General features: G+C 46.2%; 3 protein-coding genes across 6 annotated transcripts in view; 2 read left to right on the top strand and 1 right to left on the bottom strand.

Annotated features, from left to right (window-relative positions):
• The window catches only part of LOC119375083 (transforming growth factor-beta-induced protein ig-h3), a 16,514-nt gene extending 4,365 nt beyond the window's left edge, over nucleotides 1-12,149 (bottom strand). Inside the window, exons 1-4 of the mRNA XM_037645279.1 lie at nucleotides 12,060-12,149; nucleotides 8,350-8,542; nucleotides 8,194-8,292; nucleotides 2,075-2,200 (exon numbers count right to left, since the gene is read on the bottom strand). Of these exons, the coding sequence (XP_037501207.1) occupies nucleotides 2,075-2,200; nucleotides 8,194-8,292; nucleotides 8,350-8,542; nucleotides 12,060-12,149 (508 nt within the window). The remainder of the gene's footprint in view (nucleotides 1-2,074; nucleotides 2,201-8,193; nucleotides 8,293-8,349; nucleotides 8,543-12,059) is intronic.
• Nucleotides 12,150-36,479: 24,330 nt separating this feature from the next.
• On the top strand, nucleotides 36,480-59,600 carry LOC119373905 (uncharacterized). 2 transcript variants are annotated; one of them, XR_007414334.1, is made up of 5 exons: nucleotides 36,480-36,596; nucleotides 43,195-43,453; nucleotides 45,132-45,215; nucleotides 52,441-52,566; nucleotides 59,431-59,600. XR_007414334.1 is itself a non-coding variant. In XM_037643965.2 (5 exons), the coding sequence occupies exons 1-5, from the start codon at nucleotides 36,591-36,593 to the stop codon at nucleotides 59,475-59,477; spliced, it is 525 nt and encodes a 174-aa protein (XP_037499893.1). In that variant the 5' UTR covers nucleotides 36,480-36,590; the 3' UTR covers nucleotides 59,478-59,600. The 2 variants fall into 2 exon arrangements, 1 of the variants encoding a protein (XP_037499893.1); XM_037643965.2 differs by having other exon boundaries at nucleotides 45,132-45,218.
• A 15,052-nt stretch (nucleotides 59,601-74,652) lies between these two features.
• On the top strand, nucleotides 74,653-113,014 carry LOC119373548 (uncharacterized). 3 transcript variants are annotated; one of them, XR_005179893.2, is made up of 4 exons: nucleotides 74,653-74,744; nucleotides 82,445-82,546; nucleotides 86,011-86,045; nucleotides 112,721-113,014. XR_005179893.2 is itself a non-coding variant. In XM_037643605.2 (3 exons), the coding sequence occupies exons 1-3, from the start codon at nucleotides 74,721-74,723 to the stop codon at nucleotides 98,637-98,639; spliced, it is 309 nt and encodes a 102-aa protein (XP_037499533.2). In that variant the 5' UTR covers nucleotides 74,653-74,720; the 3' UTR covers nucleotides 98,640-98,908. The 3 variants fall into 3 exon arrangements, 1 of the variants encoding a protein (XP_037499533.2); XR_005179892.2 differs by lacking the exon at nucleotides 112,721-113,014 and adding an exon at nucleotides 95,533-95,735; XM_037643605.2 differs by lacking the exons at nucleotides 86,011-86,045; nucleotides 112,721-113,014 and adding an exon at nucleotides 98,457-98,908.
• Nucleotides 113,015-144,179: the final 31,165 nt, after the last annotated feature.

Below are 144,179 nucleotides of genomic sequence, written 5' to 3'. Positions count from 1 at the left end.
CTCTGGACACAAAGCACCGGCGCTCGCAAGGACCAAACTTGGTTGTCAGCGCTGCTGGCTTTCGCAGTCCCTCTTGCATGTGCCATGTGTAAAACCCACGGCTCCCGCGTGACTCACTCTGGGATGTTGCGCGAATGAACCGCCACGAGGCTTTCTTTGTCACAAAACGTCCAAGCTGTATTCGTGCCATCGCAGCAGAATCGTCAGAGATGTTCGCAGTTTTTGTAGAGCATTCGCATTTAAGAAAAAAACGCCATCCGGATTAAAACAAACTACGTAGGGGTTCAGCTTGATCGCCACTGTAATTCTTTTTACACTGTTCAATTTTACCGTCACGTAAGCCAGGTGATGACGCGACTTCCCTCGCGGTGCAGCTGAAATGCACTAAATCACCGATATTCTAAACCGCATTCCGTACGCATATCGCACGCGCTAAAAAGCAGATAAACTATCTTAAAATTAGTTATCCTGCAGAAAAAAATTCTCCGTTGCACAAAGCACTTTGTTTGCCCAGATAATGCACTCGGTGGAACGACAAACAAATGAAAGATTAGACTAGTCGAACCTATTTTGTCGACCGCCCATCAGTCATCACCCGCTTTTGTTAATTTCCTTAATTATTTTTTACAAGCTAACTTTAGCAGTGAGAAAATATGACCGCCTCGGCGCAAAGTTTTTCTGTGAAGGTGTATTACTCTCATAGCACCTTTATAGAAACTGTAGTGTTTTCATACATTTACGTGCCATTTGAAATACCCGCCACGGTGGTCTAGTGGTTATGGCGCTCGACGGCTGACCCTAAGGTCGCGGGATCGAATCCCGGCCGCGGCGGCCGCATTTTCGATGCAGGCGAAAATGCTTGAGGCCCGTGTACTTAGATTTAGGTGCACGTTAAGAAACCCGAGGAGGTAGAAATTTCCCAAGTCCTCCGCTACGGCGTCCCTCATAATCCTATGGCGGTTTCGGACGTTAAATTCTAACAATTATTATTAGTAGTGCTATTCGAATCAACTCAATTTTTTACGTACACATACGCATGCAGACTATATGAACCTCAGTGCTGTGCGAGAGTGCCTGCAGATAATAAGTACCCCAGCAAGAGATCACGTAAAATGTATTCAGCTATATATACCCGAATTTTTTTAGGAGTCTAGCAACACATTTTTCATCGAGGCAGACGCCTAAGAGCGCGAAAATACTGGACACTGCGAAGAGGCTGGTCCAGCCTTGAGGAAAGCTCTTTCTTGGCGATCTTTTTTAAAACAATTTTCTGTGTAAACGTGTGGTGATTTTAATAATAAACCTTAATTATATCCCAATGATCACCGTATGCGCCATCATTGGAGGCAAACTAGGCCAAACTTGTTCCGCAGAGAAGTGTCGCTGTATATCTACTTGTTGTGCACAATCCTTGTTTAAGACGCTCAAGAGATCTCAACGCCGAGAATAATGTTTTACAGAGCTACAGTGTAAGGATAAGCATCTTTACATTTACCCAGAATTAAAAGTGGCACTGCGAAGCTTCTGTGGCACCTGGGATGTGCCGTATTCGGATTGGCATCGTTCATGACGACACCACGAACACGCCTGTCGCTTGCAGTGCCTTACAGTGGCTAATTTTCTAGATAAACAGCCTGTAATGGGCTATTTCTTCATAGAATCCTACGGAAAAAAAAAGTTTTATATAACTTAAAAAGTAGCGACAGGCGACGAGCTCAGCGTTCACCCTGCGACAGTTCGTCGTCTGTTTCTTCCTTTCGCCATTTGCGCTGCAGGCGCTTGAACTTTTCTTCTAAGAAGTTACACGGGTGAATGAGATCCGTTAATAAAGGTTTTCTTTTACAGTTTTATATGTTGCAGCCTTATCCACGTTCTAAACCGAGCTTCGCCAACTCCAGCCAACAGAAGCCTCGCAGACACATATACTGTCATTTCCGTGACGGCACAGCTACCCTTATGAAGCTCAAGTTCGCATATAGGGTGGCGCCAGCTTTCCTTCTCGGTATTAGTGTGAGAAACCCGAAGGATGAAAGAATAGGCAACGGCAGAGCGCCGCTGACGGATGACTACGTACTTCTGCAGCCGTCCACGCTGACGCCAACTCGAATTGGGAGGTCGTTGTGTAATGACTTGAGGTATTGGCCGTCTCGCAGGTCGTGGCTGTAGTAGACGCCGTCCACGATGTGATAGGCGAGGAACTCTGCAAATAAAGCATTTCTTACATGCCCAGCTCCCTCGTTCTTTGCTCATGGCACTACCGTCATTATGGCAATACGCTGCTTGTGCTGTCGCCTTGTTCTGGCAGCAGGGTTACCGCAGTCAAGCCTCTACTGGGCTGACTTTGCACTTTGCGAATGCACTTTGCGAATGCTCAGAGAGCAAAGACGCAATTACTCGGCACAACAAAAGGGAACCAGCATTTCGACAATACTTGTTTGTTGTTCAATACCGGTGCTTGTTAATACTGAACTGCTTAATGGAACCAACAACGCACTTTAACGGTTTAACGGACCAATCAAAATCTCATCCTCGGAAGTGTTTCCAACCGCAGCACTTACTTCTAAAAGCGCCTAGAAATTTTGTAAATAGATTTTTTTCGATTTAGTCACTCTCTTAATTCAATGTAAGAAAAATTAGCCGAAATGCTAGTTCTATCCGTTTATCAGCCCCGAAAATTCTTACTTACTCCGTCATAGCGGAGTGAAGACGGCATATGTCGTCATTGTGCTCCCGTTGATAAGAGTCGGAGCATGTAAACGGCGTGGCCGTATACTCACCTCGGAGTTTCCCGTCACGTGGGCACTCTCCATAGCACTTTTGGTAGCCACAAGCGTGCGTGTGTGTGTGCGTAAGCGCGTTTGTTTAGCGTGTGACACTCCAGTGCACCGAGCTGTTACAACAGCCGATTAGTGTTTTGTGTGAACTTGTAGAGTTATTTGAACGGCTTGACCGCGCTGTACAGAGGCAAGTTCAACTCGCGCCAGCGTCCGTCCGCGAACACATCGAACTGGCTCTACCGTGTCAACGTGCCGATTACGAATCACTACGAAGAATACTTTCAGTGGTAGCAAAAGTAAGCTGCTTCTCGGAGTGTCGACAACTTGGAAGGACAATGCTTGGCTACATCGTCGGCCTCAAGCAAAAGATACGCTGGCGAAACAAAGAATATGTGTCACAGAAAATAACAGCTGAGTTTAAATTCTCTTTCGCGCCATTCGACCACCGCTGTCAAACGCCTGGCGCGAAGGCGAGCACCGATACGAGGGCGACCGAGCCACGGTGAAGCCGTCGATGCACTGCGAGCAGCAGGGGCAGTGACTGCGAGCCGTCTCGCTCGTTGTAAGCGCATCACTCCGTGTAGCCTATACACCGCGGATAGCGGACACCTATTTTTTATTTGTGTGTAAAGTAACCACAACGAAAGCTGCATAGCTGCTTGCATTTTGCGATCGCCAGCGGTCGCCTATCGTATAGCCATGCTCCTGAGAGAAGCCCAGCGACGCCGTCGGCAAGAACCCAGTAGCGGCGCGTCGCCGCTGTTCGTTGCCGGTGTTGCTGAATGTTTGCCGCTGAAATGTGTGTGCGCGCCACTCGTGGTTTGTGTATGATTAGGCGCCTTTTACGGACTGGTGCACAGTATGTAACCCAGGTTTGATCCATACGACAGAGTGCCAGCTGATAATTCGAATTCGCTAATTAAAAAGGGCGTTGAATATTAGGTGGGTGTGTATTAACAGATCGGTGTGCTTCAGGGCTATCTATAAGGGCACAGTAAATTTACTCTGTGAATGGTTCAATAAGGTTAAGAGCTGGGCTAGTTGGTGACTGATCATTATACATATATTGTGAACTAGCGCACTTTGGAGGGGACAAAGGGGACAAGAAGGCAGTAGCGAGTGTCGTGTCCTTCTTGTCCCCTTTGTCTACGTCCAAACTGCGCTACTTCACAATATAGATACACTGTGAATGGTTACTGCTCCATTACGAAGAACGCAAGTGTCCCATTGGCGCTACATGGCGGCTCAAGATGTGGTGCCTATATATACGCTATCACAAACGAGCGCTTAAACCGCCTTCGAAAGCCCCGTCAAATCACGGCGCCAAGAGAGCCCGCGCCGCAAGATGGCAACAACGTTCGCCTCTCCAAAGCGCGCCCCCTCCGGAGAAGGTGGCCGCCGAGACAGCATAGCTCCCGCGCAAGATCTGGAGAGATCTAGGCATCAGCGCGGCTGCCGCCGACACATCCGGGAACATTCTCATGCGTTCCCAAGCCTGCGTGGTACTTTCAGCTAATGAGACACGTTGAAGATTCTCGGACCCGGGCGCACCGAGACGGGACGAGAGGGTAGTTCGGTCGGCCAGAGAAGATGTGTTGTGCTATGATGCAGTGCAGTCAGTGAGTCAGAATAGGGAGAAGTGCTGAGAGGTGACGCCGTGCGGTCAGCGTGTTTTGAAGAGATGCCTCCAAGAAGTAATGCCGAGAAGGAACCGACTGCCGAACCACTGGTCGGCGCTCCAGTCACCGTGAGCACATCCGCGAGCGTGGTTCCTGGAGTTGGCAGCAGGACTGGACATGCCGGTGAACATTCTTCGGAGCCGGAGGTTGTATTTGAGCGCAAATAATTATTTATTCCTCATTCCTGTTAAACTCGAGTTGTATTCCAATTTAATGGGGTCATGAGCCACCCCTCGGGCTTGGCGTAAAAAAAAACCCTGGAATGAGTCGGACTCTTCACAGGAATATATAGCCGAAAGAATTTTTCGAAAAGGTAAAGTAGCACCGGCGATATAGCGATCGCTACATTTACCAGACGCATTCCCTCTCAACTCGTTTCATTCCGGAGGAGAGGGCAGCACCGTTCGAGGTACCCCGCCCAGTGCATTACGTCACCTCGCATCATTGTTGTGTGGTTTCCTTTCCGCGTAACTTGGCGGTGTTGACGGCTGCTGCTGGCAAATAATAGTTTCGGTCGGCTACTTCTCGCTGTGCGGCACATTCTGGCGCGGTGTATCGCCTATAGGGTCTAAGCGCTGACGCGATCTATTTGCATTTATGCTGTCCTTACTTTGCTTATGTCGCATTGATACTGTGGTTACTTCGTTTCGTGACACCAAATCGAAATTAAACTAAAATGAAAAGCCGGCAAGGCCTCAATGTGACCGATTGGTACGACATGTGCACTCAATATACACTTTTAGATAACGACCTGGCCAAGGCGGTCTGCCTCAACGCACGGAAAAAATCCCGTGCGGAGAAAACACGACGCAAAAGAAAAAAAAGGAAGAAAACGCAATTCTTTTTAAGCGTTTAAGCGGCCGCTGTGAACGGGAGGAAACGAGATAAAATGCCATTCGACCTTCGGACGGCTGCAGCCCGCCTGCTCGTCGGCAAGAGCGAGGAAATCAGACAGTCAGACGCGTTGGAATACAAGAAAGATCGGAGAACGCGTCGCGTCGTATGCGCGCGCGAAAGAAAAAAAAAGCAAAAAAATTACACCATCTCCCGCTAAAGGGGACCATGAGGCGATGCGAAGCCGGAGCACTTGCACGGTGGCTTTCCGTTGGCGTTCGTTGGGCATGCTACCGACCTCACGTCGCGGAACGCGAAGAGGAACACTAGGCGCGTCGTGTCTTCCCTCTAGCCTGGCCGTTAATTTTCACAGGGCGAGCGGGGAACGCGGTCGACAGGCGCGCGAGAGTGGGGCAGCGTAGGAGAGGAGAGAGCTCATCGCGGCATTGCGCAGGAGAGAATTTCGGCATGTCGAGCCTGCATTTCAGAGGAGTCAACCGAAGCTAGCGCTGGACTGAACGCGCGCAGCGCTCTACCCGCTTTATATTCACACATGAAGGAGAGGAGACTAGATCAGGAAGAGAGTAGCGCAGAAGCACAAGTTGTTGGGCTGGTCGATTCATGTTCATTCAGAAGCCACGTTTGTGGTTATTTAGCGCAAAGAAACAACAAGGGAAGGGTTAAGGGGAGCGCAAAGTTTCGACTGTTTATTCCAAATTTACTGCAGTGCTATATATATGCAATGACATGCCCGGAAAGCAAGGCATACATCGAACAGATAACGTTTTGTGTAATCCAATACATAGGTATAGACATGCGCAAAAGGGCAGGCTCATAACGATCGGATAACATCTTTATCACAACCTGCGATGCAAGAACGTGCTCTCTACCTGCGAAAGGAACAAGGAAGCCTCACTAATGCATAATAAACCTCGTGCTTTTATATGAAAAGCTTCCAACAGTTCTCGAGCAGTGGTGTCCCATGCTTCTCCCCAGAATCTGAATATATAGCACTGCAGAAAATTTGGAACAAACAGTCGAAAGTTTGCACTTCCCTTAACCCTTCCCTTGTTGCTTCTTTGCGCGAAATAGCCACAACCAGAGTAGCCACAACCAGAGTAGCGCATGTTCTTGCAGAAGCGAGAACGCAGGAGAAGCGCAAGCAGGTGCTGGTAGAGAAGTGGAGAGAGTAACGCGCAGCTATTGGAGAGAGGGAAGGAGGAGAGTTGCGCATGCGTACTGTAAGTGCGGACGCCAACGCCAACGCCGCAGGACATACCCCCGAGCTAGAGATGCTTCGCATCTAAAAGAAAGAAACGCGAGAAGAGAGTCGTTTTAGGCTGGCCCAGCAGCGTGCGGGATGCCCAAGCAAAGCCGTAATCCCATAACGTTTGGTAATATACACAGCGGCAGGCTCACTTGAGTCGCTGTTTCATTGTCACACAATATCGCACCCTCAGTAAGACATATTACACTGTCGTCAAACCATGCATTTCCCTTCCAGCAGCGAGAGCAGGCACAAAATGCGCACACGTGGCCGACACAGTTCGGCAGTTCAGATCGGCAGTTCAGATCACACTTCGGCTTCTGAAGTACCATCGCCAAGGAATTTGATCTGAATGTTTTATTTTTAGTTCGAAACAAAGTTGGAGGGGCATGTGCTGCAGTGGACAGGAAGATAACAGGAAGGTCGGTAGGGAAGGTGTGCTCAGTGAATCACTGTGAACGCTTTGTCTCTTATGCTTGCTGTGTTGTTTACAGCATTCCCGTCTCTTGTGGAAAGAAATATATCGGCGCATGCCTCAACGAAAGGTTGCGTCAGCATAATAGCAACTGAAAGGGTACCCCATCTTCACATCTGCCTTCACATTGCTATACATGTGGTTGTAATCGAGGTTTTGAAAAAACTGGGCAGCTACGCACCAGTGGCCTGAAGACTGAGCACAGCTGGTGGCTTTCCCCTCCTCGTTTCCCTCCTCAACGTCACTTCCCTTTCCCGCCCCTTGCTATACACGACTATCGTATGCTTCCGCTTTGCACAGCTGCGCTGAGAGGTGGCCGGCCCTGGCTGGAACTGAGGCAGCTTCGCTGTTCAAAAACGGAATGTCATCTTCAGACACGTGGATAAAAACGCCCGCTAAATCTACGAGGCATTTCACATTAGCAAGGGTCATGATTCTTGCATCCATCAGCCTAATAGATTGTGAAATCACCCTTCTCGAACAATTTCGCACATAATGGCGGCGTTCATTGTGTTAATTCAGAAGTGTTAATTTATTCAGAAGTGTTAATTAACACTTCTTTCCTTCATTCATAGCGAGGGTCTCGTTCTGGCAGACTTGATGCTTTCAGGTGGTATGCGAGGGATTATTGGTCAGCTGCCAGCTCGTAATAAGTTCACGTGCTACGTGACGCCAACAAGGCAGAAAAAGAGTGTGCCACACTCGCCGTCATGGCTACTGGCGGCGCTGACTGACGCTCCCACGTTTAAATGCACACATATACCTTATAAAGTGGACGGGGGGATGGCCGCCGCGGTAGCTCAGTTGGTAGAGCATCGGACGCGTTATTCGAAGGTCGCAGGTTCGGTCCCTGCCCGCGGCAAGCTATCTTTTCGTCCACTTTTCTTTCTTCACAATTACCTTACATTTATTACTAAAAACATCCCCTATACCTTCCTTGGCGTTATTGTCTGTTAGTTCCCATTAATATGGGTCTATTGTAAGTTACACAAGGGAAATCACGCTACACTATGGAAAATCACAGCATCCCACACGGTTCTCGTTTTCGCCGAATGGGGCACAACAGGCAACCTTACAGGAAGAGTAAAGAATGCTGGTGTACTAGAGGAAGCACTACGAGGCACCATTCTCAATGGTGCCACGCGTAAAACATGCAAGCACCTTTGAGGGCAGTGATGTTTTTCTGGTATAGCTTGAGTTCCTCCGGCGGTACTTTCGAAAGGGCGTCGTTGCTGGGCAGGAACAGCGTGCGCTGGCCGCCTGCACAGTGAGCGACAGTCAGCGACGGTGAGCGTTCAAAAGGGAGAGGCGGCTTACGTCGAAGCAGTTCGGAAACACCCGTGCCCGTGACGAGCGTGAGAAAGCCGTCGTACTTTGCGCAGTCAGACAGCGTAGTCAGCACATCCCGATCAGCGGCAGGTGCCAACGGCCCACTAAGCACGTGCACGACGCCGCCGCGCGGGCCGCTGGCGTCCGCCACTACCACCCGCTGCCCGTTCGCCGTCACCACCTGGCAAACAATAAGTCGAAAGCAAGAACATCACACTCAGAATCATTATAAACGCAACATCGACCATTCATATCATTCGGTTTGCACAATCTGGGCGACTTTTTTCTAGCGTTACTACCTTGCCTGTTAAATACTTCGTACATTTCAAATATAATAGTGAAGACATGGCGTACAATCCTTCTAAATCACTCGTAGTTCACATAGCAACACATTCGGCTTGCTAAGTGTGATGAAATGAAGGATGGTAATTTTAACTTCCGTGTCAGTTGTCGCTCGCCTCCTCATGTGAGATATTTCTTCGCTGAGGTATTCGTATTCAGCAAAGCGTTCTTCGATCAGCAGGAAGGAGCTCCGAGCTACTCGTTCGCTTTATTTATGCAACATCAGTAATGAGAAAGCCAATGTCTCATGGCAGGAGGATGCAAACTTGGCACCGTAGGCGCCGAAGCCGTGGCGGAATTGGAGGTCACACTTTCAGTGCCGAAGAAATAGCGCAGCCTGATAGACCGGGTACGAAAGACGGCCATAGCCAGCGGCTGCCTTGAATAAGGCTCCTAGGGCGCACACTTAGGATGCTCAGGATAAAAGTTCTCTCTTTCTCTCAGTTAGCACAACATAGATACTTCACACATAGCAATGGCAACTATCAAGACATTGACAAGCTCAACTCTCTACTGCAGTAACCAGTGAATAAATGATCCTAATTCCAAACATTAGATGCACTTCGAAAACGCCCATAGTGCGCACACAGCACATTCCACCTAAAACCTGGGGCAACCTTTGGCATATGCACGTGCGCGTTACGAGAACCCAATCAGCCCTTTCTTTGTTCTCTTAACAAACTAGCTCAGATGATATTTTAAGAATCAAATCGTTTAAATAATTAACCAACTTTTAAAGTATTCCTCTTCATTGAATGTTCTTAAGCGAGTTGTAGAGCCTGGCAATTATTATCTGAAAAACTTGTTACGGTTTTAATTTTCCTGGCTGCAGAGAATTTGCGCGAGGTACGAAGGATCATCTTTATGAGCATCCCGTTTGAAAGCAGTAGTAGTCACCTCGTTACAACCACTCTATCTCACCCTATTTTAACACGAAAGTGATTTATGCAGGGGTACACCAAGACTTCAGTGACGTATTTCCGTCACGGAAATGACGTCGAAAAAATGTGCACGATCAGATGGCAAAGAAAAAAAGTTACGTCAACGGGCATCGAACCCACGACCGCTCGGTCCGCCACAACAGATGCCGGGCGCACTATCCACTGCGCTACGGTCACAGACTCCAGGGGCTTTACAAACGCGCCTTTTATATCTACCACTTTCCCGGTCGGCGGGGTGGTGCTGCCCTCTGGGAGCGGAAAAGTAAAGTAATTCATCATTATGTGGCTTCCGCGATTAGTACCTGCAACGCGTTACACGTTCGTCCCATTCGGCGCGTTTTCAATAGAAATGCAATTTTGTCAATGTCTTAACACACCGGGAGGTGGCGACCTTAACGCAAGCGTCGTGAAAGCGTCGGCCTCGCTCATAGCGTCGCGCTAATCAAACCAAAAATAGCTATGCGACGCGCGCCTGCCTCACCTGGCTTTCCCCGCCTATACGCGCTCGCCCCAAAAAAAATTGTGGCCGGGCTATCGGGGCGGCACGACGCGCTTTGCGTTTCCCTCTAGTGCGGCCGTGGTGTTCAATCACATTTTAACATGCCGCAGGATAGTGACGACGTTCTGCATCCAATATGCGACGCTCTTCTGGCTATCACAACTCGTTCTCTGATTACGTTTTCACCGCTAACTACTACAGCTACCACGAGGGTTTGTTTCATCATTGGACATGGACGTTAGTCGTCGGCATGGAGATGTACCACCAAACATCAAAGTGGTGCATCCACGTTAAACGGTGCTATAGCTGCCAGCCATCAATATAAATTGTACAAACTCTCCTATATCAATGTACAGTAAGGATTCAGTTACTTCTATAAGGGCATGTTTTACTTTCGTGTTATTCCGATTCCTATGACGGAGGGATCAACCATGTTTTTTATTCATACAAGCGTCTGTTTTTGTAATATCTTGTAAGATACCACTTTAACGCTTCCTCTACAGCATCCCTCATCCCTGCATTTCTGCCACCAGTACATTAAACGTCCCTTGGATGAAGCGCTGACCAGGGAGTTAATGGTTCCATCGAATTCTGAAACCTCTGAAAAATGTACGCCTTTCGCTGGTCTTGTTGAGCGACATATGATTACGATAGTTTCCAGATTTTTATAGCAGAATCATCCTGCTGTGAATATGTATACTTCCGTTCACCACCAGCAGCGAGCTCAATGAAGCTTGAAATTTTTTGCGGCATTCGTAAATCAGCTTGGTCTTTCTTATTTTTATCCTCTCTATACAATTAGCCACTCGTGTTTCTCCTCTCACGAGTACTCCTCTATCTACGGATTAATTTGCTCCACTGCGTGTCCACGCTTTTTAGGCATCAACAACTGTTTCGGTCCCTTCACCGCGCTTTTCCGTGAGCCCCGAATGCCAATCGGGCCACTCACGACAAAACCACCGATTTCGAGCACGCAACTGCATTCATGGACGTTAGCGCTGTAAGCCCTACTACTTTACAACCTAATATTTTCTGTAACGCCAATGAGTTTTTGTTTCATTATTGCTGCATTGCTTTTTTATTTTATCCTCACATTAACTTGCTGAACACTTGCGTAGATTTTCAGACGAAAATGCTTTATGCCAGGTTCTACCAAGCATTGGCTCACGTCCTCTCGGATACTGGACGGACGTCAGTAAAGAAGGGACGCAGCTGGGTCAAAAGGAGCCAACGATTACTGTACTCCCCAATGACAAAATGAGCAGTGGCAGACGAAGACCAGTTGCGTCGTTTATTCTTACACGGGGGAAGCGCGTTGGGCGCGTGCAGTTACCGTGCTCCAAAATGACGCATTCGAGTGCATCTGGCTCGACACCTTCAGGACATGACTTAATGGCGATGTTAAGCGACAGTTTTCGAGTACACGACCATGTCGCCATCTGACGAGAGTTACATCGCTTCCGGTGTCATGTTTAACGCGCCTTAAGAGCACGACCCCATTCACAGACCAGCCACTACATTTCTATATCGGCCATGACGAGCTCAAGAATATTCACCTGCGGCAGGAATATTTATTAACCTTTTTGATGGTATCGTACCACAGGAACTGTTTAAACCTTCCTCTTAAACCTACCCTAAACGGACACTTAGACTGTGTGAACCGTTTGCACCATAAGTTGAGACCCCACACCCGTACGTATACGTACGAATTTAGCGAGCGGATGTGGCCGAATCGCGGCAATTCTGCAACGCATCAGTTCAGCCGACGCATCCTTTTATATCCATGGCTCGGCAACGTCCAAACTGCTCCAACGAGCAACGTTCCGCGCAGGGCGCCTTAAAAGAATGAAAGGGGTGAAAGGGCGAGGAAGGCACAAGTACACGACTGAAGAAGGTCATCTGAACAGAAGCCATACCAGGCGCGAGCTCCCACGCCCCACCTGCTGGATCACCCTCCGGAAGCCACTTTTGGCTGTTAATACTTTCCTGTATGCGCCTACGCCCATCGATAGCCCGCTATCGATTGTTTTCAACTTAAAACGTTCCCGCGTTAGAAGCGCTTATGGACAGCTAACGTTATCCGTCGTATAAAACAGGCCCTATTTTTCTAGTTTCACTGTGTCATTTACTTTTTCCGCCGCAGGGAGAGCTTTGAACTGCCTTTTAAGTCGAGAGGGCCGAGCGCTCGTCGTTTCAAACTTAGCGTCGACATCGCGCGCACCGGCCTCTCGGAAACGGCAAATTTCGGCGGATTCCGGTAAGTCTGATTCATAATTTTTACGATGGCAGCAGCGAAGACTCGGAAGATGATTTTGAATCATCAGAAATATAGGCGAATCTACCGGGTGGCAGAGGGGACGCTAGCCCCACCCCCCCTATTTTCGACAGTTGTCACTGTCGGCTGCACGCCGGGAAGCCATCAACCGAGGCGAAGTTTTACTTCTGCACAGCAATCGCTTAATTATATAATGAAATTTGTCCTGCGCTTCTGCTGTGGAGATTCCGTGTCTCACGAGCACGCACTGTAGGTGCAAGCCGCCTGTGCGCCGCTTTCGCGTTTTGCGCTACAGCATTGCAGAGAAGGCTACCGCTGAGAAGGGGCTCTACAACGTAAGAGCACTCTGTCATTATTTTATTCTGTTCTGACTGGCCTGACATTTACATAAACGACAACGCAAATACGGGCAGGAACCAGTAAACGTTTTATGGGTCGATCAAACGCTCGTTCGTCCTGTTTCAAGAAATTCATTTTCTTTCATCGGAAAGGAATGGCATCCCCGCCGCTCTATATCCAATTTGCTACGACTCCATGAGTATGCAGAGCTGTTGAGTGTATCAGTTGGGCCACACTGGAGGAGATAAAGAAGATTTCAGCTGCGGATTAACCTTCTTCGCCTTGCTCATCATACGGTAGCTTGTAGCGATTGCGGCGGCTTGGCGAGTAATAAGGCAGTGGACAGGGGTACATTGGGAGGCCCAGCTGTCAAGCTGTCCAGCAATTTGATCTACCGGGAAATGGTCACGGTCCACGGTTTTCCGGACTAAGGAGGCTGAATTGACAGCCGGGCTACTTGGTCTTGAGTCATCGCGGATTTTCAGGGCAAAATACAACTCGGAAGGCAAAGAAGCACACGCGCGCAGCGCTGTTTATTTCTCTCCCTCTCTCTCAGCAAGGATGAGTTCACAGAGTTGCATACGCGCACAAACAGCTCAACATCGCTATACTACAACTGCAAATATTTATTATACTTGTATTACTAAACGAAGCCGGCATGTCCTCACACCCCTACCTTGAACGCGCAGTAACCCTCCCGAGAGATGTTCGAGAAACCTACATGGTAGCCCCATTCCCGCGAAACGTCCACCCACACCACAATAAAGACAGACGCCTGGCCCGCGCTCGCGCTATCCTCGACCGTACCACCGTGAATCGCGGCTCTACCGTATTCGTCGATGCGGCGCAATACGGCAACTCCTCCACCTTTGCACTCGCAGTAGTAGATGGCGATGGAGCCCTACGCTCAGCCGCCTCGGTTAGGCTAGCAACGAGCGCCATAGCCGAGCTGGTCGCCATTGCTTTAGTGATGACCGACCCCTCGCACACTAGCGTCTTCACAGACTCTCGCGCCGCCATTCGGGCTTACGAAACCGGCAACATCGCGCGTGAAGCAGCCCAAATCTTACAAACACGAAAGCACACGGGTTCGCACTGCCTCTCTTGGTTCCCTGCCCACATGGGCAAAGACGTCCACTCCCAACAACCCAACCTCAACGAAACGGCTCATGACCGGGCGCGAGAGATCACCCGCCGCGACGATCAATTAGCCACCGAAGAGCTGGGCCCAGACATACAGTTTAACGACCCCTTACTAACCTTCCACGAAATCACCTCTCACTACCGCAACAACAGAAGCCAATACCCATTACCACACACAAAGCTCGAACGTGTGCAAGCGGTAGCCTTTCGCATGCTACAAACAAGATCGTACCTATCACGGGGCCGACTGAGCCATTACAACACAGACATCACTCCCCAATGCCCAGATTGCAGAGAACTCTATTGTTCACTCTCGCACATGCTATGGCAATGTCCCGCGTTACCTCAGGGACCTCTCACCAGTGAGTCCGACTGAGAAGAGGCACTCAGGAGCTCCAAGCTCCACCAACAACTCAAGGCAGTCCAGAGGGCCCAAGAACTGGCGGAACGCCATCACCTTCTCGCCCCGACTCCGGTGTCGCCTACGGTAGCGGCTGCTCGGGTGTCCCCCCTGGATCCCCCGGCGGCCTAAACTCCTCAGGAACGATGAATAAAGTTCTTGACTGACTGACTTGTATGAGTGGATCCGAGCAGCTGCGATAAGTAGCCGCTGCCAATGCGATCGGCGGGCATCCTTCTTGAATTACATTCAGAGTGAGACACTGGCCGGTAATTCCAAAAGACGTTTTGGTATTGTTCAGCATAGTAATGCGCTGTTTAGTGTGCACACGTCATTTGGACACCGTGAGATTTCACAGATTTGTGACGTCACGTAACAAGCGCGCGATTTTATGGCATACCGAAAATTTTTGACGAATGGCCAAGAACCAACGGCCAAAAATATGTCGTATTGAAAATAGTATATTCTCTTATTTTTACGTAGTCGTGCGCGAGCGGTCATTACGCGATTGATCATTTTTGGGTCATTTGTAGCATCGCGTTATGAGCAGCCGCTGTGTGCATGACTCAGAAAATTTGGACCAGTGATAAACAGCTAACGACCAATGCGGAAGGAAACAATGCCGGGTAGTTTAACGTTATAATTTCCCACATTTTTTTAAAGACATTTCTGTGCTTACACCGTTTGCATATGCATATTTACTTGCAGGGGCCGGAGTGCCCTCCAAGAAAAGTTGCAAATAGAAATACGATCAGTATAAAGACTGTACAACGCTCCTAATACCAGAAATTCTTACATAAAAAAAACTTGCGATTGACAAGTTAATAATAATAGTGACATAATGGTAGTAACAATAATAGCAATGCGGTAGAAATAAGATTTCGACTAGGAGCAAGCAAGACAAATATAACATACGCAAACCTGAATATGTGCAAGAAAGTGTAGTACTAATTATGGAAAAGGTGCAGTCACTGCTACCTACCTTAAATAAGACGCAATTATTAGTGAGCAGCGTCTGGACGTTCAGGAAATTACATTGAATGATACAAATCTATACTCCTGGAGAGACTGTCATCGACATAATTGCATTGATGCATAAAGTTGTGTGGGTATTGTATAAGAAGTGTTGCTTGCAATACATGCATAACATGTATATGTGTGGTTGTCCCAGTGTATGCTACGTGGAACTGACTGTACTTTCTCTGAAATGTGATTAAACACTGCTAAGGAAATTCCACCTCGGTATATGAAAAATCACATCAGATCGAATGAAAACGAAGCTCTCTTTTCCTCTGTCTATACACACGGCCGACAGAGGCCTGCCCCGCCGCTCGCGAACAGGTTGGTACGCCACTGATCGGAGAGAGCGAAAGTGCGTCGAACAGCCGGGAGACGCCAACCGCCGGTGACTTTCATTTTGATCTTCGAACCAAGTGGTCGCGGCCGCGCTCCGTTCTAAATATATGTGGCGTGTTCTGAAGGTGACAGCAGTTACCTGCAAGGTTTTGGCGGGACCCCTTGCCGGCGGCTGCTCAACGAGTGAACAAGGCGACCCGCAGTGGACTTCGCCATTTCGCTCCGTCGTGCCGCGCGGCATTTCGCCTGACCCGTCACTTTGTTTGTGCCGTTCTTCGCCTAAGAAGTAAACGCTGATATGTGAGTCACAACTAATGAATATGCATTGCCAAAAATAGAACAGAAAATCAGTGAATAGAAAAGAGAGAATCGAAATAGAGCAAAAAAGCATGGCTTATCTCTCTGCCAGAGGAATCGGTATAACACGAAAGTGAAACGTGTCTTCACAGACGTAGTTGATCGCTTGTTAGGCAATCTTTTGCCCCAAGGGCGAAGGAATGAATGCTATAACAACAAATTGTAATGTGACACGAAGAATGGCAAGCAGCTCGAAACTTGCAATGCGCTGCTCAAGCAGAAAGAACGCACGGAATGAACATACACAGGATGAGCGCGAAGTGCCACAGTTGTAGCTTATATTCGTGTGCGCAGCGCGCTCCTTTCGCAAAAGCGGCCGCTGCAGTGAGCGAAGTGACCTTCGTGCTCTCAACGCAAACTTGCGGTGAGAGCACAAGACGTACAAATCACCGTCATCAACAGATAAGCGCGCGCACGAGCGGCCACGCCCTGTAGAGGCGCGCACTCATCGCGACGCGTGGGGCGGCGCTCTTCTAGCACTTCGCGCCATCTCGCTAGCGATAACGAAAACACGCTGATAGACACCGATCTCTGAGTACCGCCATCGGCAAATGGTGTATATAAAAAGCTCGCCGTTAGCATGGCGAAGGACGTGCCGTCTGTGGCCTAATCGTTTCGCGCTGCGCGCTGCGGAGCAAGGGGTCGTAATTTCGACTCCCGGTGACAGAACTTTTTCTTCTAGTATTTTCGTTGCCATCTGTCAGTCTTTACATTTTACAACTTCATATCCGTGACAGAAATAAGTCAGTGGAGCCGTGGTGACCCGGAATAAAACACTTTCGTGTTAAAATTTAACAGAAAATGAGTGTTTTCTGCAAGACATGCTGCGCAAGCCTGTGTTTTCACCGCATCACCTAACTGCATTGCGCGGTGGCACTACAGCCACTTGGGCTAACGTTTTCTTTTGTATCTAAATAATGGCTGCAGACTGAATTGTCAAATGTTCAGGGATATTGGATATAGCAGCATTGATTTATTTACACAGTGTACTTGTTTTTTTTTAAGTTTTCCTATTATTATTTTTTTTCGCAGATTTGCTTAGTAATGTATGCTTTTAATGTAATTAGAAAGCGCATTCTTTGTTCTACAGATTAGTGCCATATATTATAGTATCAATTATTTTGTGTGGCAGTAGAAAAATGGTTTACTAGAGTACCCAAAAATGACCTACTTTCCCGCGGAGCACACATACAAGTCGCTTGGCTGTGCTTGATAACTACGAACTCTAGAAAGAGCGTGCTGTCCTTCTTCTCATCCCCTGCCTCTTCAATATATTTCGTCCGATGATATTGTTGTTGGCTCCGACGGGTTTCTTAAAGCAAGAACGCGCCCTTTAGCGCTGCTGTTTTTGTAACGTGAAAAAAACTAACTTCCAGGAAATAATGCAAGCTTGAGAGGCGGTGATGACGATCGCTAGTTTCCGAATGTGCGGAGTCTTGACGTCCCTAATTTTTTGTTGGCCTCAATTTATAAAATCATTATTTGCGCTATTATGTGAAGACGCTGTCATAGCGTAGTTTAGCGCAAAAACAGGCAACAGACGAGTGAGAGGACAAGGACACAGCAAGGAAGACGCCTGGCCGTGTTATATTCGCTGCCACAGACATTGTTCTTTAAAGCTCAATAAGCAGCAGAAGTAAAGGAAGAATACCTTTGCAAGCAGAATATTGTTCGATGCTCTTAAAAAGAATGGTTTTAATAAAGTCGCTTTAGTTTTAACAGCGCGCTTTTTGTTTTTAAATAACATAACTGAACGCCGGAAAGTGCATTGACTTACGCATGACATGCTACACAGGCCGCGTTGGTGAAAGTGTTGGTGAAAGAGTAATGAAACAGATTAGATTCATATAAAGTATCGAGAAACCCGCCTTCTTGTTGACTGCCTATGCTAGTCTGCAGAAATGTAGGAGGTCGCGGCTTGAAACCCGGCTCTTGCGGCCAGCTTTATTCGGGACAGAATAGCGCGTTTCTATTTTTACATGGTAAAGTTCGCTAAAAGGCCCCTCGTCAGGACCCGTTTAACATATTGATTACAGCTGAAATATTACATTTATGTGAGCAAGGGACCTGGAAAGGTCTCGAAAACCCGTTTTATTTTTATTCTCTGTGTCTCGTGTTTGTTTACCGTAAGACAACGTAGCACCTCACCAGGCGATGTTTGGGGCAAGCTGAGCAACCTTTCACAAATGTCCTTTTTTTTTGGTCAATAAGTTCGCTGTTCACTATTGCAAGAGTAGGAAGGCACTGAACTGCCCTGTTACCGTGCCGCCAGAAGGTAAACATTGCTGTCAACGCGGGCCTTGTCCGCCGTGGTGGAGCAGTGATTATGGTGCTCGGCTGCTGACCCGAAGGTCGCGGATTCGATCCCGGCCGCGGCCGTCGCATTTCGATGGAGGCGAAATGCTACTGTGCGATATCAGTGCACGTTAAAGAACACCAGATGGTCGAAATTTCCGGAAGCCCTCCACTACGGCGTCCGCTTATAATCGTATCGGGGTTTTGGGACGTAAAACCCCAGATATTCTTATTAACGCTGGCCTTACGTTTGCCAAGGCGATGCAGGGAAATAACTCTGCAAGCGGAGTTCTTTTCCTGCCTTCCCTACGTATCGTAGGCGATGTGCCCGTTTTGCTTACATGACGAGCCCACCTTTCTGTTTTTCTGCGCGGCGCCTTTAGAGTGACGCAATCAGCGTCTCGCAATGGGAGGTTTAACTGAAGTCACGTGCTGTAACAATGACGCTCAAAAGCAGTGTGTGTAGTGCGCGACTCACATCTCTCAGGAAGTGTGGCCCCCTCTGAGATGCACGGACTACCTTTATTATTTTCATACTTGGTAGACACGACGTTCACCTGCTAATCTACCGACCTAATTGGCCAGTAATATTAGATGATCAAATTCTCGGTTTCATCGCAATCCCTCATTATCATCGTCTCAATGATACAATAATGTCAATAAACACTTCGCACCGTCAGAGGATGATAAGTAACTATCATTCATTAAGGCGAGAGCGTGGTATGGCTCCGTGATTTTAAAAATCCGGCTTTCGGCGGCGTGAAAACCGTTTGTACCAAAACTCGTGTGGGCCGATACCCGGAGGCTGTGCAACAACGGGTGAGATGGAAAATGCCTCAGGGTGAGGGTGGGACGACCAATCCAATTGACTAAGGACGCTAAAGTAGTTTAATTAATGAATGTATCTCCAGAGCATAGCCTACTGTGGTATTCTAAGCGTCAGCTATAGGGGTTAAATTTTATTACAGCGCCACCGACATAATGTGTATCCGCCGTGGGAGCGATTGGCAGATAAAGTGGGCGCTGCTAAGCGCGAGGTCGCGGGTTCGATTGCCTCCATGGTGGCCGTATTCCAGTGGGGACGAAATGCAAGAACACCCGCTTACTTTGATGTAGGTGCACGTTCAAGAACCCCAGGTGTTTAACCTATTACAGAATTCATCACTGCGGCTTGCCTCATAATGACAATGTGGTTATGGAACGTAAAATCCTTTAGAATATTATTATTTACATAGGCCGCTCGGCGACAACAGAAATAATACCTGAAAAACAACCCCGTACACACGCTTCATCATTAACGCGATAGTGTCACATACCGAGTTTGCCTAAATTAATGCTGTGCATGTTCTATCATCTGCTTATTTTAATAATTCGCAAGTAGCCACGTGAATGCGCACGTGGATACTTCGGAATTACAGATGCTCTTGTCACAGGATAAAAAAAAAACCATATATAAAGGGAGAAGGTTATAATATTCCTCTAGTTTTGCTTGCTTTGCTCGCTAGGCCGTCTTCTGGCGCTGCTGTCGCATGCGAAAAGCTACACCGGAGTGTGTATTTTCGCGGGGTACAAGTCCAGAAATGTCTTGTCCTGGTCTTTGTATTTTTTTTTCAGTCATATTGCAAGATGAGAAATCCAAAACACGACTAGACGCTTAAGACGAGTGCGGTTGAAACCACAATGCACTGCGGAGAAAACATTCAACCAGGTTTAATATAAAGGCTTCGAGCTTTCATTTTTGGTAATTCAATTTACATAAACCAACACTCTACCAGTATCAAGTGTTGTTAATAATAATAATGATAATTCTTGAGCTTTAACGTCCCGAAACCACGATATGATTATGAGGGACACCGTCGTGGAGGGCTCCGGAATTATTCACCAGCTGAGGCTCTTTAACGTGCGCCTAAGCCTAAGATTTATTTCAGTATTTTCAAATGTGGTTATATTATATAATATCTGGGGTGTAACGTCCCAATTTTCAAATATGGTTCGTCAACGCCCCGACTCCGTAGCGGCTGCGTAACTGCTGATACTCGACCGAATCAAATGCCTCCTCGTAATCTATGAAGGCTATATATAGGGGTTGGTTATATTCCGCGCATTTCTCTATCGCCTGATTGACAGTGTCAATGTTGTCTATTGTCGAGTAGCCTGTACGGAATCCTGCTTGGTCCTTTGGTTGACTGAATTCTAATGTTGCCCTAATCTTTGTAAACAGCTTGTAGACAACGGACAGTAAGCTGATCGGTCTGCAATTTTTCAAGTCCTTGACGTCCCCTTTTTTATGGATTAAGATGATCTTAGTATTCTTCCAAGATTCGGGTACCCTCACCGTTAAGAGACATTTTGTATACAGGGTGGCCAGTTTTTATAACACAGTCTGTCCACTCTTTCAACAGATGTGATGTTACATGATCCTCACCAGGGGCTTCCCCTCCAAGTCTTTTCTTTATTTCCCCTGTGGATGTCCAATTCCTCTGGGCTACTTCTTACATTATCTTCCCGGTTGCCCCGGCTAGTGCACAGAGCTCCGTAAAGCTCCTCAGCTATACTACCCTTGTGTTAGTGCCTTTGCCTTTCTTGTCTCTTAGTACATACATCTGGTTTTTGCCTGTGCCCAGTTCACCGTTTTGAGGCTTCGTCCGTTCTAGAGATGACTAATAGAAACATAGGACGAAGTTAGTCACGTGCGAGCCGGGCAATGTCCCCTGCCCCTACACCATAAGTTAAGTAAAACAATACAATTCGGCTTCCTAGATGAAGTTACGGAGCGGTCTATGCTATTCGCGGATCCATTTGGAAACAAAGTCCATCGACACTGTAGACCAGCTCAAGGTGAGGTTGCGATATTCAAAGAGTACTCGAGAGAGTATAGTCGGTGTTTACTAAAATAAAGTATACATTGAAGTATAAAGTATACTGAAATAAAGTATACATAGACCGCGTGCGCGTCGCTCGCACCATATATGCATCAAACGACAAGATTTTGCCACCCTTCGTTGATACTAACTGCAGTTGTTGCATTTGAGAAACGCTGGTTGTGCTTTCGCGCGTTGGCTAGCAGGTGAATGTATGCCGCAGACACGTATAGTCGTGAGCAAGATGACCTGCAACTTGAAATTACCTTTGAAATAGGCTAGCGGCTAAACGCAGCGAGCAAGCGCAAAAGTGTTCACGACACCAAATGCTCAAACGGAAGTGTGTGTATAGCGATTAAGTGCGTTACATTTACATTAGTGCATTACAAGTATTCGTACACTAAACAATAATTCGGTGTTCAGCTCATATTGATGACAGCAGTACGTCTTGACGGCAGGCACGCTGTAACACACATGCCGTTTAAGTGCTACGTCCGATATACATACGTACGCTCGGCAATACCTACACTGACTGCGTTATTCCTTTCACATTTCATGCGTAGAGATACATGCAGATGCGTTCGGATATGGGAATTGTTTTACGATGTAAGAATATTCAACGTGTTCTTTTCGTGTCGCGCTCCCACGGCGCCAACGAGCAGCGGGCGACCGAACGGCTGGCTCGCTCGATGTACACAGTTTTCCCATAGTGCTTCACGCTCCCGCGGGGCGTTCTGGGATTGCTTGAAAAAGGTTTATTAGCAAGAATCTCCCAATGCATTCACCCTCTTTCTTTAGGCTATCATCTTATGCTTTGCAATCATATCCCTCAGTTATTTTTACTATTATCTGCACTTAATTATTATTTGCCTGTAGCTATCAATTTAATTATTTACTCCTTTAAATTGCAGAAGGGTCTCTTGAAGGGCCAGTTGGTATACCTGTTAGGGACTATACACGCGCTATCCGCACACCCGCTCCGCAAGTGGCGGGTCACCTGCCGCCCGCAAACGGAGGAGGAAAAACCGGTACCCCGTGTGCGACGATTGGCGTCTTTCCGGTTTTTCCTCCTCCCTTTGCGGGCGGCAGGTGTCCCGCCACGTGCGGAGCGGGTTTGCGGATAGCGCGTGTATAGTCCCTTACTGCGTTGAAAACAGCGCGAAAACGGGACGATGGGTAACAAACAACACAAGCGTTGTTCTATGTTTTCTTAGCATTCGGGCCTTTTTCGCTCTGTTTTCAACGCAGTAACACGTAGCAACTGGCCCTTCAACACAGCCTTCTGCAATTTGTTTCTCTTGCATCAGGCTCTTTCGCACCTAGTGCTTTGCATAACTCATCAATGTACCAGCACTTGTATTGTTTTAAATTCGAAGCATTTCTTAGCGAACACTTGACACTTTGGGCATATCTATCTATCTATCTATCTATCTATATCTATCTATCTATCTATCTATCTATCTATCTATCTATCTATCTATCTATCTATCCGCCTAAGTCTTCTGGGTGCTCTCTTGATCGCCTCCTTAAAGGGGTACTGAGCACAAAATTTCGCGGCGAGATAGCGTGCTGGATCGATTCCCTGTACGTGCGTGTACCATCTGCAAAATATCGACAGCGAAATAAAGCTTGGAAGGTATTTTATATGAATTTTGAAGTTCGCGAGGCGCGATCCAGCATTATAGGCCGCACCGGTACAATTGACACCCTCGGAGGTGACCCGAGGTGACCCCCTACTTCCCTACGTAACCGTTGCAGCGGTACACAAGTTATGATAAATGTCGTAGCCGCCATTTTGTTTGACGCGCTTCCCGACGAATCGCTCCTCGCCAGGGGTCAACCTGAAGTGATTCGCCACGTCGAAAATTCCTTCCATCCCCGCCGCAAGAAATCGTCGCCATCAGACGTCGATGAGCCCGACGGCGACAGACCGCGCGGAAATGCGTCACTGTTCTGTGTGCTCACGTGACGAGCGTTTCACTCGCTAGGTGGTGATAGGTGGGTGACCCTGGCGGCTTGTCGTTTTTGGAGCTCTGTCAAACCGAAACTGAGGCTGTGTCAGTAATGAGGAGCTTGTAATTAACTTATCTGTCGCGCGCTGCAGGAAAACGTGCCGTGTTATGACTAACAGGCCCCCAGAAACACATTGCAGCAAAAAAACGCGGGGCGAAATTTTTAGATGTGAAGCATCTTATAGCGGAGTTCAATCCGGTGGTGGTGGTGGTGTGCGGCGTGACCACCCTTACTGCGCATGCGTATACCCTCTCCACACACCTCATCTACACTACGCCTCTACACTTCCCCCTCCCCTTTCCCCTCCCCACTCACCCTCTCCCCTCATCTCCGCTTTCCCTCTCCACTCCTCCTCTCCCCACCTCCTCTCCACTTTCCCTCTCCCGTTTCCCTTTCCCCTTCCCCTCTCCAATCTTACTCTGAAACGCAGGCTAGACATGCCGAAATTCTCTCCTGCGCAACGCCGCGATGAGCACCAGGGCATGCGCGTCCCCTCCCCCTCTCTCTCCTCTGCTACGCTGCCGCCCTCTAGCGCGCCTGTCGACCGCGTTCCTCGCTCGCCCTGTGAGAATTAATTGCCAGGCTAGAGAGAAGACAAGACGCGCGTAGCGTTCCTCTTCGCGTTGCAGGACGCGAGGTCGGTAGCATGCCCAACGAACGCCAACGGAACGCGATCGTGCAAGTGCTCCGGCTTCGCATCGCCTCATGGTCCCCGTTAGCGGGAAATGGTGCAATTTTTGTGTCAGGACTCCTTTAACTTGGTGTAGACCAAAATTGGCAGGGAAGGGTAAGAGGATTTGACGAATATGACTGTCGGGTCTTGACGTGAATAACGTGAAAATCCTGTCGTGTACGTCGGCAAACACTTTCCTCCAGATACGTGTGGCACATACCCGTTTACCACGGGCCGCAGTGTACGGGTATGTGCCACAGGTGATTGACAGTTTATATCTACCCAGGAACGGCGAAACAGACATGGGTAATATAAATGCGAGAGCGTTAAGAGAAACCGATATCGGCAGCGTTGACCTGACAAATGGAAAAAATAAAGATTAGGATCCCAGCAGGAATCGAACCCAAGCACAATTCTGCGTGGCAATCAGGTATCCTACCACAGAGCCACGCCAGGTATATAAACTGGTTTGGAAAAACGGACTATGCAGGCGTAATGTCGGTGCAACATCCACTGTGGTTGTGGTGCTGGGTATCTAATTTTACAAGAAAGCAATCAACACTACATATGCATCCCTACGATACAGGCGTCATATCAGAATAATTTATGTGGTTCCAATGTTGGCTCCGCTTTTATAGAAGTCTAATAAACCTTACATTTTTATTCCTATGATTCAGTAAGCTATACTGACGCATTTCTCGACCCCGGCGGAACACATTAACGAAAGTTACGTATGATTCACATGATTGCAGCATAAAGTGCACTTAGTTTCGATAATACTGACGTATGTGCTCTAACGTGAGGGCTGACTCTACGTCGCACCATAAGTTACCCTTTAAACGCCAGTATTGTCTACGTACCTGGTAAGCCCACGATGTGCACACAGCTACTACACTTACGAAAGCACATCGATCCACTTCGTAACGCTTGGCTCAAAGCCATAAAATACAGCATGATAGTACTCGATGACTGCTTCGCATGAAACCGATTCCCTCAACGCTTGAGACCTGCCGAATTTTTTTCCTTAGCCTTTGTTCAGTTTTCGCGCTGTTTTCAAAGCAGTGTTCCTTTAAATCGTGATCTCTCGTAAATGTTTCTTGTGGCGCATGTCAGTGATTAATGGCACCTATATTAAACGAATAATTATAATTGATTACGAATTAATGATATTTATCGCTGCTAATAATTAACGATATTCTATTATTTCCCGCCATCGTACTATAACTGCATAGATTCATATTGCCACGAGCGTTTCTTATCACTTTTGCTGTATTCGGTTTTCGCCCACAAAGACTGTCAGCAACGCTCAGGGCAAACCGCACCTCATTGTTCGAGAAGCTTCGCGATTATTGTAGATCGTTTTGTTAAGATTGCGCGCAAGTCGCGAACACTCGAGCTTATTCTAGAGCTTGCGCGACAACCAGCAATAACGCTGGAATATACGACGGCACATGTATAAATGCCGACGCGCTTCACCACTTGTCAGTTGATCGACGGTCGATGCTCTGTTCGCCGCTCTCAGTGCATACTGTGTATTGCTGTAAATTAACTTTCCGTTTCTCGGCCACAAGTTCGGCCAAATAAAGAGTTTCATCTCGGACACGTCGCCTGCGGTCTTCGTCGACGTCACGACTACGTGACAATATACTATCTATCTTAATTATGTCCTACACTGACAGCTCTCACCCGTACATTTAAAATATGTTGAATTCATCGTCGCCATTCATTAGTAATGCACTTCATGCCAAAGTACGAATGTAGATCAGCATTATAGTAAGTCATTCCTAATGTGAATTCTGGGCTAACCTAATTTTAAAAATTCGCGCAGCTTGCACTGAGTCGCACAAGGTTGGGCTAGAGGGGAGCTGGTCGACACTTGGCTGGTCCTGGCTTGACCAGCCAAGTGTCGACACGTGCATTCACACGCGGATGCACGAAGTGTTCACAGGATCAGATTGTAAATAACGAGTAGAGACTAGGTGTTGATAGGGTTCGATTGGGTATCGCTTGGCAATCGCAACACCAAGTAGGTCACAACACCAGTAAATCACAACACCAAATTAATCACAAGTACCAATCACAAGTAAATAACAACACCAAATGAATCTGCTTAAGCAGATTAATTATAATAATGAGCTTAATAGCATTGTAACGAAAAACAGCGCGACAAGACAAGGACGAAAGGGTCACACACACACACACAACGCTAGTGTGTGTACCCCTTCCGTCCCTGTATTCATGTGCTGTTTTTTCGTTACAATGCTACCAAACCAATGAGCCCACCGACATGCAATAGCTTAATAGGTCTTAGTGGCACATTGGAGACTTGGTCTCGATTAGCTTGCATCCCAAGTCAGACTAGCCTTAAATATAACTTAATTAGTTTAATTAGCCTAACTCGCACATTCGAGGCTCGGCCTCGACGAGCTTGCATTCGAAGTCAATATAAGCCAAATGAACTAATTAGCATAATTAACGCTAATTACCTCAGGATTATTTAGTCTTAATTAGCATTTGCTCGGCACATCTTGCCGAGCGTGGCATAACTATGCAACAAGCATCTCAACTCGGCCTAATTATGGCTAATTAGCTTTTCAGTTAATTATGCCTGGCTAATTAGGCTTTGCCCTGCTCAACTAGGCTTAACCAGACTTGTCTATGATTCACTTGGCTTAACTAGGCACAGTTATGCTGAACACGCCGACATGATGATGATTGTTTGTGTACATCGCGAGTCAGACAAAGGATGGGATAAGAGCTCTGCTGTAAAAATAAATATTGTAATTGTGCTGCAGAGTCCTTAGTTGACAATTAGCAAAACATTCTAAATGTATTCAGCCTCTCCCTCTATGCTTTCATTTGATTCGTTACAATGATATCATCCTATTAATTTATTGACCATCTACCCACACTTGATAATTACCTACAACGATCACTAATAAATGATAAAATATGTTTCTCTTGCATAAAATTTCATTTGTCACCTTTAATCACTCGGTCCATAGATTCCCCCAAAATCATCCCTGACTACTAACCATCAATCACTACCACTAAAGATAATTGCATGCGTGTTATTATCTATCCCCGTTCGTAATTTCATACATTGAATACCGTATACATTTTATGTTCGAATGCTTCTATACTGAAAGCCTTCTATTATGAGCTTAAAATTGGTGATTTCATCGTTACAAGTGATGGCATATCGTCAGGGTGCAAATGTGCATAATGTTGATGAGTAAACCTCAGTCAGTGTGAATACTTGCGGGTACGTCATTGTTAATTGTGTTAATTATCCATAACAATTAGGCTAAAAGACCCCTAATCAAGAATTAGCAGCTTGATATTCTTACATCTAATTAAGCTAAAATACCCCTAATCACTAACTAGCAACTTAAGATTCTTATATCTTTCATCCTCTTCGTCTCCACTCCATGTGATACACCATCACGCGATCCTCCGATTAGTTTGATTTAATTACCCTTTCCCTATTTAACACTAAGTATAAGTATTATAATTCCAGAGTATGATTACTATCTCTTTTATACCTTTTATTAGTAATTTGCTATAATAGCAGCTACTGCTAGTTACATGCGATAGCCATCTAGTATCAACGGTGTACGTGGCAATACTACCTATAAATATATATATATATATATATGATACATGTCCTTCTGTACTGACCGCTTTCACTAATAAGCTTTAAATAAATTGTTAAATTCATTAGTACCTTTGATTACATATACTAAATAGAGGAAGATTCGCATGCGTATCAATGTCTCTTGTTAGTTATTACTTGCTTTGAATTACGAGGAACTATTCTCGTTTTTGATCATCTGCTCTAATTAACCTACGATTTCTCATTGCTAATTATCAACGGAAGAACTCCACATTATTCATACCCTCCATATCTTGAGCAGCTTCAAGAAAAACAAACTTGTATAAAAACACTGACAATTTCCCGTGTTTTCGGGCCACGGAAAACACTATGAAGCGCATGCACCCCTATAAGGGGGTTTCGCTGCAATGCACCTTTTTACAAAAGTTCCCGTCGAACCTCGGAAACTTCGCCAACATCAGCCAAACTTCACAGGTGCGAAGACTGAATCATCTAGATTGGATCACTTTAGTGATTTAAGCAGGTGAGGGCACATTATTTTTATATAATTTTTTTAAATTCTCTCCTATGGAGTTTCACATAGCACATAAAAGTGGTTCTCGAACCCAGGAAGTTTATGAGAATAAAACCAAACTTCTCGCACTGTGAGAGGATGACTCCCAGATTATATGGACGAAGTGATTTAAGCATATATTGAGGCGTTGCACTACAATAAATGTTTAAAGGTCGTTTCCCATTCAGTGACGCTGCCACTCAGCAGCCAACGCAACAGATGGCGCTAGTTGTCGATGTCCCGAATTCCTGGACATGTGTCTCGTGCGCGCGCTTACCTCGTGATAGGAGCGGTTTGCACGTCTTGTGCTTTCACCGCAAGTTTCCGTTGACGTTACAGAGATCACGAAGGTCACTTTGTACGCTGCAGCGGTTGCATTTCCGAAAGCAGCGCGCTTGTGACACTTATAAATAAATAAATAAATAATAAATAAATAAATGAATGAATAAATAAATAAATAAATAAATAAATAAATAAAATCTTTATTTTTCCCATGCAAAAAAAACGGGGGGGGGGGAGGAGCACAGACTCAAAGCTACAAAACTGTAGCTTGAGTGCGCCTGAGGCACAACATAATACATTGATACGACTTACATAGCAGCGATACCAAAACGCAGTCAACAAGCAAAATAATCACACTACACACAGTTGTATGGTTACATACAAGCTAAAACTACAAGCTAGATCTACGGAAGTTTCAACAAAAATGAAATGAAATACGCCGCTGGTGTAGCATACATATGCAAACAAAAACAAGAAACCTATACACTGTAGCTTACAAAATATTTTTTATGTTCTTTAGGTGTCAGGGTGAGTACGTGACTATGAGCTGTTTCATATGTATTTAAGATCGTTGGCAAGAGAACTTGCAGAGATTGGTTTCCGTAGTTAGTTCTCACACGAGGAACGGTCCACTTATCAGTACTTCTGGTGCAAACAACTTTGTATTTTAAGGTTAAATTAGCTAAAGATACGAAAAACTCGTTTGAGGCGGGCGGTGAAAATCTAAAGTGATACAGTAGCCGATGTTCAAAAGTTGTGGTAAAGCGAATAATATTATATTTAACAAAGAACTCTCGAGTGTGTGCTCTATAACTAACGCCAGCAATATGCCTCACGGCATTCTTTGTAATACCAATGTTCTGTTTAGCTTAGTTTCTGATGTCGTGCCCCAAACCAAATGACATCAATTATTGTGCGATTGAAAGACAGCATGATAGATTCTGAGTTTTAAGCGAGTAGAGAAGTCAAATCGACCTCTGGAAAGGAAACCACCTGACTGATGCAACTTCTTTTCAATGTAGGCTACGTGATTTGTGCATCTCAATAACGAATCGAAAACTACTCCAAGTGACCTAAAAGAAACTATTATATCTATTTGATTTTCGTAAGGCAATACCCGGTTTGTAGGGTTTACCACTATATTTCTGGGCAGAAAGAAGACAGCTTTGGTTCTTTTAGTGTTTAAGATCAATCCACTTGCCCTTGACCATTCACTCAATCATTCTAGAACAGCATTTCCTCTTTGTATAAGCTCGTTGGGTTTGTGGCCAGTAAGAAATATGCTTGTATCATCAGCATAAAGAATGAACTATGGGTCACTACAAATGTTATTTATATCATTATTATAAACATTCAAAATTAGTGGGCCGAGCAAGCTACCTTGGGGAACACCGCTTTTGATTGACCGCAGAGCAGATGCCTGACCATCAACAGCGACTGCTTGGTCACGTTGATTTAAGCACGACTAAAAACATCTAGGCGAGGACCTCGTATACCATATTTATTCAGCTTATAGATCGAAATCTCGTGATTTCAGGGAACACTTGTTAGAAAAGTTGTGACAGTTGTTAGTTCGCGCTCATTCTGTGTATCTTGTTTTTGTGCGTCGTTTCTGCTGTAGAGCGCGCTGCAAGTTTCGAGCTGCTTGCCGTTCTTCGTGTGACATTAGAATTTGTTGCTATCATGGAATGACCACAAAAGCAACACTTAATTGCACCTCACCCTTCAGAAAATATGCCTCTTCAGGCACAAACCTCTAAACGGCTCTTCCTATGTGAAATCCTTATGCTATAATGAGTTCATCAGGACTAAGCTGGGCTAGGCATGTATTGTTTGGTATCCGTATACTAAAACTAACATCAACAACCTCAAAAGAGTGCAGAGAAAGGCAGTTAGATTTATATTTAAGAAATTTACAACATTGGATTGACCCACAGAACTTTTGAAAGCTAACCATATTGAACCACTTGAGATGAGAAGACAGAAACAGAGTGGAATTTCTTAAACTGCTTTACACGAACAATTCACCACCACACTCTTTGCTATATATATCGCCCCTATTAACCAGACCCCTCGCGTCACTATAGACAAGACGCAATAACACCTTACTTAGCCAGAACGAACATATTTAAAGCAGCACTGGCATCAAATTTACGCATGTGAAGATTTTTGCATCCACGACTAGTGATCTACCCCCTAGTAGCGATTCGCGACCTAAAATGCAACTGAGGGACGAATAGCCATCTGTTGTATTGATTTATATCACCGGTATCTAGCACAATTCAAAGCGGCCCGCAAGCCCGCCATTTTTTAACGCTGGCAGCGCTCCCTCGCGGTCAACTCCAGACCGCATCCAGTTTACCACTTGTCCACAGAAAGGAGTGACGTGAGGATCAGCTGCTTAGCTAACGTTTCGTCTGCTAGGCGCGCACGTTCAGTCATGCCTTGTCACCAGTGTCGCCGTCGTCAAAAGTATCGACTTGTGTTGAAGACGACATTCTGGAACTTAGAATCACCGCGATACGCGACGTCGCGAATCATTTTCGCTTCGACCCTTTGCAAAACAGCGATTCAGAAACGGACGCCGTTCCAAGCAGCAACGAGGAGGTGCCCGGGGACGCACGCTTGGGCCATACTCGCTGGTGTGTCTCAATTAGCTATATCAGATAATTTTAGCGTGCACGGCATTCCGGCATACGCAAGGGGGTCTATGGAATATCGGCATAGCGAATGCACACCAGCGAAGAAATAGAATGCGATACGTTTTTACAATAAAAATTCTGTGCTTGCCAGGTCCTTCTTTGCACCGCCAGATGGCTCCACCTACAGGTACTGTATATGCTACCTTTAGGTAGCAGAGTTGCGCATCTGTCTTCCAAACGCCGCTAGCAACCATGCATTGCGGAGAAGCTGACGCTCGGGCCAATCCTTGTATTTCTCGACGACGCCGCTGCAGCGAACTGAATTAACACTATTCATCGACAGCCAAATTTTATCGCCGGTCTTCGACACTCCAGACAGGTTAATCGGCAACACGGTAGGCATGTCGCCTGCAAAAACGAAGTGCGACTTCACCGAATAGCTGTGGTTGCTAGCCGGACCTATGCGCAACTCTGCTACCTAAAGGTAGCATATACAGTGACTCTAGCTCCACCTATCCGGACTCTCACGGTTACGGCTGCAGTAACCCGGAATTACGCTAGCGCAAGGAGGTCCACGGACGAACTAACAATCACTATTAACGCTACATGCTGCGTTACTTGTTAGCGATATTATTTATCTATAGGCTACTCCACTTTTATAGCTTGCGGTCGTGTTGGCGTGTACTGTACGTGTAATGAAACGCCACTCACTTTCCGCTTTTTCCGCGCCTCGACGAGCAGGTCCGCACTACGCAGCGGTTCCCCGACATGCTGGCACGTAGTCACTCCTATTGATCGCACTCGCGCTGTGGAGCACACGACAAATTAGTTGATGCGACACGATGAATCGCAAGCACGCATCGGGACAGCAAGGAGAGCCACTGGATGGATGGATGGATGGATGCTATGAGCATGCCCTTTATAACGGGGTAGTGACATGTCTGCCACCAGGCTCGAAGGAGAAAAAAAAAAGAAAGAAAAAAAACTTCATTGTTTCATGTTGTTCTAACGCCTTATCTACATTGATTAAATTTATGTTATTATACCAAAAAAATATAAATTCACGGTCCATCTCTCTGCCTCTTAAGGCAGAATGACCTTTTTGTGAGAGCGTCGCCTGGCATCGGCTCCACAATAAATACACTCAGATCGGCGACGTCGCTGTTACTAGCGTTTCGTCAGTCAGGATTGTATTTGCGGAATGTATCACACCCTACACGTAGCACTAGTGTCGATGTGGCAGCGTGATCAATCTTCCGTCGAGCTTTTGTGCCCTGTTTGCCCTCGAAATAAAACTACTTCCACGCGACGGACGCCATTCAAATTTGGCCAAGAAGACCTATGCATACCGAGCAATCGAATTTGATGGCAGTGCTCCTTTAGGAATTCCTTTTGTAGTGTTAGCTACACTTGCCTAGCCGGAGCCGTTTTCGCGTGAATCCTCATGAGCCGTGCTGCGTATGCGCGAGGATCAGTGATGTCCCACAGCTGGGTCACCGGCGCTGGTATCTCACGCGCTCTCCGACACCGCCACGCACGGCTCGCCGCTGCTTGTCTGCGGGTTGAGGAGTGTCGTCGTAGGCGCGGCAGACAAACTGGCGCTCGCGCGCGTGCAGACTCCGCAACCGCCGCGCGCGACTCGCCGCCGCCGGTCTGCGCTTTCCATAGTGACGTCGTAGCCTTGGCAGACGTATTGGCGCCAGCGCTCGCGCAGCTATTCGCCTTCTTTGTGCAGTCGCCGTCTGACACTGTGCTGGAGCCGCTTGATAGCGCCTCTGACTGGCGTTTGCAGGTGGGTAAATAAATGGAGAAGGTGAGCGCAAATGCTGCTCAACGGCACAGAAGAGCCGCGAAGCTTATCTCATCAGATCCCGAAGTAGATGCCTGGCAATTAGCGGTTCAGCGTACGATGAATGAACAGAAGAAGGCTAATAATCCTAGACAATCTGGAAAGCTATGAATAATCAGCTGAATCTTTGCTAACGCTACGTATATCCTGGCATAGCCGAGCTTAGCCACTGCAAATTTTTTTCCCTCGTATTATAACCGAATGGAATTGTATAATCGAATCGACATAATAATCCTCATTAATATTGATTTGTTTTATAGGGCTTTGCCATACATATTTGCTCTACTTCTGAAATATTGTCTTTGTTTCCTTTGTTTCTTTCAACTTTTTTCGAAACGTGCTCACTGTTGCACCATTTATATTGCCCTCCATGCTGGAACTTCGTGTACGCTGTATTTGATAAATAAATAAACAAACAAGTATATAAATCAATAACTGAACAAATAAATAAATAATTTTCTTCAAGCAACACGCCTCTCCAAATCGTCGAAGACTCCAGAGTAATAGGGCGTCCGGAATGTACTACACTAATTTCACCACGCATGCACTCAGATTAGAAATTCGGCAGCGAAACCGCGTAGTCTCGTGCGACACAATAATTTCCTTTTATTTCGTTTCATCGCTGTTGCCCTCGGTTACAGTGAGGGACAAATTGAAGAACGAGGCTTGCCGACTATATATATATATATATAAGGAGATATGAGACGTTCTTGCTCGCATAGATCCCAGACCGATGACGGCAGAGACCATTCTGGAATGTCTTCCTTGAGGCCATCGCGAGTGAAAGTGACGAAGGCGGTGCTCAACTTCTTGAAGCCAACACACCTGCACGGGCAGTTATAGACTAACGGCGTTATCATGACTGTGAAGTGTGTGAATTCGTGCGTGCGTGCTCGTCTTCCTTCTCTCGTTGTCTATTTTTAAAGCACCCCCGTCCCATCCCCCCGTGTAGCGTAGCGTACCGGTCCTGCTAGACTGGTTAACTACCCCAGCCTTCCATTTATCTCCAGTTCCTTCCTTCCTTGACCACAGTTGGGGTCCAACAAACAGCTCACGTTGACACACTCGTAGACACACATGCACACACATGCACACACATGCACACTCATACACACAGACGCATAGAGTAGACGAAGAAGGGCTGCGTTGCGCACAACAGTTCCGCCGTTCTAAGTGTTAAACAATTGCGGCAATGTTGCCGCAACAATTGAATCATGTGACGTGGCGTTTTAACGCCTCGACAGCGTAAATTCAAGCCCCATTTCCTTCCAACTAACCGCTTCCAAGAGGAGTGGGTTGCTTGGCACTTTTGGGCAAAAACCCAGCCTATAACTAAAAATAAAGGTTGACACTAAAGGTGACAGATTGTCAGAAGTTCTTTTGAGTGCAAAAATGTGCTCCGCGTTAAAAAAGCCGCAACGTTTTATACAAATTGTAACGTTTAAGGTGTGAGGTCAAGTGTCGGAGAAAAAATTTTAAGAAGTGATAATATTAAATATTATTAGTCTACATCGTAAATCAGACCTTTTTAGCAGGACATAAGCATTATAAAGCAAGTCATATATTACGTTAATTTTTCATAATTATCAAAATTCATTAAATGTGGGCCTCACGCGAACAGTGCTAACTCAATTTCCAATCAACAAAAAAACTTCATTTTTAGCAGAGACATAAAAGAAGCTTTGGTCAGTGCAACGAACCCAAATAATAATAATATCTGGGGTTTAACGTCCCAAAACCACGATATGATTATGAGAGACGCCGTAGTGGAGGGCTCCGGAAATTTCGACCACCTGGGGTTCTTTAACGTGCACCTAAATCTAAGTACACGGGCCTCAAACATCTTCGCCTCCATCGAAAATGCAGCCGCCGCGGCCGGGATTCGATCCCGCGACCTTCGTGTCAGCAGTCGAGCGCCATAACCACTAGACCACCGTGGCGGGGCAACGAACCCAAACAAATGAGATCAGAAGAATAATAAAACTATGTGATTAAACAACCAAAAAAATTCGAACTAACACTCCGGGCACCTTGGTGTAACTGGCAGACATATTAAAACTTGGGGCACAATTTTGCTTATTGAGGTTCATTGCACACCCATTAATGTGATAAAGAAGTGTGTCAAGTTTAATGAAAAATGTTTATTACCGAAAACGTTATGAAAGTTCGAGTACGGAAAAATACCAAAGATGATAGTTCTGAGAAAATAAAAAAAAGTTTTGAAATATGTGCAGCGCTTACAAAAGGTGACCAAGATCCCTAAAATCTTGGTTATTTCGGGCTAGTTCCATCCTGGACCTTACAATTGTGTGACATTGCTCGAGAGTCAAATTCCATTTTGTTTTCCCGCAGGTCCCGGGATTGAATCCCGGTCCGCGGCGGCCGCATTTTAGGTGGAGGCGAAAATCTTGAGGCCCGTGTGCTTAGGTTTAGGTGCACGTTAGAAAACCCCAGGTGGTCGAAATTTCCGGAGCCGTCCACTACGGCGTCTGTCCTAATCATATCATGGTTTGGGGCGGTAAACCCCAACAATTATTATACTATTATTTTCCCTTTTCTTTTGTAGCTTTCTTTGCAGCATCAGTGCCGCTATAGGACGCCTTCGCGATGCGGTGCCGATCGTTTGTGAGGGATGCTTTTGCAGTGTAGAGGCCAGGCTCAAAGCCAACTTGCTTTAAATTATCAAATGTGCGTCATTTGCCAGTATTAAAATGACACACAGCATGATACAAAGCAAATTTAATGACTCACAGGCTCACATACGTGTCCTTGAAGTGTACGACGTTGCGCGTCTACCTGGCGAGAAGTTTATTACTTTTATGATTAAAAATGATGGGTTTACAATGCGTTCGAGCATTATTACATGTTCGCACTTGACATGATTGTTAAATAAAAAAGTACTACATATGAAGCTAATTGTATGATGCACACAAAGCTGGCATTTTCACTTTCGGTTTCGTAGATGACGGTTGGACTAACATTTTTGCTTGTATATTTAGAAAGAAACTGCGCAGACAGAAACTTTATGCAACAAAACGATGGGCGATAAATTGCGCATTTAACATGACGAAAAACAAAAAAAATGACATTTGGAAAAAAAATTCCTTTTTTTCCACGTGGCCCCCTACCTTAAGCTGCGAGTCATTGTTTACTTCGATAAGTAGGAATGAAATGTTTAAAAGAAGAATAATACCTTTTTGCGAGTATAGCCGCGCCCATTGTTATTTGAAGAAGATGTTTTCATGCTTCCGAATAGTTCGGGTTGCTCTCATGATTCTGAATGTTTATTATTCCATGAGAAACTTCCCACAGAAACCCAGGTTTACTCGATCATTGTGGAGACAGATGGAATCCTCCAAGCTACAGAAATGTACAAAAGAAATCACAGAAAAGAAATGCGGTTAAAGCTGCGAAAGAAAGAGAGCTACGAGGAAATAACGCCAGTATAAACATTGCTCAAGCTATTTTCGGGAAGTATGAGCAGTGAAAAAGAACGGCGAACGTTTCTACAGGCGTCATCTGTTTGCTTTCTTGAACAATCAGAAGTAATGCTGTATACGACTCGGCGCCCCCTGCATTATGCTATTTGCTGAACAATTTGCATAGCGCTTTGCTTCTTTGAAAATTCCAAGAATCAATGCGTATATTTTCCGGCCACGTCAGAATTACGGCCCCGCCGACTGTATAAAATGAGCCTGAGATGTTCGCATAGCCAACGCAGTCCACTATTTGGAAACATTTTTCCTTCCAGATCGACGAATCACGAACCCACCATCGGACGCCAAGATAAAATATGCGGGTAAGATCGCAAACATTCACACCTACGGCTTCGTAGCTTAATTTACAAAAATGCCCAAACACATTTCTCCAAGGGTCGCATAAATAATTCTTTGGCAGATATAATGTACGTACACTAGTCCTGACTCTTCATCTTGCTTAATGTGAAGAACATGTGTGCGGCAACGCTTGTGTTGTGCATCAATTGAAGTAGTTTTACGAGACATTGACCCCTTAAAATGCACCAACGAAGGCTGCATGGGAGGTCCACGTCAACGAGCTCTCATCGTGGCAATGGCATCTGCGCTCGAACGAGAGTGCCGACGTAATGTCGGACCATATGTTCCCTCGTAACCCTATCCCACAATTCAAATCGCTAGCTGACTGTATGGAATTGAATCGATTCACGCAAAACGCGAAAAATTTTTGTATGTCTTGTCTTGTTTTATGTGTTGTATGGCTTGAAACTATCTGTATTTCATTTAGTAACAATGAAATATGTTCTTCGGTTTTCTTTCTGGGAGAATATAATTCCTAAAATGTGGGGCGTTCAGTGCTTTAACAACTATTTTCTAGTAAACCGTGAGAATGCAAACCTCTTCCTTCTCTGGTCTTACATTTTGTTACAAAGACACCGTGGTGCCCAGGTTATAACTATGTATACCTTAGAAATGACCTAAAAGCACATGTCGCTCTGATGAAAATGTTTATAAGCTGGAAGTGTACTGTACCCATGCGGCATCGGACTTCCCAAGGCAGCATCAGAGCATATCCTGCGTGTGTGCCAAATGTTGCAGTTTGCACACTGCCTGATGTATATCATATGTGACGTTTCCGATATGCGACCCCGTTGTAGCATGACGACATATCGTGTATGTTTCCGCAATGTGCAATTGGGTCAGTGCGTTTGTGTCTCCTACATGTGAACGTCCAGTACCTATCCGACATATGACCCCTTACTATGCATCCAGTATGCCACCGTCCCATATGCTTGCTGCATTTATTTGTGCCCTAATGCTTCAAATATTCAAAGCACTCGTAAACACGATAAATTGGTCGAGTAGTCAAAAAGTATGGCACAGGCATATAGCTCAATTGAATGACGTGTACACACACACAGTGCTATATGTTGCGAACAGTCTTGATCAGTTTTGTGAGTTGCATCCGCCCTTTTCATGTACTTTCAAGAATACAGGAAAAAAAAGAAAAGAAATATCTCTTGAGTTCTATCTTTAATAATACGAAAAACTGCACCTAACCTCGACAATAGACACGAAAGCCGCAATTTTTTAAGTGTAGCGCTTGTTCTTGAATAATTTGTGTGTGTCGTACATACCTGAAAATATATGAGAAAAGAAAATTTTATTATTTTAATAAAATGACAACAAAAATACGGCGTGCAAAGCCAAAACGCGATAACATCGCACGGCAGACATAATACAATTAATCAAAGCCAACAAGTATGTTACCATTACCCAGGCTATAGTGACGTCCCTTGAGAGAACATCTCGCTTCTGATAAGAGGGACTACCTTTACGGAAGCAGACACAGTTTGGCAGCAGAAGTTAAGCCACTAGTTCGAAAACATGCGACGAGACAATGGGGGCGACGTAGCATCAAGCCACCCAGAAAAAAGAAAAAAACAAGAAACAAACCATAAGAAGCCATGAGAAGTCACATTTACTGTATACTGCTTATTATTTATACTGCTATACGACACTTATTGTATACTGCTTTGAATAACTTATGTTGTGAATCTGTTGTAGCTATTCTTTTAAATGCGACGCATTTCTTAGCGAACCTGTCCAAATTTGAGCGTTTCTATCTATCTATCTATCTATCTATCTATCTATCTATCTATCTATCTATCTATCTATCTATCTATCTATCTATCTATCTATCTATCTATCTATCTATCTATCTATCTATCTATCTATCTATCTATCTATCTATCTATCTATCTATCTATCTATCTAGCCGCCTACGTCTGGTTGCTCTCATGATCGCCTCCTTAACTTGGTGTAGACCAAAATTGGCATGGGAGGGTAAGAGAATTTGACGAGTATGACTGTCCAGTCATGACATGTATAACAACAAAATCCTGTCACGTACGTCGTCAAACCCTTTCCACCAGACTCGTGTGGCACATACCCGTTTACCTACGGGCCGCGGTGTACGAGTATGCGCCACAGGTGATTGACAGTTTATATCTACGCAGGAACGGCGAGAACCGACGTTGGTAATTTAAATGAGAGAGCGTTAAGAAAAAAGTTTGCCGCGTATCTGCGTGCTACGCTGCAAATCCCACCGAAAGACGATAGACAAGCGCTGCGTGAGATATTAGCGCCATCTGGCATACGTCGGGAAACATGAGCTTGTACAGAGGGTTTCCTTCTTCCGTGGCAGAGGGCGTTCGTCGCCGTCTTGCATTTTCAACGCAGCCGCCATGGTAAGCGCATCTTAAGAAACTAGTGCCTTTAGAATTACGTATCTATGTATTTTCTGGTAAAGGAACACACTACCTAATAGTTACATAGTGATGTTGTGCCTCAGTTATGCGTAATGTTTGCTTTTTGATCGACAATGCACACAAGTATAAACCTACAAACTAGTTCAAGATGGCTGGCCCTTGGGCAAGTGGTTCAAATTTTGCCGGGTGGCTGAAACGGGTGACAGACAGACAAACAGGCAGACCAAAATTTCTGCGTTTAAGTTCCCCAAGAAAGACTATCGTCTTTAAAAATCACAGCATAATACGGGGTGAATGATGATGAGTGGGGCGAAGCTCCGGAGAATATCATCGGTAAACCGTGAAATTCGCCCAGTACATCATATAAAGAGTGTGAAACACCGTGTATATATTAAGCATCAAACTTTTATTGTACTGTTGGTTTACGTGGTCCCTTCATTATCACCGCTTTGTGATCGGTGAAATGCAGGGAAAGTGTCCGCTCCCCAGCAAAAGAGCAAGCGCGCCAAGAGCGAGCGCCTTGTCTGCCTCCATCCGGCGACTCCGAGCGAAAGAGAAAGCGCGCCAAGAGCGAGCGCCTTTTACGATCGCAGGCATCCAATGACATGCGCCTTTCGCATTATACAAGCGCCATCTGTCATCTTTAAACAGCAACTCTAAGAAATGCATGAAACGCCATCTAGTGAGCGATTCATTAAACTAGAGCTCTAAGAAATACATGAAACGCCATCTAGTGTGCAATTCATTAAACTAGAGCTGGCTACCTACAACTACAGAGGAGGGAACGACCACACCTTAAGGAGCTCCGCCACGTTTTTTTCTTTCTTCAGAAGGAATACCAGTGCAGGCAAGGGTGAATTCAGTGTGGCAATGGGCAGGTCGCAGTACCACGTGTGGACAACGGTTGTAATTTTTAATGGTTTTTTCAGTCGCCTGTCGTTAATTATCGTGCAACCAGTGCCTGTCGCGCGTGTAAGTTAACCTTTAGCGATAATGAATATAAATAGCGCGATAATAAACCTAGGACGATACGAAGAAGGCTACAAGACAAGTGCATACTAACAACTGAACTTTTATTAGAAAAAAATTCGGCAGATCCCACGTACCGTGGGAGTCGATGTTATGCGAAGCATGCGGTGGGATCGTGACTGTGGCGCAATTTTTTTTACTGAGCGACACGTTACAAAATGACGCCAAAGATTTGTATAAATTTCATGCGCACACATATACGTTGAAGAGAGGCATATGTGTTATATACCAAGTTGTTTACGGTTTGGTAACGCTGCCAATGGCAACGTGGGTATACCAACACCACAAGCGGTAAGCTGATATGTAGTGCTTATACTTGTCCCGAGAACGCACGCACGTTTCACGAACCCGTGTGCATGTGTGTAAGAAGTTCTTGACAGTTCTTGAACAAGGGCATCATCACCGCGATCAGTGAGCACCAGCAGCTGGTCATGACTTGTATAGGATCCGAGCGTGATCGTGGTGACGAGGGGTCCATGTGTAGTGAAGTATGTTGTATAGTACAGCTGTTGGAAATCGTGGATACCTCGGTCATTTCGTCGACAAATTGTCTGTCGATAGAGCCGGCGACATGTCGCAACGTGAAGCCACCCTTCGCGTTAATGATGTATAGGTCGTCGAGGGTGGTAGGTCTGGACAATGCAACGTAAACCAACATCAGTGGATGGTGCTTGTCGTATTCGTAGACTACCTGGGCATATGTGGCCTACGTAGTCTAACGTACAAAGCGGCTCTCGATCAATCTGGCATGATCCTCGGTCAGCAAGAGGCCATCGCCGAGCCTCGTAAGAAATGAAGAGGACACTACGTCGTTCTGGCAGACGAAGTGCACATTACGGTGCGGTGATGTGGATATCAAAAGTAACTTTCGTTAATGTATTCCTCCAGGGTTGAGCAATGCTTCAATATAACTTGCTGAATCATAGCAATACAAACGTAATGTGTATTAGACTGCTATAAAAGCGGAGCCAACACTACAACCACATGACGTTAAACTGATATGACGCTTGTATCGTAGGCGTACACATCGTAGGAGCATCATGAACTGTTTATTGCTGTCTTGTAATATTAGATAGCAAGCACAACAACCACAATTGACGTTGCACCAATATTACGCCTGCGTAGGCTGTTTTTCCAAACGAGTTTATAGACCCTGGCGTGGCTCAGTGGTAGAATACCTGATTGCCACGCAGAATGCTTGGGTTAGATTCCTGCTGGGATCCTGATTTTCATTCTTTCCATTCGTCGAGTCAACGCTGCCGATGTTTTTTTTTTCCTTAACGCCCTAGCATCTAAGTTACCAATATCTGTTCTCGCCTTTCCTGGGTAGATATATACTGTCCATCGCCTGTGGCGCATACCCGTACACCGCGGCCCGTGGTAAACGGGTATGTGCCACACGTGTCTAGTGGAAAGGGTTTGACGACGTACGCGACAGAATTTTCATGTTATGACCCGACAATCATATTCGTCAAATCCTCTTACCCTCCTATGCCAATTTTGGTCTGCACAAAGTTAAGGAGGCGATCATGAGAGCACCCAGACGTAGGCGGATAGATAGATAGACAGATACGTAGATAGAAACGCTCAAAGTGCCAAAGGTTCGTTAAGAAATGCTTCGCATTTAAAACGAAAATATATAAGAAGCGCGAAACCACATGTTCACCGCGAACAGAACTAAAAACCTCATATCTGCGCATCCAGGTACCTTATTTCTGCCTTATTTAACGCGAGAGAAGGCTTTGCCACTCAGTTGGTAATCCATCATCAATTAGGAAGTCGCCCAACAGTCTATTCCCTTAGCGGTAAGCTGTCAATGCAGCATTGCTTAATAATAAAACAAGTATTACGAGGGACATCGACGTTTCAATGTATATGCGAAGGGCAGAGCCGGCTCTAAGAGGGGGCACAACAAAGAGTGTCTGCCCCCAAAATTCCCCCGTCCCCCTACTGTCGCCCCCCAGGATCAGGCATAGTCAAAACACAATAAGTTCCCGCCTTCATGCCCCCGAAAAGAAACTGAGACGCAGAGCCCCCTAGTAAAAAAATCCTGGCGCAGCCCCTGTGACGAGGAATTTTGCCAGGCACGTCGACTATACTGTGCCGCCTTTAACTGCAGTCTATAGTCCAATTTAAGGCCGCGGCTCATATTAGGGTGCAGACAACACCTTCATCGAGGAGAGAGGCAAACTCCTGCTCGCTACCACGCTCATCACAGGCATCGTTCGTTTTGCGACTCCCACGGGGACGAGCAATGCTGCAATATAAGTGACAGAGTCAAGGTAATAGATATGTAACATTTATTACCCATTACACTTTTTATAAGATCCAATAACCAACACTACAAGACTGTTGCAAGCATTCGCAAGTGGCAAGAGAGAGTAGCTGATCATTAGCAAGTGTAACGTAGCGTTAGCCAAGACAACCAGCCACTAGCTGAAGTCAGCATACCCATGACATCATTGTGCCCTTCATGTTATGACATGGATTACATTCATGATATACGACTCAGTTTGTGACCTGTGATTCACGTTTGTCATACGCGCATCTCATGGGATTCGCATTGTCGAATGTAGCGAGGTAACGAACGGATACCATGACACCACCATATCATCTTGCTGCATGCATGTCACGTTAATAATGCCATTACGTATCTACATGTTGGTTTATTTCCTCATGTCATGAATGCAAGTTTTAGTATACTGTTAACACAACGTCCTCTACAGCACAAGAACATTAGATAGATAGATAGATAGATAGATAGATAGATAGATAGATAGATAGATAGATAGATAGATAGATAGATAGATAGATAGATAGATAGATAGATAGATAGATAGATAGATAGATAGATAGATAGATAGATAGATAGATAGATAGATAGATAGATAGATAGATAGATTTAAAGTGCCTCTTATTCGACAACAATTGCAGTGTGGGCTTATCCGTGAATGATCAGGACAACGTTGATGTAGCGCGCAATGGAACATGCACGCGAAAAGACGCAGTAGTAAACCACAAGGAATAATAAAGTACACAATCCCAATAAGGTACACCATACAAAGCTTTTTATTTGCAAACAAGTGCTTCGCGTTCATTCATTCCTGCTTGATATTTTCAGCCAACAATGACAGCCACGCACATCGCATTGGTTCTCCTACTATTGGCTTGTTTCGGCCTCTCGGCCAACGAAGAGAATGGTGGAAATATCGAAGCACGACGAGGAGATACCTTTGCTTCTGGAAACCCTGGAGAAAAAGAAACCGATCATGTAACCACCGCTTCTAAAACAAATCCAACTAATGAGGGTGAAGCAACGAGCAATGTTGGAGCAAACGATACGAGCGAGGATGTTTGTGAGGTTGATGAATCAAGTTCAGGTAATATTTTTTTAGTGAAACATAGCACATACACTACTGACTCCCGAGTGATTCCTTGCAAAGTTGGCAACTGTAAATAAAATAGGCCTATACATAAAAATATCTCTCAAATAGATGCAGTAACATAAAAATAGTAAAAACAAGCCAATAAGATACAATATCAATAAACATCGCTTACTCAGCTGCCTGAAAAAAAGAATAAAATGTACGGATGACAATGCCAGCTAATTAATAACGGGATGATTGCTAACGACATCAATGGTGCGATGGACGTGGAAGACTACATATGGGAGCGCGTAAGCGTTCGCGATAAATCTTCGAATTAGTCACTCTCGCTCCGATTGGTGCGCACTCAGGGAATCGAAGTCGTTCCGGGCCATCGGCACGGAAAGGGTTCTTCCGGTGGATCTATCTGCCGCTGAACTGAATTTGATGCCGTTATAGAATTCAAATGTGTCTATCTCAGCGCGACTTCTGTCTTTTTCTGATGCTGACGGATATAGGTCACGGTAATTTTGCCGGTCAGTGCATGCAAAATATTTACTTAGACTTCATCCATGGTAATCGGGCTGACCTAATCGATATGTTTCGGACTCTTACCAGAAACATAGCCTTTCTACGCATGTAGTTTGCATGTGTGCATAGTTTTAAGCGAAGCTTGTATGAGTTACAGGTTTCTAAGGCGGCAAGGGGAATGGTGTGCGAAAAATCCGGCGCTGACGAGTATACTGAAATGCGGATGATAGCAAATGAGGCCATCGATGCTGCTCTACTCGCAGGCGTATTTGTATGCGCGATTTCCGATAACTGATGCTCTCTCGATCATGGGCGATCAGCTATTTCTGATATGGCAGTCTGATGTTTTATCGAGGCCACTTGTCAATTCATATGGCCACATTTCTTTCTTGCCTTTCATTGTTTCACGCATTACCGTCATGGTTGCCTGTAGCACTGCAAGTGCCGCGCTGCTAACCTGCGTGAAGGTACAGTTCCCGTTATGGAGGAATGGAAAAACTAGTAGGGAGCGTTGTGCAATGTGACAGAAAGAAGAGACAATAACAAAAAAATAGTAGGTCAGGCACGCACCGTCAGGCTTTGCTATCACCCATTTTCCCGATAGGAGAAGGGCTCCTATTTTTGATTATTTCTTCCTTCTTTTCTATTTTATATGGTAATTCAATATCACTTTCGTGATGTTGGGATCGTAGGCTTTAAGGAAGCCTACCTGCCCAACTGTTTTACATCTACGCATAAAAACAACCATTCTGAACACTTTAGGTAAAAACGGTGGGTCGTACATGTTTTATTCTTCTGTTTTATACCACTCGGATAGGCCTATTTCAAGGGACTGTGACGGCTTCAACCACACGACGAGGTCTTTGATTTCGTCGCACTTTATGAACAGCTTTTCCTAACGCATTCAATTCCGCTGGCCGATTACTCCTATTAGAATGATGTATTTTTCGTTGTTCTCTTCTGGTGCATGTGTTCGGCTGACAATTTTTGAATGATTGTGTCTCCGCCGACCGCCTGAAACGGCGAATCGGGCATTAAAGTCTGTGTGCAAAGTTACCGTGCTAGTGGTGCTAATTCGCAACTGTAAAAATTCGCCTTCTTCCTTATACGGGTATTGAGATATATAGATTTACCCTTTGGTGTTTGTGCTCTGGCTCCTCAGGTGCTAATTTGTGTTGCCATGACGTGGAATGCAAGACAGGCAGATATGCATGTGCAAATTATGATGATGGGCAAGAATTTGTGTGTCGTAAGTATTTTGCTGGCCTCATGACCTACTATATGAATTCCAGGCACGTAGATTCAGAATTATATTAACTCAGGGAGGACAAACACTGCCATGTGGAACTTTACTAATTCTTTTCTACACTGCTGGTGTAGGCATCACCCACACTCAGGATACATTTCCTGCGAGTCATTGTGTGCATGCCGCACCGCAGAGGATAAAACGGGCAAAGCTGCGAATTCCAAGGGCGTCGTCGATCGAAATTTACCGAGTCATTTCTCAGGATTCTGAAAACACTGTCAGATTTCCGCTTTTCCGTAGGCCTCATCGCGTGCGGCACGCGCATGCATACTCTGTAATAAAAAAATACACGCATCTCCAAGATGTGAATCATGACGAGTGGGCGAAGGTCTGGGTATCGTGTGGATGAGTAACCGTATGTTACCCGAGCGTTGTCTCATATATTGTAAATTGAGTGACATAAAGTGACATAAAAAGGCGACTACGCAGATAGCTCCTAAGGTTCATATGTCTACGTTGAAGCCGCCAACTGCAGTAAAACCTCGGTAATACGATCACGGATCGTACAAATTTCGGGTATAAGAATTTTTCTGTGGTCCCAGCCAAAGCCCATTAGCATGCAATGTAATGGGGTACGGTTGTTGCAAACCGATTTTCACCCCGCGACGTTTGATACAAACGTACGCTAGCGCACAGGTACGAACAAGTGCTGCCCGCGCGGTCGTTGAAGACGCGGTATTCACGCGTGGAAGCGGGAATGCGCGCTGCGCTACTATCAACGGTGTGTCGTTGCCTCCGAGATTGTGCGCACGAATCGAATCTCAGAAGTCTTTATGCGCCTTCGTGTTTAGAATACAGATGGCGGTGACGTCGCCTTTTTTTGTCCTACGCATTGAGGCCTGCTGCTGTGCTCGAGGCAGCAGCGTCTTTGTACTGTTAACACGTGCCTGCCACGTCGATGCAAGCCATGTCCTCGCAATCAAACGTTCTATGAAACAAGACTGAAACTTGGGCTGCAGGTCCGTCATGAAGTCCCATGAAAGGTGGACGAAGACCCCTAGAGACGAAGCGGACGGTCTTGGCGAAGGTGTAGGGCCTCGCAACGTACGCGCACACTGGCCAACTCTCCGATTAGCACGAGAGCCTCCCGAATTTTCAGCAAAGCTCCCAATTGTACGGGCATGGCTGCGAATCTCCCGAAAGGCAGCCCCAAACACCACCGCGATAAGAAAATAACAGCAACAAAGGACAGCAATTTGAACTTTTCTGGCCTTCATCTATCGCGTACAAAGCGCTTATTAATTCACTTTCGCCGCAGTACTTTGGCGTCATGCAGAAAAGCGTAGTAAGATTAGGAAGGGGCTACTAGCGGTCACTGGTCACAAGACATCTGGTTCAATATTTACATACACGCGCACGCACCGCATATTTACAAGTATCATCGTTGACGTCTAAAAACTTCACTGGAAATCATTCAGGGCTGTTCGTGACGTCGCTGCGGCCCTTAGAAACACTAAATGAAACGTCTACCAACTTTCTTTCGTCTCATACTAATTTTCCATGTTTGGTGATACGAATTTCGGATGATACGAATATTTTTGGTAACCCCGCGAGACTCGTATCCCCGATGTTTTACTGTAGTATAAAGGGCTTGCGCTTGTAGGTGTTTTGTATTGATCTGTCACAATTATGCTTGATGTTCGTCTAGTGTAAACCTTTTTTTGTCGATTGACATACACACATATATGTTTTGACAATAGCAACGGTTTTATATATACTTAGACAGTGCACAGTAAAGTCGACGACAACGCTAGGTCCTAAGGTTCATAATGTGTATGTTGAAGTCGCCGAATAGTATAGAGGGTTTGTGCTTGCAAGTGTTTTATATTGCTGTGTCACAATTATGATTGATATTAGTCTATTAATACAGGTATTGTTAAAGCCACGCATGTCCACGAAGTGAATCATGACGAGTGGTCGAGTAGGTGTGTAAGCACGGACGCCGACATATAGATGGACGGACATGCCTCGGCCTTCAGGTGCTTCGCCCCTGAAAAGGCTTAGTTTACGGATGAAGTTGCTGGTATATAACTATACAGAGTACACTTCCGTTATTACGTGTACGTCATATCTGTGTATTCTTGAACACGGCAGTTCAGTTATCCGTAATACTGAATGAATCTCTAACTTGGAATACAGCATTTACGTTGTATAAAAACGCACCGAAGTTGCCGTATAACGGTCTGCCCGTAAATAATTCTGTTATTATCAATGAAAACAGAGGCATTCATAACACGGTGACTCCTGTCAGCTTAGAGGGAAAGTTTAAATGCCTAAGCATCAGCAAAAGAAAGACGAAGCGCAGGGAGACAGCGTCTTGACGCTCTTTTCCTGTGCTTCGTCTTTCTTTTGGTTGTGCTTAAGCATCTAAAATTTTCCTCTAACTTATGTACCAACTTGCCCAAAAACAAGTCCTTCAAAATACTCTTGTCAGATTTTCTCTCTATTTCTTTCTACATTTATTCGTCGTTCTCTACAATGGAAAAGAGATGGTTTTGTTTAATGCATTTCTTCTGCTTGACCGGGTTTTGCGGTTGTTTCCTTATTTTAAAGGCAAGGGTCCTGTTTTACCGAGCATGAAGTACACTGAGTTTGGGTATTATATTAACTTGTGAAAACTAACACAAACGTTTGCTGAATTGTGGGCAGGTGTGAAACATCAGTACTCTGAAAAAGCTGATGTTTCTTCGGAAAGTTCATGTTGCTGCTTATATTTTCATAATAGGGAGTTTTATCATAGTCAACGTACGCATCAGGAAATGATGAGGTTCCGTATGAGATGCGGGTTTGTGCATTTTACAGTGCTATTTCAACTTACACTAATGCTGTCTGCATGTACTGTGCATGCGTGCACCGCTCCTGCTGCTGCATGCCAAGTAAAGAATGACGCACCTTTCAACAAAACACGGATTAATTTATTTGCATATAGTAAACAGGTGTCACTAATCAGAGTAACATTTCAAAGGTCCCTAGACTGTCGCTTCAGCACATTCTTTACGCCTGAAAGGGCTGTGAAAAAACAAGAGATGAAAACATTTCCGGGAGCAACAACGTACACACTCTTTCTAATGCCTTCTCGGCATGTGTATATGGCCCTTGCTGCACATATGATTCATAACTCCAGAAAGTAGCGGCAGTGCGCTCAAGACATTTCCGGACTGGCTCTGATCACGTTGAAAATCAGCAGCGTCCTTTTGAGAAATACTTGTTGCGAGCGTGTGGAGGATCAACCACTTAAAAACGTGAAACAGCACGCGTCAATGACCATCATGACGTTTGTGTAATTGGAGTGGAGCACGAAACAGGCCAATGTAAAGAAAACACAAACTAACAACAGCGCCAGCGAGGGTTTTGTTTGCTTCTGTTTTCTCATACCATGTCTCGTTCCGTGTGCTGCTTAACACATGCGTTATCATTATTTGTCTCCGCGTGGCCCAACTGTCGACCTTGCTGCTTGTATAACTTAGGCAGCTGCCTTGCCGCAATATACGGACCCAGTGAGACCTGCATGTACATCAGTGTGACATATACTTCGTTGTCGTGACAAAATGGCTGCACACAGTGGTCTACTGTTGAATGGAGGATCGTCATTTCGATCTTCCGAATGGCTACAACGACGTTTGCGCAGGCGCTGTTGCGTATTCGATGCAGAACCACCGCCGTTTAGTTATATAACGTAAAACCAACGCGAAGGTCAGACGACGAATACCACAGTATTCAAGAAGAAGCACGCTTCTGGTCTGTTTTCTTGCAAATCGGGTTCGCGTAAAACAAAGGCAAAAGTGAGCGACCGACGCTTAGTCAATGTCAAGCTTAAGACGTTCGGCGCACTGGACACACACATGCAGGAACGCACGTGGGGACGCGCGGCAGACATAACAACGCAGCGAGCATCGCGGACGGCGTCCTTTCGTGGGCCGCACGTTTTGCTCCGCGAAGATCCGATGTCGACGAAAGAGCGCAATGCACTCCTCACAGCACGTACTACGTCAACTCGAACTTCGTCGCAGCCGGCGGTTGCGCCGAGCGGCCGCCGTGCGCTCCGACGTTTATTTAGCAGTGGAACGTTCAATACATACAACGATAACAGCCGACACAGGAAACAAACATCTAAAAAGAAGAAAAGAAAGAAAAGTCGAGCAGTTGCCAGTAGCATGCGTAATTGCGATATCGTTAACTGGCAACAATGGCCGCAATGGCACGGTTGAGCTTCGATGTACCCATTTTCGAGAGCGTCAAACCGCTTTCTCAAGAGAAGAGGCATGTGTCACGCACAACGTATGGGCGACACCTTTGATCACACCGCACCCAAGAGGAATCACACGTGTAATTTACCGAATCGCTTCGCCCGAACAAGAACCACAAAATACCGCACAATGCCACACCACCAAACCAACGAGTGTAAAAGAGAGACTCGCGCTGCTTCCTGCCTCCCGGCTGCCAGAGCACCACGTGACCATACGTAGCTATGAACGTTATTTTCTGCTCTTTCACGCATGGAGCAATGGAATGAAAACAACAATGCTCTTTACGTGTTTCATCACCGTTTCTTATAACACTCAACAGAATCGTGTTCCATACGTCCATTCGCGCCATTTTTCAAGAAGCGAGTCACAGTCTTTGTTTGTTTTGGTCAGTGCCGACGTTGAAGCATGAAAACGTTTTGCACTGCAATGTCTGCAATATCTGTGAGGTCGTTTCTGTGTTGGAACAAAGTATACCGAATAACACAAATTAGAAATGCATATAACTTTGTTTAAGCAACACGAGTTACATGAGCCGAAATGTTCACGCAATGTTTCCTAAATATATCGTAAAGTACATTTGCAACACATTGGCAACAGTGGTCTTATTGCTTTCTTCAAAAATTTACTTCACTGAAAAATTCGCCCATAGACGTACTATCACGACGAAAAGAAACGCGAATAGTGTGACATCCAGTCGCTGCGCTGTTCAGATTTCTTTTCAAAAGTTTTAACCGGCTTGTCATAAAAAGACACTAGACTCATTCATAATATATTACATGACGACTCTAGCGTCCTCTTATTTCCACCAAGGTAAGAGCGCCATGAAAACAAATGTGAAAAGCGGAGCACTACGCCACGCTGTTCGCGTTTTCTCCATCGCCCATGTACGTCTCAGAATGCTTAGCGAAGACGCTGCAAGTTTCACTGATGTCTCATGCCCAAATGCTTGGCTTTCAGCTCGTCCCTATTTTAGCAGCGCGCTCATCCAGAACATGAGCTGGCGAATGCAAGTTGTCTGAATGCAAGCAGGAGACACACGATATCATTTTGCATCCTCTGCGCGGTGGTGCGGCAACGGAACTGCGGCGTTCTGCTGCTTCGAAGAGAAGGATAGTATGCCTGCAATGCGTGCGGCATACTGGTCAGCTATTTGTCACTCATCCGGCACTACTACTAGCCACAATCTATGACAATGCGGGTGATGTTTGATGTTCGCTACCACTTAGGCGGGGCCACCGGCTGCGAGAACCTGGCCGCCCTGGTTACCATAATCAAGGCACTCGTCGGCAACGAGGCTGTATTGAAAATGTATCCCGACTGTTAACGTCGCGAAATATTCACTAATTTTTAAGGTGGTGTCTGAGGAGTACAAGTTCTACAATGAAGCGCCCAAAACGACCATAATAGCTCAAAGTGCGATAAGATATGACAAGCTGCGCACCTCATTTGCTGTGGCAACAATAAAAATTATGTGAGAGTGAGCGTACCCCTTCATCCAAAAGTTAAGGCCGCTATGCACAAGTGGTGCCAAGACAGAGGAAGCAGCAGGAGCTGGTGGCCTTCTCCTCCTCTTCAACCTCACTTGCCTTTCTCAAACCTTGTTATATTTGCTATGTAAGGCAATTCTATATTCTCCGTTCCCCCTTCATTCCCTCCTACTCACTTCCATTTCCACCCCTTGCTATACTACATAATATATGGTTATTCTATGCTTTACCATCCCCCCTTCCTCATTTTCTTACTCGTTGCACTCACATCTCTCCTCTCCGCTCTCACTTGTCTTCAACCCGCACTATACTAATTATACAAGGCTATGCTATGCTCTGCTAACGTGCCTGGATATCCGAGTGGGTAAGACGCTCGCTTTCGAGCCGAGGGCGCGCGAAATTAAATCCCGCCTCGCCAGGAAGTTTTTTAGCCAAGAATATCTCTCTTTCTTTTTCTATCTCTTTCTTTGTCTCTCTCTTTGTACGCGTTCACTCACCCATCAGAGCTAATACAGGCCATGCCGGAGGAATCGGCGCACGTGTTCTGCAGCGGAGCAGGAGATGAAGAGGAGGGCGTAAATGAAGAAGAAGATGGAGAGGGCGTGTGCCGGTTCATGATGATAATCGTTTCTGTTCATGCGCGAGGGATCAACGGCGAGCTTAAACAGCTCTGCTGTTAAAAAGAGCAACAAGAGAACAGCAGGTTGGTGCCATCGGCGACCACTGCGTAGCGGAGAGTTTTCTGTTGGCACATGCTATGTAATGAAACATATAGAACTTTTTGATATACCTATCCTGGCCGAAGTATTCACCACCAAAGGCTCTGCGCACCATGTCGACCTAGTTTTGCAGCGTAACAGTGAATACTTTGCTTTATATCATCACCATAGGTGTGCATCACCATCACGGTCGCGGCAGCGTATTACAGCTTCCACAAGCAATACAGGTTCCCCAAGGAACAGTTGCTTCCTTTCTTTCATGCCCGTCGCTCTTGCGCTGTTGTAAAAGTAACGTAATTTAGAGCACAGCGGAGGGCACGAAAGGGAATGACATTCAAGGGAGAAGATTAGAACGGGGAGAAATGTGGGAGGGGAGCTGATTAGAGGCTAGCACGCCAATGTCGAGGAAAGCTAGAAGAAAGGACACTACAGCGAGGCATGAAGGTGAAGCTTCCATCATGTTCATGCCTCGCTCTATTTCAATGTGCCGCGAGTAAAGCTTCCTGCTCCATTTGGACATTCGCAATGTGGTCATACTTTAGTCGCAACATGCAAAATCGCTCGTGTGTTTACTCTTAGATGCACTCTCGGTGAACTCATAATATTGCGGTTTATCAAGCGTGCCTCTCAAATATTGAAATACCAGCTTTGGCAGTTGAAACTTCACATTTTCATTGCTTGTTGCTTCTCTTTTCTATGTTAATCCATGTAGTAATAAAGAAGGAGGGATTCCTCAGGAAACAACGAAAAGAGTGGAAAAAGCAGTGCCCGAAGCCGAATACATTTAGATGTGCTTATGTCGACCAGGATGTCCGCCAGGATTACATGTGTAATTGCAGTGAGTATATTCGCTTTAAATAAGGTGCACCACAAGTTGTAAGTTACTGGCTTGATTATATATTGCTTCCGCCTTTATCTTGACGCGAACTTTCATGAAAATGCAATGCTACCCATGCAGTATGTATCTTTAAAAAATAGTAGTGCAAAGACTGAAGAGGAGGAGAGATTGAGGAGAGGAGAAAACGCTGTTGCTGCAGCAGTAAATGGGAGCACGTCTCAGCGTGACGGTGGAGCTGGTTGCGTTCTCCTCCTTCTTTTCCTCCTCCGCATCCTGGCTTTCTTTCAAAGCCCTTGCGAATCTATACTGTACATCGCTATGCTATTCGAACCTCTCTTCCCTCCTTCTTTTCCTCCTTCTCACAATCACTTTATCTTGCCACCCCTTCTATTATAACATACTGGTCTATCCTGAATCCTCTCCCCTCCTTCTTTCCCTTTTCGTCACACTCACGTCACTACTCACCAAACTTTCATTTTCCGCCATCTTCCTGTGCTATACCGTAAGCGACTATACTGTGGCACCTCACGCTCACTTCCCTCTCCCGCTCCTTGCCTAAATAGGCTACAGATAGCTGTGCTATGCTACAAACATGCCCCTCCTCACTCTTACTTCTATTCCCCACCCCTTACTCTACTGCACTATAGACGGCTGCGCTATGCTTTCTGTCTCTTCTTCTTTTCATCTCTTTAATTGTGTCGCTCTATGTTTCTTTCCGTTTCTTTGGTTGTCCCTCTTTCTCTAAGTTTCGTTCTCTTTCCCTCTTTTTCTTTCTCTCTTTCTCTCTATGCCCCACAGCAACGCAATCATAGGGTTGCCATAAATGTTTTTTTTTCTGCTAGCCTGCCTAGACAGTCGAGTGGTTACGACGCTCACCTCGGAACCGTGAGCGCGTGGTTTTGAATCCAACCTCGGCAAGAAACTTTCTTTAGTTTTATTTATTTATTCTCCTCCGCTTCTACGTTTCTATTCTCCTCTCCTCCTACTTTCCTTACTCCAACGTATTGCTGAGCAAATAGATACCACATAAGCTGGAGTCCATTCATGTAAATAGTTTCTTCCTTTGCACGCCACATGGGTCTTTGGCGAGTCTGAACAGCTGAGCCTTTTAAAGTGATGTAACTTCTTTCGTTGCCATAGTAATTATATGGATAGTCTCGGCTGTTTTTTACATTGGCGTCGGCGTCATGTCCCATATATGTTTACACACACACACACACACGCATTATATTTTACATATATATATATATATATATATATATAGGCGCTGCAAAAAAAAGTAATTCGGAACAATGCTTTCAGCAACGCGAATACGACGCGAAGCGCCTAACGCTGCGCGCTTTAGAGCTAAGGGTCGCCCGGTCGTATTCGCGTTGCTGAAAGCATTGTTCCGAATTATTTTTGTTGGCAGTGCCTATATATATATATATATATATATATATATATATATATATATATATATATATATATATATATATATATATATATATATATATATATATATATATATATAGGCGCTGCCAACAAAAATAATTCGGAACAATGCTTTCAGCAACGCGAATACGACCGGGCGACCCTTAGCTCTAAAGCGCGCAGCGTTAGGCGCTTGACCATATAAATGGCGAGGTATTTATACATACCACTTACCCCTGGCGATACGCAGAGTGCGGTGGAATTTCGGCGCGTTCTCTGTATCACCACTGGGATGGCGCGAAGGGCGCCAGTGGTGCGCTTCAGAGGTCGTCGCCCCACCGCCCGCTCGTTGCGAAGCGCGCGCTCCGCTATCATTTGTACTTTGCTCCACAGGGCCTCTGCGTTCGTTTTCTGCGCCCTTCTTTGTACTTGAGCAGCGCTATTTAAGTGTCGAGCTGTGAACCTTGTTAGTTTTCCCTCATCCTGTGTCTCTTCTTTTCGAGCGTCCTTTGTGCTTCCGCAGCGCGCTGCACGTTTCGGGCGGCTTTTTGATTGACATTTAAATTTTTGCAATGGAATTCATGGCTTCAGGCTTGCGACGAAACTGGGACTTTTTCTTGTAATTGCGAAATCAAATATATCAACCCGCTCCCTGGGTTTTTGCCGTCGTCATCATGTTCTGTGTAAGGTCGAAACTGATACAATGCCCTGCACATCGTATGTTCTACGCTTTAGTAAAAGCCCGTTAGCGTTGGCCAGGAAGGCGTCTGAAGCAGAAAGATGAAACAAGACGACCATCTCCGTCGCACGAGGGACGCATGCGATAACAACGTCCTGCAGCGAGCCCTGCCATCTCAAGCACGGGAACACGCACCGCCCTTCTTTGGCCGATTGAAGCAGCATGAAGGGGCGCTGCTGGGGAACGGGGGGGAGGGGTAGGAAGAAGGGTGGCTGTGTCGCTCGAGCATCAACGCGAACTTTGATCATAAGGGCGCTGTCGCAAGAGCTGGTGCACGCGCTTTCTCGACAAAAATTAGTATACAGCTCCTATACATGCAGTGCTCTGACCGGTTATTTCGCGTTGAAACGGCAGAGAGCACGAAAACCGCTTCGCTCCACGGAACGGCTGTATTCGCTTAAACAACAGTTTTGTAGGTTACGCGAGATAGGATCCAAAATAATTATTGTTTATTCTTGCTTCGCATAACATCGCAATTTGTTGCTATTGCACTCATTTCTTCGCATTTTCTGGGAAACTGATTTTTAACACGACAGTGTTTTATTCCGGGGTACACCACGGCTCCACTGACGCATTTCCGTCACGGATACGACGTTGTAAAATATAAAGACTAACATATGGCAAAGACAAAACTATAAGAAAAAGTGCTGTCACCGGGAGTCGAACTTACGACCTCTCGATCGCCAGCGCGCAATTCGAAACGACTCCGCCACAGACGGCATGTTCTCTGCTATGCTAACGGCGAGATATTTATGTACACCATTTGCCGGTGGCGGTACTCAGAGAGCGGCGGCGCATCGTGTTTTCTTTATCACTAGCGAGATGGCGCGAAAGGCTCGAAGAGCGTGCTTTAAAGTCGTCCCCCACGCGGATTAGCGCGCGCCTCGACAGGGCGTGGTCGCTCGTGCGGGCGCTTATCTCGTGATCGCTGTGGTTTGTACGTCTTGCGCTCTGCCTGCAAGTTTCCGTTAAGAGCACGAAGGTCACCTCGCTCACTGCAGCGGCCGCTTTTGCGAAAGGAGAGCGCTGCTCACACAGAAACAAGTTACAACTGATGACAGTTCGCGCTCATTCTGTGCATGTTCGTTCCGCGCGTCCTTTCTGCTTGAGCAGCGCATTGCAAATTTCGAGCGGCTTGCCGTTCTTCGCGTAACATTACAATTTGATGCTGTAGCAATAATTCCTTCGCGCTTGGGGCAAAAGAATGCACAACAAACGCTCAACTACGTCTGTGAAGACACGTTTCACTTTCGTTTTATACCGATTCCTATGACAGAGGAATCAGTAAGGTTTTTTTAACACGAAAGTGTTTTATGCCGGGGTCCACCAAGTACATTCGTCACGGATATGACGTTGATAAAATGGACGCCAACGGGTGACAAAGAAAAAACCAAGAAAAAGATACCCCGCTGGGAATCGAACCCACGACGTTGCGGCCGCGACGGCAAGCGCCCGACGCCCTACCGAGTAAGCTAACTCGGGAGATGCTAGACACGGCGCGAACGCGCCTTATATCTTTCACACATTCTCTTTCGCGGCGGGCGGAGCGGGGCGGTGCCGCCGTCTGTGAGATGTGAAAAGAAGTAATGCTTCATGATCGACACTTACTAGCGCTTACTCCGAGATTGCACGCGATATCGGAGGTAATGGTTAAAGCGTCTCGATACCAGAGAGGTAGACTGGCCGCGCTGGCGTCGCCGAGGTTTCCTTGACGCAGTTATATACGTTCTTTGCCTTTGGCTTCGTGTTAGCGTGCGTCAGCTCATCAGAGTAGTGTAGCTTCCACGTGCACCAACGGGATTTCTCCGCGGCCGACTACTTCAGTTGCGAGAGCACCGACTAACAAAAATGCTGCAATATGCGTTGCAGAAAGGACGCGATTTCGACGGGCGAATGTCATGCCTTCGTGGAGCGAGAGCCGCGCCTGCGAGACAGAGGCCAGCGGGACGCACGCATTTGCGGCTCAGGCTACGAACCTCTACCTGCCGTGTTGCTGAAGCGCAGTGTGTGTTATGATGCGTGAGCACAGGCGTCGGCTACCATTACTAGAAAGCGCACACCGTGCCGTTTCTCTCCTTAATTGACGACGCTTTGAAGAAGTGCATACCGGGTACCTGTGTTGATTATAAGCTTGTTGATATCATCCTTACGCGGGATTCATGATTCGCTGTGTCCAAATATATGTTCACACCGTCAGCTACCACAACCGTTTAATCATGATCATTGGCATCAGTCGTCGCGATAGAGACATGCTGTCAACATCGGTGCATCCACGTCAAACGGTGCTATAGCTGCCAAACACGAATAGACATTGTACAAGCTCTCATATATCGCTACACAATAAGCACTACTTCTGTGAAGACACGTTTCACTTTCGTGTTATACCGATTCCTATGACGGAGGGATCAGCCATGTTTTTTTCTGTTCGTCCCTTACTACAGAAAACGAGCCCCTTCTACACGTCAACCCTCTATCGCGAACAACCCTTCCTCCCCTTTCATTCCTTTACCTGCTTTGTGCACAAGGCTTCTCGTGCTCAGCATTTTTCAGTTGTGGGAGAGTTAGCAAAGCGTACGTAAACACGCTCTCATTCTGGCGTCCTCTCCTGTCTTCTCTCGCTATTTACAGCGAAGCTATGTATTAAGTTGTCGGTTACTTGTGCTCCATCGTAAAAAAACTACCATCATCATGAACCGGCGCGCGCTCTCGTCATTCTCTTTATAGTGATGCGGTTTAAACAGACACTAAAGAGAAAAAAAAAACGATTGTTCGCGTATTCGTAAAGTACTCTTTCACAATTCCAAAAGCGACAAGCCTGCCGCGAGAAGACTTTGGTGAGGGAGAAAACGGGCAATAGGAACGTACAGGTGGCGACGCCACCTTGAAATTCTCGCACGAAACACCGTGAGGTCAAAGATTTTGACAGCGTCTACTTAGTCATGCGTAGTGCCTAATTCGGTTGAAATGCGGTATATTGTCCACTGATGGGGTTATAAACTTATCACACGAAGTTTCAGTAAATTTCATTGCGCCAATGTTGTGAAAGTTCGAAAAAATACATTTTGAAATTTGTGACTTCACACGCGGTGGTTTCGGCACGAAATTTAGAAATAAAAATCTTCAACACTGATTTCCTCCGTTACTAATGAACATTTCATTTCTGATAACGGCATTAGAGTTTTCAAGGTACAATTTATCGATCTAAATATTTTATTTTTACTTTAGTGTCCCTTAAAGCTATCGGTAACTTGTGCCTCGTCGTGCATATATCCTCAGGTGGGTATGGGCTACCGGTACCGGGAAAGCCCCACTATCATGTAAAGCAGGTGCTAGCGTCAAACAAAAACGAACGCGTGAAAGAGACAGAGAATAAGAAAGAGATAGAAATAAATAGAAAGAAAACCCAGAATAAGAGAGAAAGCGAGTAGGCGATAGAAAGGAAGAGGAAGATAAAAATAAATGAGAGAAATAAAGGAAACAAAGACATGAAAATACAAAAATACAGAAAAAATAGAGAGAGAAAGAAAGACAGAAAGAGAAAGAGAGAAAGAAAGCCATAAAAAGAGAGATGAAAAAAATGGAGAGACATAAAGCGAATAAATACAAGGAAATATAAAAAGACAGAAAAACAGAGAGAAAAACGTTGGCCGTCGGTAATCTGGTGAGCAGTAAAGTGCGTCAGCCTTTTATACCGGCGCATCGAAGATTCCAGCGTTATCGTTAGTGACCGGGTTAGTTCCAGAATAAACTGTATTGTTCGCGTCCGACGCAAATCTAGCGGAAGATTCTGAAATAATCTGGAAGGTTCCCATGGTACTCGGCTGAGCTTTGCGCAAGGCAGTCGTTGTACGTCTAACGGGCTGGATAAATAAAAATGTATATAAAAGCCCCAGTGACGATATGCATGTTCATACACATACATATCACGGGTGTTTTTCTTTGTTAGACACATTAATAATGATAACCAACAGACAATCAGGCCAAGGAAAGTATAGGGTACGTTTCATATTGTAATTATGATATAAATGTGAAGAATTTAAAGTGGACGAAAACAAAACTTGCCGTTGGCAGCGGCCTTACCTGCAACCTTTGAATAACGCGTCCCATGGTTTTTCAATGTATAGTTTTTTGAAATCTGACTTTCCTTTGGCCAAACGCCTCAGCATCCTCTGCCAGGCTGCGCGCACCGGTGAAAATTTCGCGATTACCTCTTCCTAAAAATAGGTCGGTATCATGCCTACGACTGGCAGTACCGCTTAAAGAGTTGTAATGCTTCAACGCTCCCCAGGTTGCCATTTGAACTCGATATCTCGCTACGTTAGAAGTGTTAGTTACTCCGCGATGCGTAAAATATAAATATTTCGTAAAGAACTTGTAATGAGGTAACACGTGTTAGATATGTAACAGACGTGAACGCCGAATAAAGTTCCCCAAGGAATCAATCTACTGTTTTTTCAGTCATATTCTAAAGCAGTCCAATGAGTATTAGATGATCGAGTAAAATCTGTACCTGATTGGCCTCTGTAAGCGCAAACTCATGCTTGTTCTTATTTAGCTGGCCAACATTTCATGTAATTTAAGGTTCCTATAAATCTACGAACCTTAATAATGCACTTGTCTAGTACTTTGCTACCGACATGAATGCGTTGTCTTACTAACGAGGCTGTGCCTTACGAAACACACAACCCTTATTTCCCGCACTTCTTTTTCAGCTAAACCTATTCCCCCGACACAAGCGAAGCTAGGTAGAAACGAATAATTTCTACATCTTCCGTCATTGCTGTCTTCAAGTGAGGACATCGTCCGAAGATTTCTATACTTATACGAAAAACCAATAAAGCTATGCGCGAAATACCCATTTACTTTTATCTATTCAGGCAATAAATTCTATATTTTCCCTCTTGTATTTGGCTCTGAGCACATTTTTATTTACTTTTTGAGAAGCATTTCCAGACGGGTTGCCTTTTCGCAGCGGCTACAATTCATAAGTTGCCACTTTGCGAGAAGACGTTTACCCATGACGCTCACTATAACTGAGGTACTTCTTATGAAAGCGAACATGGATTACCTTATCAAGAAAGGCGTATGGGTGGAGTCGAAGGCAGCGTTGCCTCAATATCATCGTGCTTGAGGCATTCGAGTGGAAGTGTCTCGTTTTGACCATTATTCAAGAAAGCTAACGTTGACGTGCTGGTTCTTGCCGTGGAAGCAATAACGAGTCACTGATGTTCACAGCGAAGGTAGTAAGGTCTGTGCCTGTGATCAGTACCTCATTAGTTCGGTTGCCCTATAGCAGTGACGTTTTCAAGCTCTTTCGCGCCGCCTATATCGGCACATAGACGTGTGTAGCAGAGCTGAACGCCGGAGAAACTTCAGATCTAGCGTCGTGAGACCCTGTAGGCGCGGGTGGAATGTTGTTTTTCAAGCTCCAACTGACAGCTACACTACTTGCTCGCAATCTCTTGTAGGTAGGATTGCTCGTATTTCCTCCCCCACGATGGCATGCATTTGATCACGAAGCTATATTATGCAGGGCACACCTAGAATTAACTAACGTCGTTTCCGCTGCCGAACGGGTGTCACTAAAGGAGTTCGTAGCGGAGGCCAGGAATAAACGCAGAGAAAACGGCGACTTACACGACCGTGAAATCAAACCTCGCACTCCACGGCTAACGAATGCAAGTGTGCCGTGTCAATGCGGGCATCCGATGGGGGAAAAGAGTTCGCGAAAATACTAAGAGGCATCGAGGCCCTGCACAGCTAAGAGCTCGCCGACTAAATCACGATCATCCTGCAAGCCCGCGAAGTGGCGTCTAGGTGAGGCTTGGAATTCCTGATGTGGAAGGCCTCAGCCCGCATCATTAAACGGCAGGACACTCAATAAGTTTTTAGAAACCTAACAATCGAATCTTTGAGCGTGACAGCCGACAAGCTACACAGCGCGAAGTTACGAGCTTACGTCTACGTTTAGCTGAGACCAAACGAAACAACATGCGAGCAGTGTCTGCGTTACGCAGAACCGATTATGTGTGGAACGGAACGGTCGAGGTGGGCAAATATCGCAGACGACCGATCGTTAACCGGATGCCAAAACGATGTCCATCTATCGCAGGGAAGGTAGACTAGTAGTTTTGGAAGGTATGAAGTTTAGCGTCTTCATACCGGTGACAGCCAATAACGTTGACATCGGTGACAAACAGCTCGTGCAGTCAGCTGAAAATGGCATCGATGTGACTGGGGAAATATATCTGTCAAACGGCTCGTTTCGTGGCCATGGGGCCTGTCGTATGTAAGGATAGTAAGTAGATGGCCCTCACCGAAGCAACGAGAATGGCACGCAGCTAAATGAACGGCACAACAGCGAAATACAGTGCAGCGTTATTGCGCAGATTGCCACTTCTTCGAGAGGAAGGCGAGTTGATGCCATGCACCATCGATGAAATGCTTCAATGCGGTACTACATGCAACGCTCCTAGGGCAGTACTCCAGTCTCGTTTGCGCTGTCTGAACATCGTGGTGGTGGCGAGAGCAGATTTGATCTTTTAAGTGAGAAGCACTTTAGGGGCTACGGCTTGTCGTCCATCTATATATGTCATGTGGCGTGATCACTCTCACACTAAACACTCAGTAGAGGCCATAAGAAGACTAGCTTCTGAATGGGAAGCATCAGGGAGGGCAATTACAAACGGGGAAAGACGGCCGGCGTACATTTAAAAGTCCAGATGTCGACTTTAAGTGACTTTGAGAGGGGTGTAGTTATATTGAAGCATTGCTCGACCCCAGTGCGTTACATTCACGAACGTTATATGTGATATTTCACATGTCTGAACCACAAGGTGCACTTACCTTCGATAACACCAACGTATGTACTCCAACATGAGGGCTGACGTTACGTGGCACCATACGTTACCCTTTAAACGCCAGTGTTGTCGACGTGCCGGTTAAGCCCACGATGTGCACATAGCTACTACACTTCCAAAAATACGTCGATCCACCTCGTAACTCCTGGCTCAAAGCCATAAAGTACAGTATAGGAGTACTCGCTGACTGCTTCACATGAAACCAGTTCCCACAGCGCGTAGGATCTGCCAAATATTTTGTAGCTAGTTCCATCCTGGACCTTAATCTTGTGTGCCTCTGCTCAAGTGTCTCATTCCCTTTTCTTTTCTAGCTTGCCTTGCAGCATCAGTGCCGTGACAGGACGCTTTCGCGATGCGGTGCCGATCGTTTGTGAGGCAAGTGTTTGCAGTGTAGAGGCCAGGCTCGAAGCAAACTTGCTTCGAAATATGAAATGTGTTTCTGCTGCCATTATTAAAATGACACACAGCATCATACATTGATAAATATCTAACCCTGGACCGGTGTGATGTAATGGCCCATTTTAACTGCTTACACAGGTGTGCCAGTTGTCTGCTGTTCTCTGGACAACTGCGCAGCATAACAGCTTGTATGCTTGTATGCTTGTTGTTAGCGGCGAGCTTGTATGCTCGCCGCTAACCACACGCCCAATTTCATTAAGGTGCATATATCCATGCATCGTTTTCGGAAGCAAAAAAATCGGCAGATCCCACGCAGTGTGGGAGTCGATGTATTGCGAAGCAGCCAGCAAATGGGGCATACATCGCCTTGTTTGTCATTGAGGCTAATGAAGTCATTCATGTCATGACATCTAGTTCGCCATATATCGCTGTCATACATGCATGCGTGTACAATCTGGTATATGCCATGCTAATGAAACATATATTCTGCTACATATATAGCATGCGTGGCCTGCTATTTATGTTCGGCACTCCTGTCATGCCATACCAATTTATGTATATATCCAGTTAACAAACTGGCTGCGAGTGCATCATGAGCGTGGCGTCTAAATCACACCTACACGACATGCATGTCAGGATTTTTGTGTTACCACCTGTTATTTATGTTCGCCACACAGACTTCGCGCAATACCAGTTTTGGTGTATATGAAGCTAGCGAAACGGCCGCTGGCGCTCCATGAGCGTGACACGTAAGTCAATGCTGTACATGACACACGTGTTATGATTTTCATGTTAACTCCTGTTGTGTTCGAAACAGTCACGTCGCGCAATACCAATTTTGGTATATATCAAGCTAGCGAAACGGCACCCAGCGCACCATGAGCATGGCACGTAAGTCATACTGTACATGACATGCGCGTCATGATTTTCATGTTAACTCCTGTTATTTGTGTTCCTCACACAGTCACATCGCGAGTTACCAATTTTGGTGTATATCAAGCTAGCGAAACGGCCGCCGGCGCACCATGAGCGTGTCACGTAAGTCATGCTGTGCATGACACGCCTGTCACGATTTTCATGTTACACCTGTTATTTGGGTTCGTCACACAGTCACGTCGCGCGATACGAATTTTGGTGTATATCAAGCTAGCGACACGGCCGCGAGCGAACCATGAGCGTGGAATGTAAATCATGCTGTACATGACATGCGTGTCATGATTTTCATGTTAACTCCTATTATTTAGGTTCGTGACACAGTCACGTCGCGAGATAACAATTTTGGTGTATATCGAGCTAGCGAAACGTCCGCCAGCGCACCATGAGCGTGGCACGTAAGTCATGCTCTACATGACGTGCGTGTCATGATTTTCATGTTAACTCGTGTTATTTAGGTTCGTGACAAAGTCACGTCGCGAGATACCAATTTTGGTGTATATCAAGCTAGCGAAACGGCCGCGAGCGCACCATGAGCGTGGTACGTAAGTACCACGCTTATGGTTTCAATGAACGTAACAAACCAACTAGCCAAAAAGTCTGTCCTCGTAGATTTCATTGCTGAAATGGGTGCTGGTGGCGTCGGTGGTGGTGACAGCTTTATTGAAGAGTTACCCTTTCAGCCCAGACGACGAGTGCTTGGTGTACTTTCTCATAGGGCGCTCTGAGGAGCTGTCCTTGTTTCCACGTCTGTTTAGAGAGATTTTACTGCAGCCTCCAAGAGGCAGTGGCAAACAGCTGTATTCTTTTTTCATTGGGGCTGAAAATAGATTTTGGTGCACAACAAGTGCGCGCTTTATTGCGAGCGTAATATTGCAACTACGGTATGCTATTCACCGGTAGCGGCATAGGCTGTCATATCGATAATAAACTGAATTTGGGTGATGGACAGAAGAAACATGCGCGTGATACACGGAGAAACGAGCTTCGTCTTCTTAATTCCAAGGAAACGGTACCTTCGCAATCAAAAAAGTTGGTTATTGTTGCTGTTGTGAGCACCTTCCTATGCATGCATGTCCCAAACGAGCGCGTTGTAGACCGCGCGCGCGGCCGCTTTCAAACGGCAGCGGGAGAGAGCGGCGCGAGCCGCTCGTCCAAGAAGCGGGGACGACGAAAAAACAAGCGCCAAAAGGCGCCGACGCGCCGCATCCTCCTCGCCCACTAGCAGTCTCAGATCAAGCGCCCGACAATGCCTGGATGTTTCTAGAGGGAAGGCGTAACGCATCGCCGAGCGACGCCGCCGCGATTCGAACCTACGAGAAGCCTCTCGCCCTTTCCCTAGCTTTGGCTGTGCTACACGCCAGAGAACGCTCCCGACGCTTCTAGAACCCTGGGGAGAGGAGATAAAAGCGTGCGACGACGACCAGTCAGTCAGGGAGGAGTGAGTCATTGAGTGAGTCAGTCGGCCCGGAGATGGTGAAGTTATGCTGAGTGTGGCTCCGTCAGCCAAAGAAGACGTGTTTATGATGGTGTGCGGTGAATCGAACGTCGATCTGGAAGAATCGGATGACGACGCCGCCGTGTGAGCCGTGACAAGTTACGACGATGGTTTAACTACGACGATCAACGCTGGAGCTGGCGTGAGTGTTTCCTAGAAGAGAAGCATTCGATTACCGTCCAAGAATTGTGCATTGTATGCGCCGTTGATTATTGAGGACTTTAACTGTTTTAAAGACGATAGTCTTTCTTGGGGAACTTAAACGCAGAAATTTTAGTCTGTCTGTCTTTCTGTCTGTCTTTCTGTTTGTCGGCACGTCCCTCGATTCAGCCACTCGGCCAAAGTAGAACCACTTGCCCAAGGGCCAGCCGTCTTGAACTGGTACGGCTGTTCATACTTGTGAACGTTGTCGATCAAAAAGTAAATATCATGCATATCTGAGGTGCAAAAGTATTAGGTGGCGTGTTCCTTTAATAGAAAATGCATACATACGTAATTTTAAGGACCCTAGTTTCTTAAGCTGCGCTGAAAATGCATAAGAATGGAAGCTTGAGCGAGTTGGTATGCGTTCATCTTTGTCGAAACAGCGCTCACTAGACGACGACGAAGTAAAAGAAGGCACAGGACAGGCAGCGCCTGTCCTGTGCCTTCTTTTACTTCGTCGTCGTCTAGTGAGCGCTGTTTCAACAAAGCTGAAAATGCGACTGCGCTGAAATTTGCCTTCCTCCCTGCCCTTCGCACGAGCTCATTGTTGTGTTTCGGTTTCGGTTCTGTTGCACTGAACGAATGCCATGGGTTGGTGTTGAAAAACTTTAGTTTTGAGAAGGCCAAGAAGATGAAAAACAATATTTAAAAAATGAAAAAGCAGCGTTGTGGGCGGCCTTCAGGCTGCCGGTTGTGGGCGCCGCTCTGGCGTTCCTGTTTTACCCAGGCGACGTGTAAATAAAAGAGTGTGTGGAGAGTACTTGTAGCGGCATCTTCATCACCGCTCACGATCATCATCACCATTTTACCACTTACGTGCCGCGCCTCTAGCGCAGCTAATGCTCAGAGCTCGAGGCGCGAGCAGGAGAACGTGCTCACGCTCCGGGGGACTGGACGCCGGCAGCCGCTGCCGCTCTGCTTGGCCTGCGAATAAAGTAGCGAGAACGGCACGGCCACGTCGGCCGCCTGACGTCTCTCTCACTCGCTACAATTGGTGACCCGGACGTGATGGGTCTTTCCTGTGCGGGCACAGCGTTGACGCGGATGTCGGTGGCGGCGCAACGCCGACCTCAGCTTTGCATTGCGGCGGACGTGCTGGCACGGGTATACAAGTCGTCGTGGTTGCAGAACCATGCCACGCGCAATGCGAGTAGGAAATAGGTGCACGGCACGTGGTAGGTAAGCGCGTCGGGCAGCGGTAGAAGGCGCTTTCGTTGCAGCGGTAGAAGACGTTGGCCGCCTTCACGTCTCTCTCTCTCGCTACATACTCGTTGAGTGCGGAGGTTTCTCTGCTTCAGCGCTTCGCGCCAAACCGCGTTTTTGGGCTGGCTGGCGTCCCCGCCGGTCGCGTTGCTCACCGCCGGTCTTCGCCTGCTGCTGCGCCGGGACTACCAGCACGCAACACAGCACTCATGTTTCCCGACGTATTGCCAGATGGCGTCCATATCTCACACAGCGCCTCTTCTATCGTCTTTACACGACATTTGCAGCGACGCACACAGATACGCGGCCAATTTTTTTGAATAGTTGTAATGCATGAGATTGCATTTGTAGCGTGTGATCTGTTTGCTTAGTTCCTGTTGTGTTAACACCATCTGAATTATATTAACGCGATAGCGTTAAAGAGCTCGTATCGCAGAAATTCCGCCGTCGGCGTCGGCGCCGGCACCGTTGGTTGTGAGCGAAAAATCATCATCTTGTCCGTGACCGAAAAATCGAAACAGCTGCAAATAAAATAAATAATAAAAAATGTTGGGCCCGAGTGAGAATCGAACCCAGGCCGTCTGCGTGGCAAGCAAGTGTTCTACCACACAGCCACGCCTCTGCTTGGAGCTGCACTGAAAGTAACTTTGATGCTTCCCAAAAATACACGTCCTGTATGCAGGTGTCACAGTACGAGATGTAATATGGCAGTAATATTGCGTGGTACAAGCGTACATCGCCATCGGGCGTCACAGCACGTCAATATCATAACGACTTGGTGGTTTAAAGACAGCCACCCATTACAAAAGGCACACACATTACTGCGCGTATTCCCTTAAGACCACGTAGTGGGTGCATCGCAGCTTCGAAAAAAAGTTCTCGCGCATATTGCTCCTGGTTTAAAGCATGCTACCCATTACATAAGGCACACACCTTATTGCGCGCATTCTGTTCAACACTCGTAGTGTTCGAAGTGCGCACTAGGGGCAGGATATTGCTATCGCGTTCAACTCTTAAAGGCGAAGCTTAAGCGTCCCCCAATTTTTGTGAAACTGTAACTAGTAGCAGCCAAGTGTGCATGTGTTTTGATGTTGTACTGCCTTAACTGAAAATATATTTCGTTTGTGTTATGCAATCTCGGCTCTGACTCGGTCTTTGGACCACAACCGGCGTTCGCTGGCGCACTAAAAGGACCAACTCTGAATTGTCCGCGCTTTCGTGGTGCGTTTCGGGGGGCCGATACGTCCGCCCTTGGAATCCGTCCGGCGATTGCAATCCCGAATAACCGTTAGTGACCATGCGTTTGCGAGTGCTTAGAATTAGGACTGTTCTTTTTATGAGCAGCCTGCTGCGCACAGCTTTGCGATTGTTTATATCAAGTAAAACCAAACAAATTTGCGCAGGACTCGCTTCCCATCAATAAGTGCTTCTGCGCAAAGGTGCTATTCCAAGAAAAAAGGACTGGTAATGGACAGTGTGCTGACGGCACGCCTCTGCAGCACATCTACAAAGCTGAACAGGGTTGCAAAAATAGGTAAATTATTTAAAACGAGGACAAAATAGGTTGCACCTGCAAACTTTGCCAAGTGCCAGAATCCGCTTCGTCAATGCTGCCAGCGTACATAATATAGCACGAAAACAGTCGGGTGTGCAAAGGAAGCACAATGGGCAAACAACATTTTTTACTCGAAGAACAAAACACTAAGCCGTGACACGGCACTTCATCATCAACGCCACTTCATTTGCGCAGATTTGAATATAGTGACGATGGTGTAGGGCAAAAAACTGAATAAACATCCTCCCACTGTGAAGTCTGTGTTACCTTAAAAATCTCATTTGGGTTTATTCTATCATCGCGCTTAAGGCATTCGGAGCTGTCATTGTATATTATAAGTGTGACCGCATCGAACCTTCACGAAGTAAGTAGAAATACAGTTGATCTATTGAGAAAGAGTACAAATTGATCGTACCGCCAAACGCATGCACTTGGACAACAAGCACCGGCTGCTATTCAGCACTATAAATTTTATCTGTGGTAAGGGAAGCACTGAAAGCTACACCGAAACTCTCCCAGAATAAATACTTGCTGCCAGCTTTTCAGCAGTGGATTCGATTATACGCATTGTGTTTCAGTGCTTCTATAGAAATGCTGTGCGACACACTTTCTATGTTGTTTGTAGAATATACTTCGGATCATACTTCGTTCCGCATGCTTATCTGCTCGCTGTTTCAGAAGAAACGTTTTTACAGCTGATTACGCAAGTCTCCAAAAGCACTAATAATCACTGCAGTTCGCATTACTTTATGCGAATTCAAGCACGGCAGCTTCGTGACGGACGTCCGTTCTATATGCGTGTCCTACAATATGCAGACAATGAAGCAGTTCACCTTGTATTGTACGATGCTCTGCGTATTTGCCGCACTTGCTGGCAGCAACAATCCAGGTAAGTGCGTATTTCACGTGCAATGTTTTATAGCAGCAGAACCTGCGTGCATTTTTTTTTCAGGATATCGGTACAATGGCGGATTTTTGTATTTTTGCTTAAATAACAATAGTGAGCACATTACATTGGTACGCGGATACCTTCAAGACGTATGACGGAAGCACGGGTACATCTAGGTATCCATCACATGCGGCTTATATTGCCACGCGCGCTTCTTTTTTGTACTTTTGTGTAAACTTTCCGTTACACGTACAACTGCTGCCTTGTGCAAACCACGCCCGGAGGTCTGGGACCTTACAGATTATTTTAGAATCTTCGGGCAGGACTGTGCGCCGCACGCGAACAAGTTTTTTCTGGAACAAACTTGGCCACCAAAGATAACGCTGGAAGCTTCCTTTCCGCAGCTATAAGAAACCCAAGCTGAAGATTGGGTGCGACGCTCGTGCGGCTGAGCTATTCGTCATTGGGGATTGACTCTGTCGCCGAGGGCGGTTTGTCGCCGGATTTGGCAGCGGCGGCGGTAAGGACACATGTGCGCATCCAATCCTCATTCTTCTCACAGGAATTCTAGTCAGCAACAGTTACAATGTGTCGCACCAAAGATGCGATCCAAGAGTTCTGCGCGTGCGCGGAAGCGGGGGCGCAGTGTTGTTGCGAAAGGAGACGCACCGTCGATATTCCAAGTTACGATAAGAGCACTGGAGCCACTCGACGTTGCTTTCGAAGCCTATAAAAAACTGACGCCCTTTGCTACAGATTAGATTGCTGGATGGGGGACGATTGTTCTCGCCGCTATCGTTTGCGGTACTCATGAATTGAAGCAGGAAAATTTAGGGCTAATTAAAGCGCAAACTTTCGTTTCCGTCGTCTTCACTTCAGTTCATATCGGCGTAATTTTAAATCGAGCGCGTATATCAGAGCAAGCAGTATCTTTATAGACCGGATTCCTCGCGACATGACGTGTTATCTCGAAAAATTGCGTATACCACTCATTATACTCAAAAAGTTTGATGTCGCGTTTGAATCCGCGAGTGTTGTACCGCTTGAATTGCTTGTACATTGTGTTATTATCAGTTTCCAGGTGCAAGTTTGCCCAAATAAAGAGTTCCGTATTTCCGTCTTGCTGCAGCCTTCCTCACCGTCACGGCCACGTGGCATCTGGTGGAGCTGCTGGTTCTTATAATAATATCTGGAGTTTAACGTCCCAAAACCACGATATGATTATGAGAGACGCCGTAGTAGAGGGCTCCAGAAATGTCGACCACCTGGGGTTCTTTTAACTTGCACCTATATCTAAGTACACGGAAGCTGCTGGTTCTTTGATGTTCTTGACGCCGTCGATAAGCCATGATCCAAGCCCCAGCCTACAAGACACCAAAGAGCTAGCCTCAGACAACAAGGACTTCCGGCAGAATACGGATCTCTAGCCGACAGGACCAGAAATACACCGGCCATGACCGCCACGTCAGTGACGATGACAGCTCCCATGGCAACTAAACCTATGCTGCTACAACAACCAAGGGAGGGTCGCGTTGCCGCTGGATGGCGCCGCAGGTGGTGGCGCCGTCGCTTCCACCACCTGCGGCGCCATGCAGCGGCAACGCGACCCTCCAGTCCAGGTGAGCCTGACGCAGACGACTGGCTTTCAATCTATGAGCTAGTCAGCGAGCACAACAAATGGGATAACCCGGCGAAACTACGTGGCGTTACCTTCTACCTAACTCAAGTTGCGATCCTCTGGATCAACAATCATGAGCGTCAACTGCAAACCTGGTCCGCTTTCAAGACAACATTCACGGAAGTCTTCGGCCGCCCCACCTTGGAAAAGCCCCGCGGTGAGTAACGTCTACACCTGCGCGCTCAACTACCTATTGAGACGTACACCACCTAGATAAAAGATGTCGTGGACATTTGCGCCCGTGTCGATTCCTCCATGAGCCAATAGGACCAAGTGAGGCATGTCCTCAAAGACATCGATGACGGCGCATTTCAAGTGCTTCATGCGCGAAACCCTACTTCTGCCGCGGCTATCGTCACATTCTGCCAGAGCCTGGATGAGTTGCGTCCATAAAGGGCGCTTGCGCGCAGTGCTATTGCGCCTACCTATTCGCTCTCGGGTCTCACGCTTGCCGGCAACTCGACTCCCGATACATCACTCTCCGGCCAGATTAGGGACTTCATTCGGATAGAGGTGGCGCGCCATCTGTCTATGCTTCCTCTAAGCGATCACTCTATACAGCCTGCAACACCTCTGGCTGCAACCCTCACAAGGGCCATCCGCGAGCAGTTTGCCGAGTCGCTAACTTTGGCAAAACTACGCGCTCCCGTGTCTGCACCTCTGACTTTCGCCGCCGTTGCAGCACGACCTGCGTATCAAACATTAACATTTCCTGCCGCGATGCGACCACGAACATCCGCACGTCCTTTGTCTAGACAAGTTCCACCTCGAAGCCATCTTCAGAACCCCTGGCGCACATGCGACGACCGGCATGTATGTTTCGCTTGCGGTTACGCCGGCCACATAGCACGCTTGTGAAATCGCCAGATGCCTTCCTCGAATTCAACTGTCGCAATGCCTGGTTACGGCTATTTTCATGATGATACTGGCCATGCGATGCATTTCAACTCACATTTTACGTCGCTCTCTCGAAGTTCTTTCGCCAACCATCGCTCATTCTCACCACGTCGTCGCTCGCCTTCGCCTTTATGTCGTCGCCAGTCACTAAGCGAGCGAAACTAGCGGCGGCAGTTCCGCAGCGATGAACTGCAAGCTTCACGACTTTTACAAGGCTTGCACAGTCGCCGCGCAATTTACTGGACGTTATAGTTGAAGGAACTGCCGCAATAGCGCCTATTGATACTGGGGCTGCAGTTTCTGCCATAGACGAGACGCTGCTTAGAAAACTGGATATGGTCACAGCGCCGCTGTTTGGCATGCTACTGCGCACTGCAAGTACGCAACATGTCGCACCGCATGCTGCTTGCACCGTAAGAGTGGTCATTGAAGGCGTTGTATACGTTGTCGAACTTTTCGTGATGTTTTCATTCTCCCATTAAATCATACTTGGCTGGGACTTCTTGTCCCAACATCGCGCCGTCATAGACTGTGCCCGAGCCGAAGCGGCGCTTTTCCCATTCTCCGGATTCGTAGTGCCAGACTCTTCTCCAAGTGAAGCCGCAAAGCTCACGGTTGTTTGCGACACGGAAGTACCGCCCGAATTGTCCGTGTTCATGCCTGTATCTAGCTCCGCCGCGCCAGACGCTACCGTACTATTCACGCCGCCGCCTATTTTACAGCGAAATCTGTTATGAGACAACAACAAGGGCCGTTTTTGGCGCCATAGCTGCCCGTAGTTGTCCGTTTTTGGCACCGCAGTTGTCCGTCGGTGTCCGTAACCGCTATCGCACTAAATAAAAAAAAATCCAGGGTGGAACGGGGTTCCAACATGGGCCCTCTGCGTTGGCGCCCAGTATTCTACCTTAGAGCCATGCCGGGGCTTGAAAGTGCTTCGCAAAAAGACCCTATACAGGCTTCATGCCTGGAAGCAACCACATTAACATATGTAATGTAGCGTGGTAGAAGAGTAAAATGACAACCAGGCGTCACACAACGCGAATTCTGTAACCAGCCGTCACACAATGTGACTTGCGCAACGAGTGGGTTGTTGAATGCTTCGAAACCATTACAAAGGGCTCTGGCATATTTCTTCATCGTCATCAACCACAGCATCAACCAAATGCACTTAATGCCTTACAGGTGTTTAGCGGGTACCACGGTTCTCCGCAGAATTACGAGAAATGGCATAGTGGCTGCTTCCCTACTCCACAAAAATTATGATTTATACCGTAGTGGGTTGCTGGCAAGTGCACTTCTATTGGTTGCCAAGAAAGTCCATAACGCTCCGATGATCCATTTCCTCAGGGTCTCAACAAAGTTCTTTCCCCCTCTCTCTATTTCTCATTTTAACGTATCTTATATAGCGTGGTGGGGAGAGTGAAAGAACGACCCCCGGTCGTTATTTCACTCAATGCGAATTACGTAACTAGTGAGCCGGTAAAAGCTTCCAACCCATTACAAAGGGCTCAGCCATAATTCTTCATCGTCATCAGCCGTGTCGTCAACAAAGTGCACATAATGCCTTACAGATGGTAACTCGCTTCTCCGCAGAATGACGAATAATGGCGTAGTGGGTACGTTGCTAGTGTACCTGTCCCAAGAGAGTTTATAACGAGCTCTAGAAATGCCGCTCTTCCAGCTTTCGCTGTGGCTGTGCTGCGCTTTCCGCGCATGCCTGGCGTTTTTCTACGTCGCAATGTTCTACCTTTCCCGTTTTACGTTCTCGTCACTGCATCCGGATTATCATCTATGCTTGTCTGCAATCCGTTTAATCACCCCATAACCTTACTGCGCGGATAATCACTAGGTCGTGTTCAGCCCACTGACCCAATTCACATTGTTGACGCTTCCGGCGATATGCCCTGCTATCAGCTGGACGTCCTTACTTCTTCCGAGCATTTCGCATCACCATCATTGTAGCGGAAGGGGTCTCTTTAACGTATGTAATATCACCTGGTAGAAGCGTTGGATCGTACCAGGCGTCAAAATATGTGAAATACGCAACGAATGGGTGTTTTAAAGGCCCACCCATTACAAAACGCTCAGACATATTTATTCATCATCAGCTGCAGACGTATCCACAAAGTGAGCAGCTGCGTAGGTTCGCGTGTTGACTTACGGGCGCGTAATGAGCTCTTCGGTGATTCGCAAAAGGAAGAATTATGGTGTGGTCGACACTTAACGACTCCACTTGTAGTAGGCATTCTAGGATAGTTTGAAACAACCAATGTGACGCCCACAGTTGTTCGTTTCCGAGAACCGAAGCCAGGCTAGCAGTTGAGAAGGCGATGCGCACGGGACCCGATTACGCTATCGCTTTCCACTTTTGAAGGCGAAGCTCAAGCGTCCGCCAAGTTTTTCCGAAGCAGTTAAAAGCAATATCGTAGCTCCGAGGTAGAACACCTATTTGCCACGCAGACGGAATGGGTTCGGTTCTCACTCGAACCGAAGTTAGTCATTATTTATTTTATTTGCATCTTTCTCGATTTTCCGGTCAAGGACAAGATGATCAACGATGCCGACACCGACGCCGACACCGGAATTTCTGCGAAACGAGCTCTTCAACGTTATTGCGTTAATAACCGGACTTATCCTACGAGCTTCGTAATCCTGGAGCCGTTCCCGAGGGATGTCATTCTTTGCGTGGACTTGTTAAACCTACGCGGCGCGGTCATTGACTTAAGAACCTAGTCGATAACGCTATCAACGGACAAAGCAACGCCGCTGCATAAAGAGCTGCTTTCCCGTTCTTTGAACGTGCTCGAGGCTCAAGTGACGATTCCGTTACGCTCCAGCGTCATGATTCAAGTCGGCAATATGAAGAGTGTTCGACACCTGCTGATAAATCACGAAATTTGTGTCGCATGCGGAACTGCTCGAGAACATGAAGGCGAAACGTATGTGATACTGACAAAATTTAGCCACAACTACAAACAGCTTAACAAGGGCACTATGATAGCGCATCTGAAGTAACCCGCCATTTTGACAATGCCACGGCGCACGCGCCCTTCCCCTAGCGGAAAAGTCACGAATCGTCTACATCTCGGAGGCTTTCCTTCTGGCAATACCGGTTGTCGCGGCCCCTACCAAAATCCTACCAAATAGCAAAGGCCAGCACAGGAAAATTCAAAAGGCGGATTGTTGACGTAAGCGATGCCTGCGCCTTTTAGGATGCTAGCGAAGCCGCAACATTAAAAGCTTGCGAATTTGAGCTTGTTGGTACATATTCATAGAAGGAAACAGCGCGATACAACGAAGACAAAAAAAACCAAACATAACTAGCGCTTATGTTCGTTCTATTGCGATTTTTGATACTATGAAACCGCATCTGTGACCCGGAGACCTGAACCAACATTCGACATCAACGGAAACCTTCCCACTTCTAGATACGAACAGATTTGAAGCGTTCTCCAACACTTCAGGGACTGTCTTTCGCGTTGTCACGGGTTAGACAAACGGCACGTAAGAAACACCGTATTAGGAATCCTCGGCGGAAATCCCGACCACAGTGGCCGCATTTAGATGGAGGCGCAATGCTTGATGCATGTGTGCTTATATTGAGGTGCAGGTTCCAGAACCACAGGTAGTCGAAATTTTCGGAGCTTTCCAACAAGGCGCACCTCATAGCAAAAGCATGATTCTGACACTTCAAACCCCAATTGTTATTGTTCTTTTAAGTCTTCACAATACTAAGTTATCAAATCTATCGGGATGAAAGCGCTCCAATTCTTTACCACTGCTGGCGAAAATGCTGCACGTGTTTTCTTTTTAGAGCAAGGACCACGCCCCTGCAAGAAGGTAGCAATTTGCTACGACCATTGGGAAATTATCTGCCGCGGAAACAATGGACACTGGTCATATAGTTGTGGTAAGCAATTCAGTACTTCTATAAGCCTCAGCTATCAAAACGACTCCAAAACTTTCGTGGCCTTAAAGGGACACTAAAGGCAAGTATCAAGTCAGCGTGTACTTTTGAAATGCCACTCCAGGGATGTTGTAGCGCTTGTTTCGTACCAAAAAATGCTTAGTTTTAAAGAAAATTGCGTTTGGGTGGTCTGCACACCGTTAGTGCAATTAAAGCTGCCTGCCTCCGAAGGACCCGTCACGTAAGCATTTCCCAAAGCCACCTTTCCGTTCTTTGGGAACATTGAGTCTCGAACGCCAGCGCGAGCTTTCCGGTGAACGGCAGCGTCGCCGAAGGGCTAATTAATTTGTCGGAGCCAGCGAAGCGGTAGCAAAACGCTAGTGCAGGGTGTTATGCACATATCTGCGGAACAGAGAAGCGGAGGCGAAACACTAGCGCCACGAGTTAGACGCACCGCGCTCAAAGCAGCAAACAGCAGAAAAACAGTAGAAATGATCCCATAGAAGATAAAATGAATAATCGCAAAGCAAATCAGATGATCACGAGAAAACAGCAGAAAATGATATAAAATATCACATAATCACACGTAAGGAACAGAAAAGAGCAAAAATTAGCGGGGAATTGCAAGAAATTGCAGGAATTCATGTTTTCTTGACGTTCAGGAGAGTTTCGACTTGGGCGTGTTGGTGATTCATCTTGATGGGAACTGATGCGCACAAAAGACGGGGACACAAACCTTTGGTTTAAGGGTTCCCATATTTGCTGGTGTTATGAACCGCGATCAGCGAAACCGATTCTTAACTTTGGATCAGCCCACTCAAACGCGGTAAAAAGGGCTATCATTTTCACTTGCCTAAGATCCGCTCAGGAAAAATGATGCCAACATGTGAGAGGCTCTAGTTTTGCAAAGCAAGTAGCAATACTAGAGGAAGCATGCCTCGCAGCCAGCATACTCGTGGCTGTCCGTGAAAAGTTGATTGCAGATTTAAAATGACGTGTTGCACGGAGGGCCAACGCTGATGTCTGGGGAAAAAAATAATTCGCAGTCATTCCTTATGTGCGTAAACTTGCACATGGATTAAAAAAATGTTGGTTGCTGCTGTGGAGTCGATGTTGTTTCAAGGCTCCCAATTAATTAGCGGAAATCTTCTGTATGGTTACAAAAAGAGCAGCGAGAAAAATAAGCATGGCGTTTACAAGTTTGTTGTGAACAATAAACATAAGTATGTTGCATGTGCAGTCGGAGTTGTTCATCGCACCCCATTATCTTATGGTGTTTGCTGTATTGAACAAGCGGCTGGCTGTGCACTATGGGACACCCGTTACGGGCCGAAATTTGGCATTTAAATTGTTTTTAAAAATTGTGGACATATCCAGATTGTAATCAGGGCTGAAACACGAACACTGCCCAAAAATCTAAAAAAAAGCGAGCCAGAGTCGAACCCACCACCTAGACGCACCGTAAATGATGACTCTGACACGTCACCGCTACACCACTCCTAGAGGACGAGAATGGACTTGTTTTTCTTCTTGTTGTCAGTAACACCTGTGGCCAGTATTTTTATTTTCTTGTTTAGAAACGCACATTTCATTCTCTCCGTGCTCGCGACAACCTAACAGCAGATAGCTAATTTGTTTGTGATATACTGCCTAGGATCAGAACGTCTATCTATCTGCCACGTTTTGCCGCAAGACATATTAACGTAACCGCAGATGTGTTCCGGCAATCGAAGTGAGGGGTTAGTCATACCTATGTAGAAAACAGCGTGCATCTGACCTCCACACTGAACACTTTAGTTCTCGTCACCCGTTTGAACATATTTTCCGTCTTGTTTGTTTACATTCCGCGTGATGTACAGCCGCAGTAGTTCACCCTAGCAGAACTAACCGTTAGCCTTAGAGCTGTACTCCGGGCGCCGCGATGGCTGTGAAGAACGCGGATATTCAATTCGGAAGAATCTAATAACCGTTCAAATGTTCTTTCAATTATAACTGACTCAAGCTAGGCCATATTTGCACCTTCTACTACACAAATCGGGAAATAAAAGCGCCGAGATTGGCCTTACATTGGCTCATTTGTTGCCTGCGACGTGCGGCTTTCAGCGGTACGAGCCCATATGGAAGGACCGACTGCTTAGTTTGACGTTATTATCAGACTAATACTAATGTTATGTTGTGTTGCGAATGATAAGGTCTTTCGATGCAGTTATATGAACTACATTCACGACACTCAATCACGCACTTCAGAAAAAGCGCACGCGCGCGCTCGCTCGACAGATGATTACTGTAGCGTATACGTACGTCCGTCGCTTAACTAAAACTAAAGGTAGATATGTGTAGGACACAGAAAGGAATAATATTTTGAAAATATTTGATCAGTTTTTGTTTCGACTTCACGGGATCCAATACCAAATCTTGCGTGAATTCTACTAGCGCGCCCATTTTCTTCCAATGTACCGCCTGTGTTCCCTTTACGCGGCCTGTTGTTGCCTGTGTACAACCATCTAATGCACGTTGATTATGCGCGGCCATAGCCAACATAGAACATATGATCTGCCACTGCCCTACGTTACGCGGCAGCGAAGTCATCACATCACCCAGGTGGGAGGCTGCTATTTCCAGCCCCGGACCCGAAGAACAGCCAAGGGCAGTCCAACGGGCCCTGCAACGCCGAAGACAGATTTGGTCTTTCTGTTCCGACGTGGGAGCGGCCCGCTACGTGCAAGAGCGCGTTTCGAGGGACCTTAATGAAGTTTTTCCATTGACCCATCCTCCCAGATTATCCTAGGGATGCGGTAAAACGCCGCATTGCCTAGCTCAAATTTTGAGAACCAAGTTTGGGCGATCCAGCAAACCCGGGATACTACCGAAAGACAAGGTCTCTCTACTGCCTCCGGCTCGCCAAAGACCAAGGCAACAAATTTGCAGGATAGTTAATAATGTTGCCTTACCCACACAATCGCTCGCAGGCAGAGGCCAGATATATGCGCTGAGAGACAAGGACTGCAATGTAACTACTAAGACGGAGAGCATAGTTACACTAGGTGAAGATTGCTAGAGAGGTATGTACAGTAGTCTGGAAAACCAGGATGACAATAGCAGTAGTAGTCCAGAGGAATCCTACCAGCAAGAACAGAAGAAATATAGAGCATGGTTGAAGGAATGCAAAGAGCTAAATCATCTGGCGAGAATCACGTAACAGCAGATCAGTAGAAAGTTGGTAGACAGATTAATCTAGAAACGTCTACTTTATAAAAAGGTAATAAGGCGTTAGTTTCGAGAAAAACTAGCCACCCTGTATGCAATGTCTATTGACTGTGAGCGTACCAGAATCTTGGAAGGATGCCAAAATCATCTTAATTCGTAATAAATTGAATAACAAGAAACTAAAAAAATACAGGTCGATAGGCTTACTGTCCCTTGGCTGCATGTTACCCACAGAGGTAATCTCTAAAAGAAGGGTCACCTTATAATGCTATCGACCGAAAGGGCAAGCATGATTTAGTACAGGCTTCTGGACAGCAAACCATATTCACACATCAACCACTTCCTAGGGAAATGCGAGGAATAAAATAAACCCCTATATGTAGCCTTTAAAGGTTACGAGAAAGCATTTGATTCGACCAAAGTTTCCGTAGCCATGTAGACGTTGCGAAATTATGATGCAGACAGAGCGGATGTAAAAATATTTTAAGAAATCTGCAGTGGCTCCCACAGGCACTATAGCCCTCCAAAAGGAAAACGATAAAATTCCACCAAAAAGAGAGGTGTAAGCCTGGAACACACTGTCTCTCCAATGCTATTCAGTGCGTGTTTACAGGATGTTGGATCCCTACATCGGCAACAGGCTGGGAATACGAATTAATGGACAATACCTAACCTGCGATTCACTAGTGCCGTTGCATTTCTGAGTGACTGAAAGAGAATTCATCTTGACCTGTGAAGTAGCACACGGAAACAAGACACAAAAGAAAAAAAAACGATTCGACAGTAACACCGCTGCCATGGTCTTCGCGAGCCATTTCTTCCGTATATATCTCGTCTCCATGCAAATCCAAATAAGCCAGGAGTTCAGAGCAAGACGAAAGCTTGACAAACGTTTGATCTCGGTACGCTCCTTAATACGTTAACATGAACTTTCACTAACTCGGCCTCCTGTCTAATTCACCGAAGGGACCCAATTGGAAAGGCAAAGGCGAGCAGTTCGTATAAAAATTAATACGCAGAAAAGTAATGTTGAGCATTCCCAGACGAGAATGGTTTGCGATGGATGGCGAGGCACTGGATGTGCTACATGAATACGTCTACTTAGGCGAGCTAGTGACCGCAGATCGGAACCATCAGTGAAAAGTAAGATGAATAAAATTTTGGAGCAAATTTGGCTGGTATTTTCAGATCATGAGTGCTAGTTTGCGAGCCTCTCTCAAGAGAGAAGTGCGTAGCAGCTGCCCGTAGAGCGACAAAGCAAGCAAGTCATTATTAGAAACAGACGATATTGAATTCGAAGGCAAACGCTCCAGGGGGAGGCAGAGCATTTGGCTGACAGATGAGCTTAAGACGTTTGCGGAGTCAATGCAGAAAAGCACAAGATCGGTTATTTGGAGGAACGCAGGTGAGGCCTTTGCCCTGCGTTGGGCGTTGCTAGCCTGATGTTGATTGTGGTGCATACCACAATTCCGTTCGCTGTCGAACGGCGCGCACGGAGGCCCAGTCGGTTACCTTTTCATCTGGCCAGGTGGGAAGGACGTACGGTTGACATATGCTTGGTCCTTTCCGTATGTGGAAAGGCAGCATGCCCGCAAGACCGTACGTCGTACATGGGCATTACTGTCCTACGAGCGAAATTCTAAGAAGGCGTCGGACCATATTGGGTAAATGTGCTCTAGCGTGAACAATTACATCCATCTCGGGGAGCCTCTGGAATCTAGCCACGCATGTGATTGGAGCGGGAATGTTTTTTAATCAACATGAAACACACAGAACCATGTGTCGTAAAAATTGCAGCAGGTTGAACGAACAGTCGCATTTGATGTTATGAAAGCAGACTGCAGAGAGATGGCTATGACCATTTGATTCACATGGAGCCAAGCATTATGAGGCCGACGAATGACTTTGTGTGAATCTAGTAGAGTGATTTACGCGAGCTCACCAGCCACATCCTACGACTTCACGCCTAAGCGGTAGTTTATAGTACACGTAGTAACATTCGAGCGTTATGAACCCTTGCACATTGCTGCCAACAGCTGGGCAAGAAATGTTGATTTCGTGTGATCGAATACAGTACATGTGTATATGTAATGCCATGTCATGTCAACTGTCATATATCATGCAACTTGAGATGTCCTGTGTAAAGAAATTACACCGATGACAACTGGATATTTAGGACATTCCTGTCATGCCATACACGACATTCATACGTGCCACCCAGACGTCATGTCATGCAAGGTTTGACATGTCATTTTTTACCGTATGCTTGTCGTGCGTACATGCACATCCTGGTATATACCAAGTTAAGCAAACGAAAATTGCGGCTTCAGATATGCATCACGTCATTTGTGCAATTCAATGCATAATATGCTACATGAAATTGATGTGACGAATAAGAATGTGCAAGAAGGATTCCGACCGCCACGCGTCCTTGTATTCATACAAAGACGCGTGGTGGTCGGAATCCTTCTTGCACATTCTTATTCGTTACATGAAGGCAATTGGTAAGTACATCAGTATCACATCATACAGCGACAAAATGTAGAAAGCGGAGTGAACAAAATCGGTGATCTTGGAGGCAAAATTTTGATGGTCACGTAATTATTCCAGCGTAGAGACGGACATAAAGGACATTCTTCATCGCTATGCTTCGGGACGTGTCCCTCTCATGAAAAAAAACATGGCTGATCCCTCCGTCATAGTAATCGGTATAACACGAAAGTGAAACGTATCTACACAGAAGTAGTGCTTAGTCTGTAATGATATATGAGAGTTTGTACAAGGTCTATTCGTGTTTGGCAGCTACAGCACCGATTGGCGTGGATGCACCTATGTTGACGCCTAGTTCGTAGAGGTTCTTAGCTTGAGCCGCACACGCGTGCGTCCCGCTGGCCTCTGTCTCGCTCCACCAAGGCACGACATTCGCCCATTGAAATCGTGTCCTTTCTGTAACAGGTATAGGAGCAGTTTTGTTAGTCGGTGCTCTCGCAATCGAAGTAGTCGGCGGCGGAGAAATCCCGTTGGTGCATGTAAAAGCTGCACTACTCCGGTGAGCCGGCGCACGTTCACACGAAGCGAAAGGCAAAGAAGGTAACTGCCTCTAAGGTGCCTCGGCAACGCCAGTGCGGCCATTGTCCTTCGCTGGTATCGAGATGCTTTAACCATGACATCCGATATCGCACGCAATCTCGGAGTAAGTGCTACTAAGTGTCGATCGTGACGCATTACTTCTTTTCACCTCTATAAGACGGCGGCACCACCCCCGCTCCGCACGCCTATCTACACCGCCAACAGAGAGCACCATGCGAAAGAGAATGCGTGAAAGATATAACGCGCGTTCGTGAGGTGTCCAGCAGATGCCAAGCTAGCTGAGTTGGTTTGTCGTCGGGCGCTTATCGTCGCGGCCGCAGCGTCGTGGGTTCGATTACCAGCGGTGGATCGTTTTCTTGGTTTTTTCTCTCTCACCCGTTGGGGTCCATTTTACGAACGTCATATCCGGTAACGGAAGTACTTGGTGGACCCCGGCATAAAACACTTTCGTGCTAAAAAGTGAACGTCCGCACATCCTGTTTGTCAAGGTGACTCCCTTAATGTAAATCAGTTTCTTCATTTACGCACTACCAGCCGCGATGGTCTGTTCGTTATGGTGCCTCACTGCTGACCCGTAGTTCTCGCCAACGAATCCCGGCCGCGGTAGCCACCTCTCGATTCAGGCGCAATCTGAGATGCCCGTGTGCTTAGATTTAGGTGCACGCCAAAAATCCCCTGGTGGCCAAAATTTTAGGGGCGAAGCTCCTTAAAGCGGCACCCGTTCGTCCCCGTCGTAGTGCGTAACCAATCTTAACGCTAGTACCAGATCTTGACCTCCAAGGTGGTGCCGGTGGGAGATTTCTCCTGTGCGTTGTTGAACAATAAAAAATTCGCAGCGTGCGCGTTAACTAAAAGCCGACTTCTTCTGTCTCTCATTCCCCATTAGCAGCGATTGGCATGTTCCAGTAGGAAACGTTAGTAGAAGTAGAAGTGTAAGTTTTAGCTAAAAGCCGACTTCTTCTGTCTCTCATTCCCCATTAGCAGCCATTGTTTACCTCCAAGGTAGTGCCTGGTGAGATTTCTCCTGTGCGTGAATAAACAATAAATATTCACAGCGTACATGTAAAATTAAAGTGAGCTGCAAGTCACCATGACTCTCATCGACCCTTTAGTATAAACCGGCCCGATCTCACGTCGTTTATGATGTACTAGGCGTGAAGCTGCGCGACGCCGCCGCCAAGATCCTGCCGTACGAGAGCTTCGCCCCACTCATCATCATTCACCCCGTAGATATGCTGTGGAATTTTTTTAGAGCGCTCCATACGGCCTCTCTCATAATTATATCGTGTCTTTCGGACGCAAAACCCCGACAATTATGATCGAGTCACACAGTGCCACATGCTCTGTTCAAACGTTGTAACAGTTTTTCAACAATTCTTTTGGACAGTTTATATTTCCTCTTGCAGAAAACACGAAAGGAACTTGCAAGCAATATTGGCGACAAACTTGCAGATCATCGCTTATTCCTTACTGCCAGAAAATTCCTGTACGTTGCATCTGTCGGTGTGGTGAGTACAAACTGAACGTGTATTCTTAAGCGATTCTTTAGAAATTTCTATGTGTTAAGCAAATTATAGCAAGGATGTTTATGCAGTTCCACGATGAATGTGCACAAACTCAAAATACGTAGCTACTCGTTGCGATTTTTCTCGAGGTCATCCTTACTGTCATTCTTACTGTAGCAACTGATCCGGTTTATAATATAAAACTTCACCTTGACTGTTCTTTGATATTTAATGTCGCCAAGGATCGCACGAACTGGGCCAAAACGCTTCCCTATGTCACATTTGGCTAAAACATGGTTCTTCAGTAAGCCACTGGCATTGCACTTTTAGTGTGGCTTACGGCCGTGATGTCATCACAATGCTGGACGTGGTGCTTCTACTCACTCCACCAGGCACCACCACACCAGATACAAACGTCTTTGTGAAGCGTTCAACTGAATCCCGTTAGCTTGGTCGAATACGCGTTTTGTCGTGGGAAAATGAAGATGGTCGCTGATACAATATCAACCGGAATGCTTTTGCATACGCACCAGGCAATCTAATCGCAATTTGGATCCTTATACCTCAGCTAGGATGCTCACAGAAGCTGTAATACCAGTATTTTCAACCATATTGAGTTCTGCATTCCCTTCCCGAAGTCAACTACGAAGTTTTCACAGCAGACACACCACATCGCTCCCGTGGACCGCACTCGTCTTATGCTGTTCACGCCTCCAGGATGAAGCCGAACTATTAGCGCTGAGTGCAAATCAGAGATTTTATGGTGCGGAGCATGTCTTGAGGTCCCAATTCTTTTTCTTTCTTTTTAACCCTTCACTAACACTTGTGGGTAAGCTTTCGCTGTTAATCCGAGCTGCGGCATCGTGACACTACCCCTTTTTTGTGGGAGAGGGTAATCCTACGCTCTAGTGACGGAAGAAGAAGAGGACCAAGGAATTCATGGCTGCTATGGCCGAAAGTAACTAGCCGTTCGCCCCGAAGTGACTGCTTGTAGTTTGTGCTAGCGCATCTTGCCGTTATTTTGCTGAATTGTATGTGCACCTAGGCAACACTCCTACTGCGTTCGTCGGCGAAGTACATGAATCACCTCTGACGAAAGTCACTTTCAGTCGAGTCAGTGGCGGGCGCGTACAGGAAGCGGATGGACACTTACTCTGACAGCGAGGACACTCTTGTCTACTCACTTTCCAGCGAAGAGCTTTCCGACGACGACTTCGAAATTGTGCTGCCGAAGGGCGAAGATACATGCCCTCACACTTACACAATTCTTGAGATCCGCAATAATCCTCACAAATAAGCTAGGGCCATCCACTTTACTTTCTAGTTTCTTCAGTACAGGTTAGCAGCTATCACTAACAAGCTCTTTACATACTGATGCCACTGAATGTGAAAGCCATTACACTAATGGCGACTCAATTAGTATTTTAATAGCAGAGCTCTTTAGCCGGGCGTGAGGTGTAATTCGTGGATAGGAAAAATCTCGCCATGACGCCGCTCCCGGAACATGTGCTTATGGGCGCAGCTGGTGTGACGTCACGCGCCGCCACCGAGCGGACACACGCTCTCTTCGTCTCCTTCATCGTCGTCGTCTTCTTCGTCTGCTTCGCTGCCGGAACACGTGCGCCGATTTCCCCGGAGCGAGATGCAGTAACTCTGATTGGCGAGAAAACGGTTACAGCGAGAGAGAAGGAAAGATTGAAGAAGAGAGGAAGAAAGAACGCAAAGCTAGAGAAAGACAGAAATTCTAGGGGGGCAAATTTTGCGTGGAGAGATCCGAACCCGCGTACCCACGATCCGAAGGCGAGCGTCTTAACCAGTCGGATACCTAGGCCCGCCAGAAGGTCACTAGCATAGCTTTGTATAGTATATTGTACCAAGGGGGTAGTAAAGGGAATTTAGGGTGAGGATTAGGGAAAGATGTAGAGAAGAGAGTAAAGCATAGCATAGAAATAGAAAGCTCCAATTATAGAGAACAAAAGCTAGAAATAGAACGAAAAAAAAATGAAGGACACTGTGAATTCGAAAGTGTGTTAGGCGAAAGCCTGTGGCCATTCGATTGACTATGCCATAGGATTGGGGGGATCCACATTCTCGTGACGCTTCTCCGAACCGCTTCCGTAGAATGATTACCGGGCCGTTTGGGAGCCATCCGACTAACTCGACTGATGCAACGAGACGTCTGACGAAGGAGCGTTGCCGCGCGCGCCTCTGTGACATCACGTGACTGCTAAGAGAGTGTGAGTAGGCACGTACGGACGCCGCCGCTAGACGCCATTGCCGCGTTGCGCAATAGTTGCGCAACGTGCGTTGCAAGGATCAGCGCGCAACTCTTGCGCGTTGATGGATGGACGTCGCCGACGGACGTCGCCGCCACGTTGCGCAACAGTTGCGCAACGCCCTTCCACAGGAGCAACTCGTAAATGTTGCGCGTTGGCGGATGGATGTCGCCAACGGACGCCCACGCTGGACAACAGCCACGTCTTCCTAGGTGCCCATCAGCAACGTTGCCTCTTCAGCAATGAGCTTCCAGTGGAAACTACGCTAACGTTTCACCAAGATTACTGCAAAACAAACTTATGTGATGTCCCTTGAATAATGAGTTCGTATTTCGTACACTATTCAACCGTTGTTTCTCAGCATATTCGCTTCAAAATATGAAATAATTCCATTCGGACACGCCTACTTTTAATTTGCTTCAGTATTGCTGTTTCTACCAGTAGGCAGGGATATTAAATTTTTCGGCTAATGCTCACAATATATAGATGTGCACAAAAGCCAGCATCTGTGCCGTGGGCTATTGGACCTACAGACTGTGTTTTGTAAGAGGCAGGAAGATATGAATAGCCCGGCAGGATTCTTACCAGCCGTTAGCTGCGGAGGTGCTCCACTCGTTTGATGTGTTACTGTTGCTGTGAAATGTGACGCTTGGCTTGTCCCCGCATAGGTATAATATAAATTGGGATGCAATAACGACATCAGTTTCTCTGCCCTCGAAGGAAATCATCTACCCTGTAAATCGTAGTGTATAAGAGCAGGCTAAATCTTTATACCCTTTCAAATAATTACTTAGCAGCTGTGCATCTTGTGTCTACTTGTTGATTTATTAATACTGCTGTGAATGCTGGCGATTGGCACGGCCCTGCATAGGTGAAAAATACATTACGCTACACAAAAATTGTTTGCGCCATCCAGAAAAGAAACTAACGCCTCTAAGAAGCTGTACTATTGAAATTTGACACCAGAACCACTGTAGTGTGAGTGATGCACCTTATAGCGGATGTGCAGCAGGTGCAAATTTCCTACTCTGTGTGCGAAGATGCACGCAGTTTAATGTGGCTGCTATCGCTAATATCACAACGCTTCAGAGACTGTTTGTGCCAGGAATGCATGTGTTTGAAAGTTGTGTCAACATCTGATCTTTGAATTCATGTGGATGTTATTGTTTTGTTTTGTTTTTGCTTTCACAGCAAAGGCAACGGCTTTATAATACATTTTTGCACCGGTAAGTAAGTGCTCTATGTTTACACGTGCTGTTTATTGCTTATGTGAATTTCCCCAAAGTTACCTTAAATTGTGTCTTGAAGATTTTGTGTGTCCCGCAAGATGTACATCGGTACCTATTTCTAAAACATTAGTCAGCTTACTAGGCATCAGAAAAACATGTTTTAAACATTTTTATTCTTCTGCAAGAACTGCACCAGAATTTTTCCCTAAATATAGTTTGGAGGTTCTTTAATGGGAAGTATAGTTTGTGAATAAAGAAAAAGTGCGACTCTTCGTGTTCAAAAGAGATTTACAGTGCGAAACACTAGATGTCCACGACTTTCTGAAAAAAAAAAACACTCTGATAACATGTCAAAGTCAAAGTCAAATTTTATTTAGAACATGCGCGAAGTACAATGATGAAGGCCACCCTAGCAACAAAAGCTGTAAGCATACAGCTTGACGAGGCCAGGGGGCCGCAACCAGGCTACAGCAGCAGTGCACACATGCGCGATACAAACAAAGCTTTTCGTTGTTGAAGCTAAATTGCTACAACACAGTCTTCTTTGGTGATAAATGCATATAAATACATGCATGGGCACTGTGAGCAGGCTAACATACGTGTGAATAATGTGACCACCAAGGAAATATGTTCTCTTACACTGTAAAAAATGGATATGAAGAAAAGCAGCAGTAAAAAAAAAGGAGTATGCATGTGATGAATATATCGCGAAAAAGCTAGACACAATGTAAAATTGCAAGCTTCAGGCAGACAATTGAAATTTATCGACGAGAAACACATCAAGCAAGCGCGTGCGTGATAAAAACGTATCTGTATCAACGCCCTTCTGTAATTGACTTAACTACTTGGGTACATAGTAGCTCAGGGTTTGTGTATAGTAGTTTGTTCGATGGTGCTTTACAAACCGTCTTTCTGGTGCTCCTGTTACGCGGGTGCTGGGTCGTTCTAGGAGGGCTGACAAATTCTTTAGAAAGTGTGTAGTTTTCTCATCAGCAAAATGCATTTGATGTAGGAGGCGGTATGCGTAAATATCTTTGACATTAATTATTCTGTTTTCTTGAAAAAGCGGTTTTGTGGGATGTAAATAATGAACGTTATTAATGCAACGAATAGCTTTCTTTTCGAATAGGAATAACCTGTTCATATCCTGTTTTGTGGTTGTAGCCCACACTAAGGTGCACTGGCTTACATGCGATCAAAAAAGGGAATGATAAAGCTGGAACATTACACGAGGTGGGAACATATGTCGGCATCTAAATAGAACAGAAAGCGCAGCAGACAACTTCTTTAAAATAAGGTCTATGTGTGAGTTCCACATCATGTGCCTAGAAAACACAACACCCAAACTTTTGTGTTCCTGTACGACATCAAGCGAGTGGGAACCTATGTTTAAATCGGCATAAGACAGGGATTTTCTTTTCGCAGCGAAAACAACAGCTTTAAATTTTTGACACTTATTTGTAAACTTTTGCACAAGGACCACTCGAACACTTTGGACAGCACATTATTCGCTTGTGAAAAAAGCGTGATTCGGTATTAGAGCAAACGAACAGGCTAGTGTCATCTGCGTACAAAACAAACTCTGTATGCTTGTCAACAAAAGGTAAGTCATTCACATATTCGTTAAATAAAAAGGGCCCCAAGATGCTTCCCTGGGGCACCACACTTAGTAATGCGCGAAAAGATGACGCAGAACCGTTAACAACTACGCACTGTTGCCGATCGGAGAGATATGATTGCAAAAGTTAATGAACGACACCACGTATGCCATATTGCTCTAGTTTTGTTGAAATTGTGTCATGATAGAGTGAGTCAAATGCTTTGCTGTAATCAATGAAGATGCCAAGAGTTAACTTTCCCGCTTCCATGTTTCTGAGTATAATTTCTTTTTGTGCCAGCAGCGCAGACCCAGTTGACCCGCCTTTTGTGAAACCATGTTGGCATTCAGACATAATTTCGTGCTTTTAGAAAAAACTCTGCAGTCGACATAAAATTATCTTTTCTAGACCCTTCGAAAATGTAAGCAGAACCGATATGGACCGGTAGTTCCCGACGTTGTTCCTATCGCCGCCTTTAAATATAACCGACACTTTGGCTCGTTTCATGTTATTAGGGAACGTCCCTGAACTAATCGCGAGAGTGAATATATGGACCAAGCAAGGGCAGATAACGTCAATGACATATTTCACAGGTGTTACCTGGATGTTGTCAATGTCAGTAGCTTTACTGTTTTTTAATGAAGTGAAGGCTTTCTGTACCTCGGAGCAATCTGTTGGCTGAAAAAATGCCGTTTCCTGAGCATTGCGTTCAAGTATGCACGACATCTCTTTGGGAGGTGGGCGGCTGATTGTTGCTGACGCGTAATGTTCGCTGAAGTGTTCTGGCAGAGCTACCTCTGACAGTGATTTATTGTTAACGACAATTTCCTGCATTGCATTGGCCCCTGAGCTTGTTCCCAGGACGGAATTAATTATTTTCCACATGCGATCAGGTGGACAACTTGAGCCGGTTTGAAAAAGCATTTCATAGTATTCTCTTTTAGCTTTCTTCAGAAAAGCATTTAAACGGTTCCGTAGCTTTTTAAAGGTCGCCAGCGTGTTGATGTCCCGCGTTTTTAAAAATGAATCATGAAGTTTATGCTTTTCTGTGATCATACGCTTTAGGTCTTGACTAATCCAAGGCTTCCGTGTGCGCTTTCCCGCCTTAAAATTTAATCGGGAAGCAGCTACTATAGTGATCACTGAAGAGTTTTATGAATGTATCGTACGCGGCTTCTGCAGTGGTTTCGTCGAGAGCCAATTCCCAGTTAGTATCTTCAATTTTTGATCAAAATAGATCCAGTGATGACTGCGTTAGAGCCTGGTATAGAAATGCTGTGTTACAAGCAGCTTTCTTTGCTTTCGTAGAACTTACGTAGGCATTGAATACCGGACAGTGGTCGCTGATATCGCAGCTGATTGTACCTGCATCCGTGACGCAACTATCTACGTTAGTGATTAAAAGGTCCAAAATGGTTGATATTGCCGCCGATACTCTAGTGGGCGTAGTAATAATATTAGTGAATCCGCACGAAGTGATTTTATTTAAAAGTTCATCCGACGATTTGCTTTGCGGGGAAATGTTAATGTTGAAATCGCCTCCAATAACAAGACGATGATTATGAAATGATGCAAATTCCAAAAGTGAATCAATAAAATCTAAAAAACGCCAGGCCTGCGCTGAAACCGCAGCACAGTCACAGCGAAAGCTGGAAGAGCGGCGTTTCTAGAGCCCGTTAAGCTCTCTTGGGGCTACAATACAAGTACACTAGAAAGGTACCCACTACGCCACAAATCAAACTTTTTGTGAAGTTGGGAAGCACCCACAAGCCATTATTCGTCATTCTATGGAGAAGCGAGGCACCAGCTACACGTCTGTAAGGCATTATGTGCACTTTGTTGACGTGACGACTGATGAAGATGAAGAATTATGGCTCAGCCCTTTGTAATGGGTTGGAATTTTTAAACGGCCCACCAGTTAAGTAATTTGCATTGGGTGACGCCCGGTCGCTATTTCCCTCTCCCGTCATGCTGTATACGTTGACATGGAAGAGAGACGGGGGGGGGGGGGGGGCGAAGAACTTTATTGGGACCCCGAGGTAATGGATCATGCGCTTATGGGCTTCCTTGGCAACCAACACAAGTGCACTTGCGAGGAACCCACTACGCTATAAATCATTGTAATCTTACTGAGACCCCGAGGAAGTGGATCATGCGCTTATGGGCTTCCTTGGCAACCAATACAAGTGCACTTGCGAGGCACCCACTACGCTATAAATAATTGTAATTTTTTAGAAGTAGGGCAGCAGGCACTGTGCCATTTTTCGTCATTCTACAGAGAGCGTTGGTACCTGCTAAACGCATGTAAGGGATTATGCGCAATTTGTTGATTCTGCGCCTGATGACGATGAAGAATTATGGCAGAGCCCTTTTGTAATGGGTTGGAAGCATTCAACAACCTACTCGTTGCGCAATTCGCAATTGTTTGACGCCTGGTTACAGAATTCGCGTTGTGCGACGTTGGTGCTTATTTTAATCTTCTACCACGCTATATTGCATATGCTAATGTGGTTCCTTCCCGACATGAAGCCTGTATAGGACCTTTTTGCAAAGCAGTTTCAAGCACCGGCATGGCTCAGAAGTTGAATACTGGGCTCCCACGCAGAGGGCCCAGGTTCGAACCTCGTTCCATCCTGGAATTTTTTTCTTATTTAGTTTTTTTCTTATTTCGTGCGATACTGGTTACGGGCGGCGGCGGCGGCGGCGGCGGCGGACAACTACGGCGCCAAAAACGGCCGGAGAAATGATCTCATAACAGCTTTCGCTGTAAAACTTTGCGATATCCGCTGACGGAGGGCGATAAATCACAGAGAAAAGAGTACCATCGCCTTGTAAGGTCAGAGCCTCATAATCTGCCGTGACTACCGTGAACTAGTTTAACGTCGTGCAACTTCCTGTATTTCGAACATATATAGCCACACATCCACCACGTCGATCTATTCTGTTGAGTGAATGTTGCCTGTAGTCACCTAGTGAGGGTGCCCTGTCAAGTGCATTGCACCACGTCTCAGTTACCATAATTACATTGAATGTAAAATGAAAACTATCAAGGAATAATGTGAATTCGTCGTATTTCTTGTTTAGTGAACGCGCGTTTAAGTGTAGCACCGTGGCAATGTTCTGAGCTTGTTGGCTGCAGAACTTGATACATGAAGGCTTGACGAATTCTGGATAGAGCATCTCGCTGGAAAAAGATAGCCATCTAATATACTTAAAGAAATAAGGTGCAAGCTATCTTAGGAAGGTCATCGTCTGAAAAAATTTGAACGGCGTCAGTGCCGCCGGCTTTACGTGCAAACATTCTCCCATTCCGCGTCCAGGTGAAGCGCCACTTGAACTCGTTTCCTGGATAAAACCGCAGAAAGTAGTCGTTTCAAGCTAGGACACAGATGTTCATTGAAAAATATTGGACTGCTATCTGTACGTTTGTCGTCCCTGTTAGAACCACAGTCAGCAGTTTGACCATCTGTGTTGAACACGGCTAGGCAACTATTGCTTATGCGGTTCCGCTTTGCTTTTTAAAGCACGCGGTCCCGCTTTTGGCGATTCTTGAATTGAACAATTATGTTGCTCTGGCTTCCGTTGCGCGTAGGCACACGATGTCACGCTTCAATATCCTAGGGTGATATTGTCTCCGACAAAGCGTTTCCTAACTTGGACACAACTGCAACAGCGTCCTCGTTCTTACTCAGTACCACCCCTTTGATTTCCAGATTGCACCGGCGCGAGTACTGGCCGCACTGAGTCACTCTGTTTTCAAGATCCTTGATGAGGTTTTTGTGCTCCAGGCATCTGGTTCGCAAAAATTCGTTTTCTTTCTTCAGTTCTTTATTTTCTGCGCGAACAGATTCAAGGGCGCTTTTGAATTGTTCAAACTGCTGGCTCATAAAACATATTGAACGTTTTAACTCCCGCATTTCGGTCCAGAAGTCTCGATTTTCACTGCGGTTTTCCCTGTGCGATGCCCCCATTGCTTTTGACATAGTATACAAGCAATTCATATACGTCAACGGTAACAAATTGTCAAAGAATCACGCAGCACGTAAAACACTCAGGCAGCAGCAACAGCGCTATGCTTAAAACAGCAACGTACAAATATCATCCGAGACTGAACTGAAGAACAGGATAACATAAGATTAGGCGGATGCTCTCCAGCGCTGCCGCTGCTGCCATTTTGTGTTATTTTGGGTCAGTATGTGCATGTTTATACCGTGCTAAAGTCACGGAATTTGTAATATAGAAGAACTTGTTGTTGGGCTTGCTGGTAGCTCCTTTTGGTGTAAGTAATGGCATATTCACACACGCACATACTAACACAAAATTCGAAGCGCTGCGCGTATTTTTAAACGTTATTAAACAGTGCGGAAATGTGAGTACACAAGTAATAAACATACAGAACACCGCGGGCGCAGACTCGCTCTTCAATATCTTAGTTTAAGAACCTCTAAAAGCTATGAACCAACTAGCCCGCCAGAACGTCTTACTCTATGTATTTTGGTTGAGGGAATTTTTTTACACTGTTAACCAAATCGTAACGCTTGAACATAGTAGTCCTGAAGTAAACGAGGGTCGGTGTGGATGCTCTAAAATACGTAGAAATGTGCGTTAATACTGCTGTCTTACAAGTCTGAGGGGCGACTTTAAAAAGAACAAGGGGTGGCACTGCGCACGCTCGATTATGAGAAACAGCCCAACACGAATGCATTTGATCGATGTTGGCTTACTAACACAATCCGCACAAAGCGGACACGAGCGACGGGCCATAGAAATACCCGTTGCCGAAAGCTAACCACTGGATTGATTTAAATGAATTTGTCATCTTAAATTGTGGCGTAAAACCTATTGATTGCGAGAGCGGAATTTTGATATAGAACCTTTATTCCACATCAAGGGCAGGCCGGAGAAATATTCGAGGCATTTTACATTAGAAGAAAAGAAAATTGGCGAAGCTTGTACTAAGCACTAAGCCGCGATTCTGAAGACTAAAGTGGTTGCGTCTACGTTGTTTTTAGGCCTTAGCTAGGCACTGAGGGTTGTTTCTAGGTTCCAGGTATCGCTAGGTTGTTTCTGCGTCGATTCTCAGCGCTGAGAGGTTCGAGTTAAGCCATACGCAGTAACAAAAATAACACGGATGTCTGAACTCCAGAGACCGAAACTCGCGCTGAAAACAAGCGTTCGCACCTCATACAATCACAGACATGACTTTGATGCCCAACCAAAGACAAACTAGCGCTGAAACCAAGCGTTCGTTCTTCTCCTAGATGTACGGGAGCGTCGTCGTTGGCGTACAGCGTCCATCGCTTCGGGGTCTTTTCGCAGCCGTCGTTGCGTTTCCCGTTCCCTAGTGTTGTGCTAACCGTTTCCTTCTTCTTTTTTAGTGCACCAGGGGTGAATAGATGGACTTGCCCAATTTATGTGGCATATACCCGTTTTTGAATCGTGGTACGCCATATAAGTTAGGGCCAGCTTAAACATCTTCGTTGTTAAAAACTGCTAGCTGTGCGAGCCAGCCATCGACATGGCTTTGTATTTTTAGGAGTATGGATGCCTTGTCTCACCCAATAGGCTGCTTGTCTATACGGACTCCACGCAGGCAGTTCGAGAGTTGCGAAAAGTGATCAGCTCCCTCGATATAGCTTCCGATGTGCACCGACTAATTTACTCGTGCGCCTGCCCTGTCCGCGTATTGTGGACCCGTCGGTCTACACTGGCTCAAATGGCCGCAGATGCCGCTGGCCATCCAGCGGAAGTTCAACACCCGCTGCCTCTACTTCGTTTGTCCCCAAAGGACAGCTTGCTCCTGCACAAAGAAACCCTCCGGCGCTCCACGCGTGCACTCATTCCTCCGCGTGGATCGGACCTTCCCGGCGGCTTAACTCGCCGAGAGGAGGTTGCGCTCAGGAGGATTCGTGTGGGCGCCGCGTTGACTCCTGCCATCCGGGCTGCATGGACATCCGGTGCACAGCCTCCCCCAACGAGATGCCCCTTCTGCGTTGCTCCAGCCACAGAGGCAACGATCGATCACCTACTTGGGACCTGTCCGGGCCTTCACAAGGCTCGCACCCGCCACCTACGAGGCCTTGACTACCGCCCCGGTCGACCACCCGACTTAACGCGCTGGACGCATGGGCCTTTGCATCGACAGCTCCTGGCCTTTATCAGCGAAACAGAACTCTTTCTTTTTATTTAACTTATGCCGTAGGGCATACTGGCGCCAATAAAAAAAATGCCTTGTCAGCACGTGCAGTAACTATATAGACAAAAGGCTTGTTGCTGAGCCAGTTGGTTCATTACTTGAGAAAAACTGGCAAGGCGAAAAAAGCACGCGGACTGTGTTTGTCAGTTTCCTATATTCTCTGCGTACCCGTCATTTTTGCGCCTTCGCTATTTTTCTAATATAGAGAAAGCATTGCGCCCAGTCCCAGTGAATGGGAAAGAGGGAAAAGGTTTCATATCGTTTCCAGCATTTCCCACGTGGTATGATTACCTTCCTAAATTTTTTTTGTGTCTGTCTGTGTTCGTTTGAATGAAAATTTTGTTGAGAGTCTATCCAGTGTACTTGTTTTTCGCGCGTACGTGAGCGCTAGATTACCAACCGTATGAATATTAGGTCAAACTATCTGAGTTTTTTTAGCGGGAACAACACAGCATGGTTTGATTATTGCCTGTATATTACGTTTTCTCCGAGTATGCTTACGTGGCTGGCAAACGCACCCACGACCTAATTTTCGAAATTGGCTCTTAACTGCCTCTAACCCATCGTGGTAGGTTAGTTCGGTGACTATTACCGCTAATAAGAAAAACATGAAACATTCGCTGTGTCATACTCGTCAATACATAGCAGAAGGCGCGAGCATACATTGTGCGACGTCGAGAACAAAATGTAGTTTATCAATAATAATTGATGACAAATTCCGATATGGTCGCGATTACACTATATATTTATGGCGCTAGCACCTAGCCACATTATCCTCCTTGCGCAACACCGAATGATTGTTAAAAGAGCAGGCAAAAATCTTTAAATATGGCACAAACTGGCATGGGAGGGTACGAATGTATGACTAACACTCCTGATGACAGGTCGTGATATCATATCATGACATGCTTGTCTGTTAAGTCGTTAATAAAGTTGAGATGTGCATTGGTTATCTGGGTATGAGCCACAAGTATAAAAACAGAAAGAAAGGAAAGAAAGAACAAAGGAAGGAAGAAATTAAGCCAGAAATAAATAAATAAAGAAAGAAAGAAAGAAAGAAAGAAAGAAAGAAAGAAGAGAGTAAGAAAGAAAGAAAGAAAGAAAGGAAAGAAAAGGAAGAAAGAAAGAAGTCATGTGTGACCGCTACCCGCACTGGATATGCCAGTATGAGTCGCGGAGGGGAACGAAACAGTCAGGGCCGTGCCATTGAATACACTTAAACGGAATATTTGGGCCACGTAATGTTTTCAGTGCGCCGATCTAGGAATCAATACCGACGCCATTTTTCTAGCTCGCCGTTTATTCAGTCGAACTATTGTCTTTGTGTTTTCTAGTATGTTTGTCCCTTCAATTGTTTTAGGGCAAGAATCATGAGTTGAAGCAATGGAATATGGGCTCTTATTCACTGTGGGAGTTGAAATTAGTAATAGGTGCAGACGCTTTCGTATGTTGTTAACCGCTCAGCTTAACAGATCATAATTTCTTCTGCCGCATTTAATACAATCACTTGAATTCATGGGGCAAACGAAATCGAAGTGTTTACGCTTATGGCGGTCGGTAAAAATACTTATTAAAGACCAAAATTTAGATGCACACTTGCTCCCCAACAAGTAGTAATGAAACTACACCTACTTCGCGTCCTCCGAGTTTTCACAGTTATTCACGTAAAGTGGCATGATTTTTATTACAGTTATCAGAACGGGCGAACGCCACGAGCGTACGTTCTTTCATCGACAAAAAGATACATCGAAAGAATACAACACGGATTCCAGCGATGGAACAGCTGCGGAAGAAATTCTTTGTTGTTCTCAAATGCTTGACCTACAGCTATTTCTATGCAAACACTGCGCATGTATTTCATTTACTGAATTCTTCTCAGAGTGGCACCCTTAAATAAAACGAAATTACGACACAACGTTCAAGGGTGAATATTTGGTCTTGTTGCTAAAACGTAATACCAATATTTTTAGCGCAAAACAACACAAGAACAGTTCCGCCTCAAGGGCAAAGCAATGAATGCGGCAGCAAGAAATTGAAATCTCACACGAAGAACGGCAAGCCGCTAGAAACTTCCTGCGCGCTGCTCAAGCACAAAGTACGCAGAAAAAGAAAAGACTCAAGGCGAGTGCGAACTAACAACTGTCACAGCTCGACACTTGCAGCGCGCTGCTCAAACACAAGAAGGACGAAGGAAATCAACGCATAGGTATATACAGTACGAGTGCTGTCACATTTCTTTCTTGAACGAGCCCCTACTTTGACACTTCTAGCTAGCAGCTCACTCCTGTCACAAAAGCGGCCTCTGCACCGAGCGAAGTGACCTTCCTGCGGTCTATAGCTTCAACACAAGCTTTGCGGTGAAAAAACAAGAGGCACAAACTTCCCGTCAAGAGATAAGCTGGAGCACGGGTGACCACGCCTTGTATATAAAAGTACAAGTAGGAAGCGCACCTCCCAACATCGGCGAAACACTAGACAGCTGAAGAATTGGGCACGCAAGGAGCTACGGTACCAAAGAAATTTGTGAGCCCCCAGGGCGCGTGTGCAGAACGCCAGCCACTCTCAGACTCATGCGCTCGCTTTGTCCCAAGACCCTGTTGTGCCCTCCTTAGAGGCGGCGAACAAAACACAAGAGCGCGCTACCTCAACAGAAGAAAATAAACACTGCACTTAGCAGTGACACGTGAAGCCATGGCTCGCGTTCCCTGCTGTCGTCGATTCTGGTAACTAAAATAAAGCTTCATTGGGTCTAGTTGGTACTTATGCACGTTGCTAAATGACAGCGCAAACGCACTTCTTTGTCCGTCTTACTTCTTATTCTTTACTTCTTTTGTCCCTGCACCCATCTCAATATGATTCATGCGTTCGCGTGTATAGTACACTACTATCCTTGTCACGCGTTTTGGTTAGAGCTATTGTAGTGCACGCACGTGGGGTAAGGTTGTCATGGGCTTGTATATGTATTGGCCTATGTAAGAATAAAGCAGTTCTTAGCACTTGTGTCGTACGTTTCTTTTCTTCGTGGGTGTCTTGTGCGTTTTCGCCTGTAACTTTAGCATCAGGATTATGGTCACGTTGTAAGATATATACTATGATGCTGGTTCAGCCATGTCATGTCTTTCCTCCTGTGGCATAAGTCTACAAAAGCCAAAGCATTTCCACTAGCTCGCGCCACCACGAGCCAAGGGAAGCTCTTCCGTTTCCCTGGCCGAATGGCAACGAGTGGCGCAGCGCTAGAAGCCCAAAATGAAGAAAAAAATAGTGTCGGTCGCCAGGGATACGACGCAAACGCAGCGCGGGCAATGATGCAGCGTGGCCTACGTCTCATATAATTGTAATTTGGCCACATGTAGCGTCCCGTGCGTTTCACCCGGTGCCGTGTGCATTTGTATTCTGTCGTTAGTTTACTGGAGAATGAATGGCGCATGGCGTAATTGTCTAAGGCAGCATGTTACGGTGCGAGGGTCTAAGGTTCGGATCCCCGGTTGTGCTTGGATAATTTTTTTCTTCTGATTAATTTGATTTGTGTATTATATATATATATATATATATATATATATATATATATATATACATACATACATATACATATACGGGACATGACGGCGACGACGGCAACAAAAATTCACTGAGAGTGTCCATATAATTGCTATGGCAATAAAAGGGAGAGACACAACGAATCACGTACGTGATGTGTCCTTCCCCTTTTTGTTCTCGTATTGCTTCGCTCTAAAAAAACTCCTATTATGACACTTTTCTGTAGATAACTTAGTGTAACGTACGTAAAAGGGACAGACGTGTAATTATTCTACACGTGCATGTACCGACATGCTCCTTCAATAACTGTACAGTATGATAATGTTTTGTTGAATGATGTGATTTACAGGCCCCCTTACACAATTCCCAACGGGCCTGTAAGGTATTTGAAATAAATACATAAATAAATATTATAAGCAATGCTGTAAGATTTGAAAATGCACGTCTGTATGAGCAAAACGTTTCGTGGAAGCTCTAGTAGGTCTCTACTGGTTTTCAGCAAAGTTTGCGCTGAAACGCCCGCAACGCATGTTAAAAAGAAAACTGACATACTTCCCGATGCATTCGTCTAAGGCGACTCGAAGGCGAAAGCCGCCTTCTTTTCCTTCTCAATCGATCTACTGATCCTCACCCGCCCTCCTCCGAAAGCTCTCTGCACCTGACGTGGTTTTCCACTCGCTCCATGATTACCCCACCTTTGACCAAGCGACGATGCCATGTGATGACATCCTCATGTGACGTCACAGTTTTGTCTTGATGGCGTCTCACATTTTGCCCATCTGTGAAGTCACGATGACGTCATATGGTGCCGCCATCACATGATCATGATTTCTTGCATCCGTCGTGTTGACGTCGACGCCGTGGGCGCCGCGGACGCCGGTGGTCAATTTTCGCGTTTACTGAGGCATCTGAGGCCTTCGCCGTAATAAATAGACAATAAAGGAAACCAAAATTGTGTCAAGGCTTTTGAGGTGCGGAAATTTCAGACAAACGTGAGTTGTGGCAATTCCATCGGGCAGTGGTGGCGGCGGCGGATACACAGGAGCAGCACCTGAGAAATTTTGCTCACTTTTGCAGTGCCAACTGGTAATCGAAGCTCGGAACTACGACGCGCCGTCGAAGTGCCGGCCCCTCACCCCTCCCAGGTTTCTACCGTGGAATCCACTGACGCAAGGGTCCCGGACAAGGAAATACGACGACACTGCAGAACAACATATTCAAGCGTCAACGCACCACGTGACCTGCTGCTACCCCATCTAATCAGCTATAAACGCCTACTGCACACCGGTGATCACACTCGGGCAGTGGTGGCGGCGGCGGATACACAGGAGCAGCACCTGAGAAATTTTGCTCACTTTTGCAGGTTAGTTTGCTGTTCTGCAAAATTTTTTTTCCGCACTTGTACCCATTCCTATATTTTGCTGCTGCTCTACTGCCCGAGCAAGTGTTCCTTGTGTAACGCGTTTACTGAGAAAGTGTTGCTGAGCTTGTGTAACGCGTTTACTGAGCAAGCAGGTGTTCCTTATGTATCGCGTTTACTAGCACTCTAAAGAAACTTCCTGTGCACTATCGCCTTGGAACTATTGTAAGTGTGCATCCCGTGCTTACGCCATGAGCAACGACCCTGGCGAAACGTGCCTAGCATGTTTTGAGGAGATACTGACAGATGAAGAATGCATGAAATGTGCAGAATGTGGTCTGCGTTATCATCTCGGAAAGTGCTCGGGCGTCGGCGAGCGCACGTACAAATCCAAAGACGTTGAAGCGAGGGCGAGTATGAAGTGTCAGACATGTCGCTTAACAGCGTCTCGAAGCGCTGCCACTGCTCGACAGCAGGATGGCAATGTATCCATTGCTATGAGCAAGCAGTTGGCGGACATAAGCAGAGCGCTTGCTGCGCTTACAGTAAAGGTCGATGAGATAACGAGTCTTAAAGATGCAGTGAGAAACATTGAGAGATCTGTGCAACACATGTCTGACACTTATGATAAGCTAATAGAAGCTTCAAATAAACATGACAAGCAAATCGAAGCCCTACAAAAGACAGTTGATACGCTCGAAGTAGCTAATAACAAGCAAACAATTGCAGAGCTGCGCACGGAGCTGAATGCCCTAAATCAATATAGCAGAAAACAAAACATGGAAATACATGGCTTGCCTGAGACTGAACGCGAAGATTTGATGGAAAAAGTGAATGAACTGGCAAGAAGGCTCGATTTGCCGGTGCTTACAAAGGATGATGTTGATGGGCTGCATCGCATTCCCTTAAGGTCAGACAAAACCCCGGTCGTGCTCATCAGGTTTTGCAAACAGTCCACAAAAGCACTGTGGATTGCGAAGCGTAGCACTCTGAAGCAATGCATAAAGGATGTTAAGTTTTTCGACAACTTAACTGCGCAAAACAAGAGGCTATTGTGGCTCACAAAGACAAAAGCTGCGGAAGCACACTACCGGTTTGTCTGGACGAAGGAAGGGAAGATATTTGCTCGAAAGGAACCAAGTACTCGCGCCATCAACATCAACAATGAAAGCGACTTAGACAAAATTATCTAGAACAGACTGTGCGTTTCGTCAGAAAAGAAGTTAGTGAAAAATGGCCTATTTTTCTACTGATTCATTCCTAGAAGTGTTAAAAACTTCTGGATACAGTAGAAACAATAGCCTGTCCTTTTATCACTTAAATGCGCAAAGTTTAAGAAACAAGGGAGAGGAAGTCGAGGCTGAAATGAAGCAGATCAACTACACTTTTGATTTTTTTGCTTTTACCGAGACGTGGTTCCGCTCGGAGGAAGACGTCATTCAATTCACTGGCTACAAACATGTAACTCAATTCAGGAAAGAAAAACGAGGTGGGGGTGTGACCATATACACGCGCCAAAACTTATCTTTTGACATCCTGACTGATTATACGGGCGTTTTCGAAGATTTCGAATGTGTTAGCCTGTTACACCGGAACATTTTTATCATTGCGCTGTACCGCCCACCTCAAGGTAACACAGAAGCCTTTCTTCAGTTTATTGAGACATGTTTAGAAAATGCTAATTCAAATAAATGGCGTGTTATTGCACTTGGTGATTTTAATATTGATGTTATGGGTAGATCTCCGATTCAAGCGGCCTTAACTGAAATAATGCTACTGTATGGCTGCACAAATACGATTGAGTCCCCAACACGAGTAAACAAATCAACAGCAACAATAATAGATCTTTGCTACACGAACTTTTCTCGGGACGCGGTTTTTTCCGGAGTGTTTTCGTCTGGTCTAAGTGACCACTTGCCGTTCTTTGTATTTGTCCCTTTAAGTAAAAAACGAACTACCCCTATCCATTCACGTAGAACGAATGATTCCAATAATATCGCTGTTTTCTGTGAGTTGCTGAAAACAACCGATTGGACAGACGTCTACAATGCAACCGACCCAAATGAAGCGTACGAAAATTTCATTATAAAGGTTATTAACCATTACAATGTCGCTTTTCCTGTTATGGCAATTAAAAAACACAGAAAGGCCCGTAAAGATTGGATAAGCAAGGCTCTTTTTATGAGAATAAAGAAAAAAACTTGATGTTCGCTAAATTTCTTAAAACCAGAAGTTCTGAGATATTAGCTGAGTACAAAAAGTTTCGTAATGTGCTAAATGCTGATCTAAAAAAAGCAAAGTCGTCATTTTACAGAAAAAAGTTTTCAAACATAGGTAACAATCCTAAGCAGATCTGGGAAGGAATTAAAACTCTCATCGGCAGCAAAGCTAACACAACACCCGTCGAAATGCTGGTTAAGGGTATTATCTATGACGGTGTTGCATTAGCCGACAAATTCAATGAACACTTCCTGGAAGCTGGTAAATATGCCGGCTTAATTCCCTTGCCTAATAATACCTCTCTTACGTCATGCATTCAGATTTCCAACTATGACTCGATATTTCTGACGCCAACAACAGAGGCAGAAATCACAACCATTATTAATTCTCTAAAAAATACTTGTGCTCCTGGTGATGATGACATCTCACCATTGCCAATTAAGAATTCCATTAGTTGCCTTATAGAACCACTGACCTATATATTCAATCAGATGTTGGCTACCGGCGTGTTCCCAGATAGATTAAAGATAGCACGTGTTACTGTTGTCTTTAAAGGTGGAAATAAAACAGAATTCGGTAATTACCGGCCAATTTCAGTTCTGCCAATTTTTTCTAAGGTTGCTGAAAAAATAATTTATACACGTTTCTTTGGCTTCCTTTCCACAAATAATGTGATAAGTGATCATCAATACGGTTTTCAACCTGGGAAATCAACTGAAACCGCATTGCTTTATATAAAAAATGTCTTAATTCGAAACATTGAAATGAAACACTTTACTATCGGACTATTTCTCGACTTCAGTAAAGCGTTTGATTCGGTTCAACATGACATTCTCTTAGCAAAATTAGAAATTTATGGAATTCGTGGCATTGCAAAAAGCCTTATGAAAAGCTACCTGACTGCACGTCAACAATACACAAAGCTACATGACACTCGCTCTAACTACGGAACAATAAAATATGGAGTACCTCAGGGATCAATATTAGGACCCCTTCTATTCACTATGTACATAAATGATATTGTAAACATTCCTTCATCTTCGAACATTATCCTATATGCCGACGACACTAACATCTTCTTTTCTGGTCCCAACCTAAAAGAACTTGAGCAAAGAGCGAATAGTTGGCTTGAAGAATTAGAGGGATGGTTGAGGGTAAATCAGCTGAGATTAAACGTGAAAAAAACTAATTTCATTTTATTCCGTGCTAAAAACAAAGCAATAAACCACAACCCAAAACTTTATTTTGGTAATTCAGAAATAACATGTAACAGTAGCTGTAAGTTTCTGGGCGTACACTTCCGCAATGACTTGAGCTGGTCTGATCACGTGAGTCATGTAAAACTGAAAATGGCTCGATCCATTGGTGTTATAAGCCGTATTAACCATCTTCTTCCACATTCGGTGGCAAAGCAGCTATACTTTTCTCTCGTTCATTCGCACCTCACATACTGCAACTTAGTTTGGGGCACATGTAATAGGACCAATGCACAAAAATTAATTACCATGCAACAAAAAGCATTGAAGCTAATAACTAAAAGGCCAGATAGACATAGACATAGCAATTTATTTTCTGTTTTTCGTGTATTGTGTTTCACTGAATGCTACAAACTTAAACTGATGGTTCTTATTTATAATCGTATAAAACAAGATTTTGCTTCATTCAGCAATATGTACCTCACTCGTCACATTGAATATAACTTACGAAGGACGTCACTTGTTTCAGCACGATCTAGAACAAATTATGGTACCCAATCACTTGACCATCAAATAGTAGATATATGTAACAATTTTCCTTCTGTAGTAGAATTATCACAGATAAGCAGATCTGTACATTATTTTAAAAAGAAAGTAAGATTACTCTTCGATCCAGGATGAAGTGCTTGTTTTTGTTTTGTTTTCTTTTTGTTTTTTTTTGTTTTTTTTGTGTGTTTTATGTGCATGCAATGTATTTTGCCACTTGCGATGTATACTTCTGTTCACCAGGTTGTACTTCACTGCGTTTCAATTGTTAAGCTACGCACATTGTTAGCTCCACTTGAATTCTGAATTATGATGGATACTATTGCACCTCTTCATTCATTAAATCTATTCACAACTTTACTCTGATGGATATATCAACATGAAATGGTTTTTATAGGTTTTCGTACTTCTATAGCGAAATTGCTTGAAATTGGTATGAACCTTCCATGACTTCTCTACAGTGATGCTGGTGAATTGTGCTGTACCGGATGTTTTTCGCTTTCCTCACCGCTGTCCTTGTTTTTGTTTTTTGTTCACGAGCCGGGATGTAGGCCTAGTCAGGAAACAGTTTCGTCTGTTTCCTTTTGCCTCATCTCGGTGGCATGTAACTGTTGTGTACACATGCCAGAATAAAGTATTATTATTATTATTAAGTAAAAAAAAAAAAAAAAAAAAAAATTAGGTCGTTCAAGCAGGCATCGTCGAACACCTGTCGTGGACTATGTGCGCACAAGCAGCACCACCTGCAGCCAAATCGGAGAAGGAAAATGACAAAGCGACTATATGTTACGAAAGAGGCGCTTGTGAGCCAAGAGCAACGTGGGTTTGGCAGAGTTAACATTCGCATACTAATATTACCTACAAAGGTGTCTGGTTGCGCAAGCAAGCACAAACTGATATTTCTCGATGACACCGAACATTTTGCGTCCCAAAGCTGGGATCAAAGGGCAACGCGTGAAAACCCTTGTACGCGGAAGCGTAAATAGCCCATTTTTCGACGTCCCAATGCGGGTGGCCTAGGCCCAGCCAAACAAAACTGCTGGTTTCAATATAGGTTTATTCCTTCTCCCCTCCTGAAATCGACGTCGCGGAGTGTGTCAAGACCATCAGAGTCAGCGTTAAGACACATTTTACTGGCTATACACAACGGGATAACACCAATTCGCTTAAGCGTCGCCCATGTTCAAGGACTGAAAAGTCACTGTAACATTTTTCTTTCACCTCACTTTGGCGATAGAAGCAGACATTCAGCAAGCAATGCTACCACATACAGATGTTCAGCAAAGAAAAAACTTCCGCAGATGCCACGTAACGTGGAAATTGATGGTATACGAAGCATGGGAGGGAAAATTGACTGCTGCGGGATTTTGTGTGGTGTATACATAATTAACTGTATACATAATACGCAAACGAGTGGCGCGCGCAGGTGCACTGCACGCACGTTATAGTCACAGTTGCATTTGTTACAGTTGGTATGCGTTTGCTTGTCCGTTATGACGCACAACACTCTGGGGGGGGGGGCGGCCCCCCCTCCATTTTTTAAGGAGGGGCCCGGCTCGCCCTCGGCAGTCCGACGGTGGTACTGCGGCACCCATTTGACAAGCGCTGGAGTTGAATTTTTTGACAGTAGTGCTTTGTGCGGGAAAATTATACACTACAATTTTCCGAATAATGTTTTAATTGCGAATGTTTAGTTGACGGGGTGTCAGCAATACAGAATAAGACAGGTATCGTCGTACTACTGAATGCAATTCACTGAGACACTGAACACCACGGGCAACGCCTCCTGAAACCGCGCCTTGGGACAGTATACTGCTTCACGAGGCACCTGAGTGTGATGCTACCTGCTCATGAACCAGTAATGGTTCACCTTGGTCTGTTTAGTTTGCCACTCAATTTTCATTCTTTCTGTTCTGCATCACAAGTCTCCTGAAATTGCAAAGACGCATGTATTTCGCCCACTTTATTAGGCAAATGGCAGTGAATATAATACCTAGCATTGTCATGCCTGAGGTTCTGAATACGGTGAGTCATTTATTGTTACTTTGAGCTCAAATGTCTTTAAGCCTTTACATCCCGAGTTATTTTTGAAAAATGGTTCCCAAAATAATTTAATTTAATGCTTGATTGGATTGATACGTTGAATAAATGTCCGAAATACATTCGGAATAATATATGTATTTGTGTAGCATTCATAAGCATTTCTTCAGTTCTAGAGACAGTTGGCTTCACTGCACTGTGATCATCGCAAACACCTCTCTTAACGCTTAATCTATGTTATATATATATATATATACGATTCTGCAGAATACGTGTTTCAGCCTAATACATTTTTGTTTTATTCCCGCCCAACATCCCTAGGGAACAATGCACTTTCATGCGTCTAATACGATCACATTTTCGCACAAAATTGGATAATACGACCGTGAAACTGGGTCTTGATCGAAATATGTAGAAATAATGCGTTTATTCTTCGGTATTGCAGCTCCCACCGCATTCCAACAACCGGTATATATATATATATATATATATATATATAGATATATATATATATATATATATATATATATATATATATTGTAGAGAAGCCTTGGAACACAGTAACGGGTTGCCCTCTCCAGCGCCTTCTAGTGGGTCGTCCTCTTTTGTTGCTTGTGAAAGGACGCCGCTCGCGCAGGGAGTTCGTGCCTTGCCGTGACTGTCGCCATTACACATTGTCGTTGAGTCCTGTCTATTAAACGCCTTAACAATTTGGTGGAGAGTGCCCTGCTCCCATTCAATGCCCCTGGAGCTTCGATCCCGTACCCTGCCATCTACTATGCCTGAAGACGCCGCCCAGCAAACGCCTCCTCTCGCAACGAGCACATGTCCCGGTGTCCCCCGTATACGCGATCCACCTATCTTCACTGGCGCCGATAGCACCGACGTGGAGGACTGGCTCGCAATTTACGAGCGCGTCAGCATCCCCAACAAATGGGACGAAGAAGGCAAGTTAAGTAACTTGGTATTCTACCTCGCGGGCGTAGCAAGCTTGTGGTACAACAACCACGCGTCCGATTTCAAGACCGCCGTCATCAGCGTTTTTGGCCGCCAGCAGTTCGTAAGCTGCAAGCAGAACAGCGCTTACGCGAACAAGCTCAGCAGGCCGGTGAATCTTTCACTAGTTATATCGAAGACGTCCTCGACTTGCGTAAGAAGGCCAACGGAACCATGTCTGAATCTGGCAAGATCCGGAACGTAATGAAAGCCATTGACGACGATGCCTTCACCATGCTGCTCGCCAAAAACCCTGGCACAGTGGCCGAGGTCATAACGCTGTGCCAGAGCTACGAGGAGCTCCGCCGGCAGCGTTCGACGACCCGTCGCTCCCCATCACGCGACGCAGAGCTTGCTGGCTTGGCGGCAATATCTGACCAGGCCGCGTTGCTGGCAGAAGTCAAGTCATTCGTGCGCGAGCAAATTGCACGCCTGTTCTCCCTCCTCGCCTTTGCCCACCCGCCACACGTTCAACAGTCGTCGACCACCCTTCTTCCTCCTCTCCGCCGAGCGATTGAGCAGGAAATTGCGGAGGTCATGCCTGAGTACCACCCGCAACCTCCGGCTCCTGCGCCCCAGAGTTACGCTCAAGTTGTCGCCAGGACACCCCAACTAATTCCTGCGGCTGCCCCAATGAGTTACGCCGAAGCCGCCGCTAGACCTCCGTTCTTTGAAGCGGGTGTGCCGGCAACATATGCTGACGCCATCCCTCGGCCCCGACTGCCGCCCACCATGCAGTCATTTCAGCAACCGAGCCGTAAATCGCGTCCTGCGACATGGGCGGGACCTACCCCGGCGACCCGATGGCGCACCCCCGACAACCGGTCCATCTGCTTTGCTTGCGGTCACGCCGGTTACGTGGCACGTTATTGTCAACGCGTGCAGCCGCCTCGAGTCGCGTCACCTGTCACCAGCCAGTCAAGGCGTGCATTCTACGAGCCACCTCCACCTATGTCGCCGACGTCACGCCCACCTCCAGCTACTCGCCGCTCGCCGTCTCCACAACGTCGCTCACTGTCACCCATGCGGCCACGTTCGGTCGCACGAGAGCAGGAAAACTAGTCGTCGCAGTTCAGGAGGCAAGGGCTGCGACGCTATCGAACTGTGAAAGCCCTCAGCGAAGTTCATCGAATGTAATCGACGTTTGTGTGGACGGTGTTCGCGCATCGGCCCTTATCGATACTGGAGCCGCTGTATCCGTTATGGACGCAAAACTTTGCCGCTTACTTCGAAAAGTGATGACGCCACTTTCTGGGATGTCCCTCCGTACCGCGAGCTCCCAGAGTATTCATCCTACAGCAGTATGCGCCACTCGCGTCGTCATTTAGGACGTTCTGTACGACGTCGAGTTCATCATAATTTCGGCATGCTATCACGACGTCATCCTGGGATGGGATTTACTTTCCCGCCATGACGCCGTAATTCGTTGCGCACCAGCTGAAATCAATAAGGTCGAAGTCTGGGTCAGTTGGTACATGATGCTGAGGCAAAAACCAGGTCCTGACAGCTGTAGCAGAAACGCTGTTGCAAAAGGTGAAAAGGCCGGCGAATAGACGTCCAGAACCAATTGATTCCCAGCGCAAGAGTGTTGTAGTGATGCCTTACATACATAAGGTTTCCCACAATGTGAAAAAAGTTGCTTTGAGACAGGGCGTAGATGTTGTCTTTTCGGCGCCTTGCAAACTTTCTGCGCTGTGTGCACGTGTCGCTCGCGGAAACACTAGCACTCCGGTGTGTTCTATTCGGCATAAAACCAAGTACACTACCTGCGCGAAACATGTTGTGTATGCGATTCCGCTAACATGCGAAAAAGTATACATCGGCCAAACCGGCCGATGCTTGAATGAACGACTGCGCGAGCACCACAATTCGTTGAACACGTCAGACGGGGCTAATCTTCCCCGCCACTGCCAGATCTGTGGTTGTATGCCGCTGTTTTCCAATGTTAAGATTTTAGGTAGAGGGGGTGGCAAGGAGGAGCGCGAAATCCTTGAGGCTTATCATATAAACACGCACCGCGATGTTTGTGTAAGCAGTACGTCTATTTCATTACTGCAGAAGGAATGCGAGTTCCTGTCACTCTGGCGGTAGATTCTTGGCCGTTATGTAGGCCAATTTCTGCTTTTGCTTTTTCTTGTTTTGGGTTTTGACTTAATGGGTTTACGTGATTAGCGCATGCGCCGTGGTTCTTCTGGGAGGTACTGTCAGCTAATAAAGCACAGTTGCTAGTCCAGTCCTTGTGTGTGTCACTTCTTCCCCTTGTCCGGCGTCTTTTTGACTGGTTTTTGCCTCAGCCGAAATCAATCTCTCACCGTTCTCACATTTGACGCCGGCAGACAGTCCATCGGCAGTGAGCAAGATCCTCGTCAAAGACGATACGAAAGTGCCTCCAAACTTGTCAACGGCTGTGTCGGTCTACTGCGCCGGTCTCTCCGACACCATTGCACTCCTTTCGCCATGCCCGCGTCTGCGCTAGGAAAGGGTTACTGGTACCTTTCGCGACCGTGCGAGTCACTCAGGGCAGCACCGCTATTTTTGTTACCAACCCATCCCCGTGCATTGTTACGTTGATTCGAGGGGAATGTCTCGGCAAAGTGGAACCCGTTGAAGACGCACAAGTTCTGGACGCACCCGATGACTCGCACTGTACCAGTTCCCGTACCATCAGTGCTGTTTCTAAGTCTGATTCGTCACCCACTGATGTATTTGGTCCCTCCATTGCTGACAACCTTACGTCGGTCCAGCGTTCTCAGCTTCTCTGCTTGTTGGATGAATTTCGTCATTCTTTCGATGTCGGGCAAACATTCCTCGGCTGCACGTCCGCTGTTACGCACCGCATCAACACTGACGCCCAACCACCACTGCGGCAACGTCCATATCGCGTGTCTCCCACAGAACGCCATGTAATTAATGAGCAAGTGGACGATATGCTTCGACGCGATGTAATTCGGCCCTCCGACAGCCGATGGGCGTCTCCTGATGTTCTCGTTGCGAAGAAGGACGGTTCTGTGCGGTTCTGTGTGGACTACCGACGGCTCAACAAGATCACCCGCAAGGATGTTTATCCACTGCCGCGAATCGACGACGCGATTGACAGCCTCCAAGGAGCAGAATTCTTTTTATCTCTCGATTTGCGCTCCGGGTACTGGCAAGTACCCATGGCTGATGACGATCGACCGAAGACAGCCTTTGTCACACCCGACGGCTTGTACGAGTTCAACGTCATGCCGTTCGGTCTATGTAATGCGCCCGCGACCTTCGAGCGCATGATGGACACCGTTCTGCGCAACTTGAAATGGCACACGTGCCTGTGTTACCTGGACGACGTCGTCGTCTTCGCTCCGCACTTCTCCACGCATCTCCAACGTCTGCGGCATGTTAGGACACGTTTGAGCAACGCCGGCCTCCAACTGAATCTGAACAAGTGCCGATTTGCGGCACGGCAGCTGACAATCCTCGGCTACGTCTTGTCCAAGGACGGAATCCTTCCCGATCCGGCCAAGCTTCGGGCCGTGGCCGAATTTCCGAAACCTACGTCCGTCAAAGAATTGCGCAGTTTCGTCGGACTGTGTTCATACTTTCGACGGTTCATACGAAACTTTGCCACCATCATATCGCCGCTGACGAAGCTCCTTTGTCCGAGTGTGACGACGCGTTCGCAAAGCTCCGTCGTTTGTTGACGTCTCCTCCCATAATATGCCACTACGACCCTACGGCCCCAACGGAGGTGCACACGGACGCCAGCGGTGTAGGCCTTGTCGCTGTCCTTGCGCAACGCAAACCAGGCTTCCCCGAATATGTCGTGGCATACGCAAGCCGTACGCTCACTCGAGCCGAGACCAATTACACCGTCACGAAAAAACAGTGCCTGGCGATCATCTGGGCTCTTACAAAGTTCCGACTTTATTTGTATGGTCACCCATTTGATGCCGTCACCAACCACCATGCACTATGCTGGCTGTCGTCATTGAAGGATCCCTCAGGCCGCCTCGCCCGCTGGGCACTTAGCCTGCAAGACTACGACATCCGCGTGCTATATCGCAACGGACGCCAGCATGCTGACGCCGACGCCCTCTCGCGCTCCCCCTTGCCTGAGAATGGCCGAGCGAAATTAATTTATGGCGGGAATACATGTCCACGGTAACCGCACCTGCGTACGGCGAGCAGTGCGTAGCATCTGGATGACGGCATTCTGGACAGGTCTGGCCGCAGCGGCTTGGGGAGGCTCGCCAGGAACGAAATTCTACAATACGTTTCCCACATTCCCGAAAGCTGAAGCCAGTTCTTATGAAGCTCATAGAAGAAAGTGAGGAGACACTTATCGTGTAATGTCAATCGCCGCCAATGTCACTGCGTAAGTAGGTCAGCCAGACAGAGTGACAACGCGGAGCTCAGCAGATACAATGCGCACCACGGTCAACAGAAAGAAAGCAAGAAGGCTGTCCTAGCCGCCGGCTGTTCTGTCCTCACCATAACGACCATGATGCCGAGCTGCTTGGCGCATGCGCCGATATGCCTGGTCAACTTTCTTTGTTCGCACGTTCATCGAATTTGCCTAACATCACTGGCTCGCATGCCGCTGCTCCGTAGTTATTACAGCGACCAGCGCGGCTCTCGATGTTAAAAGAAAGCCATAGAAGTACGTTCGTGCCCAGCTCTGAATGTTCCAGAAGGTTGTCCCGTGTTGTTTACCAGAAATTACGTAATTTGCGGTGCAGCGGCCCTTTGATCAACATTGCCCAGCTTTGATCAATTTTGCTCAGCGAGGGCTACCGTGTGCAATACATATAGCCGCAGCCACGGATTTCAGCGCTTACGTGCATAAGCGGTGTACTCTGCTACATTTGTAACATACACGCGCAAGCAAACGGGAGTGACAGCAAACTAGAGCGACAGTGATAGATGGTTCTTGTGCTTACCGTTATCTTCCTTCTAAATGTGTGAGGTCGCGAATCACGTACTTCTTATCAACCGATAGGCCATAAAAAATTCTTCAGTATTCCAAGTGGCGCCGCAGTGTACCTGTTGCATTTTCCGTACATGTTTGTTGCCGCATGTATGTATTTAATGCCTCCTTTTGATTATGCAACGCCGCCGTAGCAGCAACAGCTCAAGAAAGCAGGCAGGGATAGTTCTGTTGCTTTAAGTGGCTAGAGGTAAACGTTGATGGAACTGGAAGCTGCCTAAGCTTGTTTTGATTGAAGGACAGATTGCGTGTGTAAGTGAAGAGTAATACATTTGAATGGCCCCTAAGCAACCTCTGATGATACAACGTACGAGAGGAGCAATTGGCGTTTTCCGTCTTTTCGGCACAATTAACGATGTGCGCGGGCTGCTCACATGACACCATGATGAAATACCTTCTCGGCTGCTCCATATATAAAAGACACGAGTGGCGAATTCTCTCACCCTGCTTTGCCATGCAGTCGTACGCCCATACTGTGTTGTCTTGCATGACTATCGTGCGCGATCAACTGATTTCACTTCGTTTTCTGTGTTTTCAGCTGCGCAAGAGGAGATATGAGCATGTAGTCGAAGAGCGCGAAATCCTGATAGGCTGAACGCTTAGTGCTGATTTTGTCCACGTGTTTTATACGGAATAACTCGCGAAGAACAGATAGCGTCTGTAGGAAGTGTTGTGAAGGCCAGAAAGGAAGTACTGCCTTCTTTGAACTCGGACTGGTTTATGGGCCCTTTAAAGTAATTCTTCAGCCAAAGAAACTGTCACATGGTGTCTTGAGTTTGCCCAGTGTATTTGCATGAAATTTTAACTTTTATTTAATCAATTTACTATGCTTATTTATGCGCTCAAAGGAAAGTATATGTGGGCTGCTTAACTCGAAAAGCAACCCATTTTCAAAAACTGGCTCCACGGGTATGCTTCTGCGAAAGACACCCTACGTCATTGGAATTGTGTATTATATTCCAGCAAGCCCACCATGCAACAACAGTATATTGACCCGTATATACTGCCATGAAATATGACGCAAAAGTAAATGTAAACCGCATAAAAGTCATTGTCCATAGCTTGTGTTCTTGACTCGCATTGTTGTGCATCTTAAGGGGTTCCTGCAATATTTTTCTGAGTTATAATGGAATAGTCTCACTATTAGCGCATGGCGCTTCATGAATCAGATGCCGCAAACATTTTTAGAAATCGTCAAGCACGAGTGGAGTTACAGAGATTTGTCCCACGCTTCAAGCGTTTTCTCTCTCCTTTCGTGTCAGCGAGGGCTGTGAAAGCTTGGCAGGGAGAGGGACGTCAAAGGAGCAAGAATATCCGTCTGTTTGTCAGCACGTGTCATGACCCTGAGCACTTTATTTTTTTTTTCTAACGTGCGGCTCACTTTCGTGTAAGCGGGAGCACGTGGCGGCATGCCGCGGCGGCAACGGTAACCATGCAGCTCACGATGCTCAAATCAGTCAACGGCCGTAGACTTTGGGTATATAGCATCATTTGAAGAGAGAGAGGAAGCGATTTCTAGCTCCCAGGTCGCGTACTGGGCTATAATATTTGGCTCGCGTGTTCTCGAGAGCATCGACTACTGATTGGCGGCGTTTTCTGACCACGCTCAAAGAGTGTTGCCGGGCCCCTTTAATTACTACGAACTATCATCATACCGTACGAGTCAAGCAGCGCAATCAAGAGAACGAAGTGGAAAGAAGCCAGAAAAAACCAGAACCTGGCAGCACATGCAACTGCTGTCCTGGTTGTCTTGCCTCTCCATTTAGATTATAAGGCTGTGGTACACAATGAAGTGAGGCATTTGTTGCCAAGTTTTACAGCGCTGTTTTAAAAAAAGCTGTACTGATGCTGAAATTACTTTACGTAAGCTGTACTCATTCTCTTGTATAATCGTTTTTTATGTGGCATTCGGCCTATGAGTTTTCAGGGCAAAGTGCGCGCAGAAGGGTGCGCAGAGTGTTAACAATGCTGTTGTAGGTGTCTGAAGTTTGTTTCCACTGGTTCTGCTTTCTTCCAGATATTAAAAATCGGAGGAAGAAGACAGGCCCTGCAACGCAGATTCTTCTATTTGGGTTAGATTTTATACGATGAGCGGAAAATTAATCGCTTCTCTATTAACATAGTTACTGATGCCAACCCTCAAGTGCCTGGGCATGTTAACAAAGAATATTTTAGCAATGACTGTAGTCCGTTTTGAAAGTAAAACTTCTTTACTTTGCACACATTTCACAAACTTGCATCAGCACAACGAACCGAATTTTTTGTGTGTAGTGTATCGAAGCCAAATTTCGTGCACTTCAATACAGCGATGAAGCCACGGGCGGGAGTGGCACATCTGTGAATTGTATTCGCTGGTGTGCCACTCCCGCCCCTGGCGAAGCGACTGGATTTAGGAGCATGAAATTTGCCTGGCATGTGGATTTAGATGTCTACATGTCACATACAGAAAACCGCTTCGTTATTCGGGACAGTAGCCTACAAATTAACGAAGAAACATTAATGGGAGGTCCCTGGAAGGACAACTTTATTAGAAATTGCATTCGCTAGAACGTTTTTGGGACGTTTTTGGCGCTGTGGACTTCTTCCTGGGAGGTCGAATATGTCCCACTAAAACATGTCTGGGAAACTTTCAATAGGTTAGTGGTTTGCATGGGATCGATTCCAGGAAAGATACAGAAATGTCATGGAGTCGGTGTCTCCAAATTCCTGATAATTTTTATATTCTACCAATATGACCGAATAGCGGGAAATCACAATTTCAAAGAAAAAAAAGTTGAACAAAGGAAAGATCGACAAGCGTCGCCAGATGACGACAGCCACTTTACGAATCGTGCGTAGAAGTAACACAGGAATAGCTAATATGATATTATCGAATTGTGAGCAAGGTATGAATTTTCAAAAATTCTCAATAATCGCTGCATTTTTTAAACTCGCTCGTATTTTAAACGCAATTGCTGCTTCTGTGAACGTCTTAGCTTGTTCATATTTGCGGCACTGATAGATCTTTATGCGAATAATAAGGCTATGCATTTGTATTTTTGTCTGTGAATTTTGTTGCTTGAATCACAAAAAAACAGAATTATTCGTCAAATAAAAAAACCTGTAATAAAAAAGACCCATCTCAATATTGCTCAAAATTATTCTGATTGTTCTCAGAGAACTTCAGAATGACATTCTCGAAAAACATGTTGCATCATATTCATGTCCTTCACGACATGTCCTTCATGTCATTCATGTCCTTCAAGAAGTGTTCTTCACGCAGTATCGACAACAGTCTGAAAACACAATCTTTGAAAATTTGTAATTTTGTTCGCATGTGTTTGATGCAACATGTTTTTGTAGAATATCATTCTGCAGTCCTCTGAGAACAATCAGAATATTGTAAAGAAGATTGATATGCATTCTTGAAATGCGAAGCATTTCTTAGAGAAATGCACACATTTTGACCGTTTCTATCTAAGTCTCTACGAGTACCTATCTAGCCGCCATAACTTGGGTGCTCTCGAGGTCGTCTCCTTAGCTCGACACATACAAAAATTTGAATGGGAGGGCATTAGCGTATGACGAACATGATTAGCAGGTCATTACATCAATGGCGTGACGTCACGAACCCTTTTCCTTCAGTCACGTGTGGCACATACCCGTATACCACGGCCCATGGAATGGGGGTATGAGCCAGAGGTGATTCGCAGTTTGTATTAGCCAAGGAACAGCGATAACAGACTTTCAAATATCTTCACGCGATCGCGTTATGGAGCTTGTGTCATAGAAAATGCGGGACGGGCTTCGGCAGCGTTTTCCGTGAGAGAAATATTACAGGGACGGGAAGACAGAAAAATGTGGTTAGAGCCGAAATCGAACACACGCATTCTGCATGGAAGTCATGTATTCATTCACAGAGCTACGCTAGTGCTCTAAACTGCTTACGAAAAAGACCCGATAATGGTTTCATGTTCCGGCAACGTCCACTGTGGTTGCAGTGTTCGCTATAGGCATTTGTAAGAATGTCATAAATATTATATATTAACTCCTATGACTCGCCAAGCTATGGTCAACCATTGCTCAATCCGGCATAATACGGCAAAAACCGCTTCTTGGGATGTGCACATATCACCGTAGCATGCAGTTAATTTCGATAAAAGTAACATCTGTGCTCTAGGAGGAGCACCGACTTGACGACGGATCTTACTAAACCTTTTGGACATCGGTGTAGTGAAATGTGCCTGGTAAGACCAAGCGGAGGGAAGGGGGGGAGGGGCTTAGGGGGCCCCTCCTGCAAATTGCTGCTTCCCCATATGGCTACTTTCTTCACAATAGGTGCTTTTCTCAAATAGTCAAGGCCTTCAGCAAGTGCTTCCCCCCCCCTCTTCCCGAAAAAAATTCCTCGCTACGGGCCTGCCCATGATATACTCATAACTGCTGAAAATGCAAAAAAAGATGTCGGTAAAACTCGCAACGCTTTATTGAAAGCAATAAAAAAAAGTAACAGTTTCGCAGCAACGGCGAAGCAATGAATGCGATAGCAACAAATTGGAATGTAACGCGAAGAACGGAAAGCAGCTCGAAATTGCCAGCGCGTCGCTCGAGGCCAAAGGACGCACGAAAAGAACGCACACAGGACGAGCGCGAACTATCATGCATCACAGCTCGATACTTGAAGCGCACTGCTGAAACAAAAAGCAGGACGCACGAAACGAATGAACAGGTATACACAGGACGAACGCGAACTAAATGTCACAGTTCTTACTTATTTTGCTGTTTGAACAGCGCGCTCCTTTCGTAAATGCGGCCGCTGCAGCGAGCGAAGTTACCTTCGTACGCTCTGTGACTTCAGCGCGGACATCGCGGTGAAAGCGCAAGACATACAATCCCCGGCTCCACCCGCACCGGCCCGCCCCCTTCTTTCCTCGAGATAAGCGCACGAAGGCGACCACGCCCTGCAGGGCGAAGAGCAACGGCGTTCGCAGGAGCGGAGCGGCGACCTTTAAAGCCCAGTGCTCAGCGCGCTCCTCGCGCCATCTCGCTGGTAATGAAGGAACGCTTATAAGGGCCTGCCGTCTGTGAGTCCGGCCAGCGGTAAAGGGTGTGTATATAGCGCTCGCCGTTAGCTACCTGGATGGTCTGCGTTGCGTGGCGTAGTGGCTAGCGCCACGCGCTGCGGAGCGAGAAGTCCCTGGTTGGATTCCGCGCTTCGGATGCACTTTTCTGAATTATTTTTGTTTGGGGCTTTTATATATATATATATAGACATATACATATACGGTGCATGACGGCGGCGACGGCAATGGCGACGGCAAAAATCAGCCGAGACTGTCCATATAATTGCTCTCGCAATAAAATCGGTATAAGCCATTACTAGTTTACTGTTTCGCATGACATCGACTCCCAGAACGACACGGTTCTGCCGAATATTTAATGTAGACTTTATTAATTGACCAACAGTTTTCTTTTTTGGCGTTATAGCAACAAAGTTCATTGCTTTAAAAATTAGTAGACAAATACAAATGCAGCCACTTTTCATTCACACGAAGACATATCGGTGCTATAAATATGAATGAGCTAAGGCGTACACAGAAACAGCAATTGCGTCCCAAAATAGAGAGAGTTAAAAAAACGTAGCGTATATTCAAAATCCTTAAAAATGAATTCGTTGCTCAGAATTCGAAAATATCATATGAGCTACACCGTATTTACTCGAATCTAGGCAGTTCCCGATTCTAAGCGGACCCCCGAAATTCGCAAGGCCAGAAAAAAAAAACTTAATCATTGTACTCGAATGTAAGTCGATTCCCCCCCCCCCCCCCCCATTTCGCACATCGTTCTTTTCGAAAAAAACATCGGCTTAGATTAGAATAAATAGGGTATCTTTTTTACTTCTACCTGCGCTACGAAGGAAGATAGTTGTAATATTTAGCTTGCATCACTGTTAGCATGGTCGCCAATTTACGATAACCTACTCTTTGTAAAATGGCCGTCGTCCCCCGGTGACACTAGTCGATTTTTCTTTGTTAAAACATTTCGTAGCGTTAGCTACACATGCCTAGCCGGAGCTGATTTCGCGTGGATCGTCATGAGCCGTGCTGCGCATGCGCGAGGATCAGTGCGGAGACAGCATTTCGCGCGCTCTCCGCCACCGCCGCGCGCGGCTCGCCGCTGCTGGTGGCGGAAAGCGGGAGGAGTGGCGTCATAGCCTGGCAGACATGCGCCGGCGGGTGCGACTCGCCGCTGCTGCTCTGCGCATTCGAGAGGGGTGACGTCGTAGCCATGGCGGCGCGCAGCTATTCTTCTTCGCTGTGCAGTCGCCGTCTGACAATGTGCTGGTGCCAGGGGCGTAGCCAAGGGGGGGGGGGGTTGGGGGGTTCATACCCCCCCCCCCCCGAAATTTTTCAATTTTGCTTGCGCATATAGGCACGCACACATACAAACGCACGCACGAACATACATACAGTATGATTGAACCCCCCCCCCCGAAAAAAATTTCTTGCTACGCCCCTGGCTGGTGCAGCTTGATAGCACCTCTGACTGGCGTTTGCAGGTGGGTAACGCCATGATGGAGAGCGCAAATGCTGCTAAACGGCGCAGAAGAGCCAAGAAGCCGATGTCATCGGATCCCGAAGTAGTTGCCTGGCAATTAACGGTTCAGCGTACGAAGAATGAAGAAGCAACCTGACGTTGAGCAAAAATAAATATGCATGCGCCACATAATGCGTATACCGTGTGTGTGTCATTGGAGCAGCAGTAAGCATGACAATCAAGCTAATCTTACACAATCTGGGAAGCTCAGAATAATTAGCTGAACATTCGCTAACGCTACGTATATCCTGGCATAGCCGAACTAAGCCACTGCAATTTTTTTTACTTTAATGAAATAGCGAATTCGCGCTGTTTGGTGATATGGGCATAATACAGAAGATCATAAAGAAAAACGGTGACATCAATTATATAACGTTTTTTAAGAGCGAAGCTGTTTTAGCTAGCCGTAATGTCCGACCCTAGTTCGAAAAATAAACGGGCATAAAAAAGGCCCGCCGCCGAGAATCGAACCTACGACCTCTCCGTCCACGACGATAAGCGCCCGGCACACTACCGACTAAGCCACCACAGCACCAGCTCAACACTCGAGAAGCGCGCCTTATATCTCTCACACATTCTCTCTCGCATGGCGCTCTCTGTTGCCTGGACGAAAGGCGTGGCGCGGCGGTGCCGCCGTCTTTGAGCGGTGACGTGAAGCAATGCTCGGAGGTCATGGTTAAAGCATCTCGATACCAGCGAGAAACAGTGGCCGCGTGTTTTATTTTTTTGCTTGGGAAAAGGGGAGAGTTCAAACGCGATACGCAATCGTATAGTTTTATCGGCATCCCGATTTCCCAGTAACATAACATTTAATCATCGAAACGCGTTTTGACATGAAATTCTTGCAAGGTCAGAATTTTACATACAGGGTGTCCGAACTATAAGGCAGCACCATTTTAAAAAACAGGAATGACATTAGGCGAAGCAAACAGTACATGTCATTCCCTGTAATCTGGAGTAGCCACTACCGATTTTTTCGTTAAGGAGGTTTGATTAACTGGTTCTAATTATGTCATTAACTTGACAGGTAATCACTTAATAATGAATATGTCGATGATACATATGAACAGATGTTCAAATGATATCTAACTGCGCTATTTTCAACAACGTACTAATTACGTGCTCATTTGTTTCCAGCTGATAAAACACGTGTGGCCGCTCTCGTGATCGTCTTCTCAGCTCAGTGTATGCCAAAATTGGCGCAAGAGAAGTGTGTATGACGAACACGATTCACAGGTCATTACCATAACAATGTGACTTGCGTGACGCGCACGTACTGAAACCTTTTCCAACAGTCGCGTGTGGCACATATCCGGGTAACATGGCCTGCGGCATTCGGGCTTGCGGCACGTGCGATTTGCACTCTATGTGAAATCAGGGACTGCGAGAATAGATTTTCTGAGCCTCAATGCAATAGCATTAAGAAGCCCGTGTCGCGGAAAGCACGGTGCAAGCGTCGATGGCGCTTCCGGTGAAAGAATAAACCCAGTCGAAGCAAGGAATAAAGAACTACGGCAGCTGTGCACTAGGGGTGCGAGGACTGTGCATAAAAAACGGAGGTGGTAGCCGTGCCCTCCTTCTTTTCCGCATCCTCACCCTCACTTGCATTTGCAACCCGCTTGCTATACTGTAGTGCACGTACACGGCTATGCTGTCCTTTGCCCTCTTCCTTCCTCCGTTTTCGCATCATCAACATGACTTCTCTTTCCCACCCCTTTGCGTTACTGCACTATGCATGACTACGTTACGCTTTCTTTCTCTCTCGTTCTCTTTTTTTCCTTCTTTCCAACTCCTATCTCTTTTCTTTCACTCTCTGCCTTTCTCTTTCTTTATGTCTTTCATTCTGTCTATCTTTTTTCTCTTTCTCTCGGCCATAGAAACCAATTCATGTGGTTTCAATAATGACTTGTACTCGTTAGTGGGACTTGCCCAATGCCTGTGGTGCATAACCGCGCGAGTTTCTGCTAAAGCCACGTGGCACAACGTAAACCTTGAACAGCTTCTTTGTTGAAATCGTGAGTCGAGCAGGAATCGAAACCAAGAATTCTGTATGGCAGTCAACTATTCTGCCACAGAGCCTCGCCAGTGCACCAAACTGCGTATGAAAAAAGACCGTATACAAGTGTCATTTCGGGGCAGTGACAATTGTGGTTGCAGTGTTGGCTACACGCTTTTTGAACAACGTAATCAAAATTGCATTCACAAGATATATATAGTCAAGCGTTGCTCAAATCAGCTGACGACCCCTACTTATGATATGCGCATCGTCGCACCATAGTATGCACTTGCTGGCGGTAAAGGTGACGCATCTGCTCTAATGGGAGTTCGAACGTTACGTCGGACCAGTGTAGTTGACGTGCTTGGCAAGCTCACGATATGCGCACAGCTATTAAAAGTACCCAAACACATCGATTCACCTCGTAACACTTTCCGCATAACGTAACATCTGGCACAGGCTGTTATTCGCCAACTGATTCGCAGGAAATCGATTCCCACAATGCGTGGAATCTGCTGAATTTTCCTGTTGTTGTTATGGCAGTCTCCGGTGAATGCATTTGCGAGTGTCTTTAGCGTTACATTCGCTGTCATTCTTGTTGATATGATTAGCTTGCTGCACATTGATTTGCGGATGTTTGCGCGTATCGACATAGCACAAATGTTCGTGAGGGTCACTTCCCGAATGTAAGTGCTTCTGCCATTGCCATTCCAAAACGTAAGCGCTGTATTGTGCCTGTATTTTCAGGCTGTCTGAAAAAATGAATGAAAATAGTACAAAAGGGGATGCGCTGTCTAGAAAAGAGTTTGTGAATGCAGCTTGCGTAAATAATACAGAATTGTATCAATTGACAACACAAAGACGGCTCACCGTTCGACCATTGTTTTTACTTCAAGAACAAAGCACCGCGCCGGCATGTCGAAACTGTTCGTCCTCTGCGCCACCTGATTTTCATAGATTTCCACGTAAAACGCAGCTATAAAACGAACACTTTAAGAGCCTTCGTCCACTGCGTAGTCAGCGTAACCTACGAAATCACATCCGGCTTTCTTCTATCGCTATGCATTTGACGTTCCGAGTTTCCGTTGTATAAAGTGTTGCCACATCGTATCTTGTCGAAGTAAGTAGCAATTCATTGGAGCAATTTTGCAAGAGTAGCGATTTACTGAATTGATCCTGCCCTAAAGCGTAAAAAACGTACTGCGAGCAATGCTAATTACTTAACCATGGGACCTTTATGCGCGCTAAGGAGAGCGATGAACGACTACTGTCCATGCATAACAGTTTTCTACCACTCTTTAGCCGAGGGCTCGATTATACGCATAGCATTATTGTATACATGTAGAAAGATAATTGTTGTATACATGTAGAAAGTACAGTTTCCCATTTCATCCTTTAGCGACGTTAAGAAATAATGCTCTCGTGAAATATGGTCCACTTTACTGTTTTAAATATATACGTGCAGCTTCTTACGCATTTCTTCAAAAGCACCAACAATCATTGTACTTCATAACGCAGACATCGAAGCTCCTCGAAAGAAGTTCGCTCCATCTACACCTGCCACAAATTTATGACAATGAAGAACTTCACGTTGTACTGTGCGATACTCTGCGTTTTTATTACCCTTACTGCCAGCATGGAATTCCGTAAGTGCCTTCTCTATGTTTAGGATTGTGCTGTAGCAGCAACACTATGTCTTTCTCGTAGAATAGCGGTATATAGCCGCTTATTGGAGCCCGTCGCTTAAATCAAATTACTCAGTGCATGATATTGCTACGCATATCGCCTACACGCATTACAGACACATAAGCGCTTATGTGCGCCAAACAGATGTGGCGAATGTCTGGTGCGATGCATGAATGGATCTTGCCCAATCGGCCTATTTCTTTTCACGCTCCAGGAAACCAACATTAGCGATGTCGAGGTATAAAGAGACATTGCAATGTTTGAGCGTACTGTCCTAATGTTTGTAACACCTCGCTCACTCTGACAAACATGAAGAGCCACTGCGCCGCGGGATCCCCTAAAAGGATTAAAATAGCTGACTATATCATTGAGAGGTGTTGACGTTTCAATCAGGCTCAGCTGGCATTGTTCTTTCCTGGTTCCGCAGTAGTTGTCCACCACCACATTCGAGCAGGCTTTTGTCGCCTTCATTATCTGCTGCCTTCATACTCTTGGCTCCGTGCTTGTTTCCCTCTTTTTATTCAGTAAGTGTGGAAGGACTGTGTGGCGGAGTCGGAAACCGTAAGGCCGAGAGATCGCGCCACTGGTGGCAGAGCCAATATCAACATCAGGGACACGGGGCAGCGGTGACGAGGCAGAATAAGGCACGTGTGTGTTCACCGAGACGTCGTGTGCGCGCTTCCTCCCTGACAAGTGAATTAGATAATGTGTTCTTATGGGCTGCATTGAAATGCCCGAGCGCTGATATATTTGGGCTCCCTTCAAGATAATTAGCAGAGGCTCACGTGCCTCTGCAAAATATTAAAGGCCTCCACATAGCCTGATCAACGTCTAAGAATGTTTAACGCCTCGCAGCCACTGTCATGAAGCAGGATCACGAGTGGCAATAGTTGGTGGATGTTCATTGCAGAGTAACTTACAGCGCAACACAGAAGACGTACAGAAGAAGAGGGCACAGGGCTGAACGCGCAACTAAATTTATTTAGTAGCTGAAAGAAACGTATATACATAAAAATGAGCCTACAAATCTCGGCAAATGAATGACAAAACAACAAATGAGCAGCCAGAAAATCGTGCTCTTCATCTAAAACAGTCGTAGACTGATTACTGATGCATTCCTTAGTCTGATGTAAAGCGTTTCAGCGATTTCCCGTGTGCGTTGGCCAATATGCTTGTAATTCACACTTGTTTTCTTGAAATTTGGAACATGTACTTGCGATCTACATTGAGGCGTGAAATATGACGAAACAGCGCCTGAAAGAGACAGGTCATGCTCTCGTAGTCGCACGTTAAGGCAGCGCATGTACTGTGGCCAACAGTGTGGAATGCAGTCTGGCTTATGCATTCGTTGACGCATGACAGCGAAATAACGTATACCACGCCAGTTGAGCAAGGTACAGCCGTTGGACATCGTATGGGTACCGTTGGGTATCGCCAGGAGTTGGGCATGGTATGGTTGCAGCAGCTAATCATAGATGGAGCGCGGGTCGATTTCAGTGGTAAATTTTTGTTTCTTTTCGTTCTGACCGGCGGTTCGTTCGGCGGTGCATGTAGCTTCGTTTTCGCCAAGCTTTGGTCGTGGCTGCGTTCTCACGCGCGCCCATGAAGTTCGTCGCCGCATGCTTATCTCGGCTATGAACCATTGCGTGCGACAGCTCACGCGCCGAGATGAGCATAAGGCAACAAATTTCACGGGCACGCGTGAGAACGCAGCCACGACCAAAACTTGGCGAAAACGAACCTTCTAAGTGATGGTATTTGAACCGCCGGTCATGCCGAAAAGAAACAAAAATTTACCAGTGAAATCGACCCGCGCTTCATCTATGATTAGCTGCTGCAACCATACCATGCCCAACTCCTGGCGGTGCCCAACGGTGCTCATACCATGCCTAACGACTGTACCTTCCTCAACTGACGTGGTATACGTTATTTCGCTCACATGCGTCAACAAATGCATAGGCCAGACTGAATTCTACAATCTTGGCCACAGTACATGGGCTGGCTTAACGTGCGACCACGGGAGCATGACGCGTCTTGAGTTGCTGCGGATGTTCTGCCAATGGTAGAAATAACAGGTGATCTGCACACTACTTTCGATAACGTAGCACGCGTTAAACATGTTTTTTTTGTTTTTTTTTTATCTTTTGCACTGAAATATTTCAAGCGACTGTTACGGTAGCAACTACAACATAAGGTCAGTGATTTATCTGCACTTTTTAGCAGCTTTGCCGAAGGCAGTGAATTCCTGTCGTGGATGGTTCGTACTAAAATGGAGTACTATAAGGTGTCATTTCTTAGCACATGTGGTCTAACGATTTGTAATGGTTTCCCCTCCCGATTCACTGTAAAAATAAATCGAGCAATAAAGCATGTGTACAATATTGCAAGGACTGATTTGATGCTTAAATGAATGTCTTATTAACCTTACCGGTGTTGACGTATATCGATTCAACCTTTTTTTCTTGCCTGTTCCTCAGCTGATATTAAATGTTGCCGAAAAGTTTCATGCAAAGCTGGAGAAAGGCGCACATGCCTCTTTGGAGATGGTGAACAAAAAATGGCGTGCAGTAAGTATCTTGCTATTCTCGTCAAATAATAAATCTATTGCTGGTGCTTAGGTTGTGGGAGTGCTGTCACCGCCTGTAAAGTTGCTCTTCGCCTCATGGCGTACGCGCGTCCGGCGTGTCTACGCCGTCAGAACTTCATCAGAAAACAGGAAGCAACACACGTGCGCAGCACTAGAGGCACTTATTGCTAATTAAGCCGTCGTCGTCACCTACGTGCAACAGGCCTCAGGCCTGGCCGACCACCCGACCTTGACCGCTGGATTAGTGGATCTCACCACCGCTCGTTACTGGACTTCATACACGAAGCAAATTTGCATGTGTACTTCTGAATCAATAATTATTATGCCTAAAGGCAGACTTTCGAAAAAAAAAACTACTGGCAGGGTTTTCGTTGTTTAATACGAACCAATGCAGATTGTATAGCGCAACTAATCGACTGGTCTCGTGAAAGATACACATGCAACAGAGCGCTAACTTACAACCATGCATTTCATTCCCTTTTCCGCAGAATAAATATAGAAAGATGACAGGGGGATTGCGAGCAACAGAAGATAAACAGGAAATAACAAAAAATTGGACCATCTCCCCGAAGGGAACCCTGATGGGATGCGAAGCAGCAGCGTTGCGCATGGGTGGCGTCACGGGTTGAACGGCCCTAACGCGGGTGCGGCGGTGAGCGCTGGAAGCTTCGTTTGAAGCGAAACTCGGTGTAGCGTTTACTGGTGTAAACGATTGTTTGAAACGCAGACACGGGAGGCGAGCGGGCGTTGGAGCCGGCAGCTGCGGGCGCTCCGGCGGGTGAGGGAGAGAGTGACGTACGCGCGCAACTGCGAGGGAAGCGTGCGAGGGGAGCGTGACGTGAATGCCCAGCTGCGGCGTGACCTACTTGGCAACGCTCCAACACCTGCAGCGAGGGAAGCGCGTTGCCTCGCGTTTGTGCGGACGGAGTGACAGCGTTACACAAGCTAGTCAAAGAGCTGCTACGCATCTAAAAATTGCACAAAAGGAGCTTCCATCACTGCCAAGCCGCTTCGTCACTATCACTGTACCGACGTCAAGCGGAAGAATGAATAATCATGCCCACTTTTGTTTAATTCTGACGTGACGAAATCTACTTCTTCTTTACTGAGGTCAACTGACGCCATGCTTACGCACACGTCGCCCAGGCACCCCATTCCCGCTGCTTCAATTATCTCGCACGTCCGTTTCTGGCAATTTTTTGTTACAATTCAGTAGTTTTCAATTATTTTGAAAAAAACTTCACCGCCATATCCAAGAAGTGAATGATGTTAGAGGAGCTTGCTCGGAGATGATCGGGTAACCCGCGAATGCTCCGTGCACATTCCTCTACCATCATATATAACATGACAACGTTGTTATACATACATTACATCCACAATGTTTATTAATTTACGGTTGGATGCACTATATACATTTTGGTGAAGTATATATACATTTGGATGAACTATAAACGTTATATATACACAAAAGATGTTGTTTTACCAAGTTCAAACTCATTCCTCTACCATCGTATATAAACGTGACAACGTTGTTATATATGCATTAAATACACAATGTTTATTAATGTAAGGCTGGATGCTCTATATACATTTTGACAAAGTATATATACATTTCGATGAACTATAAACATTATATATACAAAAGAGCTGTTTTTTTACCAAGTTCAAGAAGGGCGTCCCTCGATGAGTTCGGGGACTGATTTCTTTTGAAAGATGATTGCTTTATGATCAGTAAAGTATGTTGCCAAGGAATCATCGATGATGGGATGCAATGGAAAGTTCAAGAAGGCAACATTGATACAGGTGCCCCTGCTGATGGTGGGACGTTTGCAGTCGTACGATACGCATCGGAGAGCGTAACGTGACATCATGTGTTGGCTGGTTATTGGCAAGGCGAGATCTTCCCGAGCTGCTGCTGCGTTGCGAGCCCATCGCGCTGCTGCCGTTCATGCGGCGGAGCGGCAACGAAGAGTGTTCACTTAGTGAGCTCCCGGCGAAGAGAAAGGAAGCCAGCCAGACGAGAGGTGCGGCCCTCGAGCAGTCACGACCTAACTAGCGCTTGCGCCGAGCGTGGTGTGTGCCGCCGGTCACGCAGTGTGAGGACAAGACGCGAGCATAAGAAGCTTGGCGAGCAAGCTCCTAAAACTTATGTCCGATTTGCAGCACAGAATTAATGGCGCTGACACTTCGCTGAGTTGGTCACATTTTGCGCATTGTAACTAACGTCTTAGCGACTCAAATAATGCAACCTTTTTTTTTCAGCGATAATTTGTTCCTATTTTTAGGGCGAATATTTTTTTTGCTAAATAAACTGCGAAATCATTGTTCTGCGTCTAAAACCAGCGAATAGGGTAAATTTCGTCGAAATCGTGAATGGTTACTAGGACTTCGTGCTTGTTCTCATCAGGACACACGCTACGTTCGCATAGAGAGAATATTCTCCTACGTTTCTTCACGGATGGCGTAAGCACTCTGTAATTTGAGGTACAGCGCATTGAAAGCGATTAGTCATACCGAAAGCATGACGGACGTTTTAGAGTAAATGGTGCCGAGGGGAACCTTGAACAGAAAATTCCCGGATAATTTTCTCCCTCGAAACGGCACGCAGCCTCCTTCATGTTTACCTTCATCGTCCGGCTGTACCGCTGGCAGTTCAGCCATGTTTGAATTGCATAATGCAGAAGACCTCGCGCATTTAGGCTTAAATGGGCGTTAAAGAAGCTCACACTATCAAAACTAATCCAGAGAACTCACTATACGGTGTACCTGATAATTCAATAGCGGTTTGGTGGCTTAATGCACGTTTTATACACGCGTACTTCTTTTTTGTGCTTTTCTACTTATATTAGATCCACCACATGCGGGCCGTAAATCTATGGCTCGCTTATGGATGAAGTTCTGCCGGAGGGAAAGGATGTTATTATGTAAAATGGTCGAAGGGGATTACGTCTGCATTTGTGGTGAGAATATTCATCGGTGTAGATCCAGAATACCTCTAGCTTTAACTTATTCATATATATATATATATATATATATATATATATACATCGACGACGATGCCTTCACTATGCTGCTGGCCAAAAACCCTCGCACAGTGGCAGAGGTCATTACCCTGTGCCAAAGCTACGAAGAGGGCGACCCACTAGAAGGCGCTGGAGAGGACGGCCCATTACAACGTTCCAATTCTTCTCTACAATATATATATATATATATATATATATATATATATATATGTATATGGGACTTTCACCCCACGCCCGCTTTCTTAAATACGCTGCTACCTATGCAACATCTGTTTGATGAAGTAGCTTAATCGCTTTAGTGGACACACATTCAACACAAAGTTATAATGATTCAACACCTAATTAGCACAATTGATATATATATATATATATTATAGCCGTACCTATTATTGCGATAGCAATTGTATGAACACTCGAGGGGCATATTTCCGTCGCTGTCATGGCTGGTGTAGTCAAAGTCGGTAACATCGCCAGGTGCGTCGTATTTTCTGTGTGCGAGCGAAAGCTTAGAAAGGGTACAGACGGGTGCGGCTCGAAGTCCTCAAGCAGAGATAAAACGCGCGACCGGCTCCGTCGGGCGAAGGAGCTTGGAGGGTGGGAGGGGGCGAGCTCATTTGGTCGGGCAGCAACTGCGAACTTTAATCACAACGGCGTGCTATCTCGACAGAGAGAGAAACGAAGAGGAAAGGCAGGGAGGTTAACCTAGCTTTGGTTCGGTTGGCTACGCTACACTTGGGGTGGGGGAAGGGGGAATAATAGAAAGGAAAGGGTAGAGATGAAAGAAGAACAGTAAGAAAGAGACGGATGAACAGTTAGCTTGAAACTACACAACACGAACTCGCGCTGTTAGTTCACAGGCGCTCGTGAAGTCCGGGAGTCCTCAAGAAGCACAAGAGGGCTTTCGTGGCCTTGCGCATATGGGAGACCGTAGGCCAAGGTCCCAGGATCTTTTCTGTCAGCGGTCTTGAATCCAGGTGACGGAGCTTTGCTTCCATACTACGTCATTGAGCCTGGTATGATGGACAGTGGCATAGAATGCGTTCAAGCGTCTCCTTGCTGACACCAGTACACCGCTCATACCCTTGTACGTGCTATGCCAACACTACCTAGATTTTTCTAGGTGGTGTTGGCTGTGCGCTCACCGCTTAATTCGCATTGAGGTGACATAGGGCACGAAAACCGCTTCGCTCCCAGGAGCGCCAGTACTCCCTTATGTCTACGCTTTGTAGAGCTTTGCGACGTCTGATCGTAATGGAGTTAGCTGCTAAGATTACTTCAATTCGCTACTCTTGTATTCACTGCTTCACCCGTGCGGCGAAACTTTCACTTTATACGATGTGCAGCCAGTTGCAACCTTATGTTTATCTAAACACAACATTACCTTCATTATACTGGAGCAGCTCTATTGTACAACATATGGGTCACATTTAGCTCAGTGGGTGAATTTCGCCAGCACGCATCTGTGTGTGTGTATGTGTGCGTGCGTGTGTGCGTATGTGTGTGCGTGCCATTGGTGTGCCATTGGTCGCTTGTAGTTGTTATAAATATGTATGTTTTTTATGTACATAACATTAGACATACATACAAATAGCGTAACATTCACTAGCGACCCCCTAGTAGAAGGTTTAGCTGTTTTAATTCTGTCTATTCATCGGAAGTGGGTGGGTGGACAGGGAAGCCCCTTCCGTCGTAGCTCAAGTGCACTATTTACGTAATTCGAACGCTGTGGCGGGTCCCACCAATGGCAAGGTGACTTTTTAGTTCACTCTCATTCATTTAAGTTTATATTAAAATTATCTACTACACTATAATTTGTGTCCCCTATGCTTTCCTTGGCCTAATTATCTGTTGGGTTCATTTGGTTGTGCCTAAAAGAGAAACAAACCCCTCGAAAAAAATTCGCTTGTTTCTTTATTCCATTGGAATAGTACGCAACCGTGTCCAAGAGTACTCGTGCCGGTGATGATATTCTTACTGCCTTGTTCAGTATTTGGTTCATAAAAGGCAACGCAGCGTCGGTGGTTAAGTGGTAGGTTCATAAACGGCAAGAAATATGCGCTTCGGAAGCTAGAAGGCGGAGATGAATTGAAGTCCATTGACCTTTAGACATACGCTCTACGAGGGTGGCGAGAACAGGCACTGCTCCGTTGATTGAGTGCGCGAGAGGAAGAGGGCGGGGTAAGAGGACCCCGCAAAAGCATTAGGAAGTGAAAAGTGAGCCAAAAACAAGTCACAGTTTCAACGCGAGGGCGAAGCAATGAATGCGATAGCAACAAATTGTAATGTTTCACGAAGTAAGGCTGGCAGCTAACTCTTTTGGAACCGGTCTCGCGTAAATCTACGAAACGCTCGCGCACGAGGATACGGCCGCTCCAGGAAGAGACGCTCTTTCCGCACAGCCGCTTCGGGGCATGGACAGCGCAGCACGTAGATTGGTAGGTACGAGCCACTCGCTGATGGCTGCCGAGATAGTGCGCGCGCCAGCGATCGCGAACGCGCCTTAGTATTAGACACTTTTAGTTGGGCGTACGTAACGAGCCTACGTACGCAGCACGGCCACGGGAGAGAAGTGCGCATGCGCAGTACGTAACGTATCTATTCCAGGGATGCGCGCGTACGCCCGTAGCAAGACGCTGCGTACGTAACGCAACGCTTACTACGTTGCGTTCTCGCGAGATCTCGAACAAACCAGAAACGAGAGCCCATGGCGGCTGCAGTGGCGTTCGACGCAGACAGCAATAGTGAACCCGATGCAAGTCGTGTGTACTCCACATTGAAAGGCCATGTTTCCATGCCAGACAGGTACAATCAAGCGGCACGTTCCGGCGTCCTGACCAGTGGGAAGACATAGCCTGGCGTCTCCCAGAAATCCTCAAGCAACCGTCTCGACAGGTTGTGTGCGCGAACGCGCTATCTATTTCTATCAGGCATCTAGGCGAATGACGCCGTAAAAAAAAAGAACGTGAGCTTGGCTCTTACTTTTATTCATGCCGCAACATAACGCACATTGAGCGTTGTGCGAGCTTTGATTCCTTGAAGTACTGCTAGTAGATCGGAAAGTCAAGAATGCCTGCAATACGACCAGTTGCTGTAAGGTATACGCTAAGCCTCATACAACAGCCGCGCTAGATAGAACGCTGTGTTCGATCCAGTGCGGCCGTAGTCCATCAAACGCCATTCTTCCATAGTGTACCCAGCTTCAAAGCTGTGTGCACATAGTAATGTTCAACGTTTACGGCAAAGGTCAACGCGCGCAACCAATGCAGCCAGGGACGACGCCAAAATGCACACAGCGAACGCCGCCCGCCTCACATGTATGCCAGTGGCCATTACCCAGGCCATCGGGAGGTCCTGCGTGCAGATCACAGAGGCCACGTACTCCTGGGACCTAGCATTCTTCTGACGTCGGTGGCGCTGATAAGCATGCGAAAACACTCACATCTCGCGTACGACTAATCTATATGAGTGAAACGCATCAGGGTACGTTAAACTAAAACTGTTGTAGCACGCTTCGCTTGCAGCGTACGCAACGTATTGTGCGCAGCGTACGCAACTTCTGCGTACGCCCAACTAAAAGTGTCTATTGTAACAAGCCCGCAACATAATTACGTAACAAGACCGCACATAATAAACAGACGATGCTCTTCATGTCGCCATTTCTAACTTCTTCTTTATTCTCCCCAGTCCCCCTGGCCTGAATTCTGTCGTCTTCTTGTTCAACTGCTTGAGCTTGCTTCACTCCCCCCACCCTTGTTTTCATCCCTCCTGGGATGATATTTGAAAACATTAGCTATAGACGCCCACATGATGTCTCTTGTCGTCGGCTGCGCCAAATTATGTAACAAGCCCGCACATAATTACGTAACAAGACCGCACATAATAAACAGACGATGCTCTTCATGTCGCCATTTCTAACTTCTTCTTTATTCTCCCCAGTCCCCCTGGCCTGAATTCTGTCGTCTTCTTCAACTGCTTGAGCTTGCTTCAAGTAATAAAGTTCAAAGTTGCTGCCCGAGCGACTCTATATTTCTTTGTCTTTCTAGCTCTTTCTATCTTTCTCTTTCTCGCCCTTCTTTCTATAACTCTCTATTTCTCGCTTCCTTTTTTCTATCTCTGTGTCGCTCTCTGCATTTCTTTTTCTGGCTAACTTTTCCTTTCTGTCTTTCCTCCCTTTCTCTCTATTTTTCTCTTTCTCTTTCTTTCTATGCTATGCTCCACTCCCCTCCTCTTTCCCTCCTCCTCACCCCTACTGCCCATTCCCGCCGCCTTCCTATACTATAAAAGGATATGCTATGTTCTGTCATCGTGCATGGATAGCCGAGTGGTTAAGACGCTAGCCTTCGGAACGGGGTACGCGGGTTCGAATACCACCGACACACGAGGAACGTTTTTTGCTCTTTTTCTATATCTTTCTTTCTTTCTGTCTCTCGGTTTATTTCTATTTCAACACGAATGTTTTACACCGGGATCCATCAAGTACTTACTTTACGAATATGACGTTCATAAAGTGGACGCCAACGGGAGAAAAAGAAAAAAATAAGAAAAAGATTCGCCGCTGGCAATCGAACCCACGACCTTGCGGCCGCGACAGTAAGCACCCGACGCTCAACCGACTAAGCTACCTTAGCAGAGGCTGGACGCTTCACGAACACGCCTTATATTTTTCACACATTCTCTCTCGCACGGTGCTCTCTGCTGGCGGTGTAGGTAGGCGGGGTGTAGCGGGGCGGTGCCGCCGTCTGTGATAGGGGAAAAGACGTCATGCGTCGCGATTGGCACTTACAAGCGGTTACTGCGAGATTGCGTGCGATATCGGAGGTCATAATTAATGCGTCTCAATACCAGCGAGGAACACTGCCCACGCTGGCGTCGCCGAGGCACCCTAGACGCAGTTCCGTTTTTTGCCATACGCTTCATGTTAGCGTGCGCCGGCTCATCGGAGTAGTGCAGCCTCCGCATGCACAAACGACACTTCGCCGCCGACTGCTTCGATTGCGAGAGCACCGACTAACAAAACTGCTACAATACGCGTTGCAGAAAGGACACGATTTCGACGGGCGAATATCGCGCCTTGGTGGAGCGAGACAGAGACCAGCGGGACGCAGGCGTTTGCGGTTCCAGCTAGGAACCACTGCCTCCCGTGTTGCTGAAGCGCAGTCTGGTAGTGTATGCATGAACAGACGTCGGCTACCCATTACTAGAAAGCGCACACCGTGCCGTTTCTCTACTGGATTCACGAAGTTTTGGAGAAGTGCAATGTCGGGTACCAGTGTTGATTAGGAGCTTGTTCATGCCATCTTTACGCGTGATTCACGATTCGTTGTGTCCAAGTATATGTTCACAACATCAGCTACCACAACGCTTTAATCATTATCATGGGCGTTAGTCGTCGCGATGGAGACATGCCACTCGGCGTCAACGAGGGTGCATCCACGTCAAACGGTGCTATGGCTGCCAAAAACGAATAGAGATTGTATAAGCTCTCACATATCTATACACAATAAGCACTACTTGTGTGAAGACACGTTTCAGTTTCGTGGTATACCGATTCCTATGACGGAGGGATCAGCCATGTTTTTTTTTATGTCTATCTCTCTCTGCACTCGGTCACTCATCCATCAGAGCTATTCCATCCCGCATCGTAGAAATCGGCACAAGTGTTTCGGAAGAGAAGCCGGAGATGAAGAAGATGACGAAGAGAGCGCGTGCTGATTATTGATGATGATAGTTTCTGTTAGCACTACCCCGTACGACGAAAAGCCTAAACAGCTCATCTCTAAAAATTTAGTGGACCCCAATCATTCTGCGAGTCGATGTCATGCGAAGCAGTAGGCGATTGGTAGCCTATACCGAATATTATTGCGATAATAGATGTATGGGTACACTAGGATGGTTTTGATGTCGCCTCCGCGTCCAGTATATGTATATGTATGTATATATATATAAAAGTCACTAAGAAAAATAATTCAGAAAAATGCTTTGCGAAGCGCGGATTGCAATCACTCAGTTGTGCGCGGCGTTTAACGGCTAGGCCACGGAGCGTACGTTCGTCAGCATACTAACGGCGAGCTACATATTATATATTCACCATTTACTGCTTGCGGAAAGCATGTCTCGGAGGCATTTAAGCGTGTTTTCTGCATTAACTAGATGGCGCAAAGGGCACGCTTTAAAGGTCGTCCCCGCTCGTTGCGATTCGCGCGATCCGATAGCACCTGTACTTTGCCCTAGAATGGGCGTAGGCGCACGCGCGCGCACGCTTATCTCGTAATCGCGACGGTTTGTTCGTCTTGTGCTTTCACCGGAAAGCTTGCGTTGAAGTTACAGTGTGCACGAACGTCACTTCGCTCGCTGCAGCGGCCACGTTTGCGAAAGGAGCGCGCTGCTCAAACACAAGGAAGTAACAACTGTGACAGTTGTTGGTTCGCGGTCATCCTGTGCATACCTGTGCACTCATTTCAAGCGTCCTTCTTTGTGTATGAGCAGCGCGCTTTAGGTGCCGAGCTTCGACAGTTGTTAGTTTGCACTCGTCCTGCGTGTGTTCTTTTGGTGTGTTATTTGTGTTTGTGCATGGCGCTGCAAGTTTCGAGCTGCTTACCATTCTTCGCGTGACATTCCAATTTGTTGCTATCGCATTCATTGCATGGTCTTGCTGCAAAAATGTGACTGTTTTCATTGCTTTGAGTCAAGCGCTGTGAGTTGGACAGCCTTTGTGCATTTTGAGTAGTTATGGGTATATCGTGGACAGGCCCGTAGCGAGGAAACTTTTGCGGGAAGTGGGGGGGGGGGGGGCGAGCACTTGCTGAAGGCCTTGACTATTTCGGGAAAGCACCTATTTTGAGCAAAGGGCTCAAGGAGATTGCCGCGCGTCCCCCAATTTTTATGGAGGGGGGTGCTTTATAGAAAATACCTAATGAATATAACGTTTTCTCAAATTGTCAACGCCTTCAGAAAGTGCGAATAGCCTGGGTGCAGAACCAATACTCTCTCGGTCCGCGGCGAGAGGTACCGGGAGCTCTACGCACAGCGCTGCCAAAACCAATACAGGGAGCTTTACAAACGCGTATTATATATCTCGCACATTCTACGCGAGACGGACGCGAAGGAGAAGTGTAACGCCTTCGCACGTGCCCGGCTCAAGCTAGGAAATCAGCTTCTCAGGTTCTTGAGGCTCAATGTGGTGAGGAGGAGGAGAGGTTGAGGAAAGGAAAAGGCGCAACTTCTGCAACCCTAATTGGGAGCACGGCTCCGCGCCGCTCAATGTGGTATTGTATGCTAGCCAAATGTTACGTTATTACTGGAGAGAGTACAGCTTGCCGTTCCACTCCTCAAATGAGGACGCTTCAAAGGAGTGCATATAGAGTACCATTGTTGAATATTTGCTTGCTGATGTCATCTTTGCGCAGGATTCACCACAGGCTGTGTCCAGGTGTATATTAACTACTTCAGCTACAACGAACGTTTAATCAGGATCATGGTCGGGATTTAAATTCGCCACCAGGCGTCCACGTCGGCGCACCACATTAAGCCATATATGCCCAAACAAAAAAAATGACAAGACAAATATTTTTTTTTTGCGTAGAAAGCGTACTTCTACCCTCAAAAGAAAGCACAAGTTCTTTATTTACTGCCAGGTAGGCGCAACACTTTTTCAAGCCTATACATGTAGGACACTGGCCTTTAGGGGTGCTATGTGCTGGTGTAATAAGCCTTAAAACTTTTTACCTGCACACCGACATTGCACTTCTTCCTCTCCATGACGTCTTTCATACAAAGCACGCGTTGGCCCGGAGAAAGCAGTCGGCGTTTCACGAGCACTTCTTCCTCTCCATGGCGTCTTTCACACATAGCAGGTGTTTGCCCGGAGAAAGCGGTCGGCGTTTCACGAGCAATTCTTCCTCTCCATGGCGTCTTTCACAAAAAGCACGTGTTTGCCGGAGAAAGCGGTCGGCGTTTCACGAGCACTTCTTTCTCTCCATGGCGTCTTTCACACAAAGCACGCGTTGGCCCGGAGAAAGCGGTCAGCGTTTCACGAGCACTTCTTCCTCTCCCAGGCGTCTTTCACACAAAGCAAGTGTTTGCACGGAGAAAGCGGTCGGCGTTTCACGAGCACTTCTTTCTCTCCATGGCGTCTTTCACACAAAGCACGTGTTTGCCCGGTGAAAGCGGTCAGCGTTTCACGAGCACTTCTTCCTCTTCAAGGCGTCTTTCACACAAAGCAAGTGTTTGCCCGGAGAAAGCGGTCGGCGTTTCGCGAGCACTTCTTCCTCTCCATGGCGTCTTTCACGCAAAGCAAGTGTTTGCCCGGAGAAAGCGGTCCGCGTTTCACGAGCACTTCTTCCTCTCCATGGCGTCTTTCACACAAAGCAAGTGTTTGCCCGGAGAAAGCGGTCGGCGTTTCGCGAGCACTTCTTCCTCTCCATGGCGTCTTTCACGCAAAGCAAATGTTTGCCCGGAGAAAGCGGTCCGCGTTTCACGAGCACTTCTTCCTCTTCATGGCGTCTTTCACACAAAGCAAGTGTTTGCCCTTCGAAAGCGGTCGGCGTTTCACGAGCACTTCTTCCTCTCCATGGCGTCTTTCACACAAAGCAAGTGTTTGCCCTTAGAAAGCGGTCGGCGTTTCACGAGCACTTCTTCCTCTCCATGGCGTCTTTCACACAAAGCAAGTGTTTGCCCAGAGAAAGCGGTCGGCACGTGGCAGCATAAAAAGCAAGCAATGTCTAGGCTTGCACACGTTGAGAATGAGGCCTGCTTGATGTGCTGTAGGTGGCGCTAGTCATCAGCTAAAGAAATAGCGATGTTAGAGTGTATCAAAGAAGCACCCTACATGTAGGACACTGGGAATATATGGGTTAAGCGGTGCTATTGCTGCAAAACACAAATAGTCGTTCTGCAAGCTTTCATATATCAACGCGCAATAAACAATCAGCTACTTCTGTGAAGATACGTTTCACTTTCATATTGTACCGCTTTCTATGACGGAGGGATTAACCATATTTTTTTTCTTGATTGTATTAGTAAGCCAGCCTACACAGCGAATTTACAGGGCCGATAAATCTACGGTTCCTAATATAGTAACAGGATAGCTAGGTGGGCGGATGCAGCATGAGGAAGGCAAACACACACCGCGAGCTCTTGTGGTGCGTGTTTACCTTATTTTTCCTGCGTCTGTCTAATTGCGTCTTTCTAGTTTTCAATGAATACATTGTACTGTCCCCTTAAGGTTGGCTACCGTTGTCAATGCTTCCGCTTACGAACGATACTGTATCTCTAACGAAAAACAAAACAGTGTTCTCTCGCATTTATTTCTCTTTCTTTAGCTAACGTAGTACGAAGAACTAAACCCAAGTACGGTGGCCGCCAGGTGCAAGAGAACGAACAGCTTGGAAGTGGTACACGTCAACGCCCTGAATAAAATTCTGCTTATACAAAGCGCGGCGACCAAAAAAAATTATTCAACACTATATTAAACCTACCACAAACACGGAGGTGCTCCCGATACACATCCATACGCAAGCCGGCTGTACCCACAGGCGGCCCGGTTGCTTATCGGGAACCCATTTGCACGAGGGAGAAAATCACACCCGGTGAAAGCACTGCCGAAATGTCTGAAAGTAACCTTTACGACGGTTGCTCGCACGGGGTGATAACGCTTGGGTTTCGCCTTCAAGAGTAGAACGCGATAGCGTAATGGGGTCCATTTCACATCGCCTTCTCAAATGCTAGCCTGGGGTGCTATGCAGGATGGCCCCAGTTTGGCGAAACTCGCAATCTTTCCGAGCTTTGGCGACACCCCCTTTTGAACGAGCTAACAGTACGAGAAGGTGAAATCCATCCCTGAGCGCGCTACGTTCTATTAGTTACGATGGAACGCGGCGTCATGTCAAGGGCGATCGAGAAGGCTGGGTGGTGTCTTTAAACTAGAGGCACCTTCTTTCATTTATTTGTCGCTCCACTGAGTGCGGAGATGCACCCATGCAAGAAAAGTGGCAGAAAGTTCTACTAACTATACTTTTTATGTGTGCGCACCTGCCGGCGGCAGGTGATCGTTTCGTCCACTTTATTTTTTCACATTTATATCCTAATTGCTACAAATAGCACCCCTATACTTTCCTTGGCATTACTCGCTGTTCTCTTTATTGTTTTGTCCAAGAAAGAAAAACGAGCCCTTAAAAGTCACCGTCTTTCCTTTATTCATAGCGAGGGTCTCGTTCTGGCAGACATTGCCTTTCCTTCCGACACGCTTCAGGCGTCGACAGAGAAGGCAAGCTAGGCTAGCGATTAGAAAGGCGATACCAACACGCTACGATTATGCTATCGCGTTCTAGTTTTAAAGCGATGCTCCAGCGTCCTCCAAGTTTTTCTTTTAAGCAATTTCACCGGAGAACACTAGCTCTGCTTAGGCATTACGAACTGATGCAATGCGTTAGCGTAGGTGAAGGGCAGCGTCAGTACTGTGTAAGCCACGCGCTCGCCTGTATGAGCGCAACCTCCTACCTTGTCACTCTATATTTGGAATCGCTCTGTCCACTCTAGACTTGCGACACTTTGGGTGCCCCGATGAGGCCTCAGCCCACTGCTGTGGAAAGGACATGCACGCGTATCAGCCAACACAACAGATAATTAATAATATTATCTGGGGTTTAACCTCCCAAAAACACGATATGATTATGAGAGACGCCGTAGTGAAGACCTGCGGAAATTTCCAATACCTGGGGTTCTCTGACGCGGGCCAACACAGTAGAAAACTTTGGAAACAATGGTATTTTATTTGCAGATAAAAATGGCAAGCAAATGCGCCAAAATAGAATGTAAAAGTATTGAAAATATGGAAATTCGGTTGTTGTGTTCGATGAGAGCTACACAGGTATGTATGAAAGGCAGTAGCTATGAAGGCTATGCATCGCATTGCAAAGACTGTTTTCAGGGGTGAAGCACCTCAAGGCCGAGGCTTGTCCGCCCATCCGTTTGGCGTCCGTGTCCGTGCTTACGCAGCACCGTGTAAAACCGAAACCTCAGCTTTACCAATAGACTAATATAAATCATTATTGTGGCAAAACAATACAAAACGCCTGCAAGCAGAAACCGTGTATACTAGTCGGCGACTTCAACGTGCACGTTATGGACCTCAGGACCTAGCTTTGTCGTCCCGCTCTCATGTCCGCTGTCACGGTATATAGAAAACTTGTTATAGTCGAAACATATATGTGTGTATATGAATATAAACAAAGGCTTAAAATAGACGAACATCAATCATAATTGTGACAGAACAATATAAAACACCTACATGCACAAACCGTTTACACTAGTCGGCGACGTCAACATAGACATTATGGAACTTAGGACCTAGATTTGTCGTCCACGCTTTATGTCACTTTATGTCACTCAAGTTACATTTTATGAGACAACGATCAGGTATCCTGCGATTACTCACCCATACGATACCCACAGCTTCGCCCACTCGTCATGATTCACATCGTGGAGATGCGTGTCTTTTAGCTATGTACAGCCGGCCATCTTCTTGTAGCAAGCAATGTCACCACACAAGCGGCGTAGAAATACAAACGTGCCGATCACAAGCCCAAGAAGTCTCATAAATAAAGTTTTATTTTAATATCTCAGTACACACACTAACAGAAGTGTTCACATAAGCTCGAAAAAGAAAGAACAGGGGTGCACCACTTGGAAGCAACACTGCATGTGGGTTACCACGTCACATATTATAAAGTGACACATATAGGCTCTCTCCACTTTTCCGCTTGGCCTAATAGTGAGCACACAAAAAAATGCTGCAGATTGAGGCACCTGCTGCCTTGACAAATACAAGTTTCCCTACTCCTCGTTTCCCTACTCTTCACTCTCGCATGACAACCCCTCACCCTCGCTTCCCTTTCCCACTATCTTGCTATACTACACTATACACGGCTATGCTATCATCTACCCTCCCTTCTCCTTTCCCTCACCCTCACCCTCAGTTTCCTTTCTCCTTGCTATACTTAACTACACATGGCTATGCTATGGTTTACTCTCCTCGTCTACTTTCCTTCCTCCTCACCTCCTCACACTCACTTTATTTCTCGCACCCTTACTATAACATACGCGGTTATGCTACACACGGATTTGCCTGCTTGATGCCATTACGTGTCTTTCCCATGTTTTATCCTCTCCGTTCCTGCCTCTTCCTCTTCTTCACCCTCACCCTCTCTTCACTTTCCCGCTCCCTTGTTTACCATACTTACATGACTTTGTTATACGAGTACATGGCTACACTCTACATTGTTTTGCCTGCGTGATGCCAAGCTACAGCGATGATGACGACAGCATAAGGCGTTGGCAAACGACAGCATATGCAACCCGGGGCCCTTAAATCTTTCATGCACAGAACTGCATTTTTGGCAGGAAAGCGAATCTCATACAAGAAACGGTGAATTCATTTTTGAGAAAATGATTTTGCTCTCAAGCAAAAAACAATTGGCTCCTTTAGTTCAAAAGATATGAGATGGTCACCTCAGGTGACCACAAAGCAGTAATTGTCTATGAGTCAGTTTCGGTGGAAGGCTGCAAAACAGTGCTTTTTTTTTCCTGCAGGTGCACGAGGACATTGTATATACCACACACCTATCTCAATAGTGAAGGCTCATTAAATTATTTCGCAAAACTTCTCTTCCAAGCACCCATAAAATATAATATATTACCAGCCTTCTAAGACCCTTCATGCACGGTGGTCGCTCTAGGTGATCACCAACTTTAGCGACACAGTGCTCTGCGCTGACTGGGTACAGCTCTTAATTTCAAGGTTCCTTGGTATTAGTCACCTTTACAATATGTTGTCCTAAGCTATCGACTTCTTAAGAACAGGACATACTTTCATTTCTGTAAAAATATCTCGCGTTCATTGTGTAGCGCGCCTGGAGACGACGGCAGCCGGATGAAAAGAGACGTAACCCGTAATAATGAAGCCCAAACGAAGTGGCGTCATATCTCTCACTATGTTGAAAGCTCTAAGAACGTGTCGTGTAAAATCTGATGCGAGGAGCTCGTGTGCTTCAATACAAAAAAAAGAAGAAAAGGTGGTTACCGTGGGTGACCATCGTGTCGGAAAGAGTTAGGTACTCCGAACTTGAAACAAAGCTTTACTGCATTAACCATGCACGTGCTTGGTATTCTGTCCTTATGCTAACGGGATTTTCGTAAGGGTAAAGCCTTACATGTTGCCACAAGTAGCAGCAGTGCGGCGGGAAAAATCGATAGCGACAAAGCTGGAACAGCCACCATCGTTCGAATGCATGCTGAAGCCATCATCGTTATTATATGCATGCTGAAGTAATCTTTGCACGGGATACCCATATGCTGTGCCCAGGTGTATGTTACTACTACGGCTACCATAAAGATATAATCATGTTCATGACGTTAGCCATCGGGATGGAGATGTGTCACCAGGCGTCCCGTGGGTGCGTCCACATCAAGCGGTGCGATAGCTGCCAAACTCCAATAGACATTCTGCAAGCTCTCGTGTATCAATGCATAACAAACATTCAATTACTGCTGCAAGGATACGTCCCAGTTTCGTGTTATACCGATTCTTACGACAGAGGGATTAACCATGTTCTTTCTATGAAGCAGTTTCAAGCACTGGCGTGGCTGCGTGGTCGAACACCTGCTTTCCACGCAGAACACCTGGGTTCAATTTTCACTCGGGACGAAGATTTGTTATTATTATTAATTTGCACTATCTCGAATCTTTGGCTCACGGGCTGTGCTGATTTTTCGCTCACAACCAACGATACCGACACCGCAATTTTAGAAAGGAACTTTTTAACGATATCGCGTTAATATTGCATGAAAAACACACGAAAGTCAATATGACGCGCTTCTTGATTCCGTTTATCGCTCACTCCACACGACCGTGAAGATCATTTCCCAGACAACGTGCCACTTTACCCCACGTGACCTATTCTTTCTACTCTTCGATATCGCTGTGCATACACGTTCTCGGGCCACTATTAGGTAATACGCGAATGCGTGCAGCAAGAAAAAAAGAAGAAATGGTCTCAGCACGCTTTCCCCCAAGCGGCGAAGTCATGGTGTTACTTTGCATTCCAGTCGACTGTTAGTGTTTGAATGTGCTTTCCTAGCAATCCAAACTAATGATTGTAGGCGGCCCGCCAGAACCGGCAGCATAGTTTCCACAAAAAGCACCTGAACCCTGGCTGCATGAGTACTTCTACTGCTAAAGCTGGACAACTGAGTGCGCAGCCCACGATGTACACTATGAAATGCAATTTGAAAGTCTCCGCTACGTGTTCCTCGCTGAGATTCTCTGGCACCATGATTTTTCGATGAGGCGCTGCAAGTCCAGCCTCCGAAATGGCCATAAGAAGACGTATGGTCGGGTATCTGTAAACAAAAATGATGCGAAATAAATTATCCTTTGATAAGCGCGAAATTGCATTATCTGAATGATACAGTTCTGTTCCTTTGTTAATTACACCGTAGTGCAGCTGTGCTGAGCACCTGTCTCGAGCTCTTCATCTCATAGCGATATCAGGTCTTTTGCCGCTTTTGGCAAATTTCGCTAATAGTTTTTGTTTAAATCACTGTGAAGAACTCCGAGTATCTGTTCTCCTTTTCACGAATATTGAAGGCTCAAAACTAAAAGGGTGCTATGCCTAACCTGAAAATATACGCAGAGCTTACTGAGACTCACTCAGGAAGTGTGCATTTTCCTTAGGGCTTGCTAAATATTACAGAAATTGTGTGAAATAGCGTTTGCGCACCTTAGGTAAACGTCCCGGTGGATGTATTTTACTTACGGGCCGTATATTTGATTTCAATACTTGTGCTGTGGCACTAGACGGTGACTTTACCTCCATCCGACGGCCTGAAACTCATCGGCTACACAAACGAATGATTTAAATGTTTCTCCGGACTGTCCTCTTGCAAGGCGCTGACGACACTATAGCGGGTGAGATACCATTCCTTCATAGAGCAACGGTAATAAATGCCTCAACTTCGATCGTAGACACTGATCGCACGAGCCAACGTCGGCGCCTGTAAAAGAATACATATTACGTGTCAAGGGTCACAGACCACGGCCCCCGTAGCACAGAAACTAGCGATCAGAGGCGGAGAAAAGACCTCGCGGGTTGGGCAGCACTTTGTAATATACGCCAGAAGGAAGGTTCTGCCACATTATATTAAACCACGTAGTATGAGAGGGACCGCTAAAACTGACCTCTCGCACTCTTTACCTCCGCCACTAGTGTCGGTTGACGCCTATCGCACGTGCACCACACTGATTAGAACTCCAAGCTAATCTTCGTTAAAAGTTCCACTTTTCGGGCCTCAGGAACTCATCAGACTGTCAAGCATAAACGGAAAGGGGGAGGGGGCTGTTCAGGCTATTGTGCGCAGGCCAGACGCGCATACGGTGGGTTCAAAAGCCGCTAAACAAAAGAAGTGCGGAAGCCTTTTTTCAGTGAAGATACGGAGAAAACATTCTTGCGCAGGTGTGTATTTCTTTCCGCACGCAAAAAGTGCAATTTCCTGGCATTCCGCCTATTAGTGGGGGCTCGCAATGAACGCTTGTCGGATTCCCGAAAGTTGCAAATTGACGATAAATTCCAGCAGTTATATATTTTAAAATTTTGCCGAAATGCTGAGAGAAGCCAAGTGGAAGCCGTTTGTACGATTTAAAAAGGCTTTCGGTAATGAATGAGCACCTGTCAATTTCTGTACAACCGATTCAAAAATAGACGCACATCAGTGGACTGCGAACTGCATTCCTTCAGACCCTAAACCAGCCGAAATGAGTACTTCATTGAGAAAGTGTGCACTTTGTTCAAGGAGGACCGTCGCATCACAGACCGTGAGTTCGTGAACGCGATAGGGGTAACCATTGGATGAGTACATTCAATTCTGACCACCGAGACTTTGCACATGATGAGAGTTTTCGCGTAATTCGTACTTGAACTGCTATCAATGGAGCAGAGGGAACTAGATCTGCATAGCGCAGGTGTTGTTCCTCAGGCTCCCTAGGCCATGTGAATTTCTCGAGCTGAAAATGGCGCCGAAAGGAAAGCCATTTCAGCCAACAGAAGACATCATGCAGAATGCGATGACTCGGCGGATTACTGTTCCTAAATATGGATTTCGAAAGTGTTTCCTACGCTGACAAAATCTCTGAGAGATTCCGTGAGTGGGAGATTCCCTTACCGAGGAAAACAGTTTGAAAGTTATCACAATGTTGTGTACCTCGTAATCAATGAATCTATTTGTGCACACTAAATCCTGAAACGTTTTTTGCACATGCATGATATAGTTTTTAAGATTGTTATACATGACGATATTGCTGCCCAGATTCCACAGATATCTCAGGAAGTGCAGAAATCAAGGAAGTGCTCTATTTACTGCCCCGCTGTAAAAAGTAGGACAATAAAATTGATCAGCACACAGGAACATTTCTAAAGTTCATTGCTCAGTATATGGAGAGGCTGGAAGCGCAACGATTAATAAGCGGCTCCTACACCTCTATTTGGCCTCTAGATCTATGTCTTCTATCATTATGACTGTGAGAAAACATGATCTTAATCTTTTCATAAACAAAGGCCGGTAAGTTCTTAGACTGAGTTGTATATGGTTTTATGACGTCTCTTTAGGTCTGGCTTTTCTGAATGGTGGTTAAGGTCACACCTTTCGAGCCTTTGGTACAGTTGCCACTTCAAGTGACAGTGTGATGATGCCGAGAAGAGGAGAAGAGAAACACTGCTTACCTAAGCGGGTTCATGACGTGAATTGCCGGTGCCTGAATATCTGTGAAGAAGCGTTCACCGGGAACAAGTATCCACTGCGAAGCCACTGCTATTTCGTCATCAGTACACACAGTGAGAGCCACGTGTGTTCCTGCCCGTGTCCTACGGTAACACTCCGAGAAGGGAGTTCCAGAAGATAATCTCCAAGTACTTCCCATTCCAGCAGCTAATATATTCCTGAGAAATATCGAGTATTTGCTGTCCATCGGTGATAACATGATGGTGAACCAATCACTGTTGGAGCATGGAGTTACAGTACGAGCAAGTGCAAAGCGCGACAATTCTTCAAGAGAGCCAACTGCCCCAACGTTTGTCGTTGTCATTCGAATGGCGGTGACACTAGATTGAATGTAAAATCCTAGAACCATCATACCACGCACCCAAATGGCACTGGCAAATCCTCGAAAACTAGGAATGTTCGAAACTGATGACGCTGGTGATTTTCCAAGCAACGTACTTACAAGAAACATCATAACATGAGAATTGTGCTACCATGTTTGTCTGCTGTAGAGTAGGCGACAGCGTATATACATGAGGACAGTCAGGATTCCGGCGTCAATTGTGAGACAGAGGCTGACTCATAAAAGAGATCCCCAGCTGTCGATAGACGTGAACTCTGAAAACTGTCGCATGACTGTGAAAAAGCACCTTGGGGATGGTGAATAATGGGCATCAGCAAATACACCCAAGTAATGTAAGTGAAGCGCTGATGTGGGAGGAAGTGATATCTCAGCGCGCTTAAGCGTCACGTCAAGCCAATCGTGAAGCTTTACTTCACTAATTGTGTTGTTGAGTGTTTT

This window comes from Rhipicephalus sanguineus, chromosome 11, assembly GCF_013339695.2.
Source record: "Rhipicephalus sanguineus isolate Rsan-2018 chromosome 11, BIME_Rsan_1.4, whole genome shotgun sequence".
Classification (NCBI taxonomy): domain Eukaryota; kingdom Metazoa; phylum Arthropoda; class Arachnida; order Ixodida; family Ixodidae; genus Rhipicephalus; species Rhipicephalus sanguineus.
This window is presented reverse-complemented; position numbering and strand designations above follow the sequence as displayed.

Coding starts and splice junctions, on each gene's coding strand:
- LOC119373905 (XM_037643965.2), top strand. Junction 45,219..52,440: donor TGGGCAAGAATTTGTGTGTC/GTAAGTATTTTG, acceptor TAATCCATGTAG/TAATAAAGAAGGAGGGATTC. Junction 52,567..59,430: donor GGATTACATGTGTAATTGCA/GTGAGTATATTC, acceptor CTTCTTTTTCAG/CTAAACCTATTCCCCCGACA.
- LOC119373548 (XM_037643605.2), top strand. CDS start 74,721: ATGGACACTGGTCATATAGTTGTG. Junction 74,745..82,444: donor ACACTGGTCATATAGTTGTG/GTAAGCAATTCA, acceptor TTCCTCTTGCAG/AAAACACGAAAGGAACTTGC. Junction 82,547..98,456: donor ACGTTGCATCTGTCGGTGTG/GTGAGTACAAAC, acceptor TCACTTTTGCAG/TGCCAACTGGTAATCGAAGC.